This window comes from Marmota monax, unplaced genomic scaffold (genome assembly GCF_021218885.2).
Source record: "Marmota monax isolate L192 unplaced genomic scaffold, Marmota_monax_Labrador192_F-V1.1 WCK01_AAM20220418_F8-fsc00024, whole genome shotgun sequence".
Classification (NCBI taxonomy): Eukaryota; Metazoa; Chordata; class Mammalia; order Rodentia; family Sciuridae; genus Marmota; species Marmota monax.
This window is the reverse complement of record NW_026695224.1, coordinates 1,355,963-1,498,078: the sequence shown is the minus strand read 5'-3', so window position 1 is coordinate 1,498,078 and position 142,116 is coordinate 1,355,963. Positions and strand designations below refer to the sequence as shown.

The window sequence follows — 142,116 nt, the reverse complement described above, 5'->3', positions numbered from 1 at the left end:
TTCTCAATTCTCTTTATTTTGAGCTGGACCATAGATTTCATTTTTTCCCCTTCCTTCCTTCCTTCCTTCCTTCTTTCCTTCCTTCCTTCCTTCCTTCCTTCCGTCCTTCTTTCTTTCTTTTTGAAGACAGGGTCCCAGGCTGGCCCTGAACCCCTAGGCTTCAGTGACACTCCTGCTTCAGCCTCCCTAGTAGCTGGGTGTCCTAGTAGTGTATCACCATGCTTGGCTTCAACTTTTTGCGGGGAGGGGATGGTAACCATGGACTGAACTCAGAGGCACTCAACCACTGAGCCACATCCTCAGCCCTATTTTGTATTTTATTTAGAGTCAGGGTCTCAATAAGTTGCTTAGTGCCTTGCTTTTTCCTGAGGCTGGCTTTGAACTCACAATCCTCCTGTCTCTTCCTCCCAAGCTGCTGGGATTACAGGCATGCGCCATTGTGCCCATCTTCAACTTTTTAAAAAATATTTTAATCTACTTTTTGCAGAATGAGGGGAGTTCACATTTGTTCATTATATCATATTGTGAAACATAAACCAGGGTTAGTATTTTTTAAGAAAGATAAATCAGAATAGATATTTGCTATATTGTTTTGCCTGAGAGCTAAAATGAAATGGATTATATACAAGGCATTTGTCAGAAAAAAAAGATGAAAATGTTATCAAATATAAGAAAAACTTAGTTTTTACCTTAATAAAATTAAGCCCTGATTTTTCACTATTGGAAATGGAGGAAGAATCTCTACCTGGGGAAGAGTAGCCAGATCCTAATATTCTAAATTGGTGTATAATGTTTATAGTTCTTTCTTAATGTAAAATTAATAGCTACTCATTGTTGAAAATACGACAACACCAGATAATAAAAAAAAGTAAAACTCTCAGTTACTGGGCATTCAATAAATATAGCCTTAGTTTGTAGCATCTGCGTGCATCTGCAGGACACTTAGAATCAATTTATAGAATTTTACCATTAAGGTGTCTCCTGAAACCTCAAAGAAAGATGAAACTTTTCTGGGGGTGGATTGGAGTGGAGTCAGGCATCAGGCTGATCTGCCAGTTAACATTAGCAAGTTAACTTCTCTGTACCTCAGTTTCCCTGTCTGTAAAACTGTAATAAAAGCAGTACCTATTTGAAGTTAATAAGTTAATAAATGTAAAGTTTCAGTCACATAATAAGTGCTATACAAAGATTTGCTATTCCTCATAGAAATAATTTTAAGGCTATAGTCTGCTTTTTGGAATTTTGATAATACAAAAGAGTCATATCTGAGAACTCACTCATCTAATAGAATTTATTATGCAGGATGCTGCTTCCCTTGATCATGTGTTCTAGTAAGCTTTTTCATTGCTGTGACCAAAAATCTGAAAAGAACAACACACAGAAGGAAAAGTTTATTTTGGCTCATGGTTTCAGAGCTTCAGTCCATGGTCAGTCAATATCACAGCTCTGGGTCTGACGTCAGGCAGAATATCATTTTAGAAGGACTTGGCATAGAAAAGAAGCTCAGGATATATCACAGGAAGCAGAGAGAGAGAGCTCCAGGTGCCAGAAATAAAATATAAATCCTGAAGGCACACCCCCCAGGAACCAATTTCCCCCAGCCACACCCTATCTGCCCACAGTTATTATCCAGTTAATCCATATCAGTGAATTAATCCACTGATTAGGTTAAGTCTCTCATAACCTGATCATTTCACCTCTGAACATTCTTGCATTGTATCACACATAATTTTTTAAATATATTTTTTAGTTGTAGATGGACACAATACCTTTATTTTATTTTATTTATTTTATTCATTTTAGTTGTTAATGAACCTTTATTTTTTATTTATATGTGGTGCTGAGAATAGAACCCAGTGCCTCATACATTCAAGGCAAGTGTTCTACCACTGAGCCACAACCCCAGCCCCAATACCTTTATTTTATGTGCTTATTTTTTTATGTGGTGCCAGAGATCAAACCCAGCGCCTCACACATGCTAGACAAGTGCTCTACCACTGAGCCACAACCCTGGCCCATCACACAAAACTTTGGGGGGACACCTCATATCCAAACCATAACACAATGTCTACTGTTCTAGAGGGACAGATTCAAAAGCATGGTTAACATGAGTATAAACTCATGTTCAGTTTAGTGTAGAAACAGATGCAAAGATACAGTATAATTAGACATTCATGTGCATATATGGGTTAGTAATCAGAAATATTTTCCCTAGTTTTGCCCGCTGAGAGGACTGCAGTAGCCATGAGTATATCCAATATCACAGCATCTGAGTGCTTAGGTTAGGTTAACTACCTTATTTCTTTCATAAAATTATTTTGTAACTCTACTGGAAATAACCATATTACTCTTCTCCCATGTTGAAGGTCATTAGTCTTAATGTTTGTTACAAACCCATCATCTTGTAGATGATTTATTATTTTATTTTTAAAAAGCAGGAAGTGGAAATCGGAATCCCTTATTTATTCATTCTTAAAGAACAATAGAGATGATTATAAAGCAACTACAACTTTAAGGTATGATGAAAGGACTAAAAGGTCATGCTTTCTTTTCTTTTATTGCTTTTATTTATTTATTTATTTATTTTGGCACTGGGGACTGAACCCAGGGGTGCTTTGTCACTGAGCTACCTTCCCACTCCTTTTTATTTTCAGACAGAATTCCCTAAGTTGGTGAGCCTGGCCTCAAACTTGTGATCCTCCTTCCTCAACCTCCCAAGCAACTGGGATTACAGGTCTGTACCACCATGCCTGGCTCCAGATCATATTTTCTAAACTCTACTCTCCAAACAAAAGGAAATAGGAATCCTTGAAGAAATGGCTGATTGTGGTTAGAGTTGAGAAAGTAAGAAAAGTCTGAAGATCTTGTAATGCCAGAAAGTAAGAAGTGCTAAAAAAAGAAAAAAAAAAGTTGGGGAGGGGATGAAACTTTGCAAAAGGAAACAGGAGCCAACCTGAAAGAATGCCAGTGGAAAAAATTGGAAAAATCTGAGCAACGAAATAAATACGTGATAACACTGAGACATCTGAGTTCTTAGGTTAGGTTAACTACCTTATTTCTTTCATAAACTTATTTTGTAACTCTACTGGAAATAACCATATTACTCTTCTCCCATGGTTGAAGCTCATTAGTCTTAATGTTTGTTACAAACCCATCATCTTGTAGATGATTTATTACCTTATTTTTTAAAAGCAGGAAGTGGACATCAGAATCCCTTATTTATTCGTTCTTAAAGAATAATAGAGATGATTATGAAGCAACTACAACTTTAAGGTATGATGAAAGGACTAATAATAAATCAACATGGCACTGCTCATTTGCCAAGATTTGGAGTGGAAATTATAAAGGGAAAAATGTAAAATTCACATTAGCACCCTTGGAGGCAGTGCCTCTGCACTGAGTGGCTGGAATGTATTCGGGTTTTTCGAGGGCTTCTTTAGCAGCTTTTGTCACATCCTTTTCTCAAAGCAAATTCCCTCACTGCAAATTTTTGCTGTATCCAAATTCTCTGAAGAAAGGTGTCAGTGGTGCTACCAATTGGAAGGAGTTTTGATTTCTCACTCTCTTTTCTGGATTAAAAATAATTTTTCTGCTGTCTGTATCTGTTGGATGTATGCTGGCAAAAGTTGCCTATAAAGTTCTATGGTTTCATTTGTATATATCAAAAGGAGTATAAATCAGAAAGTCTGAACTAATTAGGTATGGTGGCACAAGCCTGGAATTTTAGCAACTTGGGAGGCTGAAGGAAGAGGATGGCAAGTTTGAGGCCAGCCTGGGCAATTTATCGAGATCCTTGGTAATTTAGCAAGACCCTGTCTCAAAATGAAAAAAAAAAAAAAAAAAACATAAAAAGGACTGGAGATGTAGCTCAGTGGTAAAGTGCTCCTGGGTTCAATCCCTAGAACAAAAAAAAAACACCAAAAACTAGAATTTGCAACCTGGCAACCCTCAGATCAAATCTGACATATAAGTTTTTTGGGTAGGTCCCATAGAATTCAAAAAAATTAAACAAGTTCAAATAAAAATCTGGATATCCATATTCTCTTGAAATAGTAGTTCTGGTGATACAGGGCCCACATTTTCATATGGCTACAATTAGTTGGGTCTGAAAGGGGGCTTCCTTATTGAACTAACAGGAGTCCTCCTCAATGCAGCAATGCTCTTCAATCCAAATTGTATGACATCTAGTTTGCCCTGTCCATGCCTCTGCAGCTCATTTGATTTCCAAGTCATGATGTAGAATATCAAATACTCTTTTTTTTTTTTTTTAATTTATTTATTTTTAGTTCTCGGCGGACACAACATCTTTGTTGGTATGTGGTGCTGAGTATTGAACCCGGGCCGCACGCATGCCAGGCGAGCGCGCTACCGCTTGAGCCACATCCCCAGCCCTCAAATACTTTCTTGGTCTAAATGATTTTCTTCAAAGTGTCATTCAAAGGAGAAAAAATAAAGATAGAAAGCAAAAGAAACCCTGTACAAACTTTGTATAAACTAGCTTCAAATCATGATTTTGCCAGGAGTGGTGGCACACACCTTAACCCCAGCAACTTGGGCGGCTGAGGCAGGAGAACTGCAAATTTGAGGCCAGCCTCAGCAACTTAGCAAGACCCTATCTCAAAATAAAACATAAAAAGGAGGACTGGAGATGGAACTCAATGGTAAAGCACTCCCTGGGTTCAATTCCCAGTACAAAAGAAAATGCCATGATTTTGTGCATTTTTAGAATAAAATTTTTTAAAAAAGATCAACAATACTTTATCAGAAGTGGATCACTTTCAGAATAATACTCTCAAAGCTGTCAGCTAAAATTTGGGGCTCTTAGTAAAACACTACTCATGGCAAGAAACAAAAGTCACCTCCTAATCAGTGCCCCCATTCCTGTTGCCATGGGATTTTGTGCAGTCTTGGTGACTGACTTTAAGTTACATGGTGAATGATTTTAACTTGAAGTGTGTGGTGGTTAATTTTACATGTCAACCTGACTGGATTTAGGAATGCCCAGGAACCTGTTAAAGCATTATTTTTGGTGTGTCTGTGCAGAGTAGACTAACATGTGAATCTGAGTGGGCTAGGTGGGGAGGATCCACCTTCAATGTGGGCAGGCACCATCTGGGGGTCAGGGAACTAACAAAGGAGGCGAATCAGTCTCTTCTCCAAGGGCTGGGATAGGTTCTTTTTTTTTTTTTTTTTTTTTTTTTGATGAACAAAGAACAGAATTCACTGTGTTCTGGTTCAGCTGGCCAAATGCCCAGCCCCTCCTAACCCTGTGAAGTGAGATGGTAAGAAGACTTAAATAAATAGAATCCATTGGGAAATTAAATGTGGGCCAGATAGAGCATTTCTAACGGATTTTCCTTTACATGATGAGGCAGAAAGGGACTGGTTCACTGGTTAAAACTGGGTACCAGCCAGTAGTTCCCAGAGCAGAAACTGCTATAGTTTGGATCTGGAATGTTCTCCAAAAGCCCATGTGTTCAAAGTTTGTTGGAAAGTGGTAGAAACTTTTAAAAGGAGGGGCCTACTGGGATGTCTTTAGGTGTGTGAAGAATCTGGGACTTCAGTCACTTTTGTTATCTCATTCTTTTCCCTTCCAGGTCATCAGGAAGTGAACAGACTTCTTCCACAATGTGTTTCCACTGTGATATGCTATTGCTGTCACAGCCCCAAAGAAACAGGGCAACTCAATCATGGGCTGAAAATGCCCACATAAATGAATACAGATCTTTCTTTATAAATTGATTATCTTGGGTATTTGTAACAGTAATGGAAAGCTGACTAACATAAACTTAAAAGAAATTCTCAGAGACTGATAACACTGTCACAAAATAATGTCCCCTTTATCCCTTAACTTTTCACTACCCCTTTCCTCCATCTGTCCCAGACTAACACAAAAGACACCTTGATTGCAGGCTGGTAGATCAGGTGAGAAGAAAAAAAGAGAGATGGAGAAAACATGATGAATACGGATAAAGGAGACCAAGGCTATCCTGAGGACAGTATGGAAGAAACACATTGAAACTCAAGGATCTGAGACCACAGTGGGCTTGTGATCCCCTAGGTGGGAAAGTTGCAAAACCCCAGAAAGGAAATGACTACAGAGTAGTCTGTGTGGATGTGGTCAAAGAGGGTGACAGTTACTTCTCAATCCTGAGCACAGTGACAGAAGCAGAAGAATAATCCTGACCTACTCACAACAGTGTGGACCAACCCACCACACCTGAAGGCAGATGAGGGGGAAGGATAGCTCTGTGGATACCCAGTAGGCAGCATAGAGGTCAAACCCAAGTTCCTGGTATCATCAAGGCCCTTAGAGCTAGACAAAACTGCAGAAAGGGAGGAACTCCAGCTTCCTCCAATCTGATCAACTTGGGGTCTGAGATAGAAATAGAGTGACAGAATAGACAAGGTTCTAGCTCCTGCACACTTCACTCGTATAGCCATTACAAAACGCAGATTGATCTGGTTTGGGCCAAGGACAACAGCACTGTGAATCTGAAATCATAAAATATTCCTGACCACACACAACCACAGTCGGTGTGTCTGAACATGAATAATGCATGGCTGAACACTACTTATTGGGAATTTGTGATTTATTTCATAATCTAAATTTAAAACCCTTTAATATGCCACCCAAGGGCTCATCTAATTTGGAAAATGAAAAAGGAAAACGAAAGAATGAGTAAGGCTACAGATAAAACAGAAATTATTGAATTTTTTTTTTCTAATGTGAAAGCTCTGCTTCGGCCAAGGAAGGTAAATTAATAAACTAACCTGCTTCTGGTACAATTTTTATTAACATTTGGTGAAATTAAAGCTATACATTGAAGGTCCTTATTTGTGCATAAAATAGGAATCTATGCACTTATATGTGCATAAAAAATGTTTGAGATGATGCCTAAGAGACTAATAGTAACAGAAATTGCTACCTGGGGAAGAGAACAGGGGATGTGGAGAAAAAGATAATTTTTAAAAAAATTCATGCATGTATTACTTTGATTTTAAAAGCAACACCAGGAATTAGAAAAAAAAAAAGGCAAAGCCATTTGTAAGTCAAAGCTCTAAGAGGAGTAGAGGAAGCAAATGAGCGAAAAGAGGATAGGGCAGGACACCAACACAGGGGGCACGCTGCCGCAGTCCGGCTGCAGCAAAATAACCAGGGGGGTGACAAACAACTTGTGAAGACTGATACAGCAGGAGTGGGAGCCGTTTATTGTAGGACAACAGAGGTATTTATACATTCCACACAGCTTATCTTAATTAGCATAAACTAGATACATCAGTCCACCAATAAGGAATCTCCACACTTAATGGCTCGCTGGCGTTACTTCGCAAACCACTCCTTCTGGCAAAATGCCAGGCGCCATCCTGACTTGTTTACAGACTCTAACAACACACAGCCCCCAGAGTTCTGGTGCTGGGTTCCTGATGGTGTGTCTTAGTCCACGCAAGCTGTGATGACAAAACTCCAGAAACCAAGTAGCTTATCAGCAATAGAAGTTTGCTTCTCACAGTTCTGGGGGCTGGGGCATCTGAAATCAAGACACCAGTAGATTTGGAGTTAAATGAGAGCCGTTTCTGATTTATGGATGGCATCTTCTGGCTGTGTCCTCACGTGGTGGAAAAAGTAAAAGAGCTCCCTGTTTTATAAGAACACTGATCACCTCCCAAAGGCTCCATCTTCTAATACCATCAATTTGGGAGTTAGAATTTCAAAGTAAGAATTTTGGCAGGATACACTTAGACATAGTCGTTCCTAGTGTGGGATCCCAGGGATCAAATCCTGGAAATCCTTATATTAAAAACTTATTTACTTAAGTAAACACAAGGGAACCTCTGTTTCTAGCCAACCAAAGAGCCCTGCTATACTCTGTATCTGGAGTGTCTTTTAAAGGCCCATATGCTAACAGCTTGGACCCCAGCCTGTAGCACCACTGGGAAGTGGTGAGACCTTTAAGAGGTGGGGCCTAGCTGGAGGAAGTTAGGATATCAGTGGTGTAACCTTGAAGAGGTTATTGACATCTTCCTTTTTCTCTCTCTGTGCTTCCTGGCTACCATGAGATGATAGCTTTTTTCTATCACAGGCTCCACACCTTGATATTCCACCTTGTTATAGGCCCTAAAACAACAGAGTCAAGTGACCATGGACTGAAACCTCAGAACTGTGAGCCAAAATAAATCTTTCCTCTTTTTAAGTTGATGATGTCAGGAATTTTGTCATAACAATGCAAAGCTGATTGATATAAGCTCTAACTGCAATTGCAATCTTTTGCGAAAGAAGACCGATTTGAGAACAAAATGTCTAGACCAGGCACTTCCATCCAGCTCATCTACTTTTCCCATTAGCAATGAAAAGAGTTTAATTCACACTTTTTAAAATCTGTGTTTTTACCTTTTATGGCTGGGCAACAGAGATGTCTCTTGTTTGCCTTCTCTTGGCAACAGGTCTAAAAGACAAAGGGGCTAAATTCCGTATCATATGGCAAATGTTATGGTTTGGATATGAGGGGTCCCCTCAAAGCTCGTGTGTTAATGCAGGACTATTCATAAGTGTGATGATTAGATTGTGAGAGCTGTAACCTAATCTGTCCACCCTCGTTTGAACAGACTGAGTGGTAACTGTAGGCAGGTGGGCTGTTGCTAGAGGAGGTGGATCACTGAAGGTATGCCCTGGAAGGATTGATCTTCCCTATAGCCTCTTCCCCTCTTTCTCTCTCTGCTTCCTGGCTGCCTTGAGTGAAAAAGTACTCCTCCACCATGCCCTTCTGCCTCAACATCTTGTCTCAGCTTGAACCCAGAGCAGTGGAGTCAGCCAAGCATGAACTGAACCTGTGAAACCATGAATCAAAGTAAACATTACCTCCTCTAAGTTGTTCTTGTCACATTTTTTGATCACTGCAATGAAAAGCTAACACAGCAAATATAGTCTGTTTTGCAGATCTTCATAGTTATTAATATTAGGGTACATTTTATGTATTAATATATTTGAGAGGTTGGCAGACATTTTCTGTAAAAGATCAAATATTAAATCCTTTAGGCAGAATAATCCTTTGGTCTCTGTCACAACGACTTAACTCTGATGATATGTAAATGAATAGTCATGGCTATATTCCAATAAAACTTTATTTACAAAAACAGACTGTATTTGGCCTACAGATTGTAATTTGCTAATCTCTGGTATATTTTATTATAAACACAATATAAATCCCCCCAAATGACAGCAAGAATCGGGTTCATAATAAACTAATGGACTATCAATGGCTAAATGTAGGCTTTGGAATATTAAAGTACATTATCTGAAAATCTCATCACAGTCACTTTTGGATGCTCATTGAAATCCTTAAATACATACCAAGATTTTTTGAACTAGAAGAATGTATTTATACAGATGATTTCGGATATATGTACTATGTCTCCACATTATCCATAATGGGTGGATTGTTTGCATCAAGTGTTTCTACCTGGTTAGTTCTAGAACATTTTTCTCTTTCCTCTTTTTGCCATTCTTCGTCAGTGTTCTTGCTCAGCCACTGTGTTTCTCCATAGGCTATTCCATATCTCCTCTATATTTATTCTAGGGTTTCTAAGAGTTCTTACATGGCATTCTATTTTTTTTGGTAACATTTCTAAACCTTTGATAAAAATCATAAAATCTCAGAATACATCACTTACAAATGCTCTTTTAAACTATATTAATCACATAGTATTTATTAAGCATCAAAAATTGTTCTAAGGAATAAACCTGCATTGATATTCTCTGAGAAGTTCTACATGGTTTCCCCATTTCATAAACAGGGGAACCAAGAAATGGAACACCTAGGTCACATGGCTAGTAAATGGTACTGGGCTTTGAACTCTGGAGCCTGGTGAGCTCCAGAGCCCTTGTAATAACTGCTGTGCTGTGCTGCCTGTGCTTTGCCTGGTTATACTGCAGCAGGCAGAGTTCCAAGATGCCCTCAAGATTCCCCCCATTTTTGTAAACACATGTGAATGAGCTTGTGAATATGGTGTGATATCACACCCATGATTATGTTTCTTTACATAGCAAGAGGGCTTCTGCAGATACAGGTGCTCCCCAACTACAATGGGGTCATATCCCAATAAGCCCATGGTGAATTGAAAATATTGCTTGGAAATATGGTAAATAGAAAATGAATATAATCTACCTTACCTATCAAATATTATAGCTCTACCTCACTCATGGAAGAATATTTTAACAGCAGCTTGCAGTTGGAAAAATCATAGAACAAAAACATATTTTATAATAAAGTTGGTTTTTTTTTGTTGTTTGTTTTCTGAAGTTCTTTTTTCTGGTACTAGGGATTGAACCCAGGGATGCTTAACCACTGAGCCACATCCCTAGTGGCCACCCCCTCCCCTTTTTAAAAAAATTTGAAATAGGTTCTCACTAAGTTGCTTAGGGCCTTGCTAAGTTGCTGGGGCTGGCCTCGAACTTGTGACCCCCCTGCTTCAGCCTCCCAAATTGCTGGGATTACAGGCATGCACCACCATGCCTGGCTTCTTAAGTGTTGAACATCTCATGTAGCTTATTGAACACTGTACTGAAAGTGAAAAACAAAATGATAATGTGGCACAGAAGAAACATGGGTGTTTTTATATATGATGGTATTTGAAACATAAGATGCAATATCCAGTGGGCTAGGATTGTAGCTCTGTGGTAGAGTACTTACCTAGCATGTGTGAGGCACTGGGTTCAATTCTCAGCACCACATATAAATAAATAAAAGTCTATCAACAACTAAAAATTTTTTTTTTAAAAAAAGGATGCAATATCCAAAACCCACTTACAAACGCAGTACACCATACAATATCAGTTGTTACCCTTCTAATTGTGTGATTGCCTGGGAGTTGATGCTTCTGTCATTGTTCAGTTTACTGCATGTTGCTATCCCATGAAAAGGTCAAAATGCAAAAAGTACAGGTTTCACTTAATGCATACTGCTTTCACACCATTGCAAAGTCAAAAACTTTGACTTTTTTTTTTGTAAGTTGGAGAACTATAAAGGAGGTCATCCATATAATAGTTGACTTTGAGTTAATCAAAAGTGAAAATATCCTAGGTGAACATGACCTAATCAAGTGACCAACTGAAAGTACTGAACCCTTTTTGAGGTGAGAGTTTTAAAGTGTGAGAGAAGACCATATTGCAAGTACTTCAGCGTGACCTCTGGGACCTGAAAATGATCCCCAGTCAATAGTTAGCAAGACCACGGGACCTCAATTGTACAGTTACAAGGATGAGGTCTGGCAACAGCCTGAAGGATCTTCAGAGGGGATCCTCCCTTGATTGAGCCTCCAGATGAAGATGAGCCTGACACTGTTTTAGCTATGTGAGACCCTGAGCAGAAAAACCAGATGCACTGTGCCCTGCCTCCTGAGCTACAGAACAAGCTGTTAAATTTGTGATAATTTGTTGTGCAGCCTTAAAAAAAATAATTATTGAGTTCACAAAATGATGAAAAACATAAATTTTAGATTTAAATTAAGAATCCTTTAAGAAATGTACACTTTTTAAAACAGAAAATGTTAGTCAAAGGTCTTAATTGGTAGTAACTATTAGGAAATGGAGAAAGCAGTAAAGAAAGGGGGACATTCTGGAGGGCAGAGATGCAGAGTTATTACTTCCAGCATTAATGGTTACAAAATAGCATAGATAGCTTCCAACTAGATGATTGAAATCATCCTGAGTGGGCCTGACCTAATCAGGTGAATCCATAAAAGGTACTAAACAGACCCAGTTGAACTTGGAGAAATTCACACACACTTTCCTCATACAGTGTCACTGCCTTTTATTTCAGGGTTTATCACCCATGTGAGTCAAAAAAAAAAAAATCCCCCTGACTTCATTGCCCCTGAACACAACTGGATCCTTCTTATGCCTGTCATCACTTGATGACTTAGAACCCGTCTCTGCCTTTATTCCTTTACTGTTTTCATCCATCAAACACATAATAGATATTTATCAAATGATTATAAGAAATTGGAAGTGAACCAGAAACTTCTAAAAAAAATAATTAGGGAAATTCCCTTGTGGAAAGTCAAATGACTTCCTCCAGTGTTATTACTTTATGCTTTTAGACATTCTGCTAAGATTTCTCCAAATAAAATATCCCACATGAGCACAAATTAAAGCAAAACTCATGTCTTGACAGCTTCTCTATTTTGGCCAATTGAATCAATAGTCACAGGCATGGTGGGTTCTCAGATTCACTCTATCAGCGTCCCTGCAATTCACAGTAGTTTAAGTAAGCAAAATCCCAATGCAAAAGCCACAAAGGAAAAGAGAAAGAGACTTGACCACATAAAGTTTCTGAACGTGAAAAAATTAAAAGAGACTGGGGATATAGCTTAGTGGTAGAGTATTTGCCTAGTATGTGCAAAGCCCTGGGTTTGATTCCCAGTACCTCCTCTCCTTGGCCCCCGCCACACATACAACCATTACCACCACCACCACTACCATCATCATAACAGAAACAAAATGAAAAGGGAAGCAATAAACAGAGAAAGAAACTGAATGTATCTGAACACACTTTGGGGCGAATACTTTAATTATGTATGAAAGCTTTTTAGAATCTGTAAAAAAAAAAAAAAAAAAAAAAACCTAAGGGAGCCAGGCATGTTGGTACACACCTATAATCCCCGTGACAATGGAAGCTGAGGCAAAAGGATCTCAAGGATCTGCTTGAGCAACTTAGTGAGGCCCTGTCTCAAAATAAAAAATAAAAAGGATTATGATGTAGATCAGTGGTAGAATGCTTGCCTAGCATGTACAAGGCTCTGGGTTCAGTTTCCAACAATGAAAAAAAAAAAAAAAAACCAGTTACATTAAAACAATAAAATGCCATTTTCACTTACCAAATTAATCAAGATTTGAAAAACATATATACTACCAAGTGTCCCTGGGGTTCTGGGAAATGGCATCTTTCTATACTGCTAGTGGTGGCATAAATCATCCCACTTATAAGAACAATCTGGTGAAACTTAAATTTTTTTATTATTTATTTTTTAGTTTTCGGTGGACACAACATCTTTTATTTTATTTTTAATGTGGTGCTGAGGATCGAACCCAGCGCCCCGCACATGCCAGGCGAGCACGCTACTGCTTGAGCCACATCCCCAGCCCCTTAAATTTTTTTAAGTTAGAACGTATTTTAACTCTTGGAGTCATTATTAGACATTTATCCTAAGGAAATAATCATGTATATGTACAAATATTTGAATAAAATGATGTTTATAATAGTACTAACTATACTAAGAAAATAAACACAAAAGCAATAAAGAATTTGTTAAATAAATGATGGATTATCCCTACAAGGAAACATAACCCAAAAAAACAAAACAAGTGGGCTGGGGTTGTGGCTCAGTGGTAGAGCACTCACCTAATATGTGTGGGGCCCTGGGTTTAATCCTCAGCACCACATAAAGATAAATAAGTAAAGTTATTGTGTACATCTACAACTAAAAAATATTTTTTAAAAAAACAAGGAAACACATCCTGTGTTCAGATATGGGAAGAGTTCCAAAGTATATTAAGTTCAAAAAAGGAAAGTACAAAACAAGATTTATGGTATTTACCTTTCATAAAAAAAAAAAAAAAGGAGGGGCTGGGGCTGGGGCTGAGCCGCAGCGCACTTGCCTGGCATGTGAGGCATTGGGTTCGATTCTCAGCACCGCATATGAATAAATAAAATAGAGATCAATTAACAACTGAAATGGATATTTTTTAAAGGAAAAATCAGAATATAAATATTCTTTTTTTAAGAATATAAATATTCTCATTTTCTTGTATATGCATAAAGAAACTTGGAAGGAATACAATGTATTAGAAGTGGGGTGGAGTAGGGTGGAGTGGGGAATCAGGGTGAGTGTGGTGTTTCATGGTGTATCTTTTCATATATTTTAAATTCGGAAATATGTAAGTGTATTGCCTATTCAAAATAATAGAAGTATATCTATTCATACAGAAAAATATTCACTAACCATTAAGCAAAAATTCAAGCTACAAAATACAAACACAGGAGTGTGACGATGTAATTTATTTTTGATTTCTAAAAACCTATTTGTACTCTCTCTCTCTCAAAATAAATAAATAAATAAATAATAAAAACCTATTTGAACTCTCTCTCAAAATAAATAAATAAATAAAAAATAAAAACCTATTAGTATTTTTCAATTTTTACAAAGTAATAAATATTACTTTTATAAAACCATAGACATATGTATATATTTGGCAATACTTATGTACACTTTTACATCAGACTTCTATGAAGCTAATTTTTATTACCCTCTGAGGGAAAAAAAATGCAAAACAGCTTTGCTCTACAGTGGAAAAAAGGAAATGAAGGAAGGCTTTGGTTGGAGTTTCCAAATAACTTTGCCAACTGCTGTGGTCGTAATATGCTCCCCTAGACTTTATGTGTTGAAACTTAAAAGACCAGCAGGGCCCAGTGTTGTCTGACACCTGTTGTCCCAGTTACTTGGGAGGCTGAGGCAAGAGGATCCCAAGTTCAAGGCCTGCCTCAGCAACTTAATGAGACTTTGCTTCTAAATTAAAAATAAAAAGGGCTTGGGGGTGCTGCGGTTAGCTTTGTGGTAGAATGTCCCTGGGTTCAATCCTCAGTACCAAAAAGAAAAAGCAAAATAATACTTAATAACCAATGTAACAGTATAAGAGGTAGGACCTTTGGAGGTGATTAAGTCACAAGGGCAGACTCTTCTGGATGCCCTCCTACGGCCTTTAAAATAGGGTTTGAGGGGAAAGGCTCACTCTTATCTGCTCTTCTGCCATGTGAGGATAGTTTCAGCCCCCTTTCCTTTGCCTTTACATCACTTCCACCATACAAGGATGCAGCAAGAAGACCTTCACCAGACGCCCAAATGCTGGCATCTCAGCATTGGACTTCCCAGCCTCCAGAATTGCAAGAAATGAATTTCTGTTCTTTGTAAATTACCCAGACAGCAATGTTTGTTCAGCAGTACAAACAGCCTAATATACTGACTTTCATTCTCCTTGCAGAACGCTCCTCCATCAGCCCAAAAGACTATGAGGAAGCAGGATGAATGTGACAAGGGGAGCAGGGAGGGGGAGTAGCGGGGACTGACCTCAGGGGTACTTGGCCACTGAGCCACATCCCCAGTCCTATTTTGTATTTTATTTAGAGACAGGGTCTCACTGAGTTGCTTAGCCCCTTGCTTTTGCTAAGGCTGGCTTTGAACTTGAGATGCTCCTGTCTCAGCCTCTGGAGCTGCTGGGATTATAGGCATGTGCCACAGCACCTGGCTCAGCCTGATTTTTTTTAAACAACAAAACTTATTCAAGACAAGTTTGTGGTGTGCCGATTATCTATTGCTGAATAACAAACCACCCCAAAACAAAAACAACATATTTAGGGCAAGATTCTGTGAGTAGGCAATTTGGGCTGGGCTGAACCAAGTGGTTCTTCTGGTTTTGTCAGGACTCATCCATAAATCCTCAGTCAGCTGTTAATCTGTTGGTGACTAGACTGAAAGCAGGCCTCACTGACAGAGATGCCTGGCAATTGACTCAGTCTTTGATTGAGATGATGGAGTGACAGACCATGTGTCTCTTGTGATTTCATAGGCTAGCCTGGCTTTGTTTACACAGCAGTTCAGCAGGTTCCAAATGAGAAAGCAGAAGCACACCAAGGCTGATTAAGACTCCCACTTGGAACTGGAAGATCACTCTGCCATGTTCTCTGGGCCAAAGCAACACACAAGTCCAGCCCAGATTCCAGGAATGAAAACAAAAATACGCCCAAAATTTCGACAAGAGGAACTGCAAAGTCACATTGCAAAATGGCATAAATATGGGGAGGGGTGGGAAATGGTGGCTATTGTTACAAACTAAAACTGGTACAGTTGAATTGAATTATACTTAACATGGGTTTTTTTGTCTGATGGCTTGTTTTTGAGGCACTGGGGATTGCAGCCAGGGGTGTTCTTTCACTGAGCTACATCCCCAGCCCTTTTTTTTTTTTTTTTTTTTTAAAGAGAGAGAGAGAGAGAGAGAGAGAGAATTTTTAATATTTATTTTTTAGTTATTGGCAGACACAACATCTTTGTTTGTACGTGGTGCTGAGGATCGAACCTGGGCCGCACGCATGCCAGGCGAGCGCGCTACCGCTTGAGCCACGTCCCCAGCCCCTCCCCAGCCCTTTTTTATTTTTTATTTTATTTTTTTTAGAGAGAGAGAGAGAGAGAATTTTAATATTTATTTTTTAGTTTTTGGCGGACACAACATCTTTGTATGTGGTGCTGAGGATCGAACCCGGGCCGCACGCATGCCAGGCGAGCGCGCTACCACTTGAGCCACATCCCTAACCCTTTATTTTTTATTTTGAGAAACAGGGTTTACCTAAGTTGTCCAAGCTGGCTTTAAACTTGTAATCCTTCAACACTTGAGCCTTTGGGGGACATTCTAGATCCAAACTGTAACACAAAGAGACACATGGTTTAAAACAATAGAAGACAGCCGGATACTGTGGCACACACCTGTAATCCCAGCAGCTTGGGAACCTGATAAAGAAGGATCACAAGTTTGAGGCCAACTTTGGCAATTTAGCAAGGCCCTAAGAAACTTCATGAGACCCAGTCTCAAAAAAATATATATATAATAATAATAATAAAGGGCTGGGGATATAACTCAGTAGTAAATTTCCCCTGATTTAATCAGAGTTTAACTGGTTTAATCTCTAGTACCCCCACACACAAAAAGAAAAAATGATAGAAAGATTGAATGAGACTACAATGACTAGATGTTGAAAAGAGGACACATAGATGGGTCTTACAAAATTCCTAGACATTGCTCATAGACTTTTCTGTGTACCTGAGATAAATTGCTTTCCTATGTAAATGACACAAAGGCAAATCAAATGGCTGTAGGTTAGAAGGAAAGCTAAGCTTGACAAGCATAGATTTTACCCTCATACATAGTGTCCACCATCCAGAAGGCAGTGATAATGCCTCATGGGCTTTGTTCCTAAACCAGATTTGAATCCCCTGCATGCTGAGTGATCTGGGGCACAGTTCTTATTTAGCTTTTCATGGTAAAGGTGGCTGAGATTCTCTACCGCACAGCTGATGTTGTAAAGATTAATAATATACGAGTGACCCATTTTTTTGGTGTGGATTTTGTATCCTGCAATTTTCTTGAATTCTTTTTTAATGTTTTTATTAGTGTATTATAGTCATATGTAATATTGAGGTTTGACATAATCATACATTCGTGGAATATAATTTGTTCTACTTCAGTCCCCAGAGTGCTTCCTCTTTCCCTCCCTTTCTCTGTCCCCCTGTCGTCCTTCCTCTATGCTACTGGTCTTCCTTCCATTTATTTATAGTTGTTTTTTTTTTTCAAATGGTATTTTAAAGTTATACCTAAAAGTAGAATTCACTGTGGTATATTCATATGTGTACATAGCATAATTTGGTTAATTTCATTCCGTAGTTCCTCCCTTTCCTTGTCCCTCTTCCCTCTCCATCTAGCATTTTCCTCTAATCCACTAATCTCTCTTCTATTTCCATGAGACCCCCCACCTTCTTTTTTTCTTATTTTGCTCTCACTTCTGCATATGAGAAAAAAACATTTGACCCTTGATTTTTTAATCTGGCCTTCTTTATTCAGCATAATGTTCTCCAGTTCCATCCATTTACCAGCAAATGCCGTATTTTCATTCTTCTTTATGGCTGAGTAAAACTCCATTGTGCGGTCCACTAAAGAAATTAATAGTTTTGAATTTTGGTAAACAGAACATTTTACTGCACTGTTAACCTTGGGTTAGGTTTTTTTGCTGTTTTTGTGGATGCAGAGTGGCAAACACTTGTTCTCTGGTCCCATTTCTCAGTGGGTTGGATCACCCATGTGTTTTGAGTACTATGAGACTTGATATGCGTTTCTGCATGGACAGAGCCTGCCTGGTTCTGGAAGTCTTTCTGCACTTGGTGATTATTCTCCAGATGGCAAATGTACGTGTGTGTGTGTATGTGTGTGTGTGGTACTGGCAAGCACTTTCATACTGAACTACATCCCCAGTCCTTTTTATTTGAGACAGAATATTGATAATTTGCCCAGGCTGGTCTCAAACTTGCAATTCTCCTGCCTCAGTCTCCAGAGTAGTTGGGATTATAGGCAGATGGTTATACTTTAATACTAGTCAGCTTTCAAGATTTTTTTAAAGTATTAATACTGTTATTTCACATCTAACTTTAGAAGCTCCACTATCTACAAATGAATTAATCTGAAAAAAATGTGCCATAGAGTTTTTCTTCTGAGGAATTACATCTAATGCCTGGTAGCTATTAAGACAGATCTAGTTTATTTAAATATAGTTTTGTATTTTTTTATGAAATAGTTAAAGCCCACCTTTTAGCTTCCCTAAGTGAGATTTCTGTCAGATACCAGGGAGACAAAAATATATGAGAGTGTCCATCTGCCTAATATCAGTTCTTACCAGTCCTTCTCAATGTTGCTTACAGTAAAGTCATGTTAAGTGTAAGTCTGAAACAGTCAGTTATTTCCTTTTTTATATTTTTTAATTTTTTTATTATTAGTTGTTCAAAACATTACACAGCTCTTGACATATCATATTTCATACATTTGATTCAAGCGGATTATGAACTCCCATTTTTACCCCATATACAGATTGCAGAATCACATCGGTTCAGTCAATTATTTCCAAGGAAATAAAATACACCAAAGTAACAGGGAAGAAAAGAAAAAGAGTAGACGGGCACTAAATGACATGAGTGGATGGAAATAAAAAAGCAAAATTCAGAGTAAAACCAAAGAGAAATTGCTTGTGGTGGGAGCAAATGGAAAGATGCTAGCCTTATGGTGCACAAATGGAAGAGCTGGGGCAATGAAGCTGGGTGTGGTAAGTGCCATTTTTGTAATTCACAAACTTCCTAAAACAGGTAGAACATGAAAATTCTATTAAGAGAATCAAACTTATTACAAAACAAATCTTCAAATGCCCAATTTAAAATTTATAGAGAGTATATTGATAATATAATTCAATAGAAATCAAGGGAAATTATCAAATTATAACATGTACAAAGCTCAAGCCAGCTGCAGTGACACACTTTGTTATGGTTTAGATACGAGGTGTTCCCCAAAAGCTCATATATGAGACAATGCAAGATGAAATGCTTGGGTTTATGAGAGCCTTAACACAATCAGTGAATTAATTCCTTGACAGGGATTAAATGAGTGGTTACTGAAAGCAGGTTGGATGTCTGGAGGAGGTGGGTCATTGGGGGTGTGACTTTAGAGTTTATATTTTGTCCTGGTGAGGAGAGTGCTCTACTTTGGGGGCGGGGAAAGTTGAGGGATTGAACTCAGAGGCACTCAACCATTGAGACGCATCCCCAGCCCTATTTTCTATTTTATTTAGAGACAGAGTCTCACTGAGTTGCTTAGCGCCTTGCTAAGTTGCTGAGGCTGGCTTTGAACTTATAATCCTCCTGTCTTGTCTCAACATCCTGAGCCACTGCAACCCCACCAAGTGCTCTACTTCTTGGTGCAATGCCTTGAGCCACTTTCTTCCACCACACTCTTTCACCATAATGTTCTATCCTACCTCAAACCCAAGAATGAAGTCAGCTTCCATGGAATGAGACCTCTAAAACTGTGAACGTCCCAGAAAACTTGTCCTCTTCTAATTGTTCTTGTCAGGTCTTTTGTTGGTCACAGTAGTGAAAAAGCTGACTAAAACACACCTGTAATCCTAGCATCTCAGGAGGCTCAGGTAAGAGGATCTCAAGTTTGAGGCCAGCCTAAGCAATTTAGTGAGACTCTGTCTCAAAAAATAAATTAAAAAGGGCTGGGGATGTAGCTCAGTGGTAGAACACCCCTGGGTTTGATTCCCAATATGTTGGGGGTGAGGGGCAGGAAGCAGATGTTTCTGAGCAGAACCCTAGTACCACTTGCAATGCCTACGTTTCTTATTTTGTTTTGTTTACACAGCACTGGGAATTGAATCCAAGGGTGCTCTTCCAGTCAGCTTCATCCCCAGCCCTTTTTATTTTATTTTTTAAGATAGGCTCTTATTAACTTGCTGAGGCTGGCATCATACTTATGATCCTCCTCCTCAGCCTTCTGAGTCGCTGGGATTACAGGTGAGTACCATTGCACCCAGCATTGTGTATTTTTTTTAACATAAAAATACTGTGTTTTAAAAACAAAAAGATTTTAAAATAAATTGATAAAGAAAATGCTTGGGAACATAATACACTCAGAAATTTTTATTTGTTCAACAAACATGTATTCAGTGTTCTGTGCCAGTTACTTTACTGGGAAATATAGACAAAAACCACAAATCCTATCTCTAAGGAGCCTAAAGTTTACTGGGCTACACATTCAAATTCTATCTAATCTAGTGCAGGAGTACTAAGCATGCACAAATAGGAAAATCAGGAAATTGCTTGGGGGCATACTATTGTGCATCACCCTTACACATGTGAACAGTGTTTCGATACAATAAGCTGCACATTTGCAGATGCAGCTCACTATCAACTGGATATGCATTTACCCAAACTGGTCTTCACTCTTCACTCCTCTTTCTTTCACATCTTACATCAGCTTTATAACCATTACTTTCTGTGCTGCCTTCAAAATGGTTCCAGAATCCAGCCAATGCTAAACATCTGGTACCACTAAAATTATGAATATCTCTTACCTGGATTCTTACAATTACCTCCTAATTTCTCCATTTAATGCTCTTCAGTCTATTCTCAGTGCAGGAGTCAGGAAATCCTTTGAAAATGTCTATTTCATCCAATTGCTTCCCATCTCACCCTGGATAAAAGCTGAAGTCCATACAATGAATGTAAGGTACCATGTGACTTGTCTCACCTTACCTTACCATTCTGACCTCAATCCCACTCTGCCCACAAGAAGCACACTCCTGCCTCAGGGTCTATACACCTGCTACTGCTTCAGTGTGGGCTGGAATGCTCTTCTCCCTCCAGGGCCTTACTCAAATGCCACTGATCAGTGGTCCACTTTATGCTTTGAACATAGCCCTTGCTGCTCTGCCACTGCAACTTTTTTTTCTTTTTCTTTTTTTGTACCAGGGATTGAATTTAGGGGCACTCAACCACTGAGAACTCCTGTATTTTATTTAGAGACAGGGTCTCACTGAGTTACTTAGCACCTTGCTTTATGCTGAGGCTAGCTTTGAACTCACAATTCTCCTGTGTTAGCCTCCCAAGGAGCTGCTGGGACTACAGGCATATGCCACCATGCCAGGCACTTCAACTTATTTTTAAAATGGACATGTACCTTTCTCTTCCTTTCTTTCTGCTCTTCCACTCCTTAACAGGATTACCCTCCTAGTCCATTTTAAGCAGATTTGTCTGTCTTTGAGTACACATACCCCCGCCATAGGAACAAAGTAATCCAGACTTTGGGGATGGTACCAGAAGATATCAGAAATGACTATCTCCCAAATTAACAAGTGAATTACAACTCCAACAGGAAATACATGGAATACAGCCTTTAAAGTACCTCTTTAAAAAGCTCCTTGTTCCTGGGCTAGGGATACAACTCAGTTGGTACAGCGCTTCCCTTCCGTGCACAAGGCCCTAGGTTCAATCCCCAGCACCACAAAAAAACAACTCCCTGTCCTGCTGATGGGCAGAATCACAGCCTGTGTTTCTCCTTTACTAGCAAAGCATTAAAACTTCTTTCCTTTTTCTCAAAACCATGTCCTCTTTACTGGGTTGGCACTGGGGACAAGGACCAAGCTTTCAGTAACATCACCACCACAGGAAAAGTCTTCTCTGGCCCTCATATCTAAAATTTCAACACTATATCCCTCTCCCAACATTTCTTATTCTCCTTTACTTTCTGCAATTTTTTTCTCCTTAGCATGGATCACTATCCCCCTTATTATATATCTTATTTATTATTTATGAGAAAGTTAGTTCCATGAGGGCACACAGATGTTCTTCATTCAAGTGCCTAGAACAATATATATTTCACTTAATTAATATTTGTAGAGCTAGGCACAGTGTTACATCCCTGTAATCCAACCTAATGGGGAGGCCAATGCAGGAGGATCAAAAGTTCAAGGCCAGCCTCAGCAATTTAGTGAGGCTCTATCTCAAAAATTTTTAAAAGGGGAGGGCCTTCTGGGGATGTATCTCAGTGGTAGAGCACCACTGGATTCAATCCCAAGTACCTCAAAAATAAATAAATACTTATGGGAAAGAACAAATGGATTAACACAAATATTTCAGACAAAGAATTCATGTATTCAATCCACAGACATTTCTTGACTCAAAATACAAAGCTTTCTTTGGGGGCTGGGAAGGGGGTTTACTGGAGATTAAATCACTTCACCACTGAGCTACACCCCCAGCCCTGTTTTTTTTTTTTTTTATTTTGAGACCAAGTCTCACTAAGTTGCTTAGGGCCTTGATAAATTGCTGAGGCTGGAGTTGTACCTGCAATCCTCCTATCTGAGCCTCCGGAGCCACTGAGATTACAGGTCTGTGCCACCATGCCCAGTTACAAAGCATTTTTTAAAGCAAAGGAAATAAAATGAGAAATAGTTCCTGCTCTCATGAAACTTAAGAGAAAAGTGAGAATAAATCCTTAAATAATTTTCACACTCAGAAAACTTAAGAACAACAGGACATAACCATGATTCTTGCTCTGTTGAACAAATCTACAGATGACATTCCCTTTATCCTAAAAGATCTTCCTGGACTCTAACAATCATAGAAGTATCTTCATCAATCCTTCATATCAGTAAGCCACATTCAATTCTCAATGAACACCCAATTCTGGATTCTAATTGCTGGAAAACACAGGCAGTGTTGAAAGCAGTCTTCACAGTGTATGAGACTCTGAAGGAAAAGGTCGTGCCCATTCTACAGTGCCAGGCAAAGAGGGAGTATTCAACACATTTTAGTTGTTGTAACTGATGGCCCCCCTCAGAAAAGGAGAACAGTCACAATATGTAGCCTTCCCGCAGAGCAACATTTAGAGGTCACAACAAATATTTAGCATTTCATTGATCCTGCTGAGAAGAAAGATAAAAGAACTCTTAAGGAATTCTTGCACAGGTTAAGGCAGGATACTTTCCTTAAGGTGACCTTCAAATGATGGCCTCCAGATAAGGAGAACTATTCATTCCTGACTCTAGTCAGTCCACTAATTCAGCAAGAGACTATTTAAATGGATTATCTTTGGGAGCCAGGTGAGTGGCTCAAGTCATGGTGACTGGGAAAACTAAGGCAGAAGGATGGCAAATTTCAAGGCAACTTAGGGAGACTCTATCTCAAATAAAAAAGGACTGGGGATGTAACTCAGTGGTAAAGAACCCCTGGCCAATCTGCAGTACCAAAATTAATTAATCAATCTTTGGTTTGCTGAAACAAAATTTCAAAGTGGGATCTGTTTTTCAAGGAGAGAAAGACTTAAAAACCACAATTATTTCGAATGTGTTTCATCTCCTAAAGAGATCCCTCTAAAGAGTATTTTATAGTGCTTTATTTTAGAGAAAAATAGGGCTTCCATTGCCAAGGCTAATAATCTTCTATGGTTCTTCTGTGGATTTACCCCAGTTGGACCCGAGTAACTTGTTTCTTTAGTATGGAAAAATGCCAGCCAAGTTCACAGCTAAACCAGAGTTAAAGTAATGTGTCACTTACTTTGACCTAGAAATTGTAATTCAAAGCTACTGTTCTTACAATTTTGAGGTATCTTTCCCCGAATCATGGAAGAAAGCTAATGAATTTGAGCTGAAATGACAAATGTTGATGTTGATGGCCACTGGATTGCTTCAGTTCCCCAGGAACTCTTTAATTATAGGATATTTTTGTTTCAAAAAAAATTTAACATTTTGATTAAAGAAACTTCCTTTTAAAATTGAACTATCAACAATTAAGCTCTATTTTTAAAAAAAGAAAAAAAATTAAACTATCAAAATTAAATTGAGAATTTGATTCAGCTTTGTAGAATGCCCCAAAGAATTTCTAAAAGTTGAGAGGTAAAAAATAACTTCTGGCCTGGGGTTGTGGTTCAGTGGTAGAGTGCTTGCCTAGCATATATGATGAGGCACTAGGTTCAATCGTTAGCACCACATATAAATAAATAAAATAAAGGCCCATCAACAACTAAAAAAAGTAAAAAAAAAAAAAAAAAAAAAAGAATAACTTATACATTGGCCATGATGGTGCACTCCTGTAATCTCAGTTACTAGGGAGACTGAGGCAGAAGAATCAAAAGTTTGCGACCAGCTTCAGCAACTTAGCAAGACCTCTCTCAAAATAAAAAATTTTAAAAGGGCTGGAGATGTGGCTCATTGGTAAAGCACCCCTGGGTTCAATTCTTAGTACTGGGGGCATGGGGGGGAGGGGGGGGGAAGAATTTCTAAGGCATTTTCATCTCTCGCATAAAAATATTATCTTAATCACCAAATAATGAGCTAAGAACTAATTAAATAAATCATGGTACATCCTCACAATGTACATTGCTACAAAAAAAGAAAAGTCTCTATGTACTGATGTGGAAAGATTTTTAGGATCTTCAAGTAAACAAAGATGTGCAGGGCAGTGCATAACTGTATGCTACTTTTTTTTATCAAGGATAAGAATATAAATTTTATTTTCTTGAACTTGTAAAAAGAAACAATGAAACAATATGTAATAAATATAGGGAGATGGCTTGAGAGAAAACAGGTTGGAGAAGATAAGGATATGAGCAAGATTTCTCTTCATGTGGTTTTTATATATAGTTTAGATTTCTTTTTCTTTTTTTAACTAGAGATCAAACCCAAAGGCACTTTACCACTGAGGTACATCACCAGCCCTTTTTTATTGTTTTGTTTGAGACAGTTCTCACCAAGTTGTTTAAGGCCTTCCGTGCCAAGTTGCTGACACTGGCCTGGAACTTGCAATCCTTCTGTCTCAGCTTCCTGAATAGTTGAGACTTTTGAATCACATAAATGTTAACAGAAATAATGTGTAGTATCTTAATTTCCTCTGGAAGCAAGATATCTAGATTCTCACTTGAGACTCATAGGTCTAAGAAATATTCAAGTTGACATAAAACTATAGGTTGATTCAGAAAGTCATTTACATTGTTGTAAGCTAGTTCAAATCAAGGTCTTTTGTCTGTCCACTTTCCTTTTTCATTTAAGAAACTGATCAATTCTTCAAATTCAGAAAGTTTGGAGAGAAAGCATTGGGGACATCTTGATTAGGGTAGAATTTTTTAAATATCAGATATATCTCGATATACAGTTCTGTGATAAGCCATCTTTAGTACTTTAGCCAGAACACAGCAGATTTGAAACTGTGTCACAAAAAGCATTGGCTTGTACTAGGTGAAGTTAGTTTCATTGAACTGGGTCCATGCTTATCATAAGCCTGAAAATCTTCCTCTGTGCCTCTGGAATCACTGTCCGTCAAAATCTCAGCAGCCTCAATGCCTCTGAACAGTTCCTTTGACTTCTTGTTCAAATGGAAACCTGCAGCCTTTTCAACTTGTGGCTGGTTTTCCTCCATATGAGGAAGATGACTTCAACTAGTCCCTAAACTTTGCCGCCATAGCATGACTACTGCAAAACTCTCCCACTCCTCACCTTTTCCCCAGGCTCCAAGTGATTGGGTCCACACCTGTAGTCTACCTCTCTACTGGTAACTGGAATTTCAAATTTAACTCTGCCAAAATAGAACTCTTGATTCACACAACCATCAAATCTTCTCCCCCAGTCTATTTATTCTCTATCAATGACTCTATCATGGCTTAGTATTTCATGTAAAAAAATATGGAGGGCATCTTGACTTTTTCTTTAATTTTCTTACACCCACATTAAAATCAACCAGCAGTCCTAAAGGACCAGGATCCATAATCCATCAATGGTACCACATTCTCAACAAATTCTCACTGTCAAACACTATCAAACTCTTATCTTTCTTCCATTCTCACCATTGGCCTCCTTTGTAATAAATCCCTTTGTGATATAGTCAAAGGATTGTTGGAGTCAGGGTATTAGAGGGAGCAGAAAGATAAGTTAGTAGTCAGAAAATGGAATTAAGAGGGGTTTGTCACTGATAAAAGTCATGCAACCCTGGTAATGAGTAGCTTGAGTAGACAGGATCATTGGATCTGAGTTCAAAGAACTGAGAGGGCAGGGTGTTAGAACTATATCCAAGAATTAAGAAAATATTGGAACGGGATAAACAACCAGGAACTGAATTTTTTTTAAAAAATAGGGAAGAGTCAGGGGCTAGGGTTGTGGCTCAGTGGAAGAGCACTTGCCTTGGGGCTGGGGATGTGGCTCAAGCGGTAGCGCCCTCGCCTGGCATGTGTGCAGCCCGGGTTCGATCCTTAGCACCACATACAAACAAAGATGTTGTGTCCGCCGAAAACTGAAAAATAAATATTGAAATTAAAAAAAAAAAAGAGCACTTGCCTAGCATGTGTGAGACACTGGGTTTGATTCTCAGCACCGCATATAAATAAATGAATAAAATAAAGGTCCATCAACATCTAAAAAGAATATTTTTTAAAATAGGGAAGAGTGATTTCAAGGGTGGATAAATTGATAACCTAACAAGGGTAGTAGGTGATAACAGTCTGGTGACTTCAGAATAAAAGCTTTATGCTTTTAGGAATATGAAAGGGAGAAACACTTGAAAACACCAATAAAGACCAAGTATCTATTACATTTCTAGGTTTCACTTCATCTCCCAACCCATTTTTACTGTTCCCATTATTGTCCAAATTGTCTACCTTCATCTCTCTTTTAATTGAGCTTCCTAGTTGGTTTCCTTGTTCATTCATTTACCAACATTTTATTTTGCTCAGGGGCACTTAACCACTGAGCCACACCCCCAGCCCTTTTTATTTTATTTTTTTATTTAGAGACAGGGTCTTGCTAACTTGCTTAGTGCTTCACTAAATTGCTGAGGCTGGCCTTGAACTTGTAATTCTCCTGCCTCAGCTTCCTGAGTTGCTGGGAAAACAGGCGTGCGCCATTGCATCTGGCTCTATTTTGTGTGTCTTTGATACTATAGTTTGTTTTAAGCCTGATGAAATTCACTAAGGAGAAATTACCTGACAAGAAAATTAAACTGAATTCCAGATTGTGACCACCTTGATGACTAAGACAATATCTAATGTTCTTTCTGTATTCAATTTTTCTTAGCTATGCTTTTTCTTTCTTTTTCTGATCAAACGATGTTGAAACCTCTTGGCATTCTAAGAGAAAGATTTGGCAATTAAAATGTCACTGCAGATTTTAGATGACTGTTCTCATGATTAAGGCATGGAAATTTCAATAAGCAAATTCATTCTGACTTTAGAACAAATGTTTTTGACTATATACAGGAACAAATTCTGTGTTCTTCATGTGTGAAATTGATAAAAATAAAGATATAAGCAATATTCTAGAATTGTAGCCCATGGCAGCAACTAAGAATTATAAAAAATTCAGACTATACATGGCAATATATAGAAGTATTGTTCACAGTGTTAAAAGTGAAAACAATCTACATGTTCATAAACAGAATCACCTTAGACTATTTAAAAAAATACAGTGCTGTCACCCTACCTCAGCTCTTTAGTCAGTACCTTTGGGAGGAGAGGTCCATGTGCTGGCATTTTTAGAAAGTTCTATCATGTGTTTCCAATGTGCAGTGAAAGTGAACGCTCCTTGATCTCATCTCTTTATATACCATCACTACATTGATGGGCCTCAAATTTATCTCTTCAGTCTGCTTAAATCAATATTCCTCCTTGAGAAATGCAAATTAAAACCACAATGAGGGGATAGGTTATAGCTCAGTGGTAGAGTGCTTGCCTAGCCCTGGTCTCAATCTCCAGCACCTCAAAACAAAACAAAAAAAACAATGAGATTATCACCTCAGACACATTAGAATGGCTATTAATCAAAAAGACAAAAGCTAAAAAGGGTCGGAGAGGATGTGGAGAAAAAGGAAATCTTGCACCTTGTTAGAACATAAGTTTGTACAGTGGTACAGTCATTATGGAGAACAATGTGTCTGTTCCGCAAAAAACTAAAAATAGAATTCCCATATGATTCAGCCATCCCACTTCTGATATATTCCCAAAAGAACTGAAATCAGTTTTTCGAAGAGATGACTGCACTCATTCTCACTGCATTATTCATAATAGCCAAGATATGGAATCAATCTAAACATCCATCAGGGGATGAATGGCTGAAGAAAATGTGGTATGTATACATATCCAATAGAATACTATTCAACCATTAAAAAGAAGGAAATTCTGTCATGTGACAATAGGGATAAATCTAGAAAACATTATGCTAAGTGAAAACCAGGCACACAAAAACAAATACCACATGATCTCATATGTGGAATCTAAAAAAGCTTAAGTAGGAAGTAAAAAGGTAATTACCAGAGACTGGAGAAAGGAGAGGCCAAAGGGTATAATTTTAGTAAGATAGGAATATCAGTTTTCAAGACCTATTGTACAACACTGTCACCATAGTCAACAATAATGTATTGTAGTTGGGCGCATAAATGCATGCCTGTAATCCTCCAGCTCAGGAGGCTGAGGCAGGAGAATCGTGAGTTCAAAGCCAGACTCAACAACTTAGCTAGGCCCTAAGGAACTCAGTGAGACCCTGTCTCCAAGTAAAATACAAAAAAGTGCTGGAGATGTGGCTCAGTGGTTGAGTGCCCCTGAGTTCAATCCCTGGTACAAAATGATGATAATGATGATGATGATGATGACGATGACGAAGACGACGACGATGACGATGACGAAGACGACGACAATGACAATAATGCAGTATTATGTAGTTCAAAATTGCTAAAAATATTTTAAGTTTTTATTTATTTATTTTATTGATACTGAGGATTGAACCCAGGGTCTCACACATGCTCAACACAAGAATAGATTTTAAATGCATTATTACCAAAAAAGGTTATGTAAGGTGTTCAATATACTAGTTAGCGTGATAAAATCATTTCATGATACATACATTTACCAAGATATCACATTGTACTCTATACATATGTATATAATTATTGTAAATTAAAAATAAGGATTTAAAAATATTTATTTTCAATGCTGGGAATCAAACACAGGGCCTTATGCAAACTAGGAAAGCACTCTATTCCTGAGCTACACCTACAGCCCCCCAATTTTTTTAAATATATCTTTTAATTAAATTCAAAATTATTCTTTCTTGAAATCTACTGGCATATTTACTTTTTTTCCTTTTGAAACTAGGGACTAAATTCAGGAGTGGGTTTTTCATTTTTGAGACAAGATTTGATAAGTTGCCAAGGATGACCTTGAATTTATACTCCCTCCAATGTCAACCTCCCAAGTCACTGGAAGTCCTGTGCCACCATGCTTGGCCCAAATGTTTATAATTTAACTAAACTTTTTTCACTCCATCCTCATTTCTACTCAACATTTAATTCCATCAGCTCAACATTCAAAATATATCCAGACCCCAACCATTCCTCACCAATCTACCATGAATGTCTTGGCCCACGCTATCTATAACCTGGGTTTTATTATAATAGTTCCTTAACAAAACAATCACCTGGCCTGTGTAAACCCAGTGGTTCAGGAGGCTGAGACAGGAGGGTATCAAGTTCAAAGCCAACCTCAGCAAAGGTGAGGCTCTAAGCAATTCAGTGAGACCCTGTCTCTAAATAAAATACAAACTAGGGCTGGGGATGTAGCTCAGTGGTTGAATGCCCCTGAATTCAATCCCCAGTACCAAAAGAAAAAATAGGAAAAAAAAAAAAAGAAAGAAAGCCAACAAGAATGATGAGTTTAAAATGCAATTCTCTCTCCTCTAATTAGAACCCTTTAATGGCTTCCTGTCTCACTCAGAGTAAAAGTCAGTCTTTATGAATGACTAGTGCCCCCACAATCTACCTGCTTTGTTTCCCAGTCATACTGGTCCCCTTCCTGTAACTAGCCAGTTATGTTCAACTGTAGAGCTTTTACAGTGTCACTCACTGCTTGAAAAAATTCTTTTCTCAAACATCCTCTGGGTATAGTGGCACATGCCTATAAATCCTAGCAACTCAGGAGGCTGAGGCAGTAGGATCAAGTTCAAAGCCAGCCTCAGCAACTTAGCGAGGCACTAAGAAACTTAGCAAGGTACTAAGCAACTTAGCAAGACCATCTCAAAATAAAAAATACAAGGGGCTGGGGATGTGGCTCAGTGGTAAAGAGCCTCTGGTACCAAATAAAATAAAATAAAATCCTCAGTACCAAAAAAAAAAAAAAAAAAAAAGTCCTTGTTGCAGCTGGATACCATGGTGCACACTACTCAGGAGGATGAGGCAGGAAGACTGCAATAAAAAGAAAAAAAAAGTTAAAAAGGGCTAGGGATGTAGCTCATTATTTGTCTAACATCTGCTAGGCCCTAGGTACTATCTTTAGTGCAGCCAAAAAAGAAAAATTCTTCATGCCTAACTGCCTCACCTCCTTAAGATCAATACAAATGTCACCTTATCAATTAGGCCTGTGGCCCTTCTTTTTCTCCAGAGCACACATTATCATCAAATATACTATTTATTTACTTATTCATTGTCTGGCTTCCCTACAAGCAGGTAATTCTATAAAGGCAAGGATCTTGTTTTGTTTACAGCTATACCCCTAACACTGTAACAGTGTCTTGCACACAGTTGGTCTACAATATGAATTTGTTAAGTGAATGAATATGTATACGTATCTTCTCCATCATTTTTTCTGATGCATAAATAGTTAGATATCTAAACTTACCCAGTCACCTTCTCTGCTTATTACACCATTATAGTGACATAAGAAAACTGAACCTGGGGCTGGAGTTGTAGCTCAGAGGAAAAACACTTGCCTAGCATGTTTGAGACACTGGGTTCAATTCTGAGCATCACATGTAAATAAATATATTAAAGATCCATCGACAACTAAAAAATATTTTTTTAAAAGCAAATATGCAAAAAATTGATTTAAAAAAAACTGAATCTTTGCAACATGCTATGGCAGGGTTTGAAATGCTAGTGGTGGGGCTAGAATACCATATACAACTGTGTTGCTCCATCAGTGAAAAAATCTAGCTTAGATACTACAAGGAATTTAGATATTTTCCAATAATATAAATCCCACAATTCTTTCTTCCCAGAGTACCAGCATCAACTCTGTGGTCCTGCCACCCTCATAACAAGAACCATTAGCACTTTCTTCTATATCCCGGAGAAATATTTTAACTTGCATCACCTACTCTGTACATTCAAAACTATTTAAAGTTAGTAAGAAAAGCTACTTTCTGAATTGCTGAATGATGCACATATACAGCATTGTCTAAAGTAATGGATTACATATTTCTGTATTTAATTACTTGTGAACAGTATAAATGGCCTTCAAGAATACAGTACTGTAGTTCATACACTCCCTCCTAATCCCAATCCGCCTTCACCCCACACCAGCCCCACAATTTCACAAGCATACTGAATCAAAATAAAAGAACTGAACAACAATGTAAGCCTGGCAGAATCTGAAATCACTCCCGCCTCACCTCAAACTTTAAATCATCTGCCTAGTGAGAGCAGCCCTCAGATGCACTGTGACTCAGCATTTTATGGTTCTTGAGACACAGGATGAGATACAGGTCTTTTCTCCTTTATGGCATTAGCTAAATAATAGAGCTAAAATATATAAGGTACCTCAGAAAAACACTCAGTGACTGAAATGTTACAGTGGTCACACTGACAGAGGTTTAACCCATGTCCATGAGGACAGGCAGGAGAGCTTGTATCAGTTGAAGTATGCTGATCGGAAATAATATGTTCATCTATAAAATCAGCAATTAACAATTCTGACAACAAGTCACACTCAGAAATGGGTAAAATATTATAAATAAATGAATCAAAAATTTAAGATCAGGAAGTATGGAGCAAAGGAGGAATTTACCCAGGTATTGTTCACTAGAATATCAGAAGCTAACATTGAATCATAACCATTTCCCCCCTTGCAAAAAAGAAAGACTAAAAGTGAAACAAAGAGGAAAGTCCAGCTCTTTTTAACTGTTCATGGCATAAAGAAAGATAAAAATAAGATAAACTATATGAAGGTTGCAATAAAGTTCATATTCTTCAGTTCATATTCTCATGTGAAGCAAAAATTTATGGAGAAATCAGGAAAGAAAAATGGTAATTAGCAAGCAGGGAAATCTAGTGAGATACTATGGTTTAAAAAAAAAAAAAATGGAGGGGCATTCCATATAGGTAATGGAGGAAGTTGGGGAATTCCACTAGAGAAGCCTGGAATTGAAATGAATAGAGAGGTAGCCTGTGAGCTAACAGAACCAAAACAAAATTAAATATTTAATACTTCATTGCCCTAATTCCTGGTTCTAAGTACTCTGTACATATTCTGTGATCATCCAACAAGTCAATGATATATTTCCTCTTTTACACAGAGGAAATATGCTAAGAAAAGTTAGGTAAAACTTGCTGAAGTTCCCATTATTAATAAATGGCAGAGAAAGGTTACCAACCTACATATACAATCTAACTTCACAACTTTATACTACCTCTTATAACAGTGGTTCACTTTATGCTTTGAGTATAGCCCTTGCTGCGCTGTCACTGAACATTTTTTTTATATTTATTTTTTAGTTGTAGTTAACCACAATATCTTTACTTTATTTTTATGTGGTACTGAGGATCAAACCCAGGGCCTCCCACGTGCTAGGCTGAGCCACAACCCCAGCCCCTGCAACTTATTTTTTAAATGGACAAGTTTCTTTGTCTTCCTTTCTCCCTGCTCCTCCCTAATATCTCCCCCTTCCCTAATCTCAGGGGAAGATTATCCTTTTTCCCGATTTTAGGCAGATTTATCTGTCCTTGAGTACACCCCACCTGAATAAGAACAAAGAAATCCAGATTTGGGGGATGTTACCAGATCTCAGAAATGATTATCGCCCAAATTAACAAGTGAATTACAACCCCAACAGAGAATATATGGAATGTAGCCTTTGAATTACCTTTTTAAAAGACCACTGCTCCTGCTGATGGGCAGAATCATAGCCTCTGGGACCCGGGTCTCCAGTTTCTCCTTTGCTAGCAAAGCAATAAAACCTTTTCCTTTTTCTCAAAACCACGTCCTTGTTACTGAATTGGCACAGGGGTCGAGAACCAAGCTTTCAGTAACTTACTGAGATCCTGCTCGCTAAATAAATAAATAAATAAATAATAGTGCTGGGGATGTTGCTCAGTGGTAGAGCATCCCTGGGTTCAATCCCCAGTATTGTTTAAAAGGGGAGGGGGTCCTCCTGTAAGGAACTTCCAGCCTATTTAAAGAGTTCAGACTCACATTCCAGAATAGCATTTATGTCAACATCATATCTGTCCACAAAAAAAAAAAACCAAGGGTAATGGGAACTAAAATGAGACAGCAGTGTTCACCAGTTTATGGAATCACGAAAAACTTCAGAGGGAGTAGCACTTCCAATGGCATTTCAGTAAGAGGGAGACTTTGATGGAAGGGGCATCTTAATTTCTCAAGAATCTTCTAGTTCTTGGCTGCCACTCAGGGCCCTCCAAAACTAGGACAGGGGGAATGTCCAGGAAGAAAGATTACCCTGAATGATGTTTATGCTGTCTTTGTTACCAGTTCACTTTCCAATCGTCCAAAAATGTTTACTATCCCCATAAAGGGTAAATGGCTACATATCCTACCACGTGGTAGATACAAACACTTTCCGGCCTAAACTAAAGCAAATGTAAATCAATAGGCCTCAATCACCTCATTGGCAGCAAGCACAGCGGCAGCCACTTAAACCTTTTGATGTTAGCTAGAGACTGGTGTTGGTAAAGGACTTTTAACACAAGGCCCAAGGGGAAGACCTTGGTTTGGAAATGGATGCCATAAACCAATTATTGTTAATTTCATCAAATGTGATGATGTTGACTATGCCTTAAAAGTTATCTAGTTATTAATGAAATGGTTTCATTTTAAAACCTGGAGTGGGGTAAAATAGATGGAATAATTTGGTAAAAACGTAGCTAATTATATTGAGAAGTGTAATATACTACTACCTTTGGTAAATGTTTGAGAATTCCCAACACACACACACACACACACACACACACACACACACGCCACGTGCTGTTTTTCATCTAAGGTCCCCAGGGAACCAGACCCAGAGGAGACTTCTGCTAGCCTCCAGCAGAAACCCAGATGGATTTTCTTTCCTGCCTCTTCATCCCCACAGCGCTCACGGCGTTAAAAACGCGGCCCCACAATAAACGAATTGCTGAAGAACGCCCTGCAGAGTTCTTCCTCATTTTCTACTTCGGACCCGCCTCGCGGCCTAGACCCTGGGTACAAGAGAGCACACGGTCCACTTAGCAGCACCCAACCGCACCGGTCCGAGCACGAGGGGGCGGGCTCTGCGAAGCGACGTCACGGCGCGCCGTGCGCCGGGTCAAAGTTTGGCCCCGCCTCGCTTCCCCCTCGCTGTCTCCCTCGGCCTGCGCCGCCGCCGACGCCACTCGTGGGCCCGGCTCCGCTTCGTTCGCTTCGCCGCCTGCCTCCCCAAGAGCTGCCCGTAGGCCGCCATGGCTAACGTGGCCGACACGAAACTGTACGACATCCTGGGCGTTCCGCCCGGCGCCAGTGAGAACGAGCTGAAGAAGGTATTGGGAAGCGGGCCGGTCGGGCAGGGTGTGTGGGGCGCGGGGCCTGCGCGTCCGGGGCGGCCAGGCCGCGCTACGGGACGGCCCGTGAGCCGGCGCCGGCTGCAGCGAGCCCAGGCTGAGAGGTGGCGGCGGGACCGGCTTTGCCGTGAGCCGCACACCCCGGCCCCGGCTGACCTTGGGCCGCCGGCCCCTCCCGCCTGCAGATGCAGCAAATAAAACTCACCCCTGCGCAAACAGGACGAAAACCTTTCCTTCTTCCCTTTGCGGGCTAGCGCCAGAGGCCGGGCGCTCCTGGGAAGCAGCAGCCCGTCGGGCTCTCCCCGCTCATCACCCCGGAAAAACAGATTGGATCGAGGTGCCCTTAGCATCCCGGCACCGGGAGAGAAGCTGTCCACACCGCGGACGTCGGCGCCGGGTGTAGGGCGCCGCGAGGCGGAGCGGCAGGAGGGTCGTAGCCACCTCCGCCGGTGCCTCCGGGCTATTGGGTTTGTTTCCTAGGTGCCGCGGCTGCGGGCCTCAGCTCCTCCCTCTGTTCCTCCCTCGCCCTTACAGCCTGAGGTAGCGTGGGTCCGTGTTTGGATGCATTGTTCTATGGGCAGGTAATCTCCATGGCCTGTGCCCGCTTTAGGAATGAGCCATGGGTCCCAGCCAAACACCTGAGTGTACACTGACTAAAAATAAACAGGTCGTATTATCGCCCTTTGCAATGCTACAGAATCTTTCATCTTAGAATTTCAAAGCATTTGTGACATTTAATTAATCCTCACAGCATCCTTCTGGGCTTAGGGTATCCGGATTTGAAAGCTGAGAAAAACGAGAATGCTCCTTAGGCAGTAGGACCAGTACAATCGAAAAAGAGTAAAATGGACTTCCTGTTACCCTACCGGAAATGCTAGTCTGTGTTATATAATTCATGAGTCTGTGTGAATGAAGACTTAAATGTTGTATATCCAGACCACTTAATTGAGAGTATATGCAACTTTACGATAGAGGCCACAGTAGATCCCAGTCACCCACTTGTGCAAATAAAACACGTAAAAGACACCATGTAGGAGCATCTCTTGGCTTTTTCTTAGTGTTACAGTTAAAAGGAAGACAAGGAGCCATCATAGACAGGGATCTGTAGCTTGATTCATACTAATACTTTGCCTTTGTACACCTTAATTTTTTCTCTCAGATTATTGGGGTTATCTTGATCTGTTTACTGGCCATAAAAACATTTGACAGTAAAAACAAATAATACATTTCAAATATATTTTTTTCTTTTGTAGCATTCATTGTTTGTATCTGGGTTTTTCTCAGTATAATACATTTTCAAGTATAACTACCTACTCTATTATAGTAAATTGTTGAATAAACAGTTTTGAGATGGAAAAATACTAACCAGTCGTGATGATGACATTTTTGGAAGGTTATGACTTTAAAACATCCCTTCTTAGGAAAGTGGGTATTGTTGCAAATCTTTAAACTGATGTTTGTGTATAACCCTTTTTTAAAAATCTTTTTTGAAGGCATACAGAAAGTTAGCCAAGGAATACCATCCAGATAAGAATCCAAATGCTGGAGACAAAGTAAGTTATTTGAAACTTTTTGGTGTTCTTGGGTTTTGGTTTTAAATTTAATTTCCCTCTTTGAAAAGAGGAATATTGTAGGAAAAATCCATCTATTGACCCTAAAAGCCAAATATTTACATTAAGAATCTTCTACTTTTGTATTGCGAATATTAACATTTGAGCAGTAGTTAGGGGTAAATAGGACCAGAATCAAACCAAAGATAATTGACAGCTTTTATTGGAGTTAAGTGGATTCTGGTTTTCTATAACTTTTCCCCACTCTTGTATTTGAAAATCCAATTGTTTTCTTTTTTTTACTTTATTCTTTATAGTTTAAAGAAATCAGTTTTGCATATGAAGTATTATCAAATCCAGAGAAGCGTGAGCTATATGACAGATATGGAGAACAAGGTCTTCGGGAAGGTAGCGGTGGAGGTGGTGGCATGGATGATATTTTTTCTCACATTTTTGGTGGAGGATTGTTCGGCTTCATGGGCAATCAGAGTAGAAGTCGAAATGGCAGAAGAAGAGGAGAGGACATGATGCATCCGCTAAAGTGAGTATCTTTTTTTGTCTTCTTCTTTTTAGTAAATATTGTGTACTTTCTTCAAGTGGTAGTACTCCGATAGAAGTATCATAGAATATTCTCCTTCATTTGAAAACAAAAAAAGTCATTCCCTTTGGAGGCTGAGTTAGGAGGACTATAAGTTCAAAGGCAACCTCACTCAGCAAAAGCAAGGGCCTAGGCAACTCAGTGAGACCCTGTCTCTAAATAAAATATAAAAAAGAATTGGGAATATGGCTCAGTGGTCAAGCACCCTTGGGTTCTTCCACGGTACCAAAAAAAAAATCGTGTCTTCCTGTGTTCATTAAGTGACTAAATGAATTTAATAACTGGATGTTTGTATTTTGCTTCAGATCATAAAAGGATAATTAATGTTGTTTACTGAGTAGGAAGATGGATTTTTCAAGTGTGGGGATTATTTTCTCTGAAACATTTAAATCTTTCAAGTTATCTTTTATTTTAAAAAAATTACATAGTGATTGACCAGTCTGTTTACATGTTATAGTCACTCATTACTTAATCTTCAGTGTGAACTCTCCAAAAATGGTTTCCATGGAGCTTACTGGCTTCCAGCCTGGCATTAACCTGCCAGCATCTGAATGGTGTCGACCTTGATCTTAGACTGGGAATCCACAACCCCTTTATAATATGAAAGTAGATATTTCATTATTTGAAATTTGTGAGGTCTTTTATCCAGTGATTTTTTTTTTTCCATGAGCTACTAAAGTTTTCACTAGCAAATGCCAGAGATAAGTTCATACTTTACGTGTATATTTCATTACTTCAACAAATATATCTTGTTTAATATTTGAATAAATTGTAGGAATTCATGTGGAGTCATCCTTAAATTTATGTGTGTTTTGAAAGAATTTGCCCTTAGAAATAAATTCTCACTTGAATACTATTCCAATAGTAATATTTTGTGCAAGAGGACTTGGTTCTTCCATATTTTTCTTGGATATAGAAATGTTCTAAAAAATAGATGGACTTTTTAAAAAAGGTAAACAGTGAGGCATGTTGGTGCATATGTGTAATCCCAGCAACTTGGGAGGCCAAAGTAGGAGGATTAAAGTTGGAGGCCAGTCTCAGCAACTTAGTGAAGCCTTATCTTAAAATAAAAAGGGCTAGGCATGTGGTATCCCTGGGTTCAATCCTGAGTACAAAAAAAATAAAAAGACTCCAGTATTTCCTATGCCTTTTAAAAAAATTTTTATACTCTACAGCAAATGCATTTTTTGCTGTTTTAATATTACTTATTATTTCTACTTATTGCATTTTCTTTTGTGTGGCTTTATAATATTTCATTTTGTGATACATTTACTCATTCATCTTTTTTTATTTTTTTAATATTTAATTTTTAGTTGTAGTTGGGCACAATACCTTTATTTTCATGTGGTGCTAAGGATAGAACTCAGGGCCTCACGCATGCTAGGCGAGCACTCTACCATTGAGCCACAATCCCAGCCTCATTTATCTTTTATATAGGATATTATTACTTTTTTTTTCTGTAATAGTGTTGCTATGGGTATTTTTATGTACAGTTTTGTGTCTCTTTTGGCAGGCATCACTGTTTGAGACTGATAAATATAAATGAATTGCCTTATGAAGGGATTGTACCAGTTTAGGCCGTGATAGAGAGTGTTAACTTTGCTTGATCATTACTCCCATTTTCCCTTTCTTGGCCCTGTTTGTTAAAATGTGGATTTTTCTGGCTTCTGAGATAGTGGTTTTTGCATACTAGTTGTAATTTTATATATATATATATATATATATATATATATATCACACACACATACACACATACATAAGTGAAATGGACTACCTGTTTGGATAAAGGTACTTAGTAGGAGAAAAAAATAGTTGCGACGAATAAGTTTAAGACTTGAGATGTAGAAGTGTCATCTGGAATTGTTGGTACTGTTGTGTCCATAAATGTGTTATTTTTATACAGTCTGCAGTGTGTGAAAGTTTTAGCTTAAAGAATGGTTTTGAGAAAGTTTGAATACCACAAAATAGTATAGGTGCCTTTTAAAGTATTTCTTCATTTCTTCAACTCCAGGTTTTTTGTTTGTTTTGTTTTGTTTTAAATATTTACTTTTTAATTGTAATTGGACACAATACTTTTATTTATTTTTATGTGGTGCTGAGGATGAAACTCAGGGTTTCACACATGCTAGGCGAACGCTCTACTGCGCTGAGCCATAACACCAGCCCCTTAACTCCCAGTTTTTTAAAAGTAAATCATTAATACTACTAAAGGAGGTTTAGGGGCTAGGGATATAGTTCAGTGGTAGAACACACTTACCTAGCAAGGGTGAGGCCCTGGATTTGATTCCCAACTCTGGGGGAAAAAGAGATAAAGATTGAAAGACAACAAGAATGGTAAAACTAAAAACATTAAAGGCTTTGCTGCCAAGTCCTAAATGAATAGTATTGGTGAGACTTTTGCTGTATATAGTTTTGGATGTAGTTGGTTGTTTTGTAGTATTGGGGATTGAATCCAGGAGTTTTGGTTTTTGTTTAGTTTTTGAGGCTGGTATGGTAATTGGTATTGTGATTCAAATGTACTATTTATAAATAAAAGTTAATTAAATTTTAGCAGTTGTATTTTTTTAATAAGCTTTTTCTCTTTATGCCATTTTACCATATACAACTTTATGAGTGGATAACAGGCTTTTCAGTTAAACTTGTGAAAATTTTGACTCCTTTGAAAATTTGGTAAAGGTTGTTCAGTGTTGCTTATGATAAAATGGAATCTTCAGACACTTTAAAACTTGGAGACATTCTGTTGAAAACCTATTTTTCCCCCTCCTTTCTGTCACAGTGTAGGTAAATCTACTTTGTTCTTTTGCAGTACTGGGACCTGAACCCTGGGCCCAAGTGCAAGCCAGGCAGGTGTTCTACCACCAAAATACATTTCTTAGCCCAAGGCCACTTTTTTGAGACACAGTTTAAACACCTCCCTTAAGCTGTAACATAACTTTTTGCAGTCCTTGTAATGGGTGGGTGGGGGGCACAGCCTTGTCTTGGACAAGTTACTTAGCTTCTCTGTAAAATGGGGATAACTACCTCAGAGGGTTGTGATTAAGAATTACTTGGATGGAGGGCTCGTGCCTGAGGCCAGAAAAAGGTTTTAATGACTGAGTTTGTGCAGTTATCAGCTCTATCTGAAATTGTGCCACAGTGAATTGTGGTGTGTTGCTATAGGTTCTGACTTTGAGCACCATTTACATTGTCTGTAGTCTTAAAATCTTTCTGTAAATTTGAGCTACAAAATAAGATGTGTCCATCAAACTGATTTAATGTGGGGTCTTTTTTAATTTTTGTTTTAAAAAATTACCATGGAATTTGCTGTATCAGCTATTAATATCTTATATTTAAGGAATTTGGCAAAATTTTAGTTGAATTTGATTTTTTTTTCTCCCCAGAGTATCTTTAGAAGATCTCTATAATGGCAAGACAACCAAACTACAACTTAGCAAGAATGTACTCTGTAGTGCATGCAGTGGGTAAGTGTGTATTTGGTTTATGCAATATTATTTTCCTCTTTAGTGGCAGGCTGAAAGTTTGTATTGGATAAAAATTGTTTATGATTTTAAACTTACTACCAAACAGAACATTTCTGATACCTCTTAAGGTCAGTTTAAATATTAGTAATGGGGGATTAACAGCACAGTTTCTGGTTGAATGGCATATTGGAATGGTCTGTGGGTAAAATCTAATTTATACTTTGCTCTCTTTAGCCAAGGTGGGAAGTCTGGAGCTGTTCAGAAGTGTAGTGCTTGTCGGGGTCGAGGTGTACGCATCATGATCAGACAGCTGGCTCCTGGAATGGTACAACAGATGCAGTCTGTGTGCTCTGATTGTAATGGAGAAGGTATACATGCCAGTATTTCTTTGCTTTTATGTTGGAGTGAATTGGGAAAGCAGATATTAAAGGGTTATAATTTTTCTTTTTCAATGTATATTTGTATAGAGGTCTAAAAGTGAAAATAATTATTCCATTATGGACAGGCTCAATGAACACAGTTAAGTAGTAAATTTGTGTTTATGTCCAGTGAAAATGAGTGTTGTTTCGCTTTTGGTTGTTGAAAATTGAACCCAGGACCTTGCTTGTACTAAGCATACTGTGTACCACTAAGCTATACCCTCAGCCCCAAGTTAAGTCAATCTTTTTTTATTCGAAAAAGATGGGTAAATGATTATTTGTCCCTTTGTATTTTACTTTTTTTTGTAATGGGGATTGAATGCAGGGGTGCTTAACCACTGAGCCACATTCCCTTTTTTATATTTTATCTAGAGACAGGGTCTCAGTGAGTTGCTAAGTGCCTTGCTAATCTGCTGAGGCTGGCTTTGAACTCTCAGTCCTCTTGCCTCAGGGCCTCAGTAGTTGCAGGGATTACAGGTGTGTACCACTGCGCCTGTCTTTACTATAATTTTTAGTTAGCTTTTGAGGAAAGATACTAGAATGGAAGTTGTTCTCACAGAAGTTAATATTTTAGTTTTGTGGGACAAATAGTTCATCACATCTGCTTACCTGTGTCCTTCTGGTGGTTTTATAGCCATTGACAGTATGTACACAAATGGGCATGGCTGTGTTCTAAAGACTGATTAAAAAAAAAAAGAAGAAGCCTTCCGAATTTGACCTGTGAGATATTTCTGTTCTAGAGTACTACTCCACTAGAACTTTATGTAGTGCTGAGGATCGAACCCAACGCCTCATACGTGCTAGGCGAGTTCTCCACGGAGTTCTCCACCGCTGAGCCACAACATAAAAATGTTTTTTATCTGCAGTGTCATACAGGTGACCACTAATCACCTGTAGCAGTGCTTGAAATGTGGCTAGTAGGTAATGGGAGTGTGGCTCAAGTGGTAGAACAATTTTGATATATATTTAAGGCTCTGGGGTCATTCCCCAGGGACTACAACAACAAAAGAAAAAAGAAGCTAGTGTGACTGAGGAACTGGATTTTTTTTTAATTACCTAGTAGATCTTTTTGAGGGGGTGGAAAAGTCTGCATTTTTCCTAGATAATCTTACGCTTTTAACATTATTGAAATTGCTAACAATTTGCTATCAAGAAATCGTAAAGTCGGGCTCAGTGGTAGGGCACTTGCCTAGCGTGTGAAGCACTGAGTTCGCTCCTCAGCACCACATAAAATTAATTAAAGGTATTGTGTCATCTATAACTAAAAAAAAAGGAAACCAAAGTCAATTGGAACCCTTTCCCATGTACCATTACTATTTTGAGGAATTGGTATTTTACAAAATGTACTTTTTACAAGTACTGCTCTAGAAACAGTCCATGAAGTTATTATATAAACCTTCTAACAATTAAAATATGTCAACAACCAGGCATTAGAAAGCCATGCTGTTCTTCACATTGTACTGTGTAATGTAGTTTTGTTATTATACCATAATTAGATTATTTCAGAAGAATATATGGAAAAGCCATGGTATCTTAAAACATGATACAGAGGAATTTATTGCCAGCTAAAACTCTCAAGACATCTCTAATTGATTTTGAAAAGTCAGTGATAGTAAATATTAGTTTAGGGTTGGGGATATAGCTCGGTGGTAGAGCTCATAAGGCCCTGGATTTTATCCCCAACACCAAAATGGGGGAAGTTTTTTAAAATGAAAGAACATCTGCAGACACCTGAACAAGATTTTGTCTATGAAATAAACTCCAGTACCAACTATCTAATTTAATAATAAGGCTTAGATATTTAAAATTTTATTTTGATAATTTCTGTCCATTGTTAAACTTATGGAACTGAAAACATTTGCTAAAGAAGCAGTTAAAGCTCCAGCATCTCACCACCCTTTTCCTTGATTCTTAGATATCACTTTAACTTTAGGAAGTAGAATCAGGAGCAAAGAAAGTGTAAGAAACATTACATTCTGAAATTGTGTATAGCTGTGTCTTTCAGACGATTGTAGTAAGATGTGAGTTTTGGTCATTCAGAATGATACTTTAGACAGAAATATAGGTAGAAATTAGAAGTAATTCAGAACATGTATTTAATGAATTAAGGGCATTTTTGAGACTTATCTTACTTGAAAAGGCAGTAGATAGTATTCTTGCTGAAAGTTTGAATGACCTCTCTTTTCAGGAGAGGTAATTAATGAAAAGGACCGCTGTAAAAAATGTGAAGGAAAGAAGGTGATTAAAGAAGTCAAGATTCTTGAAGTTCATGTAGACAAAGGCATGAAACATGGACAGAGAATTACATTCACTGGGGAAGCAGACCAGGCCCCAGGAGTGGAACCAGGAGACATTGTTCTTTTGCTACAGGAGAAAGAACATGAGGTAATTTCCTTTTTATTTAATTTTGTTTTATTCAGAAATTGGTCTTGCTTAAGAAATATGATAGATCCCCAGAGTAACACTGAACATAGGTGAAGTTGTTTCAGTGAGCATGGCTTGCTTACGCAAGAACTGACCAACAAAGCAGGTGCATTGTAGGAGTTACTATAGTTTCAGTCCCAACTTTGCCATAGACAAGCACTATAACCTTAAGTAATCCTGTTATCTTTTCACCTCAGTTTCCTTTTTATGAAAATAGGGCATTGGGTCAGATGATTTGAGGCAGCTTATTTTTCATTTTGAAACTCCTTTGATGAGTGAGTGGATAGGGCTTTACACTCTGCTCTGATTTGTTTTACTCTACTTATTATGTAGCCAGATGAGTGTTCCTTGAAAGAACAGGTTGTGGAACTTGTCTAACAATATGGTCTAGTGTGTATTAATTTGATTACACCATTGTGCACATATGTATTCACACACACATGAACACATATGTATATATTTGGGGGTAAGGGGGGAGAGAGGGTTTTTAAAAATTTAAATCAAGAATCCAATGGATTCTCTTGATATACAGATGCTAAGTCACAATGGTGGAGGTAGACAAGAGTGGAATAAAAAGAAGAGAGAGGGTAAGAGGATAGGAATCATAATAAAATGAATTGGACATTATTACCCTATGCACATACATGATTATATCATGTACAACCAGAAGAATGAGAAGTTATATTCATATATGTATGATGTGTAGAACTGCATTCTACTGTCATGTATAACTAATTAGAACAAATAAAAAAATTGTTTAAAAAAATCCAAAGATGATAACATCAAGGCCATTACTGAGAAGCAGATTTCTGGGAATTTGTATTTCCTCACAAGGTTGTGGCTCACTTCTCTGGACTATCCTTTTTTAGGGTACACTGATCAGAGTTCATGCTTCAGTAAAACTGTAATTTACTATATGTTTCAGCTCTTCCTGGATATGCCCAAACCTACAAATGATAAGCATCTTTTTTTTTTTTTTTAAGTTGTGGGTGGGACACAATATCCTTTTTGATTATTTATTTATTTATTTAGGGACACGATATCTTTAGTTACTTATTATTGTGTAGTGCTGAGTGTCGAACCCAGTACCTCACATGTGCAAGGCAAGTGCTCTACCACTGAGCCACATTCCCAGCCCTATTTTGTATTTTATTTAGAGGCAGGGTCTCCACTGAGTTCCTTAGCTCCTCCATGAGGGTCTCACTGAGTTGATTAGCTCCTCGATGTTGCTAAGGCTGGCTTTGAACTGGTAATCCTCCTATCTCAGCCTCCCAAGCCTCTGGGATCCCAGGCGTATGCCACCATGCCTGGCATTTTAACTACTTCCTCATTTGTTCCCTCTTGCTTGCTGGACAACCATACAAACACAACACCATACAAAGCATAAGAGGTGGGAGGCTGATTGAGATGTTTAATAGTCTGCTTTTGTGTAGATGATATTGAATGATGGTTCAAATATCCCCAGAATATTTTTATTGATAGAATCATTGGAGTAGTTTGAGATTATCAAATGATGTCTGGCAGTGCAGCAATATGAGAATAGTGAGAAAGTTAAGTAACAGTTACTTGGAGGAGAGGAGAAATAAATGATTGATGTTTTTCAGTTTAGGGTTTGTCAAACTAATGGCAAAATCTTTTTATACTCAAGTTTTGCTATAATATTGCTGTATAATTAAATTTTAAAAGTAGATTGCTGGATTTGGAGACAAGGAACTTAAGTTCTGACCCCCATTTAGTTACCTGCGTTGTCCTCCCCAGGCCTTGCTTACCAAAAACAAAGATAGTCTTCCCTCAGGAAGCATATTGTAGAGAATTGCATGAGATTATGAATAAGCTGCTTTCTTGAGGGTGTGAGAAAGTGTTTTAGAAATAAGAAACTTTAAAATTGTTGGCATCAGTAGAATTGCTTGGAATTTCCAACAGAAAGCAGAGTAACTGATCGTCTAAGGTAGGAAATAGAAGCTGGTAAAGATTAGAATGGAAATTCACCTAGTTCCTTCTTTATTATGACCAGTAAAGTAAAAGATTAGTTTTAGGAATCTTGGTTAGTTCATACAACTGAAAATATTTTGATCTCCTGAAGAAAGTAAGACATGGAGCTAACTGTTCAAGAAAACCTTTCCCACTCCTACTCCCATCACTTCCACTGAAGAAATTGGGGCCATAATGAAATGAAGATTGGTGCTGTAGTTTAAACAGCATAAATCTGATCAGAGGTCATTGGGAATGCTATCTCATGTGTGTTCAGATTCTTGCTATTGTGTGTGTGTGTGTTGTGGTCTGGCTACAAAAGTGCATTTGTACAGCATAGAAAAACAGTTTCTGAAGATGTTAGTCCCTTCTTTGTAATCTTTCTAAGTATTATTTCTCAGACTGTTAAGGTTTTTATGTGCTTTGCTGTTTAGTATTTATTAGGCCCTTATTCATTTTGCTTTTAAAAAATTTTCTGGCAACAAAAATTCGATGGCATTTTTGCTTATTTTTTGTGTTTAAACGTTAGCATCAAATTGTCTTAATCCCAACATACTAAAAGAATAGCAGTGACTCTGTGTTTCTTTTGTTGTTGTTTTTATTTTGTTTTGGCTTTGAGACAGGGTCTTGCCAAGTTACTGAGACTAGTTTCTAACTTAAGATCCCCCTGCTTCAGCCTCCCTAGTCACTGGGATTATAGGCATGCACCACCACCATTCCTAGCTTTTGTTAGGAATACCTCATACTTTTCACTGGAGTTACTTTAAGTTGAACTCTCCCGCATAAGAACAGATATCTCTTTCTGCTCCCTATTTCTAATAAGCTATAACCAAAGAATTGTTGGCAAAAGGTGTTTCTTAGAATATTGGTATTCAGAAACACTGACATTTTAAGAACAATGTAACATTTTAAAAGCATTGAAAAGTTCTGCCTTATTGGTTAAAGAAGGCTTATTGGTTCCATTGTGAGAAACACTCAAGTAAATGTCATAGCTAATATACATTCATTGGTTCTCAAAAACCTAAGCATTGCTTTAGAATCTCCTGAAGGGGTTATGAAAACTGTAGATTGCTAAGGCCCACCTCTTATCTTCTAGCATTAGGTGTGGAATGGGGCCCAAGAATGTGTGTTCCCAGCAAATTTCCTCCTGCTGTTGATTTTGAGGCTGCCCAACCAGAATCACCCTTAAGAGAATCACTGCTTAAGATAACAGTTTATTTCATGGGAAAATTTAGGAGAATATTTTAGGAAAAGAGCCTATCTTTTGGATAGAACCAGCCAAGATTGCTCTTTAGAAGAGAGCCTGTTATATTAAAAACAACAAACAACAACAACAAAAAAAACTAGGTGACCTTTCACTGCAGTTAATTTTGTTTCATCTCAAATTTCAAAAGTTAAGTATAGATATTTGCAAATTCTCCCAAGTAAAAATTACATGTTAAATATATGTGAAATTGAATTTATTTTTACTAAACATTGAAATCCTAGAGATATTCTTTGTGTCTATTTGGTAACCTTTGTATTACCTAGTCTATAGGCTTATGGTATTGGATTGAATAAGCCAACTTTATCATTTGTTTAATTAACATTCTTCTAAGCAGGTTTTCAATTTTAAATGAGATGAAATTTGTTTGTGCATATGTGAAGCACTGAATTGAGCCTCTTCACTTTAATGTCTGAGCCTTCCTGGTAAAGCTTTTTAGTGTTGATCTTAAACCTTCTTCGCTTGTTAGGATCAAATCTGGGGAGCATTCCAGATTGAGCCTGTTCAATAGAAGCCTGTTGGTCTTTCTGCCCAGAGACAGAATTAGAAAGTAATTGGAAAATATACTTGGTTCTAGGTTTTGGTGCCTCAGCTCTGTTCTTGTGCCAATGTTTTCCTGGTTCATTGCCTTCCTAATACAAGTTTTTAGCATACTCCCTGGGAATTACTAGCTTTTCTAACATAAATTTAGGAAACTAGGGACAGTGACACACAAACTTTTAAAGCAGTGATACAGTTAAGATTTTGAAGTTGATTGAAGGAATATAGTACAGGGTATGGATCTGTAATTTTTTAAAGTGTTTTTTGTGTGCTTTATTTAAAGGTGTTCCAGAGAGATGGCAATGATTTGCACATGACATATAAGATAGGACTTGTTGAAGCTCTATGTGGGTTTCAGTTCACATTTAAGCACCTTGATGGACGTCAAATTGTGGTGAAATACCCTCCTGGCAAAGTAATTGAACCAGGTAAATCTTGATTTTATCTGATATAGGTTTTGGGGGAAGGAGACTGGTTTGGTTTTGTAATGGTGATTGAACTCAGAGACACTTTACCACTGAGCCCTTTTCATTTTTTATTTTGAGGCAGGGTCTCACCAAGTTGCCTAGGGCCTTGGTAAGTTGCTGAGGCTGGCCTTAAACTTGCAATACTCCTTCCTCAGGCCCCGAGTTGCTGGGATCATAGATTTCTGCCACTGTGCCTAGCTTGTATATTCTTAAACATAATTTTTTCATAGTGGGTAACTCAAAGGAATGTTTCTACATGCCTTTCTTTAAAGACAATAATAAAATAGCTTATTCCAGGAACACAGATTCAAGTTATCCTAAAAGATATCTTCCTTTATGGAAGAGGTTACATGAATTTTTATAGTCATAGGAAAAAGAAAGCCATAAATCAGTATGTTTATCAATTAGATTGATGGGAACATCAGGCTACAGGAAGGCAGAGAAATCTCTAGTTTTAGTTTTAGTTGTCCATGTACCTTTATTTATATTGTGGTGCTGAAATTGAACCAAGTGCTTCACACATGCTAGGCAAGCGCTCTACCACTGAACTACAATCCCAGACCCTCTTTTTTTTTTTTTTTTCCAACAAGTACCAGATGTTATCTTATACAATTAGTAGAGTCTAGAGGTCTGCTAAACTTAGAGATGCATCGTGAAAAGCTTATCTATTAGTTATGAGAATATTAGTTCAAATACAAAAGTTAAGGTGAAAGGCTGTTAAGAACATAGGACTGGGCTGGGGTTGTGGCTCAGCAGTAGAGTACTCACCTAGCACGTATGAGGCTCTGGGGTCGATCCTCAGCACTATGTAAAAATAAATAAAATAACAGTATTGTGTTCAACTACAACTAAGAAAAAAATATTTAAAAAAAAAAACAGGACAAGGGTGTGGCTCAGTGGTAGAACGCCAGCCTAGCATTGCCAGTTTGATCCCCCACACCACAGAAGCAATTGGGGCATTGTTGATCAGCCAAGTTCAAGCAGTCTGCAGGATCTTTGATGTAGATACAGCTTCAAAGAACTTCACAATTTCCTCTTTACTTAAATAATAGGATGTGTTCGTGTAGTTCGAGGTGAAGGAATGCCACAGTATCGTAATCCCTTTGAAAAAGGTGATCTTTATATAAAGTTTGATGTGCAGTTTCCTGAAAACAACTGGATCAACCCAGATAAGCTTTCTGTAAGTGATCTTTAAATTTAGGCAACTCAAAGTTTCTTAATCAGTACTTTGTCACCTTCAATTTTGTTTTGTTTTTGTTTTCCCCAATTTGCTTTTACTAAGATCAGGCAAATTTTTATTTTGTTAATATTGTGCTATTGATGGGTTTTCATAATGGATGTAAAAGCAAGGGTTGTTGATGTAATTGTGGGGCCTAACAAGGGAATTATAAGAAATAAAACAGACTTGAGTCTGAGGTGGTGGTGGGAATCCTGGGAAGCCTAGGGGAACACATTCCTCACCTGAAGAGGGCTGGGGTACAGGAAAGTATGTCTGCTGTGAAATTTTCCAGTGCTTAAATGTTAACAGCTAATTACATTTTTTTGTTGTTGTTTTTAACTTAAGCAGTAGATGGGCTGCACAAAGGATATCTGCAGTTTGGGCCTGAGGGTTATTACTTTGTGATCTCTCAATTTACAGTGCAAACCAGTCACTTTGCTATTTTAACTCCCAAAGAAGTACATAGCTGGACTGTATTAAAGGGAAGTTGAAAACATTATAGTTAACCCATTTTTATTTTTACTAATGAAGGAACTAGAAGATCTTCTGCCATCTAGACCAGAAGTACCTAATGTAATTGGAGAAACAGAGGAGGTAGAGCTTCAGGAATTTGATAGCACTCGAGGCTCGGGAGGTGGTCAGAGGCGTGAAGCATATAATGATAGCTCTGATGAAGAAAGCAGCAGCCATCATGGACCTGGAGTACAGTGTGCCCATCAGTAACTCTGCAAACAAATTGCACAGGTGGATTTTCTTTCCACATTTGCCTGATTTGTTCTCAGCGAGCCAGCTGGAGTGTCTGATCAATCCAGATGAACTGATGGACATCTGTTGGTCTATGTGTAACTTTTAAAATTGGTATAGTATCTACAGAGTGTATAATTTAAACTAACCACAAAGCTTTACATCTTCATTTCGACTGTTCTGTAGCAGAATAAAGCACTTGAAAGGAAACAAGACTCCCTTTCACACATCGGTTATGAGTTTCAGTCTTTATCTGTGCTTGATTTTTATCAGTTTTGTGTAGATTTTATGTTTCATATTTTAAATTCAAATCCCACATTGTAAAGTTTGTACAATTTGTCCTGAAGCTTTGTGTTTGGCTGCACCTGCATAAGCTGCTACAAATAGAATAAAGAATTTCATAGCCTGTATCTATCATTTAGATGCATGGAAAATGGGCTTTGCACAAAATGGGTTTGGAGCTGACTGGGAACAATGGAAAAAATTACATTAGCAGTGGTTGTATAAGTTTTTTTGGGTCCCCCCCTTTCTTATCCCTCCCTTTTTTTTTTTAACCATCTTATGGAAGGTTTCTGAAACTTGATAATAAAAAGCGGTTGGTGTAAATTATTCTTTGTGTCACATTTTTAGAAGGAAGAACACATTTTGAACTAAGCAAAATGCATCCTTAAACTGAAGAATGTATCCTTAGTTCTGGTTTTTAAACAGCCCTTAAAAACCCATTGGCTTGAAGCTTAGGCCTCAGGCACCTGCCCATTTTACAGTTGAGACAAAGGTTGGTAGAAACAGGCTTTATTGACTTCCAACTGATGCTTTGTAGAGTCAAGGACTTCTAAGTTATGTAATTCCTAAGTTATGATCCTGAACACTGGGGCTAGCCCAGGCCTCTGTATCTTCCCACCACCACCCTCTTTTAAAAATAAGGTAACGGCAAATCAATAATAGAACCATGTTTGCATAGAACCTGTTAAAATGCTCTGTTTTCATTAAATGTTAAGTTAAAATATGCTCTGTCTCCATTAAGTTGAATATTTGACATTGGGGGAAGCATTGACTATTTGATTTTCTATAATGTTTTATAGAAAAGAAAGACATAGGCTGATAAGAGAAAAATCAGGTAAAACAACTTTTAAAAAGGATGTTGTATTCCTCTTCTTTCCATCTTTTCTATTTCACTCCTAGAGTTGATAGAGAACATGCTTGAGGGAAAAGAAACATTTACATTTGTAAAGAAACAAGTGGGGAAACTGAAACTAAAATTTTAAAATGTATTTTGCCATCCCTGAGCCTAAATATAGCACTTGTAGTTTATTTCTAGATCTGTTAGAACCTGAGTGAAAAAGAAAAAGTGTCCTGACACTAATCAAGGCCTGTGAGGTTTAAATTATTGCCCTATCCACTCTACCTCCATTGTACAAAAAAATATTTTACAAGAAGCCTGGGCAAGATTCAACAGCATAGTAGTTTTGTATTCAGGGTTGCTTCCCCATAACACTAAGCATAAGAAATGCAGTGGCAATATAAAGTTTGTAGCCTTTCCAATAAAGGTTTATAAAACAGTTGTTCAGTGTAGTCTTTCTTTCAGTTCTTCCATACCTCAGCTCTTTTGACTAGAACAAACAAAACTGTTTGGAAGAGGGGTTAACTTTAATGTTTAAGTTCACTCAGACTTGATCTGCTTAGTATTGCACCTGTCTTTAAAAATAGCAGCAAAAAAAAAAAGTCATCAGTGGATTTTTCTGTAACACCTTTATTGAGAATTTACATATTGTAAAATGTACCTCATTTCAGTGGTTTTCCATAAATCCATATTTACATAAACTAATTTTCCAAAGTTTCATCACTGCATTAGTAGTCACTGCAATCATTAATGACTAATTCTATTTCCAAATATTTGTATATTTGGACATTTTGTATAAATGGAGTCATAACAATGCATGGCCTTTTGTGATGCATTTAGCATAGTGTTTTCAAGTTCTATCCATGTGTGTAGCCTGCATCAGTATTTAATTTTTATTACCAAATAATACTTCATTATGTAGCTGTACTTATACATTTATCCACTGGTGGACATTCAGGTGTTACCTTGTGTTTTCCATTTGGGGACTTAAAGAGTAATGCTGCTTATATTGATGTAAAGTCTGAACATGTTTTCATTTAGTGAAACAAAGCTGGTTCCCACTGTCTTCCATTTACTTAATAGCTCATTTCCAGTATACAACTGCTCCTGGATATCTGGTGGGATTACATCCTGATAAGCCCATTGTAAACTGAAAATAGTGTAAGTAGGAAATATATTTAATATACCTAACCTAAATGTGTGTCTGAGCAAAATTATCTAATACAAAGACTTATAAAATATTCAATATACCATGTACTTTATTGAATACACATCCAGAAAACACTGAACAACAGCACACTATAGAGGAGTAGTTGTTTACTAGGGTATCATACCACAAATTGGTAGCCCAGAAAAATTTCACAATTTAAAATTAGAAGTGTAGTTTCTACTGAATGTGCTGTTTTTTAACACCATCATAGTTAGAACTTGTAGAGGAACCATTTTAAATCAGGGACAGGCTGTACATGTATAACAGTATCAGAATTTTCCCATCCTCAGGTGGGAAGCAACTTTATCAACTAGAATACATTGAATGCTATGTATAGTTTCAATTTTTAATTTTACAGATTCTGTTTCAAAAGTTACTTAGGTCAGTATGCCCAGCTTCCATTCACTTCAATGTGGAATTGTTTTTATGTATTTGTAATAAAGTCAAGATTACAAAGTGGATCAATAACCGATACTTAACATGTGTCCGTCAAAAGACACCAGAAGAGTTGGCTTTCAGCTATAGCTAAGGGCCTGAGAAAGTTCTTACCAGCAGTAGGTTGAGAATCCTCAATGATATATTTAACCATTCTGTATGAATAACCAATTCTTTCCTGTGATCTACAAGTAGCATATGAACTTTTTTTTTGTTTGCAAGGCACTCTGATCATTTAAAAATCAAATATTACAGAACTATGTAAATTGGAAAAATGAATGCCACACACTACTACCTAAATCTCATAAGACTATGGACACAAACAGTTGGTCTTTATTTTTGGTAAATTGGTCTTTTTTAAAAAAATGCATATAGAATTCATCTTTCAACCTGTTCCCTTTCCCAATGGAATCACTTTGACTAGTTCCTTATATGTGTGTTATACAAAATAAGATACAATCACTATTTTTATAAGTTTTGGTCTTATTTGACATTTGCATACTAATACATACAGATTTCTCCTTTAAGTGATCTTTTTTTCTCCATGGTATTAGGGATTGAACCCAGAGCCATGCACACTCTGGGCATGTGTGCTACCACTGAGCTGCATCCCCATTTTTTTAAAAAATATTTTTAGTTGTAGATGGACCCAATACCTTTATTTTTATGTGGTGCTGAGGATCAAACCCATATGCTAGGCAAGAGCTCTACCACTGGGCTACAACCCCAGCTCCCCCAGCCCTTTTTAAATGATCTTCTGTTGTATGGCTGAACAACAAACTTCTATTGATAGACATTTTAATTGTTTCCAGTTATTCCTTATAAACAATACATTTTCATAAACAGGTCTTTGTGCATAAAACCAGATTAGTTGGAGGCTGGGCTGTGGCTCAGTGGCAGAGCACTCGCCTAGCATATGCAAGGCACTGGGTTCAATTCTCAGCACCATATATTAATATGTAAATAAAATAAAGGTCCACCAACAACTAATAAAAATACTTAAAAAAAAAAAAACTAGTCCAATCTTCTTGATTCCTGGGCTCACCAAATAAGCCTGTTAATATGGGTATCAGTGGCATAACAAATCAACATGATGACACCCCATCCTATTGTGTTCTCATCCCACTGGTTAGGAACATATGTCTTACAGCTGAATTTTTTTAGGTTCTAGGTCCTCTCTGGCTAGACACTGGATATCAATTAGGATACCCAGAATTATCATCCCAAACAACACTGAATCTGCTCTGTGTATCTCAATAGCCTAGAAATGTCCACTACCATGGCCCTAACTACAGGAATTTAGGCTTTGAATGCCTCATTTTTTGCTGTCAAAGGAGATTCAACTGTCGGCCAGGCTCTTTATAATAAGGCAAGAGTTCCAAGACTAAGGATAGAGAAGCAGTGGCTGGATCTGCCATCATTCCTTTAAAAACCCTGGCTCCTTACCTTTAGGCTGGCTTCTATCTCGAAGACATCCCCAGAGGGGCGGGGGTTGTGACAGTCGTAGAGCTCTTGCCTAGCACTTGAGAGGCACTAGGTTCAATCTTCAGCACCACATAAATAAAATAAAGTTATGGTGTCCATCTACAACTAAAAAATAGGCTGGAGATATAGCTCGGTTGGTAGAGTGCTTGCTTCACATGCACATAGGCCCTGAGTTCAAACCCCAGCTCCACCAAAAAAAAAAAAAAGTTTACGACTAAAAAAAACAAATATATATATATATATATATATATATATATATATATATATATATATATATATATACACTCACTCACACAAAGTCATCCCCAGAGTTTCCTTTTCTTTCCTCATATTTACTCAGAGAGGACCATGGATTATACTTGCTCAATATAAGATTCTTCAAACTAATATTTGGTCAGTATGAAATCATCAGAATGCTTTTGCCAATGTACACATGATGGATTAACATTTTGCTAACATCAGTTAATATATACTTACATCTAAGACGTGAGTTCAGTGAATAAAAATGCCAATCATAACAAAACAATGAGGCACACCTGGAGAGTGAGTAATCCATAACACATGATCTTGTACCATTGAAAGTCTGAGGTCTTGATTCATGGATAATCATGAGTCCAGAGATCTGCCTAAGAAAAGAGTACGCACAAAATAAATTAGTTTATTTAAAAAGTAAAGCTGCAACACACAAGTTCCCTGGCATGCACTATATCTTTCTTAACCTCTGGTATGTAAGTAGATCCACAGACAAAAAGAGCCTCTTGTGGTTCCATCCACATAGACTGAATCCCTGGCCCAGGGTAGTCATCTATTTCCTCTTGTTTGCTTAAAGAGGACAAAAAAGGTAGATTATGCCAGGAGAGTTTGGGGCTCATCGTGATTGGATTTGGGGGGGCAATTTTATTCAATTCTTTTTGAATAACTATAATCAGGTTTTCCCCCAAAGCTAGGGGTCAGCAAATTATAACCCATGGGCCAAATCCACCCTACCAACTATTTTTGTAATGAAAAGCCCAGCCTACTGCCTATGTTTTTTACTTTTATCTTATTTATTTATTTATTTTCCTGTGGTGCTGAGGATCGAACAAACCCAGGGCTTCACACATGCTAGGCAAGTGCTCTACCACTGAGCCACAACTACAGGCCCTACTGCCTATTTTTGTAATTGAAGTTCTAGTGGAATATAGTCATGCTTGTTATTTTCCCCTTTTGTGTGTGTGTTTCTGAGGATCAAATCAAGGGTTTCATGCATGCTAGGTTAGGGTCCTACCACTGAGCAATATCTCCAGCCCCATTTACATATTTTCTATGCTGCCTTCATGCTATAAAAGTAAGGTTGAGCAGTTGCAACAGAGACCACATTTGTTAGTCAGCTTTATGTTGCTGTGACAAAATACCTGACAAAATCAACTATATAAAAAAGAAAGGTTTATTTTGGCTCATGGTTACATAGGTTTCAGTTCATGGTCACTTGTCTCTATCACTTTGGGCTATGATGAGGTAAAACACGGCAGGGAGCATATGCAAGAGCAAAGCTGCTCCCTTCATAGCTTCTGGGAAGCAAAGATAGAGGAGGGGCCAAGGTCCCCTATATCCCCTTCAAGGGCATGCCCCCAATGACCTCACTTCCTTCCATTAAACACCGCCTCCTAGAAGTTCCCCCACCTTCCATTAGCACCACAGAGTAGCAACTAATCCCTCACCACATGGTTTTAGGGAGACATTTAAGACCCAAAACATAACACAAAGCGTACAGTGTTTATTTTCTGGTTCTTTACAGGAAAATTTTTCCACTTCTGCTTTAGGGGACCCTAACCTTACCAACTGTCAGTCACTGTGAGTTTGAACTATCCTGCAATCCATCAGCTAACAGTTGGCTACCTCTCACTTGGCTACCAGTTGATATTACCTGACACAAAGGAAGCCCGACACAAATCACCCTTTCCCCAGGCATAGCTTAACACACAGGTCTAGAGCAATGGCTTTCCCAGGATAGATGCAGAGGAATTAGCTTACTTTGACCAGACAGCTCTAACTTGTTTTCTGTCAATAGGATCAAATGTATGAAAGGAGGCCCTTCCCAGAAAATTCCAGGCTCTGGTCAACATCTGGGGATGCCTCATTTACACGTACACTGTCTGTGGAAAAGGCATATATACTTGGTGAGAGAGCAATAGTGCTGTGGATGAACAGGCTTAGCAAGGTGGAAGTTTTTACCTCCACATCTCAGGACTTGAACTGTGTCATAACAGCTGACATCATGGAATGATTTATACATACCAGTCTCAGCACTTAGTGTTTTACATGTTACATCATATGAAATCCAGAACGATCTGTAACCTAGAAATGATTACTGCCCCAGTTTACAGATAAGGAAACCACATCTCAGAGGTATTAAGGAATTCAGGAAAGGTCACCTGGGCATTAAGCGATGAAGAGGGGATTCCAAAATGAAGTCCAAAGCTCTTCCTGAAAACCCATGCTCTTCGACACAAGGCCATACAATGAAGTCACAGCCCCTGTGATTGCAGCAATTCCTTCTCCACACTTCTAGTAAATATCCTGAGCTGGGCTTTAATTGGTCTGGTGAAGGTTAAATGCCATCCCAAGCCAATCACAGGGGTCGGAGTACACATGGAGTATTGATTGGCCAGGCCTGGCTCACCTGCCCAACTGGTAATCTGAGATAAACCATTCTTACCTAAATGACACTTCTTGTTAATTGAAGTGCCAAAATGTCCACACAGAGAGGGCTTAGAGAGGGCTGGGGTTGTGACTCAGGGGAAGAGCACTCGCCTAGCACGTTCGAAGCCCTGGGTTAGATCCTCAGCACCACATAAAAAATAAATAAACAAAATAAAGGTATTGTATCCAACTACACCTAAAAAATAAAAAGTTAAAAAAAAAAAAAAAAAAAAAAGAAAGGGCTTAGGGACTAGGCTCAATGGTACAATGTTTCCCTACCATGTACAAAACCCTGGGTTCAATCCCCAGTTCCACCCCAAAAATAAAAAATAAAAGACTATTTTCACTAGAAAGGCTTGGGATTTGAAGGAGATGGCACTTAATGCACTTGAGAAATATCAGTTGTCCACATTCAAGAATGCAGGGGGGATGGGGTGAAGTTTGAAGGATCAGTGGCTCTGTTAAGCATTCCTGGGTGCCAAGTGTTATTTAGGAGTCACGAACCCTCTTTCATTGTACAAACTGCAAAGTTAGAGGGGCGGTGTGTGTGTGTGGGGGGGGGGGGCGCGTCAGTCGAAAAGATCACCCACTGGGGCTGGGGATGTGGCTCAAGCGGTAGCGTGCTCACCTGGCATGCGTGCGGCCCGGGTTCGATCCTCAGCACCACATACAAACAAAGATGTTGTGTCCGCCGAAAACCAAAAAATAAATATTAAAAAAATTCTCTCTCTCTTAAAAAAAAAAAAAAAAAAAAAAGGAAAGAAAAGAAAAGATCACCCACTGCCACCACTACCTGTGGGTATTGTGTAGGTGTTTAGCTCCCCCTGGTGCTTAAACATTTTTTGTGGGGCAGTACCAGGGATTAAACTCAGGGGCACTCAACCACTGACCCACATTCCCTAGCCCTATTTTGTTTTATTTTTATTATTAAATTTGTTCTAATGAGGTATACACTACAGTAGAATGCATTTTGACACATTGTTCACAAATGGAGCACAACTTCTCCTTCCTCTGGCTGAAAATAGTGCAGAGTCACATGGGTAGCGTAATCATACATGTATATAGGGTAATAATGTCCATCTCATTCCACCTTCTTTCCCATTCCCACACCCCCACCGCTCTGCACAATCCAAAGTTCCTTCATTCTTCCCTACCCTCCCCCAGCCCTATTCTGTATTTTTCTTTAGAGACAGGGTCTCACTGAGTTGCTTAGCGCCTTACTTTTGCTGAGGCTGGCTTTGAACTCGTGATCCTCCTGCCTCACTTAGCCTCCCGAGCTGCTGGTATTGTAGGTCTGCACCACCATGCCCCACCAAAATTTTTTTAATCTACAAATCTTTCCAGCCCTTTATTTTAGGGAAGTTGGAGCAGTGAAACAAAAATTCAGTATAAGACTGTTGAAAAATTGTTTATGGTTGTGAGAAATTACAAATAACCTGAATACTCCCCATTAAATTGTTTTACATCCCTTCAATGCATAATTTGTAGTTATTAGAAAGAAATGTGGTAAAGAATATTTTAGGACATGCTATTTGAGCATGTATTCAATACAATGCTGTTTTTGAAGTATATGCCTGTGGGATGGGGGGGGTGTAGCTCAGTGGTGGAACATGTACCGTTGCATGAACAGACCCTGGGTTGGGTTGGAGCCCCACCAAGTGCCAAATAAATAAAATAACAAAATAAAATCAATAAATAAAATGAAATATATACCTTCATAGCTGTTCTTTTGTGTATGTGTGTGTGGTACTGGAGATTGAACCCAGGACCTCGTGGCTGTACACAAAATTGAAAGCCAGTGATTTTTGTCTGGGTTTAAGGATTATAGGTTTTAAAAATGTTTTTATTATGACCATTTTACTATGAAAATGTATTATGAGCTGGGCACGGTGATGCACACCTGTAATCCCAGCCACTAGGAGGCCAAGACAGTAGGATTGCAAATTCAAAGTCAGCCTCAGGAACTTAGTCAGACCCTAAGCAACTTAGTGAGACCCTGTCTCTAAATAAAAAATAAAAAGGACTTGGGGATGTGGCTCAGTAGTTAAGTGCCCCTTGGTTAAATGCCCAGTACCAAGAAAGAAAATGAAAACGTATTATGAAAGTAAACATCAAAGAGAATAATATAATGAACCTCTATATGTTCATTGTTCCAGTTATCAATATTTTGCCACAATTCCTTTACCCATTCTTTTTTTTTTTTTAATGTGGTGCTGAAGATCGAACATAGTGCCTCACATTTGCTAGGCAAGCGCTCTACCACTGAGCCACAACCACAGCTCCAACTGCACTAGTTTTTATTTTTTATTTTTGTAGTTGTAGATGGACACAATGTCTTTATTTATTTTTTAAATAAAAGCTTTTTTATCTTTATTTTATTTATTTTTAAAATATTTATTTATTTTTAGGTGTAGATGGACACAACACAATGTCTTTATTTTTATGTGGTGCTGAGGATCGAACCTAGGGCCTTGCACATGCTAGGAGAGCGCTCTACCACTGAGCCACCACCCCAGCCTTTATTTGTTTATTTTTATGTGGTGCTGAGGATCTAAGTGCCTCATGCATGCTAGGCAAGAGCTCTGCTGCTGAGCTACAGCCCCAGCCCCCCATTCTTTTTTTTCACTGAATTATTTTTCTCCTGAAATAATTTAAAGTGAATCTCAGATATCACTGAATTTTTTCCATTCATAATTCAACCTGCATCTTATTTTGAAGGTTGTCTTATTATGTTGCCCAGATTGGCCTTTAACTCAAGATTCTCCTGCCTCACCCCACCGAGTAGCTTGGATTACAGGTATGCACCACCAGGCCTGGCTTCAACCTACATCTTTTCAAATAACATTACTTATGTATTTATAATTAACTGTTATCTTAATCTTACCCACAGGCCTGCTCTTTGCTCACAATCCACACTGCCTGCCTTTCAACAGCAAAGAATAGTCTCACCTTGCCAACAAAATTGACAATCATTGTGGACTGTCATTTTGTCATCCAAGTCCTCTTTGCTCACAATCAGGCTGAAATGTTTATTTGAACATTTACAGACCAAATCCATGCAATAATATTGTTCCCTATTTTTGTCTATGCATATGCATATGGTTTGGCTGCCAACAACAGAAACTTAACTCCAGCTAACATGGGCAAATAGGGGGAATTTATTGGCTCTTAAAATCCAAGCAATAAGGGGCTGGGGTTGTGGCTCAGAGGAAAGAGTGCTCACCTAGAATGCATGAGGCACTGGGTTCGATCCTCGGCACCAAATAAAAATAAAATAAAGGTATTGTGTCCACCTGCAACTAAAAAATAATTTTTTTTTTTAAATCTAAGAAATAAGTTAGCCAAACAAGCCATAGGAAGGGATGTAGTGATAGACTTACAAAGCAACTGAAGAACTTCAGGACAAAGTACATTTAAAAAACAAAAGAAAGAAAGAAAGAAAGAAAGAAAACAAAGCTTTGGGCCATGGACTCTCATTGCTGATTCTCTCTGAATGTCAGTTTTAGTGTCTTTATAAAATGATCACTTTTTAGTGGCACATGTCTGCAATGCCAGTGGCTCGGGAGGCTGAGGCAGGCGGAACCCAAGTTTGAAGTCAGCCTGGGCAACTTAGAAAGACCCTGTCTCAAAAAATTTAAAGGGCTGGGAATGTGGGTAGAGCACTCATGGGTTCAATCCCCAGTTCTAAAAATTAATAAATAAAACTTAAAAATGGCTGAGGATATGGCTCAGTAATAGAGTACCCTGAATTCAATCCCCAATACTACTAAAAAAAAAGACCCTTTCTCCTAAATAAGACAAGAGCTGTTTGCCTTTCGGGTTTGCATTCCAAAATTTTTAAAATAATTTCAGCTTCTGGAGAATTAGACTCTGTGTTTTGAGTTTGTTTATCCTGAGAATAGGTTTATTGACCCATCAAAACACCCAGGGGTAAAACTCACTTCAGAGTAAGGTGGCTCCCTTATTTGGGAGAGGAGAGAAAATTCCTAGGATATGGACAATTTGAGTCTATTGAGATAATAATGGAGATGTTTACCACTATGCTGTGTTTGTGATGATAATTATTATCTCACATTAAAAATGTATCCTAAATGACCTTATTTAGGTATATACAGATGCATTCATTGCATAGTATTCCTTAAAGTGATAAAACAATTCCTTATTAATGGATAGTGAGACCCACCACATGTACTTTTGTGTGTGGCAGAGAGTTACTGGGGGTTGAAACCAGGAGCACTGTACCATTGAGCTTCATCTCAATTCATCATTACAGGTATGTGTCACTGTGCCTGGCCCCCATTTTCTTACTATGACCTATAATGCTACCAAGAATGTCCTTCTACATATATCGTTCACACATGGGAAAATGTTCTGTGATAAGTTCCTCAAGGTGGAATTTCTAGATCAAGGGATGCATGTACTTCCAACCCCTCAAAATGAAGTTTGTGGAGTCATATTTTACAAATAATGAAATGAGATAGGCGCAGTGGTGCATGCCTGTAACCCCAGCAGTTCGGGAGGCTGAGGCAGGAGGATCACCAGTTCAAAGCCAGCCTCAGCAACTTAGTGGAGTGGTAAGCAACCAGGGAGACCCTGTCTCTAAATCAAATACAAAATAGGGCTGGGGATGTGGCTCAATGGTTGAATGCCCCTGAGTTCAATCCCTAGTGCCCCCCCACCCCGAAACAAAACAAAACAAATAATGAAATGCCCAATTAGAGGATAGTTATAAATCTTTTAAAATGAATAATAGCCCTCCAAAGAGACAAAACAGGAACATTTTGCTCCAGGCCCTGATGGAGTAAGAGAAGATTGAATTACCTGACAACCATAAATAGCTAAAAACTTGGGCAAAAGATATGAAACAATAGTTTTCAGACATTATTCAGCAGGCATCAGAAGACAGTGCTCCCTGAGAGTGAGAAACTCTCTAAAGTGAGCCCTAGGACCACCCTGACTTTCTGCCTGGGCAGGTTTTGCAGATGACAGTGCCAGCAGAGGAATACCAAAAAGAGTCTTCTTATTGTGTCATCTAGGGAGAAAAGGAGGACAGTTAAATATCATGTCCCTGAAGTGCCACTCTGTTCCCAGAATCTAGCCAAACTAAGGGAACAGTGAAAATGAGTCTGGGTCAGAATGTCCAGATAAATATTATCCTGAAGGACACTGGTTTTCTCTCATGTATGCTGGGAATCAGGGCAAGATATCTGTAGAGAGCGGTTTTCTTGCATGCATGCCAAGTTCCTTGGGCTGCTGGTCACACCATGCGACAAAACAAGCTAAACTGATGCTGCTTCTGTAACCTAACATACAAACCCCGCTCCCTGCAGTAGCTGGTGCAGAACAGAGCATCAGGGGAAGCTCTTGTCCAGCTGCTAGTAGACAAAGCATTGTGGAGGAAGGGAGGTGCTACTGTTCTGAAGAAGCCCTGAGACTCTGTCTCTAAATCAAATACAAAATAGGGCTGAGACACTGTATGAAATGGACCTGTACCTGTCCAGCCGGTCACTGGACTTTCTGACGAAGCACCGGTCCACTCATGCCTCCTTGCAAGCATTTTTCAATAAAACTTAACGCCTCACTCCCATTGCCAGGTGTCTTCTTTGGTCTATTGGAAACTTCTCCCACTGTCCTCGCACAACCGGGCTGTGGATGATACACTTACACAAGGCTTTTGTGGATATGTATTTCTTTTGGGTAAATACTCAGCTAGGAGTGGGATTGCTGGGTCATAGAGTAGATGGATGTTTAACTTTGTAAGAAATCACCGTTTTCCAAAGTGATTGCATCACTTTTTTCCTTCCCACCTAAATGATGCTAAATGTGGATGTTGTTCCACATCCTCAACATTTAGCATCACCAATCTTTTTTTCATTTCTGTCATTCTTGTGGTACCCTAGAGATTTCATTTGCATCTTTTTGCTGACTGATGATGATGAGTATCCTTCCTTATTCTTGATATGTATCTTTTTGTGAGGTGTCTGCTTATATCTTTCCTCCATTTTAGATAATAATAGTTAATATTTACTGGATACAGAGCTATTTATTACTTCATTTTTTTGTAGCACTGAATATTGAACCTAGGGCCTCACACATGCCAGGCAAATGCTCTACCCCTGAGGAACCTTCAGTCTCTCCTCCTTTTTTTTATTGGATTGTTTGTCTTGTTATTGAAGTGCTCGGGATCTTTATATATTCTGGATACAAGTCCTTTATCAGATTTATGTTCTGTGGCTTTTCATTTTCTTAGTGTCCAGTTAAAAATTAGAAATTCTTAATTTAAATAAAACCCAGTTGCCAATTCTTAAAATGATTTGTATCTTTTTTTGTACTAGAGAAGATTTACTTATCTTAAAATCACAAAGATATTCTCTTATGTTTTCTTCTAGAAGCTTTATAATTACAGCTCTTAATTTTTTTTTTTTTTTTGGTACTGGGGATTAAACTCAGGGCCTTTTTAAAGTTTGTTTTTATTTTTATGTGGTACTGAAAATCAAGCCCAGTGCCTCACATGTTCTAGGCAAGCGCTCTGCCGCTGAGCTACAGCCCCAGCCCTCAGGGACACTTTTTACTGAGCTACATCTCCAGCCTTTTTAAATTTTAATTTTTGAGACAGGGTCTCCTCACCAAGTTTCCCAGGCTGGCCTCTGACTTGTGGTCCTCCTGCCTCAGCCTCCTGAGTTGCTAGGATTACAGGTGTGTACCAGCACACCTGGCACAGATCTTAAATTTTAGGTCTGTGATCCACCTAAAATTTTGCATTCCTGAGCAGTAGGCATTGATTGAGGTTCATTTCCCCCACCTATGGATACCCAGGTATTACAACACCATTTATTAAGAGATTCTCCTTACTCTGACAAAATCTTTTTGTCAGCCAGGTGCAGTGGCACATGCCTGTAATTCCAGCAACTCTGGAGGCTAAGGCAGAAGGATTGCAAATTTGAGGCCAGCCTCAACATATTAGTGAGACTCTGTCTCAAAATCAAATAAAATAAAAGGCCAGTGGTATGATATGTCAAGAGCTTTGTAATGTTTTGAACAACCAAAAAAAAAAAAAAAGAATTATAAATCAAAAAAAAAAAAAAACAAAGGCCAGTGGTAGAGTGCCCCTGAGTTATACCTCTAGTATCTCAAAAAATAACTTTATCAATATAAGTACCAAAGGTATGTGTATGTAAGTGTACAAACACAAGCATGTGTAGTCAATTTTCGGCCAAAATAATAAATATGTGTGAATCTATTTCTAGAATATATTCTGCTCCATTGTTTGTCCTTGCATCAATATCAGACTGTCTTGATTACTGTAGATTTAGAATAGGCATACGTATGTTTAATGTGACAGTGCCAAATGCTCTCTCCTCCACCCCTACCAACAATGTAAACAGTTGGTCTCCTCATATGCAGTCTGGAGCATTATTACCTTTCTACATTATGGGACCACACCTGTTCACTGCTGCATCCCTGTCACTCAGTGCTGTGCCTGACACACAGCTTCTTTGCCAGTGTTTGCTGAATGAATGTGTGACAAGAGACTCTGGCATATCTGAAGGTTGCTAACCCTTATTAAGATGCCCAATGTGTGGGGCTGGGGCTGTAGCTCAGTGGTAGAGCACTTGCCTTGTGCATGTAAGGCCCTGGGTTCGACCCGCAGCACCACATAAAAATAAATAAACAAACAAATAAACAAATAAGAATGAAGATATTGTGTCCATCTACAACTAAAAAATTTAAAAATCCTGCTTTAAAAAAAAAAAGATGACCAATGTGTTAGCTTTCTATCATAATAACAATATACCTGAGATAAACAACTTAGAATAGATTTATTTTGGCTTACAGTTTTGGAGGTTCCTCAGCACCACATGACAATAAATGAATAAAATAAAGGTATTATGTCCATCTACAACTACCCACAGACCCCACATCTTAAGGGTTCTATCACCTCACAATAGCACCACCCTCAGGATCAAGGCTTTAATACATGACTCTTTGGGGGACATTTGAGATCCACCCTACAAAGGGCATCTTACAAAGATAATAAGGATGGGACAATTAAACTAAACTCTAGACAGATGTTTCTGAAATCTCAAAAGATGTCATCATTAGTGAAGCCAGATTTAAAATTAGGTAGTCAGTGTAGTTAGGTAAATCGGGTCTAATATCACATCGAGTAAGATCTAAAATGGAGGCCATGCTGACAATGATTCTGGGAATGCAGGACAACTCATGGAATGTTAATGAAGTCCCGGAAAGGCCCTAGGCCAAAGTCCACCCCAAAGAAATGTTAATGGAACCCAGGAAACAGCCCCCAACAGATTTGGAGATAGCCCATCCAAGAAGTGATAATGAAGTCCTTCCTGCCCAGATTACTTGTTTGGCCCACCTGTGTCCCACCCCTCGGACCTTCCAACCTACATTCTATCACCAAAACTATAAAAAGGGGAGACAACCGCACTTCCACGGATTCCACCTCTTGGGTCCCCTTCTTCCTCCAGGAGAAGTCTTTTCTGCTGTCCTTTAATAAACTTCTAATTTCTACTCTGACCTTGCCTCAGCGTGCCTCTTTGGTGTTATTCTTCAACATTGGGGAAGCAAGGACTCGTCACCGGCCAACAGCGGTAACATTAGGAGTAGGATGTAATAATAATAACAACAAAATAATTGATGAATATTACAGAGTATTTACTATGGGCAAGTATGTGGTCCTATTAGGGTGGATAAGATGCCATCCACTACAGTCATAGTCTAAGCAGCTAGATAGAGGAAAGGACAGGGGAGCAAAGGGACACAGGGTAGACAAGACTTCTTTAAGGAAAATTCCTAGCAGCTGACCCATGACTCTCCCATTTATCTTTCATTAAATATAGGGCCATTACACCTGGCTGACAAAAATGTAAAAGTTATTTACCACATTTGTTGGGAGTCGCCTGGGCTCCAAAGACTAACTTCCCCATCCCCCAAGAAGAAGCGTCCAATGGTGAGCCCTGCTGGCTCACATGATCCTTACCCACCAATCAGACTAGCCCTGCTGGCTCACCTGATCCTTACCCACCAATCAGACTAGCTCTGCTGGCTCACCTGATCCTTACCCATCAATCAAAAAGCACCCCATGCCAACTGTCAAACCCTTCAACCATTAAACTGTCATAACTGTCAAACCACCCCCGGCTCTATAAATATGCAGAGCTGTTCCTCAATAAACAGGCATTTTCTCCTATGGCAAGCCTTGATTGTTCTTTCATTGGTGCCAAAACCCGGGATGGGGAATGCCTCGATGCTCGAGGGCCCCCTCTCTCAAGGCTTGCCATCCTGTCCACTCTTTGGAGCGCTGCTGCTACTCACACAACACTGGCTCTTCAGTAGGTAAGTTACCCTATCGGGTATCCAACTTCAGATGGGCTACGCAGGGGCTTTGACCGTGATCGTCCGGCAAACCTCTGACGCCCAATCGGAGGAGAGAATGCACCCCACCTCGACCTTCATGGTCATGGTGGGCTCTCTGGAACCCGGTTCATGAGTGGGAGATACTGAGGGGTGGAAGAACAGGCACTCCCCTCCACCCCCCTCTCTCTTAACCACCCTTGTCCCTCTCCTGACTTATGGGGGCCTCTTCTTCCCTCCCTGCAGACTCCCCCTTATTAAATTCTGCACACAAGATCGGCCTTACTATCAATTAGACAATCAAAGTCAATGGCCCCCAGGAGGATCCCTAGATCCCGCAATTCTCAGATATCCGTTTAACTTCTGTGAGTGCTTGAAAAAGTGGAAGGAGTTCCCCTATGTTGAGGCTTTTTCTCTTCTTCATTCTCATCCCGACCTATCCGGCAGATGAACCCCCTCCTTACCGACCTCCCCTGTTGGCTCCATCCAGCCCCTCAGGTGCTCCCCCTGACTCTGCTGACACCTTTAGTTCCCCCCAAACTAGGTCCCGCCCCTAGTCCCACAAACCATGGCCCCTTTAAGAGAGGTTGCTGGACCTGAGGGCATTATCCTGGTACATGTCAATCATAGAGAATGACCCATGCAACTTGAGCGAAAGCTGGGCTCATTCATCACAGATCCCACCACTTACATAAGAGAGTTTCAATGGGTCCTCCAGGCTTATAGCCTCACAGTCTGGCTGGGCACAATCAGGAGCCACTTGTCAAAAGAAACTAACTTTATTTTTACACACGACAAACAAAATAGTCTCTCAGGAAAAACCCTCAGAGCCTCAACTGCCACCACCGGCTTTCCACAAGCCTCTCTCTCCCACACAAGCTTCTCCCCACCTCCCACAATCCTCCTGCTCTTGAGGCCGATTGGCTGGGTCACGTGGGCGGAGCCAAAAAAGTCCCCCAATGAGCAGCTCCGTGGTCTGAAAGGGCAGGGAAACAGTCCAATGAGCATCACCGCAGAGGAGCCAATCAGCTAGATGTTGCTGGGGCCGAGGAGCCAATCAGCTAGATGTTGCTGGGGCCGCTGTGAGCCAATCATCAGCTGGCAGCTGGAAGTTTGCTGGGGCCCCTTCGGCTGTGGCTCTCAACATCTCCCCCTCTCTGTTTAAACAACAAGCATGTGGCTTAGGGACCGTGCCTGTTAGGCAGTCCAATTCACATATGGTCCTTACCGTCATCGATGAACTGACCTAGGCGTCAGCCTCGTCTAGGTTGGTACCACTGCAATTGGATCATACCCGTCACTGACTACCGGTCCAGCATACAGCCATACTTGTGGATAGGCCTTTGCACCAGTGGGGGGGTGAGGTTCTTTGCCTCACCTCTGTTGGCCCCCAAATTTTAGGACCATCACTAGTACAAGCGAGGGATGCAAATGCATGACATCAAGCCAATTGAGGGCTCCTTTGAAAAATTGTACCACCGGTGACACCATCAGCAAAAATACTCCAGCACTACCACAATTCGCTGTACCAACAGATAGTTCACAATGCATACAGGTGAGCTCACAATGTGTCCAGGCAAGTTCTGCAAGCAGTTCAGTGATGGCTATTGTAGAAGCTGTAGATTGGTTTTATCTTTCACTTCACCAGCACTGGGATGAAGATAGGAATTCTGGCAATAATGGCTAAAGAAAAAATTATGTAACATTCCAGAAGGCACTAAAAGAAAACAATTTTCTTAACAATTTACATTGTCTTCCATTTAGCACAGCTTTACACATATTAGCCCAATCTGCTGGCGTCATGTTCAAGTTGTTAATGGATTCGACCAAGCTTACAGTGAAGGGTGCTTGAGGACCATAGGTTGTTACAGCCTCTTTTAGCTGCTTCACTGTTTTGAAATTTAAAACTTGGTAAAATCGCTGCCCTCCTGCCTCAAATACAGGGCATGTTAATATTTGAGATCTTGTCTCAGGATCCCAACTATCAACTGCGGGGGTTGGGGGCCTCCCAGCATATGGAGGTGGCGCTGTTGGTTGGACACTTACGCCCTCTGGTGATAGAAAGGTGTTAGTAGCAGTCTCCTGTAGAGGTGGTGCTGTTGGGTGGACACTTACACCATCTGGTGATAGAAAGGTGTTAGTAGCAGTCTCCTGTTGTAACTTTCCCCCTGATGGCTTTTTCTGTTTTACACTTTCTTTCCCTGTCTGACACTTTCTTTCTCTGTCTGACTAGCTTGAGAGGCCTTCTCTTTTACTTGAATCTTTTCCTCTGTCTGACTAACTTGAGAGACCTTCTCTTTTACTTGAATCATTATGTCTTCTTCTTCCTCTACCATTGTCTGAACTGAAGGCTTTGGACTAAGCAAACAAGATATGAACGTCCACAATGGCAATGTGCCAACTGGCAGAGTCCCTGGGCTTTTCTTTTCTATTCTTTTTAAATCTTCACCATGATGGTTCCATTGTGATATATTTAACAACTCCTCCTTAAAAAGCCATGGGCTACATTTTTGTATTGTATCAACGTATGCCCCGATTGTTCTTGATTTTACTGAGATGCCTCCTTCCTCTAACAATTTACTTAACACTCTTTCAGTTTGTTTTTTACTAATTTCTGATCCCATATTTCTACTATAATACAACCCAACAAGGGCTATGTTATTGGGTAATACTCTCCTTCTTGATGAACGTACCGGAGTCTGGGAACTTGCCAGAGCTCATGCGGATGAAACACACCGAGTTAATCCCAATCACCCTCCAGGGCCACTTGCTGCCCCAGATCAAACTCCTGAAACCCCAGATGGCCGTCATGTCCTTATGACATATTTCCTCTCGCAGAGCTACCCCAACATCTGGGCCAAACTAAAAAAGCTCAAACAAGGCCCTGCCACCCCCCAGACTGAGAAATTTCAGATGCTTGTCCAGGCCCTGCAGGGTGCTTCCTCGGGTCACCACCCATCACCGAAAATCCCGCTGGGTGCTTGCTTCAAGTGTGGCAAGGAGGGACATTGGGCCAGGGCATGCCCCGCACCACGCACTCCGCATACTCCATGACCTAAATGTCAACAACAAGGTCATTGGGGCTCTGACTGTCCTAGATCCTGTAGGAGGCCTATGGCCAGGGAACCCTCCGACCTTCTGGGCATGGCAATAGATTGACGGAGCCTTGGGTCCTTGTCCCCTCCCTAACAATCAATAGACAGGAACCCAGGGTGTGGATTCAGGTGGATGGATGCAAGGTTGACTTTCTCCTTGACATCAGGGCTACCTTCTCAGTCCTGACAGAATTCTGGGGGCAAACAGTGCCATCCACCTCTCCTATTGTCAGGGTAGGAGGAAAGACCATCTATCCAAGAAAGACTCCCCTATTACTCTGTTCCATAGACAACTTCCCATTCTCTCAGACGTTCCTAGTTATGCCCCAATGTCAAGTTCTTTTGCTCAGCCGAGATATTCTCTCTAAATTCAATACAACAATCAGCATCCGGGCTCCTAGCATCAGTCAGTTCCCAGAATCGGCCTGTTCATCTTTTCTGGCCCTTTGGGCTGAAGACTGGCCATTCTGCTTCACTTGTGAGGCTGACATGAAATACCATACTAACCTGGTTGACCCGATTGTATGGGATACCCACACCCCCTCCACCATTTCCTGCCCACCAGTTATTATTCAGGACCTTCTTAGCCAAGGGGTACCTCCGTCCTGCTCATTCCCCTTACAATACTCCCATACTAGCGGTAAAAAAAGACCAACAGGTCCTACCTACAACTCATCAACACCTCCGTTAGGCCCATACATCCTTTGGTTTCCAACCCATACACTCTGCTGTCTCAGATCCCCCACACTGCCACCCACTTGTCGGTCATAGATTTAAAGGATATCTTTTTGCCTTTAACCTGGACTGTCCTTCCTCAGGGATTTTAAGATAGTCCACACCTCTTTGGACAAACCTTGGCCTCCGACCTCCAATCTTTTCACCCCGAGTGCCCCGAATCCACCCTCTTGCAATATGTTGATTATCGTCCGGCAAATCTCTTTGCCCACCTGCAGGAAGGAAAGCACCCCAACACAGCCTTTAAGGCTACGGTGGCTCTCAGGGACTTCTTCCTTGGGCAGATTTGAAAGTCCTAGTCCTCTCACCTTAAGACTCGGCCACTAGAGAGACACTTACCCTCCCCTTCCTGTCCCCTCTTTCCGGCCCTGGGAGTATCCGGCCTCTCCAGGAGGGGTCCCGAAAAGCAGTGGCCAAGTTCTCCCATGGTTCCGGCTCCGTCCAGGACGAGAGCTTCAACTGTCAGGAATCGGTGACGACCAATCTCTGCAGCTCAAACCTGCCACTTAGGCACTCCTGATTTTTTGGCTCTAGCAGGGACGCCCCTTTTGCCAATAAGTCAGTTTCCTCCTTCTCTGCATCCTCTTCCCTCCTCCTTACATGGGTAATGTGTCCTCTCTGCCGATCGACTCTCCCCTACAATGCCTCTTGGATCAAATATAGCACCTAGGCCTGGCCCACTTATCCCTTAGACAGCCAAAGCAGATGGTCCCCTTTTTGGGTCCCTGGATCCCTCCATTCTAAGGGATCTCTTCCAGGCTTTCTTCTGGCTCCAGTCCAATCCTGCTCTCTGCACCTCTTGTAAACAAATTCTTCTAGCCTGTCCAAAGGGCACTCAACAGATGACAGACTTATCCTACTTAATTTCTTGGCCTTAAAGGGATATCGGGCCTCTCCACAAAAGGCCCAAATAGCATGTATCTAGGGTTCTCTCAAGGGAAAAAGGCCATTACAGTAGACAGAAAACAGCTTACTGTGTCTATACCTACACCAAAGACCAAAGATGACTCTCCTTCTTGGGTTTGGCTGGGTACTTCAGGGCCTGGATTACTTTTGAATTTCTCCCTCCTTGCCAGGCCGCTATATAATCTGGCCAAGGGCCCCCAAGATGAACCCCTACTCTCAGCAGTAGGGAAGCCCTTTAAAAAGGCCCTCCTCTGGGCACCAGCCCTGCATCTCTCTGACCTCTCCCAATCCTTCACCCTCTATGTAAAAACAGGGACAAAGTCTGGGCGTTCTGGGTCAGGAATATGGCCCCACATTTGCACTAGTGGCCTACCTATCCAAACAGTTCGACCCCACCATCAGGGGCTGGCCCCCATGCCTCAGAGCCCTAGCAGTGGCCCATGACCTCCAGAAAGAAGCACACAAGCTTACCTTTGGCTCCCTGATAACCATCTCATCTCCTCACCATCTAAAGGATTTTCTCACTTACAAGGGGCTACAGTCACTTCCTCCTTCCAGGGTTCTATCCCTCCTTGTCTCATTCCTTGAAAATCCCTCCATCTTTTTTAAGCCCTGCTCTCCATTAAACCCTGCCTCCCTCCTCCCATCTTCTCCCTCACAGATCCCGTCCACAAATGCCTGGAGGTATTAGAGACGATTTTACCCTGCCCTACCACCATTTCTGAGGGACCCCTGCCCTCTTCGGACCTCGTCTGGTTCTCAGATGGTAGTTCCTTTATACACGAAGGGGTTAAAGTAGTGGGGTACACTGTCATTTCCCTCTCATCCATCATAGAGGCAAAACCTTTCCCACCCAATACCACCAACCAACAAGCTGAACTCAGAGCTGCCACAAGGGCATGCGAGCTAGCGGAGGGAAAAACCCTCTCCCTATATACAGATTTTCCATGCAGCCATTTGGAAGAAAGGGGGTTACTGACCACCAGAGGGACGGCAGTCATTAATTCCACACTTATTTCTGGCCTACTACAAGCCTCCAGGCTGCCTTCCCAACTGGGAATAATCCATTGCAAGGCCCCAAACTGACTCCTCCCTTACTACTATGGGGAATCCAAGGCCGATCAAGTGGCTTGATCAGCCACCCTACAGAGCTTTACCTCCTATCCACTACTCTTCATTACCACCGGGAATCAGCCCAAAGATCCCCAACAACTCTTCCAATTTCTTCACTCTCTATTCCATTCTAGTCCACAGAGTCTCACTATTTTCCTTCACTCTTTTTTCACCCTTTCCCCACATGATAAGACCCTCCTACAACAGATCACTTCTGCTTGTCAGATCTGCCAGAGAACCAATACCAACACTCCATTAAAACCTAAACCTTACCCTTCTCATCAGGCTCACGGTCATACCCCGGCTGCAGACTGGCAGATTGATTTCACCTGCATGCCCTGAGTAAAAAACAAGCCTTTCCCACTTCTAACAAGCAGGTCTCTATGGTAGTTGACTCACATAATCCCCCATTTCGGGATGCCCACTTCTATCCAATCAGACAATGGCCCAGAATTCACCTCACAGATAACTCAGGGACTGGCTCACGCGCTATCACTCCCTTGGCATTTCCATTGCCCTTACTGCCCCCAGGCTTCCAGAAAGGTTGAAAGGACCAATCGATTCCTTAAAGAGACCCTCACCAAGCTCACCATGGATGGGGTAAAGGTGCTCCTTTTAATAAGCCTGGACGGGGTAAAGGTGCTCCCTTTAGCTTTATTGCGCATTAGGGCCTTGCCAAAGAAGCCTTCTAATCTCTCACCTTTCGAAGTCATGTATGGCCATCCCCTTGTTTCTCCCAGATTGCCTACAGAACTCCTACCCATCTCCGAAACTTACGCCCTGCTCCTCCTCTTCCATCTACGCTCTGAACTCTGGTGCTAACAAGACTGGCTCCTTCCTGACCCCAGTCTCTCTCAAAACCTCACCTCCTTAATACCTGGTCAACTTGTTTACTATTGCCCACTGGGGGAAAAGCCCCCTCTAAAACCAAAATGGGAGGGTCCTGCTCAGGTGATTATGAGCACTCCCTTGGCGGCCACACTCAAACTACCTAATAACCAACTTACCCCATGGATTCATATTTCCAGGCTTAAGCCCGGCACTCCTACACCTTCATCAGAAGAGCCAACGATTGTCACCTGTCATTAAGTACTCTTGTTATGCTCCCCCTCATTTCTGGCCCCTCTTGGGTCCTCTCTTCGCCCTATGTCTGATGATTCAAGGCAAGTGACCCTAAGGGCCCCCTCCAGCCTGAGCCCCCAGTTGCTTGAATCTGGCCGGTAGTGGGACAGTTGTGTGTTGTCCTTCTGACAAACCTCTTAGGTGTCCAGAGCATGGTGACCCCTGAATAAGTGTGAACTACCTTTATCATAAGAGAGCACTTTACCAGTTGCCTTCTGGGCCTAAGGAGGAACATGTGTGTTTTGTTTACCCTCCTAGAATTTCAAGTATTTAAGGTTGAGTGTTTTACATAAAACCTGGAGAGATCTGACTGCTCTCAAAGGGAAATCTGGTAACAATGGGCCACCATCCTCCCTTGGCTGCCTTCGTTCAGAGCGTGGGAGAAGCTGCCTTCTTTATCACAAAGCCCATGCTTTCTTGGTGTGACTAGGGAAAGCTGGGAACAGCGACAGAAGAGAGAAGCAAGCTGGTTTCAGAGACACCCAGGTAGGAGAGAGTTTGAAGAGCAGCCTTAATAGAGAGGGGAGGGAGCTAGATTGGACTAGGAATGAAGAGTGGAATTGAGGATGTTAGGTGCAGGACAGGCCGGTTTGCAGGTCATGCCAAACAAAGTTAGCTGCAGGATGACCTGGCTTCTCAAACCCTCTGTCTGGTTCTTCATCACCTGTTTGCTTCAAGCCCAAACACCAAGCCCCCGCTCAAGGCAACACTTAACCCCCCTTGTACCAACAAGGCAGCTTGCAGACCCAGAGACCTCATTAGATTTGGGCTATAAAAACTCCCTGGGCCTGTTCCTTCCCTTTATCATAAAGTTCATTCAGACTCAGGTGGGTAAAATTTTTAATCAAGCTTTTAACCAGCTTCTCCTCAGGAATTACCAACTCCTGGCTACTGATGATACCTCCAGTCAAGACCTATACCGAATGGACTGACATCATCATGAATCTGTGGTGGCAAGGAACCTTCATTGATCTGGTTCCTGAAGTTATACCGGTCTTCTCTGCCCTCCTGTGGGGGCTCCTTACTTCCCTCCTCTCTTTCTCCCACACTGCCCCATTTCAGCAGGAAGCAGCCAGAATGAGTCAACGCCCACTCTCATTTAATAACAAAGAGGGGGGAATGTTGGGAGTCGCCCAGACTCCAAAGACTAACTTCCCCATCCCCCAAAAAGAACCGCCCAATGGTGAGCCCTGCTGGCTCACATGATCCTGCCATCCAATGGTGAGCCCTGCTGGCTCACATGATCCTGCCATCCAATGGTGAGCCCTGCTGGCTCACATGATCTTTACCCACCAATCAGACTAGCCTTGCTGGCTCACCTGATCCTCACCCACCAACCAAAAATCACCCCATGCCAACTGTCAAACCACCCCCAGCTCTATAAATATGCAGAGCTGTTCCTCAATAAACGGGCATTTTCTCCAAAGGCAAGCCTTGATCATTCTTTCAACATTCTTTTTGATTTCTTAGGCTTGGTTTTGTACCATGTGCAACTACAAGGATGCCAACTTATGCACCCTGTTTCACTGAGTGGGGTTTTGGCACCTGGTGTGTATCATGGTACTAATGGTACTGACGCAAAAGATTGAGAGTGGTTTTTTTTGGGTGTGGGGTGGGGTGGGGAGGGGTACTGGGATTGAACCCAGGGGCACTTGACCACTGAGCCACAGCCACAGCCCTATTGTGCATTTTATTTAGGGACAGGGTCTCACTGAATTGCTTAGTGCTTTGCTTTTTCTGAGGCTGGCTTTGAACTCAAGATCCTCCTGCTTCAGCCTCCCCAGCCCCTGGGATTACAGGCATGTGCCACCCCGCTCAGCTTGGGAGTATTCTCAAGTTTTAATTTAGAAATGACAGCAGCTCACCTTAACCATACAGGGACAAAGACAGTTATTTTGAGGGAAGACCTGGCCCCATGTAAACACCAATGAGCCCAAATGGTCTATATTCTTAACTGGTGCCAACATATCAAGATGGACCAATACCAAAAACAAATGTCCACAGTACCAGTTCTCATGAGATAGGTCTGGTTTAAGAAATACTTTTTATAAATTTAGTGTAACTGGAGCCAACACAGTTTTTTCCACCTGTACTGGGGATGGAAGCCAGGTCCCTAGCTCTGAGACAATGCAATTTTATTGCAGAAATTATGACAAAGAAAAAATTTTAAAGACAAAAGATTGACTGGGCATGGTGGTACATTCCTGTAATCCCAGCAACTCAGGAGGCTGAGACAAGAGGATCACAAATTCATGATCAGCCTCAGCAATTTACTGAGAGCCTCAGCAAATTAGTGAGGACTTTTCTCAAAATAAAAAATAAAAAGGACTGGGGCTGTGACTCTATGGTAAAGCACCTCTGGGTTCAATTCCTAGTACAAAAAAAATGACACTGACAAAATATTAACCTGTGTACTCTAGTTAGCAGAGTATGTTCAAAAGTGTGGAAAGTGAGCCAAGTGTGATGGTGCACATCTGTAATCCCAGTAACTCAGGAGGCTGAAGCAGGAGGATCACAAGTTGGAGGCCAGCCTTAGCAACTTAGCAAGGCCCTAAGTAACTCTGCAAGACCTTGTCTCAAAATAAAATCCAGACTGGGGATGGAGCTCAATGGTAAAGCACCTTGGATTCAATCCCCAGTACCAAAAAGTAAAGGTTGAAAGTATTGGAAAAACAGTCCTTACTTCCTCTAAGCATCATTTGTATAATGTATCTGGCATGCTGTGGGCATATTTTTTCATTTAATATAAACATTATATATCAGCACTGCTATAAATTGAAGATGATCAGGATATATGACAAATGCAGCTACTGCATGCTAGGAATTATATTAAATTATACACACACCACATACACTTTCCCATTTAATACTCTCACCCTATCACCCCATAAGGGGTGCTATTAAATCCATTTTGCACACAAGATGGCACTGTGTGATCCCACAGTGGGTGAGTGCTACAGCCCCAGCTGGAACACTGCTCACAGGACGAGTGAAGAAGAGGTGCTGGAAACACCCACCCCCTCGGAATGCTCCAGAACAATACTAAATGCAAAGAGGGAACTACTCTATGTAAGGATGTCCCTTATATAATATTATTTTATTATATTTTATTTTTTATATATGACAGTGGAATGCATTGCAATTTTTATTACACATATAGAGCACGATTTTTCATATCTCTGGTTGTATACACAGTATATTCACACCAATTCGTGTTTTCATAAATGTACTTTGGATAATAATGATCATCACATTCCACCATCATTTCTAATCCCATGTCCCCTCCCTTACCCCACAATCCCTCTGCCCTATCTAGAGTTCGTCTATTCCTCCCATGTTCCCTCTCCCTATCCCACTATGAATCAGCCTCCTTATATCAAAGAAAATATTTGGCATTTGGTTTCTTGGGATTGGCTAACTTCACTTAGCACTATCTTCTCTAACTCCATTCATTTACCTGCAAATGCCAGGATTTTATTCTCTTTTATTGCTGAGTAAAATTCCATTGTGTATATATACCACATTTTTTTTTATCCATTCATCTATTGAAGGGCATCTAGGTTGATTCCAGTTTATCTATTGTGAATTGTGCTGCTATAAACATTGATGTGGCTGTGTCCCTGTAGTATGCTGCTTTTAAGTCCTTTGGGTATAGACCGAGGAGAGGGATAGCTGGGTCAAATGGTGGTTCCATTCCCAGTTTTCCAAGAAATCTCCATACTGCTTTCTATATTGGCTGCACCAATTTGCAGTACCACTAACAATGTATGGTGTACCTTTTCCCCCACATCCTCGCCAACACTTATTGCTGTATGTCTTCATAATAGCTGCCATTCTGACTGGAGTGAGATGAAATCTTAGAGTGGTTTTGATTTGCATTTCTCTAATTGCTAGTGATGATGAACATTTTTTCATATATTTGTTTATTGATTATATATCAGTATTATTTTAAAAAAGAATACACACAACCTAAATGCTTAATTAAACATGTCATAACTATATGATGGTCATCCATAGAATTAATGAATCATAAAAATTGCTCATTTTTATTCAGGGGGAAAAGTTAGGATCCCAAACTACACACAGCACATGCATCTCAACCATATAAAATATTCTCAGGAAAAAAAACAGTAAGGAAATATTCCCTGTAATATGAGGTATAATGAACTCTGGAGAGGATTAAAGAAGATTTCATGTTTTTCCCCCCTTTGACTTTTGTTTTCTAATTTTTCCACACAAACATGCTTACTTTGATAATCTGAATATTTTTTGAGTTTAGCACTTTTGTATAACATACCTCTTTGTGCTCTGCCCTTATTTTAAGCATCAGTAAGATTCTGGAACCATGGGAATAGGGGTACTGGGTATTTTGTGTGTGTATGTACCCTGGGCTTCTTGCATGCTAGGTGAGCACTCTCATCACTGAGCTGCATTAGCAGCCCTTTTTAGATTTTGAGGCAGGGTCTTGCTAAGTTGCTCAAGATGGCCTCAAACTTGGCAATCCTCCTTAGCTTCCTGAGTAGCTGGGATTATAGGTGTGGCTCATCACATCTGGTCCATTTTTTTAAAAAAAGAGATGATTAAGTTTTTACTGGGCTACATATGAATTTTGAATATCTCCACAAGGACTTCAAAGGATGCCTCAAATCGTTGCATGGAGGGCTTGGGTTGTAGCTCAGTGGTAGAGCACCTGCCTAGCATGTGTGAGGCACTGGGTTTAATCCTTAGCACCACATAAAAATAAATAAAATAAAGGTATTATTTCTATCTACAACTTAAAAAAAATAGTTGCATGGAGAGAAAAAGTCGATGAAATTGGGGAGGATACAAAAAGATGCCTTTTTAAATGGGAAACCTCAATAGGAAATACCATCATTTGAGTTGTGCCTCTGAAGGGAGACAGGCTGGAGGTACAGTTAGCATTAAGTTTCATCTTCTTTTTCTTGGGGATGTCCTGCTTGGGGGCAGGGTGAAGACTAAAGGCAGGGTATTTGGCAGTGTACTTGCCCTCTCTGTGGTCATTGAGAGGTGAGTAGTTGATCCCCCAGCCAAGCTGGTAGAGAACAGTCTCACACCCTCCCTCCTATGCTTCATCCATATATTGCCGCAGACTGGCTGGGCACAATTCAGGAGCCACTTGTCAAAAGAAACGAACTTTATTTTTAGAACACACACACCGCACCACACAGCTCTTCAGGAAAACCTTCAGAGCCCAACTGCCACCACCGGCTTCCCACAAGCCTCTCAACCTCCCCCACTCCTCCTGCCCTTGAGGCCGATTGGCTGGGTTGCATGGGCGGAGCCAAAAAAGTCCCCCAATGAGCAGCTCCGTGGTCTGAAAGGGCAGGGAAACAACCCAATGAGCATCACTGCAGAGGAGCCAATCAGTTGGCAGCTAGAAATTTGCTGGGGCCATTGTGAGCCAATCATCAGCTGGCAGCTGGAAGTTTGCTGGCAGCTGGAAGTTTGCTGGGGCCCCTTCTGCTGGGGCCACTGTGAGCCAATCATCAGCTCGTAGCTGGTGCTGGCAGCTGGAAGTTTGCTGGGGCCCCTTCGGCTGTGGCTCTCAACATCCCCCCCTCTCTGTTTAAACAACAAGCATGTGGCTTAGGGACCATGCCTGCCTTAGGTTGTCCAATACTACATATGGTCCTTACTCGTCATCGGAGAAGCTGACCTCAAGGCGTCAGCCTTCTGTCTTAGGTTGGTACCATTGTAATTGGATCTTACCTGTCATTGACTACCGGTCCAGCATACAGCCACACCTGTGGATAGGTCTTTGTACCAGCAGGGGGGTGAGGTTCTTTGCTTCACCTCTGTTGGCCCCCAAATTTTAGCTGAATGACCATCACAAGCAGAAGATCATCACAATTGATGGCTCCTTTTGGAAAAATTGTACCACCGATGACACCATCAGCAAAAATACCCCAACACTACCACAAGTCGCTGCACCAACAGATAGTTCACAATGCATACAAGTGAGTTCACAATGCATACAAGTGAGTTCACAATGCATACAAGTGATACATAGTCCAGGCAAGTTCTGCAAGCAGTTCAGTGATAGCTATTGCAGAAGCTGTAGATTGGTTTTATCTTTGTCTTCACTGGCACTGGAATGAAGATAGGAATTCTGGCAATAATGGCTAAAGAAAAAATTATGTAACATTCCAGAAGGCACTAAAAGAAAACAATTTTCTGAACAATTTACATTATCTTGAACAGAATTATTAAATATACTGAAAAGGAAAGGTGAAAGTAAACAAACAGATCTGTTAACCTCCTTTTTTGTTCACATATTAAAACAATGCTCAACAACTGTTTACCCACTTTATTTTTTTTTCTTTAATTTTTATTGTTGGTTGTTCAAAACATTACATAGTTCTTGACAAATCATATTTCACACTTTGATTCAAGTGGGTTATGAACTCCCATTTTTACCCCGTATACAGATTGCAGCATCACATCGGTTACACATCCACTGTTTTACATATTGCTATACTAGTGTCTGTTGTATTCTGCTGCCTTTCCTATCCTCTACTATCCCCCATCCCCTCCCCTCCCATCTTCTCTCTCTACCCCACCTACTGTAATTCATTTCTCCCCCTTGTTTTTTTTCCCCTTTCTCCTCACTTCCTCTTGTATGTAATTTTGTATAACCATGAGGGTCTCCTTCCATTTCCATGCAATTTCCCTTCTCTTTCCTTTTCCCTCCCACCTCTCACCCCTGTTTAATGTTAATCTTCTTCTCATGCTCTTCCTCACAACTCTGTTCTTAGTTACTCTCCTTATATCAAAGAAAACATTTGGCATTTGTTTTTTAGGGATTGGCTAACTTCACTTAGCATAATCTGTTCTAATGCCATCCATTTCCCTGCAAATTCTATGATTTTGTCATTTTTTAATGCAGAATAATACTCCATTGTGTATAAATGCCACATTTTTTTTATCCATTCGTCTATTGAAGGGCATCTAGGTTGGTTCCACAGTCTTGCTATTGTGAATTGTGCTGCTATGAACATCGATGTAGCAGTGTCCCTGTAGCATGCTCTTTTTAGGTCTTTAGGGAATAGACCGAGAAGGGGAATAGCTGGGTCAAATGGTGGTTCCATTCCCAGCTTTCCAAGAAATCTCCATACTGCTTTCCAAATTGGCTGCACCAATTTGCAGTCCCACCAGCAATGTACAAGTGTACCCTTTTCCCCACATCCTCGCCAGCACTTGTTGTTGTTTGACTTCATAATGGCTGCCAATCTTACTGGAGTGAGATGGTATCTTAGGGTGGTTTTGAATTGCATTTCTCTGACTGCTAGAGATGGTGAGCATTTTTTCATGTACTTATTGATTGATTGTATGTCCTCCTCTGAGAAGTGTCTGTTCAGGTCCTTGGCCCATTTGTTGATTGGGTTGTTTGTTCTCTTATTGTCTAATTTTTGGAGTTCTTTGTATACTCTGGATATTAGGGCTCTATCTGAAGTGTGAGGAGTAAAGATTTGTTCCCAGGATGTAGGCTCTCTATTTACCTCTCTTATTGTTTCTTTAGCTGAGAAAAAACTTTTTAGTTTGAGTAAGTCCCATTTGTTGATTCTAGTTATTAACTTTTGTGCTATGGGTGTTCTATTGAGGAATTTGGAGCCCAACCCCACAGTATGTAGATCGTAGCCAACTTTTTCTTCTATCAGACGGCGTGTCTCTGATTTGATATCAAGCTCCTTGATCCATTTTGAATTAACTTTTGTGCATGGCGAGAGAAAGGGATTCAGTTTCATTTTGTTGCATATGGATTTCCAGTTTTCCCAGCACCATTTGTTGAAGATGCTATCCTTCCTCCATTGCATTCTTTTAGCCCCTTTATGAAATATAAGATAGTTGTAGTTTTGTGGATTGGTTTCTGTGTCCTCTATTCTGTACCATTGATCCACCCGCCTGTTTTGGTACCAGTACCATGCTGTTTTTGTTACTATTGCTCTGTAGTATAGTTTGAAGTCTGGTATCACTATACCACCTGATTCACACTTCCTGCTTAGCATTGTTTTTGCTATTCTGGGTCTTTTATTTTTCCATATGAATTTCACGATTGCTTTCTCTATTTCTACAAGAAATGCCGTTGGGATTTTGATTGGCATTGCATTAAACCTATAGAGAACTTTTGGTAATATCGCCATTTTGATGATGTTAGTTCTGCCTATCCATGAACAGGGTATATTTTTCCATCTTCTAAGATCTTCTTCTATTTCTCTCTTTAGGGTTCTGTAGTTTTCATTGTATAAGTCTTTCACCTCTTTTGTTAGGTTGATTCCCAAGTATTTTTTTTTTTTGAGGACATTGTGAATGGAGTGGTTGTCCTCATTTCCATTTCAGAGGATTTGTCGCTGATATATAGGAATGCCTTTGATTTATGCGTGTTGATTTTATATCCTGCCACTTTGCTGAATTCATTTATTAGCTCTAATAGTTTCTTTGTAGACCGTTTTGGATCTGCTAGGTATAGAATCATGTCATCTGCAAATAGTGATAATTTAAGTTCTTCTTTTCCTATTTTTATGCCTTTCATGTCTTTCGTCTGTCTAATTGCTCTGGCCAGTGTTTCGAGAACTATGTTGAACAGAAGTGGTGAGAGAGGGCATCCCTGTCTTGTTCCAGATTTTAGAGGGAATGCCTTCAATTTTTCTCCATTCAGAATGATGCTAGCCTGAGGCTTAGCATAGATTGCTTTTACAATATTGAGGTATGTTCCTGTTATCCCTAGTTTTTCTAGAGTTTTGAACATAAAGGGATGCTGTACTTTGTCGAATGCTTTTTCTGCATCTATCGAGATGATCATTTGGTTCTTATTTTTAAGTCTATTGATGTGGTGAATAACATTTATTGATTTCCGTATATTGAACCAGCCTTGCATCCCAGGGATGAATCCTACCTGGTCATGGTGCACAATTTTTTTGATATGTTTTTGTATCCGATTCGCCAGAATTTTATTGAGGATTTTTGCATCTAGGTTCATTAGAGATATTGGTCTGTAGTTTTCTTTCTTTGAAGTGTCTTTGTCTGGTTTAGGAATCAGGGTGATGTTGGCCTCGTAGAATGAATTTGGAAGTTCTCCCTCTTTTTCTATTTCCTGAAATAGCTTGAAAAGTATTGGTACTAGTTCCTCTTTAAAGGTTTTGTAAAACTCTGCTGTATACCCATCCGGTCCTGGGCTTTTCTTAGTTGGTAGTCTTTTGATGGTTTCTTCTATTTCCTCAATTGATATTGGTCTGTTTAGGTTGTCTATATCCTCCTGACTCAATCTAGGCAGATCATATGACTTAAGAAATTTATCGATGCCTTCACTATCTTCTATTTTATTGGAGTATAAGGATTCAAAATAATTTCTGATTATCTTCTGTATTTCTGAAGTGTCTGTTGTGATATTGCCTTTTTCATCCCATATGCTAGTAATTTGAGTTCTCTCTCTTCTTCTCTTCATTAGCATGGCTAAGGGTCTGTCGATTTTATTTATTTTTTCAAAGAACCAACTTTTAGTTTTGTCAATTTTTTCAATTGTTTCTTTTGTTTCGATTTCATTAATTTCAGCTCTGATTTTTAATTATTTCTTGCCTTCTACTTCTTTTGCTGTTGTTTTGCTCTTCTTTTTCTAGGATTTTGAGATGAAGTATGAGATCATTTATTTGTTGGTTTTTTCTTTTTTTAAGGAATGAACTCCAAGCAATGAATTTTCCTCTTAGAACTGCTTTCAATGTGTCCCATAGATTCCGATATGTTGTGTCTGTGTTTTCATTTATCTCTAAGAATTTTTTAATTTCCTCCTTGATGTCTTCTATAACCCATTGATCATTCAGTAACCTATTGTTCATTCTCCAAATGATGCATGATTTTTCCTTCCTTCTTTTATCGTTGATTTTCAGTTTCATTCCATTATGATCAGATAAGATGCATGGTATTATCTCTACTCCTTTATATTGTCTAAGAGTTGCCCTGTGACATAATATATGATCTATTTTTGAGAAGGATCCATGTGCTGCTGAGAAAAAAGTGTAACTGCTTGATGTTGGGTGGTATATTCTATATATGTCAATTAAGTCTAGGTTATTAATTGTGTTATTGAGTTCTATAGTTTCCTTATTCAACTTTTGTTTGGAAGATCTGTGAGAGAGGTGTGTTGAAGTCTCCCATGATTATTGTATGGTGGTCTATTAGACTCTTGAACTTGAGAAGAGTTTGTTTGATGAACATAGCTGCACCATTGTTTGGGGCATATATATTTATGATTGTTATGTCTTGTTGGTGTATGGTTCCCTTGAGCAGTATGTAGTGTCCCTCTTTATCCCTTTTGATTAACTTTGGCTTGAAATCTTTTTTATTTGATATGAGTATGGACACTCCTGCTTGTTTCCGAAGTCCATATGAGTGATATGATTTTTCCCAACCTTTCACCTTCAGTCTATGTATGTCTTTTCCTATCAAATGTGTCTCCTGTAGGCAGCATATTGTTTCTGTTTACCCAATTTAAATTAAACCATTTAAATCACATGAATAAAAAAAATATTTGGATCCATTTTTTTCATGAGCGCTCATCATATATGAAATATGGACATACGTACATACAAACATACAACACAAAACACAAGTGTGCACACATAATACATACAACACATAACATAATAGTAAAGGCCTTATAATTTTACAGGTGAAATCTCCATTGCAATGTTTAAAAACTCTATAGTCAAAAATAGAACTGATCAGCAAAACATTAACCTAGGTCTGTACAAGCTCAAAAAAAAAAAAAAAAAATCAAAAAAGAACTTCATTATGTGGGAAAGGGCAATAATAAAATAGATATTGAAAAAAGTATCCTGGTTCTGTTGCAGATGTAAGGGTAGCCAAACTGGAATTCTGGATATCAGCTGTTATGGATTTGAGCCAAATCATCTTCTTTTTGGTCTGTAGAAATTGCTTTAGTTAATCTCTCTGGAATCTGAATCGGTTGCTGTTTTCCCTGTAGAAACACACAAACAGACCCCTGACTCCAGACAATCACTGAGTCAGGACCTTAGTTCATCTCTCTGGAATCCAAATCGGCTGCTGTTCTCCCTGTGGAAACACACAAACAGACCCCCGACTCCAGACAATTACTGGGTCAGGACCTTTCCATTGTCCTGTTAGAATATCCTTCCAAAGTACCTTGGGCTCATGTACATTTTTTGGACACATACGCCTTTCCATAGCACTAAGTCCTGGTGAATCCAAATTTGAAAAGTTTAGAGTAAAAAGGGTTATTTTAAGTTTATCTTTGGGGAATATATACCCCTTCCCAATTCCCTCTTTTTGCTTTAATAAGTACATTTTAATAGTTTGTTGAGCTCTTTCAACTATGCCTTGTCCCTGTGGATTGTATGGGATTCCTGTTATATGAGTAATGCCAAATGATGAGCAAAATTGTTTAAAAGAGGTAGAAGTATAACCAGGGGCATTATCTGTTTTTAACTATTTTGGAATGCCCACAGTGGCAAAATTTTGTAAGCAATGAGCTATAATATCTTTAGTTTTTTCTCCGGTATGAAGGGAGCCCATCAAAAATCCAGAAGTATTAACTATAACATGCAAATATTTTAATTTTCCAAATTCTGGCAAGTGTGTGATGTCCATCTGCCAAATATGGTTAGGTATCAGTCCTTTAGTATTGACTCCAAGATTAACTTGTGGTAAAAAGGTCACACAATTTTGACATTGTTTTATTATTTGTCTAGCTTATTCCTTAGTTATTTTAAAATGCTTTAGTAAAGTATTAGCATTGACATGGAACTTTTTATGAAAATTTGTAGCTTCTTCTAGTGTAGAGAAAATATGTATGTCATGTGTAGTTTTATCTGCTAAATCATTGCCCAAACTAAGGGCTCCAGGCAATCCTGTATGTGCCCTGATATGTCCTATAAAGAATGGATCTTTTCTGTCCCAGATTAGACTTTGTATAGTGGAAAGCAAAGAGAAAACAGTAGAGGAAGGGGAAATCCTACCAGCATCTTCAAGGGATACTATAGCATTAACTATATACTGACTATCAGAAAATAAATTAAATACAGAATATTTAAACATCACAAAAGCTTGTAATACTGAATTAATCTCTACCTTTTGAGCTGATTGTTTGGGTACTAAAAATATAAAAGTTTGATCAGGTGTAACTATTGCTGCAGTACCATTATTTGACCCATCAGTGAATATATTTGGAGCATCCATGATAGGGCTTTTTCTTGTCATTTTTTGGAAAAATTACAGGATGCAATGACCAAAAAGACAATAAAGGATTAGATGTTAAGTGATTATCAAATGAAACATTAGATTTGCACATGATGATTGCCCAAGTATTTAACTCATTAGCTAACTCATCAATTTGATCCATAGTATATGGAGTAATAATTTTATTGGGAGAAATTCCAAACACTCTCTTTGCTGCTTTTATTCCTGTGAGTATAAATTGTCCTACAGCCTCAGGATACCTAGTAAGAATAGTGTTAGGAGAATAAGATAAATGTATCCATAATAATGGACCTTCTTGCCAAAATACTCCTGTAGGAATATTTTTTGTTGGTAGTACAATAAATAATAAAGGCAAACTTATGTCAATTCTATCCAAATGCATATTTTCCATATATGTTTCAATGATTCTTAATGCCTTTCTTGCTTCAGGTGTTAACATTCGGGGTGAATTTGGATCTGATAGACCTTTTAGGATATCAAATAAAGGTCCCAACTCTCCTGTTGGTATACCTAGATAAGGCCTTATCCAATTTATGTCTCCTAATAACCTTTGAAAGTCGTTAAGTGATTTGAGTTGATCTACTCATATTTGAATTTTTGGTGGACGGACCATGGTTGAGGATAATAGAACTCCTAAATAATTAATTGGAAAATTTAATTGTACTTTATCTATTGCTATCTCTAGATTATAATTTTTTAATAAGTTTGTAAGTGTGGCATAACATTCTAGCAATGTGTTTTTATCTTTGTGTGCTAATAATACATCATCCATATAGTGAAATATTTGTAGTTCAGGATTTTGATTTCTAAGTGGCTGGATTACTTTGTTAACATAAATTTGACACATAGTTGGGCTATTAGCCATCCGTTGAGGGAGTACTTTCCATTCATATCTCTGATCAGGACCTTCATGATTCAGTGCAGGGATAGTAAATGCAAAACGTGGACTATCCTCAGGATGAATTGGAATTGAAAAAAACAATCTTTAATATCTATAACTAAAACATACCAGGTTTTTGGCAAAGCAGACAATTGAGGAATCCCCGATTGAGCAGGTCCCATAATAACCATCTCATTATTAATGGCTCTTAAATCTTGCAATAATCTCCATTTACCAGATTTCTTTTTGATGACAAAAATGGGAGTATTATGAGGAGATACAGAAGGTTGTATATGTCCCCACTATTTGTTGTTTGACCAGGTCATGAGATGCTTGTATCTTTTCTTTAGTCAGGGGCCACTGAGGAACCCATACTGTTCTTTCTGATTTCCAAGTAATTTTTATTGTCTCAGTGACCCCTTCTGAAAATCCAACCCATGTCTGTCCAATCCTTGATCTATTTGTATTGGTGCTGCTATACCTTGTTCTTGTTCTTCTAATCTTTTTTCTTTCCTAAAACCTTGTCTAGCCCTAATAATGGGTGCATTTTGATTGATGTTATTTGTTAATGTCAAACCTAATCGATCTAGGACATCTCGTCCCCATAAATTTATAGGAAGATGATCCAATACATATGGCTGTATAGTTCCTTCACATCCTTCAGGATCCTTCCAATCCAATACCATTGCACTTCTATGGGGATTAGTCACCACTCCTAGGCCTTGAAGCGTTTGAGTGGCTTGTTGTAATGGCCAATGTTTTGGCCATTCTTGACGAGAGATGATGCTAAGGTCTGCACCTGTATCAAGTAGCCCATTAAAGTCATGTCCTTGAATATTTAGTTTTAGCATGGGGCGAGAATCTAAATTTAAAGAAAGCATAGCCCAATCTACACCTGTGGAGTCTAATCCCCTGGAACCTCTTTCTACAGTACGACTGGAAAATTTATCATGTAGGCTGGGTATTATTAGTAACTGTGCTATTCTATCTCCTGGTGAAATTACTGATATACCCTTTGGAGAACTGGCTATAATTTTTATTTCACCTTCATAATCGGGATCAATTACCCCAGGACTTATCATAAGTCCTTTTAGAGTAGAAGAACTGTGTCCCAATAATAAGCCTACTGTTCCTTTGGGAAGAGGTCCTTTCACCCCTTTGGGAATGATTTGAACTCCCATCTCTGGAGTTAGTACTGTTCTGGTGGAGGCGCAGATGTCCAATCCTGCGCTTCCTCTGGTTTGTCTAGTGAGGGATTTAATAGACAATGTGTCCTGGGCACTACCCTGATGGTGTTGCTGGGTTCCTCCAGTGCCCTGTATATTTGTGGTCGTGGGCCCTGGAGCATTGGGCCCCCCTGTCCATTTTTTGGCAATGGAGCCCGATGCCTTTCTCCATGATATTGTGGATAAACACCTGGTCCTTGTTAATTTTTTGATAATGGCGTACCCTCTATGGTGGTTTGAGAACGACATTCATTAGCCCAATGTCTCCCTCTATGGCATCGTGGGCAAATACCTGGTATTCTACTCCTTTGATACCTAGTTTTGTTAAACCCTCCTCCTATGGGGCAATTCCTTTTAAAATGTCCTGTTTGTTCACAATTGTAGCATGTTTTTGGCCTGGCATCTAAAACCTGTTGTACTGCAGCTGCCACGACTTGCCCTTGTTCATTAATGTCTCTACATAATTTAAATCTTCATGTTTCCATGGTCTAATGACTTCTCTGCACCAATGATTCACTTGCTCATAAGCCAGTTGTTTTATTAATGGCATTGCTTGTTCTGTATTCCCAAAAACTCTGGTAGCTGTTTGAATAAGCCTATCTACAAATTCAGCGTAAGGTTCATTAGCTCCTTGTATTACCTTAGATAATTGACCTTGTAAACCTCCATGTCCTTGTAAAGTCTTCCATGCCCTAACCACATCTACAGCAATTTGTAAGTATATGCCAGGATCATATGCAATTTGTTGCTGCTATCCTCATAAGGTCCCTTTCCTAACAACATATCTAGATTTCTTTGAGGATAACCGGCTGCTGCATTTCGCCTAGCCATCTCCTTGCAAAATTCCTCATTGGCAACCTTCCATAACAGGTACTGTCCTCCATTTAGCACAGCTTTACACATATTAGCCCAATCTGCTGGCGTCATGTTCAAGTTGGTAATGGATTCGACCATGCTTACAGTGAAGTGTGCTTGAGGACCATAGGTTGTTACAGCCTCTTTTAGCTGCTTCACTTTTTTGAAATTTAAAGCATGGTGAATTCGCTGCCCTCCTGCCTGCTCAAATACAGGGCATGTTAATATTTGAGATCCTGTCTCAGGATCCCAACTATCAACTGCGGGGGTTGGGGGCCAGCATATGGAGGTGGCGCTGTTGGTTGGATACTTACACCCTCTGGTGATAGAAAGGTGTTAGTAGCAGTCTCCTGTTGTAACTTTTCCCCTGATGGCTTTTTCTGCTCTAAACTTTCTTCCTCTGTCTGACTACCTCGAGAGACCTTCTCTTTTACTTGAATCTTTTCCTCTGTCTTACTAACTTGAGAGACCTTCTCTTTTACTTGAATCAATGTCTTCTCCTTCCTCTACCATTGTCTGAACTGAAGGCTTTGGACTAAGCAAACAAGATACGAACATCCACAATGGCAATGTACCAACTGGCAGAGTTCCTGGGCTTTTCTTTTCTATTCTTTTTAAATCTTCACCATGATGGTTCCATTGTGATATATTTAACAACTCCTCCTTAAAAAGCCATGGGCTACATTTTTGTATTGTATCAACGTATGCCCTGACTGTTCTTGATTTTACTGAGATGCCTCCTTCCTCTAACAATTTACTTAACACTCTTTCGGTTTGTTTTTTACTAATTTCTGATCCCATATTTCTACTATAATACAACCCAACAAGATGATGCCAAACAAAACCGAGACAGAATGAAACAACAATGGAACAACACAAAATCATTATATCAGCCTTTCTATCTTCCTGAAATGTCCATCCGTCCTTTCTCCCTATCTGTTCCTCAGACGCAAAGAGTTTTTCCTCAGATGTGAGCAGTTTTTCTTCCATCTCACTCATCTCCAGGGACAGGCAACTTAAAACAAAAGTGAAACAAAACAAAAGAAGTATCTTAAAATGGCTACCCATCCTCTCACCCTGCCCTCAGGGGCGAGCAGTTTACCTTATCACTTACCCTCAGCAGTTCCCCGTGCAGGCCACCAAATGCTACAGTCTGGCTGGGCACAATTCAGGAGCCACTTGTCAAAAGAAACGAACTTTATTTTTAGAACACACACACCACACCACACAGCTCTTCAGGAAAACCCTCAGAGCCCAACTGCCACCACCGGCTTCCCACAAGCCTCTCAACCTCCCCCACTCCTCCTGCTCTTGAGGCTGATTGGCTGGGTCGCGTGGGTGGAGCCAAAAAAGTCCACCAATGAGCAGTTCCGTGGTCTGAAAGGTCGGGGAAACAACCCAATGAGCATCACCGCAGAGGAGCCAATCAGTTGGCAGCTAGAAGTTTGCTGGGGCCACTGTGAGCCAATCATCAGCTGGCAGCTGGTAGTTTGCTGGGGCCCCTTCGGCTGTGGCTCTCAACAATATATTTCTTTCAAGCCCAGCTGGGTGGATAGAATTTGCTCATTGAACTTTATGGTAGCCATTCCCTGTCTAGGCTTTTTTTTTGTACTACGAATTGAACCCAGGGGTGCTTAACTACTGAGTCACATCCCTAGCACCATCCCCACCTTTTTTAAAATTTTGAGACCATGTTTCTGGCTAAGTTGCTGAGGCTGGCTTCGAACCTACAATATTCCTGCCTCAGCCTCCTCGGATTACCAGCATTCACCACCATGATTGGTCCTCTCTAGGCTTCTTAAATATAGTGACTGTATGTTATTAGCTTTTGACTTGCTATTCCTTTGAAGTCTGTGGCTCATGCTGGGTCTTCATGAAATATTTGCTGAAAGCTTTTTAGCTGTAGTTATGACAAACAATGTTGAAAATAATCTAGAATAACAACTCTTTTTCAATCTCTATTTGATAGACTCACTGTATGGTAAACAATGCCAAGTTTACTCCTAAGACAGGGAGATCTGTTTCCATGTAGTTTTTGTTGTACAGTGGGAAGATGCAGAGTATATTCGATCCTGTTGGTTATCATCCAGCAATAACCCTCAGCTCACCTGAACACCCAACTCCATTTCTCTGGAAAGGTCCTGTGGCAAATGAAATCCTACTATTGATGTATAATTACAATGCAACCAATAAAGAATAATTTTAAAAGAGTGAACATTAGAAGCCAAGCCAGCTTCCCTCCCAGTCACATAAGGCAACACATTTCTCTTGGATGCTTAAGCTACTTGGAATAGGTTCGTAATGATTCCAAGAAAGAGGGTCCTGATTTTTCTTTGTAAGTTTTCTAAATTTTCTTTAATAAAGACATAGAAATTTTATTTGGGGGAAAAAGTTTGAAAACCACATATCAAAACCAGTGTGGATTGGGGGAAATTATTGCAACCCTTGTATAGACAACTCCCCTGTGGCCCCTGGCCTCACAGTGTTCCTTTCCAGCTCCTCCTACACATCCATGCCCCAGAAAGATGCCATAATATCCACCAAAAAGCAAAGGTCTCCATATTCATTTTTTAAAAAATTTTTAGTTGTAGATGGACACACCTTTATTTTTTAAATTTATGTATTTTTATGTGGTGCTGAGGATCCAACCCAATGCCTAACAGGTGCTAGGCAAGCACTTTACCACCGAGCCACAACCCCAGCCCTCTTTTTTATTTTTAATATATATATTTTTAGTTTTAGGTGGACACAATATCTTTATTATTTTTATGTGATGCTGAGGATCGAACTCAGTGCATCATGTGTGCTAGGCAAGCGCTCTACTGCTGAGCTACGACCCCAGCCCTCATCATTCATTTTTAATTACATCCCAGTTCAAAGGATGCATGAAGTTTCTCTACCTCAAGTGAAAGAAAAAGTGGCTCAAGGTCTTAATGTCCTTAGGGTGGAACCCTAGGACAAAATGGAAGCTGAGAAGCTGTAACTGGAGGGTGTAGTGTGTAGGATGAAGTGCTTGTTATTGCAATAGGAATGTACATTACAAAGAGCAAAATTAGTGAGGAGAGTTAAACACGGTCACCATTTTGGACACATATTTTATTGTTTAGAAACTTCCAGCAGAGTTATCATCAAGTACCTTTGTCAGGAGATGTCTGTGTCTGCTCCTCCCCAAACCTCCACACATCAGAACAGAAACAATGAGCCCAGTCTCAAGATGTGAGGTGATAGACCAGACAAGGGACAGCCTGGCATAAGCTTCCCCAGCATCACCCACACGCAGAGCTGGGTGAACAACAGAAACCGCACACGTGTAGACACAAAGTGCAACCCCAAACGACCATCAGCTTTCTAGGATGGTACTGGAACAGGAAAGGCATCAGAATAGAATCTGCAGAAAATCAAATTAATCATGATTGGCTTTCCTACCTGAAGTTAGCCTCCTAAACTAGCTGACCTTATTATTCGTTTTTTTTTAAAGCAAACCAAGTATATATGGCGTCTTTTAAAAAATCATGTAAACGTTGTAAAGTTTTTAGGGGTTATTTATAATCTGAAGAGACTTATAAAAAATTACTGGACTTGTTAAGACTATAAATACTAGCCCCTCCTCCCCCCATGAAAAAAGCAATTGTTACAAAAATATAAAAAATATACTAGCCTCTACTATTTAACCTTTCTACCAGAAATCTCACGACTCTGGGACGCATCCTGGTTTATATAGCATACGGCAAGCATGAGTGCAACTTTTTCAACTTTTTAAGGAAGAAAAAGTGCCAAAACATTCCCTTTTGTTATTTGGGATTGTGGTGGCTTTCTTCACAGGGACTATAATGCTAATGAGTAATGACAATTTGAAGTTTTCTATGGTGTTCCCCTGCAAGGACCCAGTGTGGAAGTAGTAGCATAGGAGGCTGCTTTCAAACCTCACTCCTTATTCTTCAGATTTCTCTCTCCAGCTCCTTCAATTCCATTTTGGGGCTTGTTGGGTCCCCAAACTCCTGAGCTGGCCATGGTTTCCCTAACTTCCCTGGTAGGCAGATGGTAAGGGGGAGGGTGCCTGGTGAGGAGGATAGGAGTACTGAGCTTCTGGAGTGTGGGTCAAGCCTGGTCCAGGTTTACTAATGCCAGGGAAGGGGCATGGTTGGTGGATGATATCTTCCTGACCTGGAGAGATGACTGATGCTACCGGTCCCTGTCTGCAGAGCTGGGAGGGGAGGCAGCAGCTAATGTGAAGGCAAAACACTTTGCATTAAGTTAAAACACTTCAATTCAGTTGAATAAACAAATCAGATTGCATTCACTCCTCCATAGCAAGCTACCAGGCACTTCAATCAATTAAGAGCTACAAAATGGACTTTAATTCCATTTAAAATAACTGAAGAAACTACAGGGGCTTGACTGTCATTGGTTGGTCAAGTCCTTAAGGATCCCTTCCTGGCTTAGGGCAGTTTTAGTCTTTCCTTATCTCTGCTGCTGCCAGCAGGGGGCGATGTGTGTAAAGACTCAATCAAGCCCTTGGGAGAAAACAGTCACTGGGTAACCAGGGGGAGATCCACAAGCCAACAGGCAGACCCTCTCCTCATAACTAGGATATTGCTGGGCTATGTGCCCTGTGTCCCTGAAGTCCAGGGAGACCTCTCAGACCAAGATCTCAGCCTAGCATGTTCAAGAGACCCCTTCATCCCCAAAGCCCTTCAATCCCCCCTGCTCAGAAGCACAGATCTGGCTCAACCAGGTACCTGACTTACACCCACTCCTCCCTACAGGACCTCTGATCTTGGGCATCGTCCCCAGCGTCTACCACAACTTAGCCTGGCAATCTGTCCTGTGTGCTACTGTCCTCATGGTTTTTTTCTGAGATGGCCTGACTGCCTCCAGGCCAGAATGATGGACCCTGTCTGAGTCCCCACTGGACTTCCAGGCTTTACTGTTTGAAGGACTACATTTTCACACCACTAAGGGTTTTATTTCATAGATCACATTAGATGTTCTGGGCTTCCAGTCCTCACCATGGTTGTCATACATTTCCCAATAACCTGTTTCTCCAGATCCAAAACATCTCATCCGACACACTCTGGTTGTTTAAAACCCAAGGGAACTTTCCAAAAGCAATGATAGATGATTCGGAGAACTTGGCCACATCTGTTGAGCAAGACCCCTCTGCTTTGGTTGCATCAAAAAAACAGCCTGTGAGACATTGAGAATTCATATTTGCTCAGAAGAGAAGTGCTCCCAACACCAAGGCACAGAGAAAGAAGTCTCCTGGGCAAAATGACGATGGACACAACCAGTGGCCTCAGTGAGACCTTGAGGCAGAGTCAGTGGGGGAGGCCTGGGCGGCATTGCGGGGGGAGATCTGGAGATGGGGTCTCCCCTGGGGCCTGAGGCATCCTCACGCATACTTCTCCAGGAACTTTATGTGAAAGTCCTTCACCTTCTGGAGCACTGTCTTCAGCTTCTCCACTGGAGGGAGAATGGTCATTCTGTCAGGAAAGAGAACAGTGTCAGCCTGAATGCTCTAGAAAAGGAGACAGGAATGAATCCAGCAGCTCATCTTGCTGTATCAGAGTGGAGACAAGGAGGTGAGGGTAAGGTGCATGGAGAGGGACAGGCCTGACTTGTCCTCTTTGACAGCTTGCATAGTACCTGGCACTTGTGTGGGGGGGGGCATTCTCTCCCCCATTCATATATTCGTTCATTCAAAATGAGGTCTCACTATGTTGCCTATGCTGGTCTTGAACTCCTGGGCTCAAGCCATCCACCTATTTCAGCCTCCCAGTAGTCTACAGGTGCACACCACTGTACCGGGCTCCTTTATATTTATGTGTGTGTGTGTGTGTGTGTAAATACATACATATATATATATATATATATATATATATATATATATATTTATTTATTTATTTATATTTTACACCCAAGTAATATATGCAAACAAAAACAATAAACTGGGGCAACATTTAGGCTAAGATGCATTTACCCATTACTGCAGAAGGCCTGCAACACATTTTGACTAGTGTATACACATTTTAGGGCATAACTTTTGGTATTTCCTATACTCCTGTTAGATGTTTTTTTTTTTTTTTCCTAAAACCTCTAGCAGTCAGACTAACAGTGAAACAACTTCCATTCACAGCTTTCCCTCCACATTGTCATAGCTACTAGATAGCTACTATCTCCCCCCAGTCCATCAATACACTTCCCAACCCTATAGGCAACTTTCTTGGTTATACTACTATTTATTTATTTATTATTTAGTGCTGAGAACTGAACCCAGGGCTGGTTTGGTATGCCACTACCACTGAGCTACATATGCCCCAACCCAGGACTTTTGGAATGGGCCATGAATTGCAAAGGTAAGTCTTACTAAGAACAGGCCAATAAGACATGGTTTCTCCATCTGAGGAACACTCTCCACAACCTTAACAGTGAAGACCTGGTTCCAGTCTCATGACTTTTCTTTTTTTAGCATCTGCCACAGGAGACATCTGAGAGCAATGTGCATGGAAAGGATGCTATTCTGAACAGAATGGACCTCAGCAGGAAAACCTTATAACTGCTCTACCCAGCTCAGCCCTGGGAATTTGCATGCCCATCTGCCAGGGAGCTGCACCAGGGTACATCTGTGAAAGACTGCACAATAAGCACAGCTAATTCTACTATGTGGCGGGTAGCACCTTAGCAGACTCACGGTGTAGACAAGGGGCTATCAAGCATCTATTATGTGCCAGGCATTGTCCTAGGCATCTGGAAGCTATGTGCTGCTGTCATGGACTTTAAAGCACAAGAAAATAAACAAGAAAACACACTACTTGGGACATTTCTGATGGTGATGTGATAGATTAGTCAGCAGAGGGCACAAAGAATAGTGAGGGAGATCTTTCTCATAGGTGACCCTGGAGTCCACCCAGTTTTCCTTACACCCTGGGCAAAGGGTCAGCTTGGCTTTACAACTGAACTGAACAGGGTGAGATGCTTGGGGAATATGGCTCCATCCCTCACAGGCTCTGAAGTCAGCCATCCTGTGCTCTATGTTAAGGAGCCTACGTTTCCCTGGACAAACCTGGGATCTGTCTGGTACACAGGGTGTCGTACCTGAAGTGGTAGGTGCCTTCCCTCTGCCCAAAGCCGCTGCCGGGCACAACGCAGATGCCAGTCTCCTCCAGTAGCTTCATGCAGTAGAACATGTCTGGGGCCATTTTATGCGCCTATGGGAGCAGGGTAGAACTTTAGAATCATACCTAGCTTTATACAGTACCAACACGCCACTGAAAACTATAAACCAAATACAACCTAAACAGCAAGTTATCTTTCCAGTGACAGGGCCCTTCTACCCTGAACTACTGCTGATGGCTGGCATAGAGAATCAGACACCTGAAGGCTACTGCAGACCAGCCAGGAGCCGAGACAGTTCAGTGCTTTATCAGGGATTACCATCCTATTTCCTTTCTATTCATCCCTAGTAGCTGCTCAACAAGCACCTGGCCTCCTAATGTGCTAAGCCACATGGTGCTCAGAAGACAAAGACCCTGGGGATCTGTTCCTAATGTGGGCTTTCAAGGGACAAGCTTCTCTAGGGCCACGGTTGACAGTGCTTCTTACACATTAGTTTGCAGAATAATCACCAAGGGAACCTGTTGAAGTACAGCTCCAACACCAGGGATTCTGACTCCAAGTTGAGGGTGGGGCCTAGGTTCTGAATGTTTGACAAGGTATTCAGCAGGTTCTGAGGTGAGGTGAGGACAACACTTTCAGAAACACCACTCTGCCCCTGCTCTTCAAAGTGACGCCTGCTGCACCTCAGAATCTGCTGGAAATGCAATGAACCCAGAACTGGCATTTCAACAGGAACTCAGGTGACTGGAGTACACGTTCAAGTTTGGGAAGTGCTGCTCCAGGACACAGTGGCTTGGGGGAGGAGATGGTTCTGTTGTTCCCCCAGCATCACACCACACCAGGTACCTCCCTTAGGAGCAGCAGTGTTAACAGCCCAGATCAGTTCCTCTCACCTGGGGCTGAAGGCATATTTTCCCCATCACCACAGCTTGCGGCTGGGTCTGGGCATCTGAGAAAATGCCATCTTTACACAGTAATAGAATCAGCCTGAGAGTCCACAGAGTTCAGAGCCCCCAGGGCCAGCATCTCTGCTCTCCAAGGCAGGAAGCCTGACCTGGCTGTTTCAAGTGAACCCTGGGAGAGAGAGCAAGCCCAGCCGCGACCCGTCCCAGACCTGAGCTGCCTCCACAGCTTTGGCAGGAATGAAGATCCGAGGAAAGGCATACATGGCTCCCTGCAAGGGGTTGCAGTGAATTCCTGGGACTTGGTTAAACAGGTCTTCTGTCAGCTTTGCTTTTTTGGCCAGATTACCCAGGACAGATTCCTTCTCCTGATGAGAGACAGGGAAAGTACAGAAGTGAGCATCTCAGCACAAGGACAGCCATCCCTTCAACATTATGGGTAACTGAATTGACTGACAAAAGATGAGCTTGTGTGTGCACGAGCACAGCCAATCAGACAAGTGGGTGAAACACATATTCCTACATGAAGTTTTTCCATGGATTCTCAGGCCAGGAAACTGCCATGCGCCCTGGGGCACATAAATACATGGGAGTTTCAGGCCACAGGGAAGATCCTGAGTGGCCTGTGTCATAGGATCTATTCTTATATGAGGATGTCATTTCTGAAAATGAGCAAAACCAGTCCCTGCCTATCAGTCTAATGGACTTGGCTCTGAGTGGAATATCCTAGAAATACTTCTAGTAGACACGGGCCTCCTTCTGGAGTTAGCAGGGCTCTTCATTTGGGAGGACACCCCAGAAACTCTCAGTCCATGTGATATGCACGGGGACACATGACCCAGGTGAAGCAAAGCAGAATCAGTGACTGGTTCAGAACTGGATACATGCCCAGAGTTGGAGCAGAGTCATCCAGGACTTCTGTAAGCACAGCGGGAAGGCGGGGGTGAAAAGGTGTGAGCCTACAGATAAACAAAATGTGGTATATCCATACAATGACACAACTCAGCCATCCGTTGTGACACAGGCTACCACATGGATGAACCTGGGATGCTAAGTGGAATGAGCCACTCACAGGAGAACAAACATTGTATAATTCCACCTGTGACAGGTACGTAGAACAGGTGAATTCACAGAAACAGACAGTAGAACAGTGGTTCCTGGGGGGGGAGGAAGAGTGATTATTTAATAGATATGATAAAAAGTTTTGAGATGGATGGTAGAGGTGGCTGCATAATAATGTGAATATCAATAATGCCACAGAACTGTATACTGAAAAATGATGAATCTTTTGCTGTATATATTTTATCATAGTTTAAAAGAAAAGGAAAAAAAATGTGAGTCTAGATCAGTTGGGAACTGACTTCTAGTTAACTGGCCCATAAGTTCATTGTGTTTTTTTTTGTTTGTTTTTTTGCAGTGAGGTGTCACTGTGCTGCTCAGGCTGGTGTCGAACTCCTAGACTCAAGAGATCCTCCTGCCTCAGTCTCCAGAGTAGCTGGGACTACAGGTGCACACCACCTTGCCCAGCTCTGTAAGTTCCTTTTTTGTTCAAACTTGTGAGTGTTGGGCTTTTGTCACACAGTTGAAAGGTCCTTACTGGGCTGGGGATGTGGCTCAGGCGGTAGCGCGCTCGCCTGGCATGCGTGCGGCCTGGGTTCGATCCTCAGCACCATATACAAACAAAGATGTTGTGTCAGCCGAAAACTAAGAAATAAATATTCTCTCTCTCTCTCTCTCTCTCCTCTCTCTCTTTAAAAAAAAAAAAAGAAAAAGAAAGGTCCTTACTGGACTGCATGGAGCTGGATAGGCCAGGGATAGTCCCAAGGCCTAGAACTGATACTGTTCCCCTCCATGTCCCCTTCTTTTTAGCCCAGTAACAGAATCCCCTGAGAGTGTTATCAGGACACAAGGCACTTCCCCTCGGGTGCCTCCCCATCTGGATGCTCACAGCCAAGGAAGAGGAAGCAGGGGTGGGTCTACCCACATGCAGCTATAGTCCTCCCACTTCAAAATAAGCCCTTCCGCATCCTCAGGCTTAACCAACTTGTGAGGGTAGTTCAAGAACCAGGAGGCACCATGAGTGTCCCCTGGAGAACACAGACATATAGACATTCACAAACCAGCAGATGTATGGCCACCTGGAGATAACCCAACCACCCACCATGGAAGGAATTCACCTGTGACTCTGATAGTAACTATAATGTATGCAGGTCACAGCAGACTTACCCGGCTGAATTGTTCAAAGGACTCCTCTCCTGGCACTGGGGGGTTCACAACAATGTCCATGGCAGCCTGTCCAGACACAGGTGGGCACAGACGCACTGAGAGCAACTTTACCAGCTGGCCCTTGATCTCAGGGTGGAGGTTGATCACCTCCATGTAGCCTCCTCTATAGCCACACCTAGAGGATTGAGGATAGGGACATATCCACCAGTTACAAAAGACCTCACAAAGTGCAATTCAGACAGCCAGCATCTATAACCATCCCCACCCTAACACCAAATGGCCAGGTGCAGCTGAGTTTTTGCCACTGGCAAGAAGGTGAATGGAAGTTAATATGCACAAATTCACTTTTTTTATAAGAAAAAGCAATGTGCATTCCTTCCTCTTTCCCTTTCCCCATTTCCTGAGAAGTGGAGATACTGGAGCAGAAGCCCCAGTGCTAGAGACAGACAGAGAAGGCAAAGCCAATAGCCTCGGTCCTTGAGTGAGCTCATGGAGCACAGACTACCCTGGACTTCTTCCTACCTTTGGACTATTATGTCAAGGAGAGAGACATGCCCATCTTGTCTGAGTCACTGTATTTTTGGCTGGTTTGTTATAGCAACTTAGCCTGAAACCTAACACAGTAGCCTTTGCTCAGAAGATGAGGTCCTGGCATCGCCCTGTGCAGTCTCCATGGGCAAACACATGATTCACTGGTGCTAATGGGAATCAGCCTGAGGACTTTCATAGGAAAAATGTTTGCTTCCTGAAAACAAACCCAACACAGAGGACAGCAGAGCTGAGAAAGGAAATAAGACAGAGCAAAAAAACAGATACAGGGAGTCACAATGACATCTTTTTTGTTTGCTTTTTGATTTGAGGGATTAAACCTAGGGCCTCGTGCATACTAAGTATACCACTGAGCTACATCCCCAGCACCTCTTAGATATCTCTCTCACTTTTGTTTTCCAGTACTGGGAACTAAACCCACTCTGCCATTGAGTGACATCCCCAGCCCTTTTTACTTTTATTTATTTATTTTTGGGGGGTTCCTGGGGATTGAATTCAGGGGCACTCAACCAGTGAGCCACATCCCCAACCCTATTTTGTATTTTATTTTGAAACAGGGTCTTACTGAGCTTCTTAGTGTCCCGCTTTTGCTGAGGCTGGCTTTGAACTTGCGATCTCCTTCTTCAGCCTCCTGAGCTGCTGGAATTATGAGCATGCACCACCACTCTTGGCTCCACTAATTTTTTTTTGGCACTGAGGATTGAACCCAGAGGCACTTTACTACTGAGCTCCATCCCTAGATCTTTTTTGTTTTTTGTTTTGAGACAGGGTCTCATTAAGTTATCAAGGTTAAAAGCCTTGATAAGTTGCTGAGGCTGGCTTCTAATTTACGATCCTCCTGCCTCAGCCTCTTAAATTGACCGGATTACAGGTGTGTGTCACTGCACCTGGCTTCCATTAACATCTTTAAGTCCTCTGATTCAACTCTACTCCTAAATTTTTTGCCAATATAGAACTTTTTTTAATGCCTCTTTGATGTAAGCCAATTCATAATGAGTTCTGTATGTTATAGCCAAAAGACTTCTGCCTGCTGCCAAGTCAAAAGATATGAAAATAAGCTGGGAGAATACAATGAGTTAAAAAATGTTTCTCTATCAAATCAGCAGTATCAGGTATACTTTCTGGAGGATACCTCTTTCTCTAGTCTGTCTCTGCCAGTGATCAGATTAATGTCCACAAAAAACACAGGTACCCTGAGGCAGGGACCTGGTTACCCAACTGTGCATCCCCACCCGCAACTTCAGAGAACCTGACATGATGAGATTCTCAATAAAACATTTTTTGGATCATGCAGCTGAACTGAACCAGCAAAGACAGATTCCTATCTGATCCTTGGACTGGAACTTCTAAGGCAGGAAGATAAATTTGGGCATTTTGGAAAAGTTTCCCCTTTTTTTCAATAAAAGTTGAAAAAAAAGAACCTTCTGCTCAACCCCCCACTGAGGAGTGGAAAATCAAATTGTGGCCAGGTGTGGTGGCGCACACTGGGATTACAGAATCCCAATGACTTGGGAGGCCGAGGCAAGATAAATTTTTAAAAAATCAAATTATGCAAAGCACTCTAGTCTTAGGTAATCAGGATCTGAGAACAACAGGGAATAATTTGGGATACAAACATCCAGGGGACTGTTTGTTAAAAAGCCCAATCAAGGGCTGGGGTGTGGCTCAGTGGTAGAGCACCTGCCTAGCATGTGTGAGGCACTGGGTTAGATTCTCAGCACCACATACAAATAAATAAAGAATGATGGTTCAAAAATATAGATGGTTTAAAAAAAAAAGCCAAATCAATAACAGAGATGGAGAGATGGGTAAGTATGTGATAAACAGAGCTGGCAGTTTGAAAAATGAACAGAGAACAGTTTGTTCTACACAGTATACAAAAGTCTATCCAGGAAGTAGCACTACTACCTGAGTAGACTAGAAAGACTAGCATTAACTAACCCCTGACAACATCACACAAAATCAACAACAGCTTGGCAACCATCCCAAAGGGATGGTCCCCCAAACCTGGCTAAAATATTTCTTCAAGCTTCTCAGTTATACCAGCTCCCAGCCTACAAATGAGAACACTCCCCACACTGACACTAGGCACATGAGAACTCCACAGGCTGGGAATAATGTCTTTAGCTTAATAAACTCCTGGTCTTTCCTTCTCAGTGTCCTTTGCAGGTTCCTCTTCTTCTCCCAACCTCTGAGCAGTGGGGGCCCAGTCCTTGGACTTCTTCTTTGAGATCACTGCGTGTGAGATGTCCAGCTTTCGAGCTTCAACAAACTAACAACCCATACACTAACATCTCCCAAATTTAAATTTCAAGCCAGATATCCACCCTGATCTCCAGACTCACACATTCACCTCTAGCTGGACATCAAATAAGCATTAGCAAGTTTACATGTCCACAGTGAAAGTCCCTATCTTTTCCCCCCCCAAAACCATCCTCATCTGTTGATGGCAACTCCATCTTTCCTGGTGTTTGAACAGAAGACTCGGGATTCATCCCTGACTTCTCTCTCATATCTTTCCCATCAGCAACTCCTTTCAACTCCACCTTCAGAAGATATTTCAGACATTCTTCCAATCTCTACCCTGATCTGTGACACCTTGCCTGGGGAATAATATGGACCCTTGACTTGAGTCCCTGCTCCTGCTTCACCATTGAACAAGGAGTCTAATAAAACTCAAGTCAGGTGAGGTCATACTATTGCTCAAACATACTAATGGCTCCCACCTCACTCTGAATAAAAGCAGAAAGTAATCAAAGTGGCCCAAGTGATCTGGTCTCTATGACTTTAGTCTCATCTTCTGCTACTTTCCCCCTTGCTCATCCTTCCAGCCCTGGTGCTGCTCCTCCATGTCCCCATGCGTGCTTCCACCTCTGCGCTTCTGCGTGTGCTATTCCTTCTGCTTGGAATGTCTTTCCCCCAGATGTCTCCCTCCCTCCCCCTCCTTTGGGTCTTAACTCAAAGGCCAACTCCTCAGTGGGGGTGCACTAGTTAAGCCTGCAACACTCCCCTGCCCGGCATTCCTCTGGTTATTGTTCTTGACTTGTCATATGATTTTCCTCAGTTGTCTATTGCCTTCCTCCTCCTAGAACATATGCCCTATGAGGGCAGGGACTGCTGTAGTTTATTCACTGTTATATCCTCAGAGTGATGATCAGTAAGCACTCAGGAAGTATTTGTCAAATGAGGACTGAAGCTGACCCACCTCAGGGCCAAGGTAGCCTTCCACGCAGAGCTTGGCCCATCAGTTTTGTTTGTCAACTCAGATCTGTACCCCTTGCTGACTTTAATCAATATCAGAGCAACAGTGACATGACAGAAAACTCCAGATGTTGGAACTACTATGGAATCCTGTTTTTCGTTTCTGTCATTTATCCACAGTCTGGTTTCTTTCAAGCATGGCCTTATAAGTGTAAGCCTCTGTTCAAGGGTGGTTCTCATACCCTTGAGCTCCTCTCTGGGGTGGTTCAGACTATCTCCTGATTCTTAGGTCAGCAGAAGGCTGCCTTCCCTCCAGCCAAGTGAGTGGACCATAGGGCAGGGCAGAGGAAAAGGCAAAGAGGAGACAGCAGCATTGGGAAATCCCCAGAAAGGCCCAGGGAAAGTAGGGGTGAGGGGTGGAGGTGGAGCCAACATACTCGCCCATGTAGCCCTTGGAGGTGGAGTGGAAGGAGGCGAGCTCCACGTTGCTAGAGTACTCAGGCCCCATCTCATAAAGCACCTTCTTAAAGGAGTGGAATCGGCAATCTGGAGAGTACACGTTGTCCTGGTATACCTGCAGGGAAGGACACCACAGGGACAGTTAACGCAAGTTCTTCTGAGAGATCTAAGCCCATGAGGGCTGCTGCTGTGTGCAGCCAAGATGGCAGAACACAGGGGATGGGTCACATATACTGAGGGATAACCAACAGATCATGTGTTTGAGGCCCAGACCTGAAAAGACCAGCCAGCCCAGCCTCAACTGCCACTTCCAGGAATGAGCCAAAATATTGCTTGAAGGAACTTCCAGAACAAGCAAAGAGAAGAGGCCGCAGGCTAGACCCTGACCTTAAGATATCTTAGGGGTTCATTTGATTTCTCCCACATTCATCCCCATCCAATCTCCAGACTTCTCCCTAACTTCTCAGACCAGTGATGATACCAAGAACTCCCATATTCTCAAGAAAATTTTCTTCCAAAAGCACAATGATAACCTTCCTTTAATAATATTAATGAGCAGTTAATGTTCTCTGATCTCCCTGTTTAAGCAGTTAGCTCTGTTTGGTTTCCTTCATAACTCCCAGGTTGCAATTATTTTTTTCTCTCCACTTTTTGTTGTCTAAGCAGCACCCATACCCATTTTGTTCCCCCAGATCTCCAGAGTCTAGTACCCACAGCCTGCAAGCTGAGGGTTAAATTAAATTTAGCTCTTGATATTAAATTCCCCACACCCATTTTGGAAATCATGGAAATGGAAGCTTTCCAGGGGCCCAAAGGGCTACTGGGAGTGTTAGGCAGGCTCCATCTTCAACATGCCAAGCACCAGCCTCTTCCTCCTCCTCCTCCTCCCAGACCCAGAGGGGAAGCTGTGCATCAGGTCACAAGGAAAACCATGGGTCTCTCTGTGGTCCCTTCTTTCCTTTAAAAATGAAAGTTTTGAGGCTGGGGTTGTGGATCAGCAGTAGAGCACTAGCCTCACACGTGGGAGACCCTGGGTTCAATCCTCAGCACCACGTAACAATAAATAAGTGAAATAAAAGTATAAAAAAATACTTTAAAAAATGAAAGTTTTAGGTCCTTCTATGGTTAATTATGGCAACAATCTAATGGGGAAGCTGAGTATATGCATGGGGTTGAGGTGGGAATGCCAAGGAACAAAGAAAGGAAGGTAGTGTGCTAGAAGCTACAACTAACCAGAAACTGTACAGAAATAAAGATGAAATGAAAATGGAACTGATAGATCCTCAATTTCTTCCTTGAAAGGCAGAAGAAGAATGGGCAGGCCTCAGCTATAGAACTGGGGTTCAAGAAGCAACAGTTACATGGTTAATTAAGATCCCATCTTCAGGTTGTTGAGTGAGTTAATGAGATGGTAGATATGGAAATACTAGGAGGCAAAAAAACTGCAGCTTTATGGAGTGGTCGTCTGTCATTTCTGCCATGGGGCACACATTCTCTAAGAGTATCATGATTTGCCCTTAAGGAATGACTCCCCAGGTTTCCACTTGGAGATTTGCAGAAGATAGGCAGGGAGGAATCCCATCTCTTGCCCTTTGCTCTGGGCCTGGCCAATTTGCATATTACAATCCCCAGGCCAAAGTGACTGGTTCAGCTATTGCATAGGCTGAGCCAATGAAGTGCAACTCTGAGACTTTTGCTGGAACTACAAGGATAAAATTCTCTCCTTCTGGGGCTGGAGTTGTGAGGCTCTGGGTTCAATCCTCAGCACTGCATAAAAATAAATAAATAAAATGAAAGATCCATTTACAACTAAAAAATATTTTTAAAAAAAATCTCTCTTGGGGGCAGGGGTTGTGGCTCAGCGGTAGAGCACTTGCCTAGCATGTGCAAGGCCCTGGGTTAAATCCTCAGCACCACAAAAAAATAAATAAAATAAAGGTATTGTGTCCAACTACAACTAAAAACTAAATATTAAAAAAAAAAAATCTTTCTGGGCTGGGAAGATAATAGGCCTATGTTTGAAGCCAAAACAGAGAGATGAAAGGAGGAGAGAGAATATGGAAGATACGGTTTGAGTCCTTGGATCTAGCCACACATCTGTGACCCTTCCTTTATTTTATTTATTTTATAGTTCACGTGATTTGTGGTAAATTTCTGAAATTTACAACTAATTAGTATCCAAACCAATATAGGGATAAGTTAGGTCACAGACTCATAGGCTGTAAGAATGAACATCCTTACTGTTGACCAGAATCAATTCTCCAAAACCTAGAAAGTTCTCTCTGGCTATAAAACATTCATGCCTGGATCCCACCCTAGAAGAGAAAGCTCACCCCCACCCCTCTCTGAGAGGGCAGCTGGGACTGCTCTTACCTCATCAGCCAGGAGAAAGAGCTTCTCTTCCCAGGCAAAGTGAATCACATCTTCTATGCACTTTCTGCTTTGTACCTGGCCTATAAAAATCCCCAAGAAAACCAAAATGTAGGTTGTAATGCTGTTTAAATGGTCCCCAGGTCAGAATCCCACCCCGAATCACTCGGGTGTCCTATGTTGCCTCAAGAGATCACCCTTCTAGTTGCTGTCCATAATGGTGTACTCAACCTCCAGGGATGCACAGAGGGTTGGCCTCTCTGTCTGACTCACTGAAACCAGTTATGTGGAGGGAGTAGGGTTTCACACTCCACTTCTTGTGGGGTATGTTTGCATGAAATGTTTATTTGTCTGTTCTGGAGCACAGGAAGATAGGGAAGTATCATGAAATACAGGAAAATAAAACTCAAAGTTAAATCTGTCAGCTCACTTCCTGGTCTCCCATATGCACCCTGATATGGTAATTAGGTAAGAGTTAGCAGAGCAGAATTGGGGGTGCTTACAACTTCTGTAAACACCTTCTCCCCAGAAAGGCACCTACAAGCTTCACAAGGCAGAGACAGAGTCTATCCTGGTTCATCACTATCCTCAAAGCTGACACTCAACAGGTGTTCAACAAATATTTGCAGATTAAATGCTGAATGAATGAGTCTGGGCAACAGCTTTGGAATCTCCTGTCAGCTGTTCCTGGCGAGCTAGGCGTTGCTAAAGACTATGATAACAGCACTCTGCAGTTTTCCATGGCTCAGTCTCTCCTCCTTCAGGGAACTGACTCAAAACTAACAAAGAAAACAACCACCATCCATTCTAGAAACATGAGTGCAAATAAAAGACAGCAATACAGCAAGTCACAGGAAATGCCGCAGAGGTGGGAAAAGGAACAAAGACAAGAAGGTAAAAATGAGACCTTCCCCCAGTATTTTCTGAGACCTACTTTGAGGGTGCACTGGAAATGTCAGAGGTGCTCACAATATCATCTCAAGCAGCACCACTCTAATCAGGCTTGTCAATTTCTTTTAAAAGGCCATGTTTCTTTACCATATACATGTACATATCTATGTGTATTATATACATATGTTTGTGTACATATATGTGTAAACATGCATATGTATTATTTGTGTATACATATATATTATAATGTACAGCAGTATGCAGAATGTTATTTATTTTAAAAAAATGCCTATATTCTTGTCTATGGAAGAACACACACAAAAAAAAGGTCGGGAAAAAATGTACATACATTTATCTTGTAAAAGCATGGTATGATTCAGCCAGGATTTCTGCCTTAAACTATCTAAGCAATGAACTAATTTCTTTATTAAGGAACTGTTTTTTCTCCTGCCAACCAAGTGCCCACTGGGCTTCATATCAAGCAAGCACAGGGCTCTGGGATTCCAGTTGAGTGGCAGGCCCTGGTTTCTATAAGGAAACAGCCACTATCCTCACAGAGACGGCAATGTCTACCTTAAGGGCAGAACCTGCCTGCAAACCCTCCTAGTCTTCCCTCTCACACCTGTGATCCCATAACTATATCCTATTAGAATGTAAGCAAGGATTTGAGCTCCAGAATGTGCAAAAACATGTTCATTAAATGCTAAATGGAACACAAGAGACAAACTAAGGAAGGACCAAAGTCTCAAAAGCCTTCAACCTGGCAGAGGAAATGAGATCCAATGGATGCAAATAATTCCACTGATGTACATAATGTAAACTTGAGAATAGGACATAACTTATGTCTCACCAGTGCCTGGGACACAGCAGTCACATAGAGCAGACCCACCGAGCCACTGAAGGGACAAACTCATGAACAGTGGTGAAGAAAAGCCTTACATGGCTTTCGAAGGGTCAGGGCACAATTGTGCCCAGATGGAAGATACAGGATATATGGCTTTGATACAGGCCCCAAAGGCTAGAGAGGGGCTCCCAAGTGTCTCTCACCAGAGTCTGGCTGGAAGGAATTTCCCACGATCATGGGAATACCTATTGCTTTGTCTTCTGAGCACCCTTCACTGCTTTGAGTAACAGATCATGAGTGTCCTATGGGGACCTCCAGCATGGGACATGGACAGAGACCTGAAGAAGAGTTTCAATGATTTAAGTGTTTCAGGAAAGGGCAGTTGACCCAACTTAGGCCATAAACAATCTGCCCTAAGACTTTTGGTGAAACTAGGGAGAAGCTCTCCAATAAGGTTGCTCAGCCAATGGGCAATGGCTGGAGCTGCTGAAGGTCCTTCCAAGAATGGATCATCCCTGAGAAGGAATCCAATCCAGGGAAAAGCAGAGCTGAGAAATGGATGGAGATTCTTCTGACAATGACACCGGTTCAGGTGTACTACTTTACCCCAGACTTAAGAGTCCCACAATCTAATTCCTTCAGTCTTTGAAACCAAAAGAGCCCTGGCTTAATGCTCCAGTCCATTTTGACACCTCTTAGCCAAAATGGCCACAGTGTGTGGTCCAGACAAGATACATAGTCACCCCAGGTGAGTTTCTACTTTCCATCATCCCTCTTCTAACAGCTGAATGATTTTCACACATGGCCTCAGAGCACAAAACCAGAGAATGCCACTCATAAAATTACTGTATAAGAATATTTATATTAATGCACAGTCATAGAACACTTTTACTTAGAACAGGAAAGTCTCTGGTGCCATTACTTCTTCCCAGACCGCTAAGTGAAAAGATTTATGTAAACTCCTGGCAAAGAAAGAAACTGGTTCTAATGCAGACTAGGAATACAGTCCTTCCTAAGATGTTGTAGGACTTCTATTGCAAGTGTGGTCCTGGGACCAGCAGAAGTGTCTGTCACCTGGGAACTTGTTAGAAACGAAATACCCAGGGCACATTCAATTCCAATTACAAGAAAGTCTCTAAGAGCAGGGCCCACAATCTATATTTAACAAGTTAAAGTTTGAGAACCACTGTTCTAAGGAAGTGGTTCTCATTTGCTGCACTGAATATTTATGCCTAGGCCTCACCCTCAGAGAATCTGGGGTACAGACTTTGAAATTTTTTTCAAAACTCCCTTTTGTGATTCTAATGTACAATCTGATTGGGAACCCAGCTCTGTGTCAATTTCCTACTCCACCACGGTTAGAATCTTTATCCTTCTACTCAAGGCACTGGGGTAAATAAACCAGTATTAACACCAGCTGCACCCATTTTCTGCATTCAGGAATTCAAGTGGTGCTTTCAGCTGATTGAAGCATCATTTGATGTTCCCGAGAAGCAGATTCCACAATCAACTCCAACACATTTTGGCCCCAACCCAACTTCTCTCAACAAAGGAGGAGAGAGGAGCCCTTGTTCTCTGCATCCAAATAGCATCAAGGCATATGAAGCCAGCAACCCAGAAAAATCAAAACAGGCAGGACTGTGTGTATTTTTTTTTCTTAAAGAAAAATATGCAAAATTGGGGGTGCTTTTCAACTTCTAAAAATAGGCTCTTTTTGTTTTTAATATGGCATTTCCTCCTTCAGGCTTCAAGGTGCATAGCAATGCTGCATTAAAGAAAACAAAAAATGCATGCATCAGCATTCTGAAAACCAGTTCAGGAAACAAGTGGGAGAGAAGGTAAAATGAGGCCTAGGACTCATGGTGATGGATAGTGAGTGAATAATCTCAAGGATATGAGTCTTCACAAATACAAGAACAGGAAGAAAAAAAAAACTGGTCTTACTAATAATACACAACCCTGCCCAAGAAAATGCCTGCATTTGCTCACCTCCTAAGGCAGCCTGAGGCAAATCTTATGGCTTTACATTAGGAAATCTGGAATTGGACTGGGAAACTGAGTGCAGGGAGGACTCTGCATTATTTCTTAGCCCTTTATTTTGAAAATCTCCAGTAGAGCAGTCACCCCTACCCCTAAGAAACTGTCAAGGAAGTTAAGTGCAGACCTGTGGGGTTCCCGGGGTTGATGATGCAGAGCACCTTGGGGTCACAGTGGTCTTTGGCCTCCCGCACTGCTCGCCGAAGCTCGTTCACATTCAGGGCCCAGCAGTTCTCCTCATCCAGGTAGTAGTTCACCTGGATGGCATCGAGCTCAGAGATGACCGCTGAGTAGAGGGGATACTGTGGGATGGGGATCATCACACCGGTCCGTGACTTGCCGCCCCCAGAGACGAGGATCTTCAGGATTGTCTACAACCACAAAGCCACAAAAAGAGGTTCCCCACCATTCTCCACTCTTTGAGAGCTGTTGAGCAGACAAACCAGATAAGCCCCGGCCCCAGCCTTTTACAGTGGCCCCTCTGTCGTTTCCAGTGCGAGCCCGTGCAAGTTGCTTCACTTCCTGAGGCTCAGTTTCCTTAGGTATGAAATGAGGGCTGCCATAGGAGTAAGCAAATTAGAATGCTTCAAAGTTCTTAGTACAACATATGGCATACAGTTAAAGACTCAAGAGCTGGGGGTATGGCTCAGTAGAAGAGCACTTGCCTAGCATTTATGAGGCCCTAGGTTCAAGCCCCCGCAGCACCAAAAAAGAAAACAAATAAAAAGAAAACCTCAATTCTTGTTAGAATGTTTAGTACTTCTAAAATATATCCCAAAATGACCCTATCTCAGAATTATTCTGACCCCATCCCTGTAGCTCTAATTTAGAATCTGTCTTAATAATAAGACCCCCAAACAGGGGCTGTTGAAATGGAATAAAATCACATCTACTGCCACCAGGTGGCGCGCCAACCTGTTTTCAAGGTTGAGCAAGATGCATCTTTGCAGGATTCCTGAAGAACCAGGCCGTGGGAATTCAGTGGGTTGTTGGGGGAAGTGACAATAATTCACTGAATAAGCCAAAACCATCTGTGGGGAGAGTCTCCACCTTATACTTGGTGCAGTTCCTTTTTTGCTGTAAGAATGCCTCCTCTCCTCCAGGATCTCTGGGCTTCTCTGGGACTGGAGAGGGTCTATGGCAGCAGAAGATAATGGAAGATACTGTGTGGTTGGGGGCTGGAGCTTCAACATCAGAATCTCAGATGTCACAAGAACTGATTCAAAGCAGGCAGAACACTTGATGTCTCTGGGCCTGTTTCCTCATGGCTCCAGGAATCCAGCATTTATTTGAAAGGTTTTAGGAAATAACAATTGTTATTAATAACATTGTTATTAATAACAATGTTTCAACAAACATTAACAAAAGCCCTGAGGTCAGGAGACTAAGATAACCCTGATAAGAAAAAGGGTCAAAGAGCATGCTGCTCCCTGAATGTGGAAAACGGGTGAGTGACCTCACTGGAACCAAGACAGGCCCTGGAGGAAGAGGCTAAGCAAGAGTCCAGGGCTGAGTAGTTCAGTGTAGGGCACTTGCCTGGCAGAGCGAGACCCTGGGTTAGAGCCCCAGCACCACACATACACACAAAACGAACATCACCAGTACTCCAAATCCAGAATTCTGGACTCCTCCAGCCAAGTATCCATTGATACCATCACCCCCCTGCCCCACCCCCAATCTATGGCTGACTCTCCAGTCTGAGTCACCTCTTCTCTCACCTCCTAAATGTTTCCTCACATCTACTAAGCTCCTCTCAGCCAAGGCTTAAATTCAGGAATATTTATTGAATTATGTGCCCGTCCTGCTTCAGTGGGCCCCTGCTGTTCTTAGACCAGTGACCTAAATCCTCAGGGTAGCCTCTAAGAGCCCCCTGAACTTAGCCGCCATGTCTCCCCAGGCCATATTTCTGGTAACTCTGTTCCTCACTGTGTGCATGCGTCCACCTAGACTCCATCTCCAAACACTGAGCAGACCGCCACTCAAGGCATATGTTGACCTTCAGCTCAGAACACACCCCTTCTCCTGCCTCCCCAATTCACCCCTGTGTATCCTTCAGCTTTCCTTGGAGAAGCCTTCCTGACCCTGTCACACCAGGCCAGAGTCCCTGCTGCTTCCTCCTATAGGACTTTGTCCTTCTCTTCACTGTAGAAGAGAAACTGAAAACTTGTGATATGACTTTTATTTATGAGAGGTTAATACTGGTCTGCTCCAGCCCAAGTGTGTGGACAGAGGCCACATGATGTGTTTGTCTCCTTAAGGTCTTCCCAGCATCTGGCAGAGGAGGACACCAGTCGGTGCCAAGTGATGAAAAGGCCAATAGGCACCCTCAAGTGCCCCACTGCTCCTCTTCAGCTGAAAGAACCTATTGGTGTGTACCCTGGAAGGAAACTGAGGCTGCAGTTGTACCCAGGCTGATAGAGACTAAAAGTGGCAGACTGCAGTCCACCAGGACAGGGGGACCAAGGAGTGGCCTGCCCTCCCTACCAGGCCTGTTCTTTTCTAATCAGTTCAAACACTAGGCCCCCACATGCAAGGCTGTTCTTCATGTGGGTAAACACTGGGTAAAAACGAGCTACCCTCACACATACAGAAATGCCGTCGCTCGCTCCAGTGGTCAGGTAAATGTTGTCTGGGTCTGCAGGCACACCGCCATCCCTCCTGGTGATGTAGGCAGCCACATCTTCTCGGATGCAGTTGACACCCTGGCTAGCACTGTAAGAGCCTGTAAGACAGCAAGCAAAATAGCAACTAGAGGGATGTCTGGCTCCCAGAATCAGGGTGACAGGCATATAATTAATAAACTGGGGGGGAAGAATGGTTGGAGGGGTTGTCTCAGGTAGGAGCCAACTCCCATTGTTCTAGGCTCTGGAATTATGATAAGCTGCTTAACCACTTACCTGGGCTTGCACCATCCATCTATCATCCAATATTTTCTGAGCACCTACTATATGTTAAATATTATTCCAGGACCTGGCTCCTCACCCGCTAAATTGTTCCCATACCTCTTTAACCCACCCTCCTGTGATTGACACATGTTCTACAGGTAAATGTAGCCATTAGATCTTGGCATTTTTCTATGCTTTTATGACAGGTGCCCACACATGGTTCCACATAACTTAAGAGAATGGGTCAACACTTACGCTGCAAAACAGCCCAGAGCCCTGACCAACCACAGATCCCTGGGGCTGCCAGCCATATCCCCAACTCCACTCCATATCAAGAATATCCTTAGGCTTTCATTTGGAATCTAAAGTCAGGTATTTATTACATTAAGTTTAAAACCAGGCAAAACTAATTGATGGTGCCAGAAGTAAGAACAGTGGTAACTACTCTCCAGGTGTGAGAGGTTCTGACCAGAAAGAAGTAAAATGAAGCCTTCTAGAGTTTTTGATCTGGGTGGGGAATTACAAAGGTGTATGTAAAAATTATTCAAGCTGAACATTAATATGGGTGCATTTTACTAACTGATCATTATAGCTCCACATAAGGGTTGTTTGGTTTGGTTTGGTGTGTGTGGTGTGCCAGGATGGAATATGGGGCCTCAAACAATAGGCAACTGCTCTATCCCTGAGCCATATCTCTAGCCCTAGATCTTTTTTTTTTTTTTTTTAAATGTCAGATCATTATGGGTTTTTTTTAATATATATTTTTTAGTTTTAGGTGGACACAATTTTTTTTTTTAATGTGGTGCTGAGAATCAAACCCAGTGCTTCACGCATGGTAGGTGAACGCACTACCACTTAAGCCACATCCTCAGCCCCAAGATCATTATGGTTTTTAAAAGAAGTTGGAAATCTACAGATTTCTTCCATATACACAATCTCTCTGGAAGAAGACTCAAACTGGTGAGGTGAATGGTGAATTTTCTAAGTGCATCAGGACCTGAAGGTCATAAATGGGAGGTGGGTTTTTCATTGTGTATGTGTACACCTCTTCTGAATTTCGTATCATATTTAAAGAAAACCAACTTATTCTCTGTATGACTATTGCAAAACCATCCACCAGGAGGCAGGATGGGGCTCTGGGAAGTAGCAGTCTTCTCTGGAGCTGCAGCATGTATCAGTCCAGTCCTGGCAACCAGGAGGAACACAGTTAAATGCTCTCAAAGAGCACTAGCACTAGCTCTGGCTCTGGCTCTGCCTCAGCCTCTCTGTACAGCTTTGGGCTCACATTTTCCCCATCTGACAAGATGTAAAATGAGGGGGCTGAACCAATACCTAAGATGCTAAGTGACAAACATTAACATGCATCAACTCTGGGTGGTGATAGTGTAGGGCACTTTGTTATGTTATTTTGGTATTCTACGAAATTTGAAATATTTTATAAACTAAAAAGGGGGTGTTGGGGACTGGGGTTGTGACTCAGCGGTAGAGTGCTCGCCTAGCAATTGCAAGGCCCTGGGTTCAATCCTCAGCACCACATAAAATTAAATAAAAAAGGGTATTTTGTCCAACTACAACTAAAAAATAAATCTTTAAAAAATTAAAAAAAAAATAAAAAGGTATGTGTATGAATTTTGGTATTAGAGAACCCTGCGTTCCCTGGGTAACTCATTTGATATTTCTGAGCTTCCATACTCAAGACATCTTCCAGGGATCCCTCTTTCCCTCTGTTTTCTTTCAATCCCACCCCCCTGTGGCCCCCCAACCTTCCGTTCCATGGACCTGGCCATCCCCACCAGTCAGGTATCTCCTTCTTCCTATCTCTAAGCCCAGCCGCTTCCTTGAATTCTCAAGCCTTCACTCATTGGCAAGCTCTCTGCTTCTTCAGGTCCCAGACCTTCCATTGTTCCAAGGAGACTCCTGGGTTTCTTTTTCGCCTTTATGTCTTCTGTTATTCTCCAAACCACACTGATCCTTCAAGGTTCATTTCTAGTTGGCCCTAAAGTCCCACCCCACTCCCAGCCTATCTCCTGAATTGGAATTCCTCCAGTTACTTTATACCAAAGAAGTCTTGCATCTCCCCTAGAACACCTAGCCCACTGGTGGAATGCATCCTATTAATGCTCTGCTTAGGACTCACTGCCCTGAATAATGGCCAACCTACTCCTACAGTCTACAAACCAGCACCATTGCCCCTGCCAATCTCCCCACCTCAGGGAATACTGCCATACCCAGACCCTTTCACTAGATCACACTCTGTTCCAACCCTCAGGGCCTTTGCACTTGCTATTCCTTGTCTGGTTTGCATCTGTGAGTTATCTTTCATTTATCTTCCACATGAGCTTGAATGCCACTTTCTCCTTTTAAGCCCTCCCTCTACATTAGAATCCCTTGATATAATCCTACAACTCTCTGCCCTTTCTCCAATGAACCATGAAAGCTGAGAATTATATATTCATATAATTGATTGATTTTTTTAAGTACTGGGGATTGAACCTAAGGGTGCTCTACCATTAAGCTAAATCCCCGGCCCTTTTTATTTTGATACAGGGTCTAAGTTGCCCAGGATGGTCTTGAATTTGAGATCCTCTTGCTTCTAGCCTCCCCAGTTGCTGGGACTACAGGTATGCACCACTGTGCCTGGCTCATATGAATATTTTTAATGTTTGTTTTTCCCAAATCTGATAGTGAGCTTCATTAGTGTAGAAAATACACCTACCTTGTTCACCACTGTCAGTGTATGGAACAGTGCCTGGTAATGGTGTGTGTGCAGGGAGGGGCTGAACAAGGGCACACAGATCCCCTTTCCCTTAGATGGTGTGTAGGTTTTAACCTCAATTCTATTTAACTCATTTATAGGAACACCTACATTTATTACATTTATTACATTTACAGAATTGAAAATTTGGGACTTACTGGGTTAGTATCCACACACAACCTGAGAACTGAATTACTTGTCAAACCGACAATAATAAACCCTAGTTTAAAAAAAAAAAAAGAAAGGAGAGAGATGGGGGTCTCACTATGCTGCCCAGACTGAACTCCTACACACAAAGGATCCTCTTGCCTCAGGTTCCCAAGTACTGAGTACAGGAGCATGCTAACACCCTCAGTTGTTGTTAGAAACAATTTGAAAGGGCATGATAAAAATATGACCTGGGTGAGCTTCAAGATCTCATGTAATAAATAACAGTCAACACTTGGGTCAGGGTGGCCCTGGGGAAACAGTGACATGTTCCATTTCCTTTTATGTCCATGGGCAGGAAACCGCTCAGGATACACAAGGCTTAGCTGACAGAGTGATACCTTCACAGCCCTGTCACGGGAAGGACCACAGTGCCAGCCGCCCTGTGATAGGCAGGGCCTGGTAGTGCCCCTAAGAAGGGATTTCATCATACATATCAACTTTCATCATAAGCCTAGGTGGGGACAAAGCCCTTCCTAGCTCAAGGATGAGGAGAGAGGCTCAGGCACATCTCCTTTGTGCTCCCAAGCTCCCGAGACAGAACTCAGTACAGGTCACAAAAACATCAAAGGTCAACTGGTCTCTTGTAACACCCCAAGATGGGGCTTCCACAGAGACAGTCACCCAACCCACTCCCCACTCCCCCGGCCCCCAGCTCTGGCTGATACAGAGTTGCAAAAATCTATTGGAACAAGGACCTCCCCACCCTTCCCCTAACATTCACATCATGCACATCAGGCAAACCCTGCCTTGCCTCACCTCTCTTCTGGGGCTTCCGTGGTTTTTCTTTTCTTTATTTATTTTTAATTTTTTTTTGGCGGGGGGGTATAGGGGTGCTCTACCACTGAGTTATATCCCCAGCCCTTTTTGTTTTTTTTATTTTGAGATAGGGTATCCTAAGTTGCCCCGCTGCCAAGCTTGTAATCATCCTGCCTTAGTCTCCCAAGTAGTTGGGATTATAGGTGTGCACCATGACACCCAATGGCCATAGGGGTCTTTGACAAACGCCTTTGTCCTCTAGGCTGGGCAGAATGTGCAGGAACAAGAGGAACCAGTGGATGAGCCTCTGCACTACGGACTCTTTCTGCCAGCCTGTGGTTTAGGCTCTGGAACATAAGGCACTGGCTCACATCCTGTCTAGGCTGGCAGGCAGGGAAGCAAGGGGTGCTAGCTCTTTCCTGCGAGGGACACCACAAGAACCTTGCCCAGATTCAGACAGAGCTAGTGGGATGACTGCAGTTAGGAAGGTAAGAACAAGGCCTTCAATTTTAGGGATAAAATGGAAAAAGGTAGGGGGAGAGACAAAGAGGCTGATCCCAGTGGGGATGATCTGTGGCTGAGCAAACCACAAAAATCCCTCCTCTTAGCTCCAGGCCTCAGGACATTAGGGCACACTTCCTAAGAAAGCTTCAAAAACAACTGGTTTCCTCAGGCAAGAGAAGCTGAATTCCCCATGCAGGCGCTGAGGGAAGGAACAGGGCAAAAATAAATAGAAGCAAGAAAATGAGAGAACAAAGAGTCAGAGGCCTAGGGGCTGGAAATCCATCTCAGCAGGAGAGAATATCATTTTCACATCTACAAGGGCCAAATTCCAGGACCTCCTTCCATGGAGCCCCCTGGTGCCTGGTGTTCTCTGAGGAGGCAGACAGTTGGGCCTGGGCTCTTAACAAAGTAAAGACCAGGGTGACAGCAACACAGTGAAATGGGAGGGGTAATGGGTACTGTCAGACTGAAGGAAGCCACAAAAAAAGGGGGCCAGAGGGATCTCAGGGCGCTTCCCTTTCCTAGCAACTGGCAGCCACCTTCCATAAGATACAGGGAGGGACATCTCTGGCTGGGGGCCACAGAGAAGGAGGAATGCTGAGCAAAGCTGGGCACTGCATTTCAACTTAGCCTGCTGATCAATGCGTCAAACCTTCTGCTCTTGCTGAAAAAAAGGCCCAGCTGTTAAAACTGGCTCCTAGGTGTAAAACCCAAATCCAGCAAAATACAGGCACTTGCACCCAGACTACCCCCATCCACCAAGACAATATTTATACTGTCAACTTAGTCAACAAGAGGCTAAGAGCACAGATGGGGAGAACATCTTTTTTTTCTGCATGCACACTACAGGTCAGCCACCCCACACATTCACACACTCACATGCATAACCCCTCATTCATTTCACACCCTTGGGGACCTAATGAGTTGAGGCCTTACCCAGGCTATTCCCGCCACAAGCCTGTAGGATTCGCCGGGCTCGCTTCTTAGCATCTTCTGGGAAGCTGGGGCTGTTCAACAGGTTTGGGTAGGTACACAACGCCATCACCTAGGAGAATAAGGATGCAGACTAAGCTCCCAGCACTCCCACCCCAGATCCCCAGGAAAGGCACAAAGGAGCTGGGCAGGGGATGCTGGGAAGATGACAACTCCAGGGGACAAGGTTTCCTATGAGGGCTCAGTCTATGGGTTTGGGGGTGGGTAGGGAGGAGAACACTGGATTTTGCAGCTGAAGAGACATGCTGAGAGCCAGGAGGCAGCATGATTTGAGTTTGGGAGTCCAAGAAGGAACAGCCAGAAGAAGAGCTGAGGAAAAGAGTGAGGCCTGCTTCAAGGCCCCTAGCCTCAACTTGTCCATAACTGGGACAGTGGGCATACAAGGTCACATGCAGTGGGCACATACAAGGTCACAAGAACCAGGGGTCTCCTGAGCAGGGGGCCAGGATTGGGCAGGCAAGTGAAGCCCAGCTGACAGGAGCAGGGGTGCAAGACCCCCTTAGTACCTTTAGCCAAGCTCCTTTCCACACCCTGGCCCTCTTCCCTGGGCCCTCCTCCCTTCACCCCCTTTCAACATCTGAAAACAGGATAGTTTTCTCATCTCTGTAACAGAAAATCACTCTAAACTCAAAAATTAAGAGGATTAAGCAAGGACATGTGTGCAAAAGTACAGTAAACCCCAGCTCACTGGGCAAGTCTAAGCTGGCAGCTTAGGAGGTGAGCCAGGTCCACTAAGGCAGGGATCTGACACCAGCCAGGTGACTGCCTGGCTTCTTAGAGCTGGGCTTTTCTTCCTCTACACAATGGGCAATGACCTGGCCTGCCCTTCTCCCAGGAGCACTTCTGAAGATCAGAAGATACACATAAAGGCTGGAGGTAGCCAGTGCCCTGTAGGAGAGGCTGGACCTGCTGTGGCCAGTGGCAGGGCTGGATTTGGGGACGCAACTACCAAGCCAGTAAAGGCTAAGTCCTGCTTTGGAACCTGTTTATGACCTGAGCTATAGGTGCTATGTGGGGAACCTCTGCGGAGAGGCTACTTTTGGTCCTTCCCTCCAAAGTCCATACTTTCAGGACAACCAGGGAGGGGCCTTTGCCCTCTTTCTGCCTGCATTTCTCTGGCAGAGCAACTGTTTTGACTCCTCCCTTTCCTGTTTGGTATGATCCATTTCCCCATCCTGGGCCCGGCCTGGGGACTCTGATATCCACAGGCAGCTGGGACTCTGATATCTGAGGGTCAGCAGCGGTGACCATATGACATGGTCCTATAATGTAATAGGGAAGAGAACAAGTGCCAGCCTTGTTCTCTTCCCCATTACACTCTGTCTACTCCCTCAGGGGCTGCAGGCTGGGAAACCCCCTCCTCCCGACAGCTTTCTGCCCTGAAGAGTAGTTGGGGTTGCTCCTCCTCTGTGCCACCCTATAGTCAGAGATACAGGTAGGTAAAAGGGAACTGGGGTGCCTGATGCTCAACTTCCTTGCCTGCCCAGATTGTGAAACCTAACCACATGCAAAAACTATATTTTGGTTCAAAACAGGCTCTCCTTGCCCCACAGAAAGCTTTCCACAGTTGGGTGTCCCACCGCTATTCAGACTGCCCTGTGGCATTCTCCCACCCTGATTTCTCCCTTTCTAGTCCACCAATCCCACAATTTTGGTTTGTGACATGGTTGTGGTAAAGTCTCAAACTGAAACATTCAGACCCGCCTCCTCTGGCTCACATCAAAGGCAGCCAGGGAGCAGCAGGTAAAAATGGCTGTCATGGCCTGCATTCTCCTGCTGGGCTAGAGAGAGTCATTTATACTCATCACCTCATCGAGGCCTCCAGCAGTCCTCCCGGGCACTGCTCTGACACCAGCCAGGTGACTTCCCATCTTCTTGGAATCCAGCTTTTCTTCCTTTACACAATGGGCAGAGTCTGCCATCCTCCCAGGGGCACTTATGAAGATCAGAGGAGATAAGGTGATGGCTGGAGGCAGCCAGCACCACGCAGAAAAGGCTGGCCCTGCTGTGGCCAGTGGCAAGGCTGAATTTGGAGAAGGCACTTACCAGACAGAAAAGTGATTTTCACTTTACTGTAGAAAAGCTGGTAAGTAGCAGAGTCAACACTCAAACGGGAGATGTCTTACTCTGGAGGTCACATCTTCATCCTCACACACCACCTCTCTGCCCAGCTGCTGCCTAACCCACAGATGCTCTCACCAACCAGGCTCCTACCTCAGCATCCAGGAACATGCACTATGGATGAGTCTTCCTGGAAGTTTCTTATACCAGAGTAACCCCAAAATAGGTTTAGGAATTTTTGACAACCTTGGAAGGGGAGGAACTAAGGGAGAGAACAGGGGCATCAGGGAATGGAAGGGGCTGCCACTTCAATGGCACCTGAAAGATTCTGTGCCTTACTGTGTCCCGAGAAGGCTGATGGACAAGGAGACAACGGCTGTTCCTACAAGCCCATGCCAGCCCCTCCCAGCCTCCAGGTCCCCAATCTCCCAGTAGCCTCTGCTCCCACGGGCTGGCTCACCTGTCGGAGAAAGGTGATTGGCTGCTGGCCCATAGCCTGGGCATCCCCAATGTTGGCTCTGATGACCTCAGTGAATGGTTTTTTGATACCCTGAGTAGAGAGAAGGCAACAGGTGGTTAAAGATTCTCAGAGGCTGGATTCCTGAGGACAACCAGTGTTCCCACAGGATATTAATACGCAGTCCTATTTTCAGTCTTACCAAGTGTCAGGCATGGTACCAAGTCCTTGACACTCCTGGTTTCATTTAATCTACACAACAACCATATAAGGAAGAACTAACATTAATCGCATTTTACGGATAAGGAAATTGAGGCTCCAAAAGGCTAAGGAACTTGCCCAATGTTACATAATTGACATATTAAATATAAGTATGAGGACTTGAACCCAAGATCATTGTTTGAGTGTGTATATTACTGGGGATTGAACCCAGGGTGTCATGCATGGTATTCAAGCATTCTACCACTAAGTTTCATCCCTAGCCCTTTTTAATATTTTTTATTTTGAGACACGGTCTCACCAAGTTGCATAAGCTGTCCTCAAATTTGTGATTCTTCTATCTTAGCCTCCCAAGTAAGTATGATTACAAGATCATTTTTAACCACTATGCTCCACTGCTTCCCACTTTCTGGAAAGGCAGGAAGACCTTTCCCGGGTGGCTGGGGCATCCTGAGATGCTGCAGGTCCACAGCCTGATTCACCTCACAGGAATGTCTAAAAGGTGGCTCTGGGGAAAATGTGGTAGTAGGGAGGTAGGAGTTAACAGCAGGACATGCCAAATGTCAGAGAGAGAGAAAGGACCTGCACCTGTGCCCAAGTGCAACTCCTTTTTAACAGCTTACTAATCAGGGACACTAAGGACACCGTCACCCCCAAAAGACACTCATCAGCAAGGAACTCTTAGGGTTATTCTCTTGCAATGCTGGCTTGGCAGAATGTAGAATATGGGCTAATTTTCATTTTTTAAAAAAAGCAGTAGGAATGAAAGATTGATTGAAGAGCAAAATTGAGGCCAGCCACCGCCTGAGCAATGTGCTTAGCACAGAAAAGAGATCACAAAGAGAAGAACTCAGAGACACTTGGATGTCACTGGGGAGGGGACTGAAAAATACCTCAGTTGCTGCAAAGGTGAAAAAGTGGTCTGACGTAGACTGTGGAAACGTGGGAATTCTATACAGCTCCTTGCTAAATCTGGAATTAGCTACTGGGAGAAATGGAATCAACTACAGGCTCAAGGACCTCCCAGGGCAGCTGAAAGGATAATCTGAGATAAACAGTAGGAAAGCACTTGGCAGAGTATACATATTATCATCTTATAAAGCTGGCTCAGGAACAAGATCATGAGGGTCAGGGAAGAGGAAGAAGGACCAAGCAAGAAGGTAGCAGTATCAAAGAGTAATCTTGGTGGGAAGGTCTGGCCCCTTTCCCATTTCTAATTGTCCATAAGGTACCCCAAATACAAACTTTAAAGATACAATTCCATGATTTTACACTTTTTTTCTCCATTTCACACAATGCTTAAATATAAGCAACTTCAGAAAACTGCTTTTTTAGAATCAGTAATATAGCCAGGCACGGTAGCCTGTAATCCCAGCTACTCAGGAGACTAAGGCAGGAGGATTCCAAGTTCCAGGCTGGCCTTGGAAACTTAGCAAGACCCTGTCTCAAAAGAAAAAAGGCTGGGGTAAGCTCAGTGGTAAAGCATCTGTGGTTAATTTCCAGTACCAAAATAAATAAATAAAAACAAAATCAGTAATATACACCTTAAGTAAAAAACACTGGGTTTAAGATCAAAGCAGCTGCCAAACAAGTTTTCCTGGCTTAACTTGCCACCTCAAAACAAGAGGGCATGGCAGGCTAAGGAAGGCACCTCAGATATGGTCTTGGAGCTTCATAAATAAGGCCACATCTCTAAAAGCTAGGTATATGGGGGAAAGGGGAACTTCTAAGTCTCTTGTGCCCCTCCCACCAAGTTCTTAAAGGCTGGCCAAAATGGAGAAAGATTCCTAGGACACTAAGAAGCAGCCAATGTGTCTGGGGAGCCAAGGCGGGTGGCAGCACCACCCACTGCACCAGCGGGAGACTGCAGTGAAAGCAGTCTGGTGGAGAGTCTCAGGCTCTGGACATGTGGCCCCAGGAGCCAAGTAGCTACTCAAGTCACTCTGTGCAAAAGAGCAGAACCAACCCACCCCCTGGCACTGGGGCCTCAGTCAGTCTGACTGAATCACCACAGCCCCCAGGCTGAACACAGGTGATTTCTATGGTGTGGGCACAGCCCATTCTTAGTTAAAGAATAAATCCGTCATAGTTGTGAGGGCCAGGAACCAACACACAGCTGCAAGACCTGGGCCCCAGGCCAGCCCAATACAGGGAGAGAATAACGCCTGGAACAGAGCCCTAGATGTTCCTTTCCTGTGCCCTCCCACTGGCACTGCTCAGCCAATTCAGGGCCTGGCGACATGAAGCCTGGGAACACTGAGCATCTCTTTTCTTGGGTCTTAGTGTCCACAGACCCTGGATGCTTTACCATGATGGATGAGCTGGGAGACAGGAAACTGGCTTCCTTGAATGGACAAGGGGACCAGCCTACCCAGTCAAGAACAACCATAGACAGGACTGTTCTGGGCCAACTCCTGCGTCTGGGCACACAAGGCCTATATGATTTGGGAAGTATCAGGGAGCAATGAGCAGACTCCTGTCTACAGTGACTCACATAGGCCTGGTAAATACACCCAATGGTGACATCACTGCAGCCTAGTGCCCGGGGCCAGGTCAGAGGGACTAAAGCATGTAGAACTCTCATTTCTGCCTGAAGAATTCTAGAGCCTTCCTGTCTAATCTACTTGTCTAATCCACCCTGCATCCCACCCAGAACTGCCTCTCTATGTGGCACTGAGAGAAGGTCCTACCTAGGTAGGGCTCCTTCCTCACCACTTTGGCTCAGGTAAGGATCAGGAATTAGGTCCCCCATGCTCTGAGGGAATGGCATATTCCAGTGGGGAGAAGAAAACAAGATTTATCATTGTCCTTTGCAGCCAATCAGCCTAGTACCACTGAAAGTACTACTGATTCTATGAGGCACAAAGCCCAGCAAAGCAAATAATCAACAAAATGAAAAGGCAACCTACAGAACACTATTATTTGCAAACCATATCTGAGAAGGCGTTAATATCTAAAATACATAAGAAACTCCAACTCAACAGCAAATAAATAAATAAAGCTGATTTAAAAATGGACAAATGATCAGAATATTTTTCCAAAGACATAAAAATTGCTAACAAGCATATAAAAAAGGTATTCAACATAACTAATTAAATGCAAATCAAGGGCTGAGGATGTGGCTCAAGCGGTAGCGCGCTCGTCTGGCATGCGTGCGGCCCGGGTTCGATCCTCAGCACCACATACAAACAAAGATTTTGTGTCCGCCGAAAAAGCTAAAAAAAAATAAATATTAAAAAAAAAATTCTCTTTCTCTCTCTCCACTCTCTCTTTAAAATAAATAAATAAATAAATGCAAATCAAAACCACAATGAGAGATCAACTCATGCCTGTTGATAAACTCATGCCTGTTACAATGGCTATTATTAAAAAGAGAAAAGATAAGTAATGGCAAGGGTGTGGAGAAAAGATGAGCCTCATACACTGGTGGTAGGAAATATAAACTGGTTTTCCATCACAGAAAACTATATGGAGGGTCCTCAATAAGTAAAAAAAAATAGAACTACCACATGACATTGCAATTCCACTTTGGGGTACCTAGCGAAAAGAAATGAATTCAGTATCTTGAAGAGATGTGCACTTTTATTTTGACTGCAGCATTATTCTCAGTAGTCAAAATATGATACCAACCTAAGTATCTATCAACAAATGAATGTATAATGAAAATATGGACAGTTACTCTCCAAAGAACCTCCCTTTTGTTCAACAAACATTCCTAACACAGCAAGGGAGAAGGGGCAAACAAATACTTATGAATCACCCAGGCTGGAGTGACAGGAAGTGAAGAATAAGAAGTGGGTAAAAGGAAGGAATACAGTAGGTAGGAGAGAGGCCGTGCCAGGCCCCAGAAATCTGTATTAAAAGACCCCATGCCTCCTGACCCCAAATGAACAACAAGCACATGGGACTGGGGCAGTCCTGCAGAGAGCTCCAGAGACAATCTCCAATTATAACCCTCAGGTGCATTTCACAGAGAAAGCCATAGCTCAGCACAAAGTTTAACCCCTACATGAAAAAACAAGTGAAGATGGAAGAGCAGCTGTTCATGCCTGTGACTGAGAGATTAGGTGAGAGCTCCTAGGGCCAAGTTTCCTAACAACTAAAGCAGGGAAAGCTGGATGTAGGTCCCTGAACTATGTGGGTCTGTGGGACAACCAAGATTTATAAGGCAGAAGCAGGGATGAAACCTTATTTCAAACAGGATCATTCATGACAGCAAGTCTAGAAAAAGTAAGCCCTACAGAGTATGTTCCCAGATCCAGAGGGATTTAGGAGGTAGGAGAGCTAAGCGGGACAATGAGCACTTTTTTTGTGTGTCGGGGGAAGGGTACTGAGGATTGAATCCAGGGGCTTTAGCACTAACCACTGAGCTACATCCCCAGTCCTTTTTATTTTTTATGTTGAGACAAGGTCTTGCTGAATTGTACAGGCTGGCCTCAAACCTGAGATCCTCCTGCCTCTGTCTCCTAAATTGCTGAGATTATAGGTATGCACTACCATACTTATTTGAGCCTCCGTACTTTCTATTCCCAAGAAACTCTCATTGGTTTGAGAACAGTCCTTTTTCTTTTTCTTTTGGATATGGAGTCTCCATCTCAGCCTCCCCAGTAGCTTGGGACTATAGGCTTAGGCCACTCTAGGTCGAGAACAGAGACTCTTAGTAGTTCTAAATGGCATTATCACTAACTCTACAAACTAGTTTTTGGATGAAATCAATTGGCCTCATTTTGTAGAAGAGTAAACTGAGGCCAATATGCTCTAAATGACTTGCCTAAGGCCTACAGCACCTAAAGGCAGAGCCTGAGATATAGGTCCTTGGTAACCTGGGCAGGGTGACAACTGGAGGGTTCATCTTGTTGGAAGCCTACAAGTCCTTTATTATTAATTTTCCTTATTTTAAAGTAGGACAATGACTAGCAAGATTTCACCACCCGTGCTTAGCACATCCGGGGTTACCAATCTTAGTTCTTAGCTAACTACAGCCATATGCTACAACTCCCTGCTTTTATCTGTGTTTAGATGCAACACAGACTGATGTTAACAATAGCAATCAGTTTTCTCTATTTCTGAATGTTTTGCCCTAACTATGTGTACTCTCTCTCTTTCTTTCTTCTTTTTTTTTTTTTTTTTTTTTTTTTTGCAGTACTGGGGATTGAACCCAGGGGCGCTCTACAACTGAACTACATCATTATTTTTCATTTTGAGACAGGGTCTTGCAAAACTGCCCAAGTTGGCCTCAAACTTGTGATTCTGCTGCCTCAGCCTCCTGAGTCATTGGGATTACAGATGTAGCCACCACACTCAGCTTTTTTGTTTTTTGAGATGAGTCTCACTATATTGCCCAGGCTGGCCTCAAACACCAGGGCCCAAGTGATTCTCCTGCCTCAGCCTCCCAAGTAGCTAAACTATATATAGAAGCACACTACTGTGCCCAGTTTGTGTGTACTTTTACTGTTAGAAAAAGTAACACCATTCCTCTGTCTCCACTTGTGCCAACCCACAACCCCCGCCCGATAAAGCAAAGGAAAAAAGAGTAGGTTGAGGAACTGTAACATCTTTTCAAAACTCCTACTAATTGCAGCTTATTTTTAAGTGCTGATCCCACTGAAGACCAGGATCTGAAAAGTTAAGACGGGTTTGCTGCCCTGAGTTGCTGGCAGGAAAAAAAAACAGGGCCTCCCTGAGAGTAGAGTAAACAGCCTGGGCTAAAGGAGAATGGCCCCTTTCACACCCTCAGCCACCTCCCCTCTTCCTTCAAGCTCTCCTGTCAGAGAAGCAAAAAGTCCTGCCAGCCACCCCAAAGTCAAACACCAAAGCCACGTGTCTAGCCAAATAGCCTGTACTGTTTGCAGAGCACCTGGTGAAATTATTCCATAGCATAAAAGCCCTGCTACCAAGCAGGGGTCATCACAGATCTCCCAGAACATGTTCAGAAGTACAAAACAGGGCAGGAAACCCTAAGCTGGCCAGGTTACTTCTCTCCTTTTATAAACTAGGGAAACTGAGGTCCAAAGAGGATATAGGATTCACCCCAAGTCCTATAAGTCCTGGCCCATCCCATCTCTTACCAAATAAAACCCCACATAATACTAGTCCAACTTTGACCATTATAGTTCAAAACAGAAGTAGAAAAACAAAAACTGTGCGAAGTCAAGGGAAGCCAAAAAATAAATTCAACAAATGACTGACAGAAACATGGCTCTCTCAGAAGGGGCAATGTTTAAACTGGCACAGTGAAGAGGGGCTATTTCCCAAGAACAAAAGTTTCTTTCTTTCTTTCTTCCTTCCTTCCTTTCTTTCAGTCCCAGGGATTAAACCCAGGGGCACTTTACTACTAAGCTACATTCCCAGTCCTTTTTATTGTTTGAGATAGGATCTCTCTAAGTTGCTGAGGCTAGTCTCAGACTTGCCATCCTCCTGCTTCAGCCTCCCAAATCACTGGGATTATAGGCATGTATCACTTTATTGGGCAACAAAAGGTTTAAGTGAGGATATAATGACTAGGCTGGGGCTATACCTTCAACACCTAAGCAACTGAAACTTAGTGAAGCAAGAAGAGAACAAAAAGGAACAAGCTTGAATGAAAGTACCAGAGTATGTAGATGAAAATAAAGACACTCTTAACTAACTCAGAGGTAGGAGTACCTGTCTCAGAAATCAGAGAAGACCTCTGGACCAATAACCAAGAAATTTGCCCACCTATAATCATTGAGCTACATCCCTGCTACAAGCCTTTCCTGGCTCCCTATGACCCACCAAAAGGCACCAGAGAATCTAAGCACACAGACTCCAGTCTACCTTTTCCCTCTGCCAGACAGAGCTCAACTAAGAGCACCAGCCCCCTTCCCCAAAGGCCCAACTTCCCAACCTTCTGCCTTCTCTCAAAGCACTGCTCCCACTTGGAATGCTCTCACATTTTCTCTGTTGGCTGAAAAAAACCCCACCAATCTTTAATGAATAGGGGGAGGGTAGACTGAGGGAACAATATGGTAGTCAGCTCCCTGAGAGCAAAGACAGTGCCCTCCTCTGTCCTTGTCAGCCTCATATTCAATGGGAGCCAACACAGAAGTTGCTGTTTAGCAAAAGGTATAATTCCTGGAACCCCTCCCAGCTCTGGAACCAAAGAGATCAGCTGTAATGTGATAAATCAGGAACACTTTAACTCTAGCTTTGTTTTAGCAAGGTGACTGTTGCCTCAAGGAAGGCCAGATGCAGCTGGCCAGGTATCTACACTGGACTAGGGAGGCACAGAAATGGAGCTGGCCTTCTCCAGACCAAACTACTTTAAACTTAGCCCTGCAAGGAGTGGGCAGGAGACACTGGACTCTGACTTGTCCAGCTCACTGTTTTGAGTCAGCAGAATTGGGTGTCCCAGTGAGGGCTCAGCAGGCCATGAGTTCATCAAACTTCCAAAGTCCCCATGGGAATAGGAGCAAGAGTCATTGCCCACCCCCTCCTGCCAGACCTCCTCTCATGTATTCAAGGAAACTATCTGACCATTTTGCCCTGGAGACACAGAGATGTGGCATCTATGAAAGCGAAATCAAAGAACTCTATTCCAAGTACATTCTGGGTCAGAGCTATCTTGAGCAAGCAGCTGGATGACTATTTCATAGGAACCTGAGGAATGTTTCCTTTTTTAGATAACCCCTCTTGACTCTGCCTACTGATTTCCACCCAGGTTAGGACTACAAGGGCATCTCACACATCTACCCCAGCTACCCTGGCTGTGGGGAGGTGAAATCACTCCTGGCTGTGTGGTCAATGAACACAGCAGCTATGAATTCAAGCCAAGATCCCACTCAGCCATCAGGATGAAGAAAATCCCAGGGCCACCTTATTAAGGTCCAACTCTCAAGACTCCCCACAGTTGGTGACTGTTCTCAGAGAAGTCAAGGTTCTGACCAACAAGAAGGAATTCTGCTGACACTCCTCCACACCTCCACTCTTGTTAGGGAATTATGATTGGCAAAGGTCCAACAGGCCTCAAAGAGAGAAAAAAATCTCCCAAGAACAAACTCTCCTTCCAGTCTCCCTCTCATTTATCACCCATCCAGTAACCCCATTTTACTTTCTTCGAAGCACTTATTCACTATCTGAAACTCCCATTTCTTTATTCGCTTGTTGGATCTTGATTCCACACGGGCGGGACACATATGGAACACGCAGTGCCTGGCAATATGGGCCGCTCAATAATTGAACACAATTCAACAAGTGAACCGTATTTGAAGGCCTTATTTTGTGCCAGGTACCAGGCATTAGTGGGTGAGGGGATGGAAGGAGGGCATTCTCTTGTTGTAGCTAAGCTTGGCAAATCGAAGGAGTTGGACATGCGGGTGGGAGGAAGTGCGGCGGGAAAACCTCAGCAGGGCTGCTGCAGCCCATGCCTCCATCAACGCCCCCTAATCTGCCAGGGTTCCCCCAAGCCCTGGAGCCCGAGCTCACCCGCTGCAGCTCCAGCTCGATCTCGCCAGCCTTGAGCACGATGGGTCCCCGCACCGCGTACTCCACCGCCTTCACCTGCGGGTTCATGGACTCCAGTGTGAGGATGCGTTCGCGCGGGCTGCGCTCTGGCCGCACCTTGAGCACCGCGGAGGCCTCAGCGGCCGCGCTGCTCTGACTACGGCCCCAAGGGCCCGGGGTCCGGGGGCTGCAGCCCCGTCGGACCAGCGCTGCCGCCCGCTGCATAGCTCGCTTACTGAAGGAATCCTTGGAACAAAAACGAACAAACACGTCGCTCACGGCCCAAGGCGGACACCGTCCCCCTCACAAGCCTAGCTCAGGGCTCTTTCTGCGAGCAGTGCCAGCCTAGCACCGGGGCTAAGGACCCATCGCCCAGTGACTGGGACCCTCCACCACGCCTGCAGTGCCAAATCGCTGCACAACAGGGTTTGGCACAGGCTGTGCCCAATGCGTGCATGTAACGTTCCTGTCGCCGCCTCGCCGCCCCTCACCGCGCCGGGCTAACGCGCGCGCCTGGAGTGCTCCCGGGCCCCGGCTCCCGCAACCGCATCCCCACGCCTGGCGCCCGCACAGCCCGGCCTCCTGCGCTCGCACACCCACCACCGACGACTCCGCCTTGGGCCTGCGCGTTGGCTCCTGGGTCTTATAGTTCTTTTGACCATTTTGAAGCAGCTGTGAAGAGCTAGAAGAACTACAAGTCCCTTGGTGCTTCGCGCCGGCCCGGACGGGGGCCGGGCAGTAGGCGGGAGTGACGGTCTGGCTCTACCCCGGGCTGGGCGGGCTCTTTGTCTCGGCAGAGGGGATAAAGAACCCAGAGGGGACCCATCAGGGGCAGGGCGGGTACTGACCCCAGACTCTTTTTCTTTTTTGCCGCTTTTGAGAATTTAGAGCTATTCGCAGCTTCCCTCTGGAGATGTATCCCGGCACCCTCCACCCTCATCTTCCAACACCTGCCAGGTCACCGGCTGCGAGATGGTGCAGTCTTCACCCCGAGTTTCATCATCCAAGGCCTTACGGTGCCACTGGCCTCTGAACAGCGGCTGGTAGGAAGTGGGGGTTAGGCGCCAGGAACTTGATCATACCTCCCCGACCCCTTCTCAGTGTCAGTTCCCTTGTCAGCAAAACACCTAAGGGTTGTGAGGATTACAGAACTCTTAGACCAGGTGGCAAGGCTTTTCCTGACCACTCTGTCTGAAGCCCTCCCCCACCTCCATTACTCCCAATTTGGTTTCTTGCTAGCATCTAAAATTATCTAGATACTTTTCACTGGTTTATGGTCTTTAGCCCCATCCTTACCCCAAATTAACCATGAAAGTTCCAGAAGGACAGGAGAGGTGTTTTTCTTGTCCATCGTACTGACAGCATCTCTAATTGTTTCTGGCTCATAGTAGGCACTCAGTTGTTGAAGAATGAATGCTCAGCACAGGGTGGCTATTATTTTTGGAAAAAGGTATCTCTCACGCGAAAGGCTCCCTGGCTCACCTAAAGCAAGTGTAAGACAAGACTAGGTGGTAGTATAGGATATGCAAAGAGTGGAAATGAAATACGTTGGTTATAATTGAGACACCAAAATCTGCAGAGAGGATGGGGAGCAGTCACTTCCTTTTCCTGGCCTCAGATCCACATCTGTAAAACAAATTAGAATAAATGGCTTCTTTGGTCACTTCTGTTGTAACAGTGGTCCACCTCATGCTTTGAATATAGCCCTTGTTGCTCTGCCTCTGAGGCTTATTTTAAAATGAACATGTTTTTTTTTTTCTTCTCCTCTTCTCCCTGTCCTCCTTGCCCACTGCCTAACCTGGGAGCCAGGGAACAAGATTACCTTTTCCCATCCTAGGCCAAATTATCTGTCTTTGAGTACACAGCCACCAAAGGAAGGAGATGGCCCAGAAGATCTAAAAAGTGACTATCTCCTAAATTAACAAGTGAATTTCAGCACCCCATTAGGACACGCTTGGGCTGTAGTCTTTGACTAGCTTCTTTTAAAACTCTCTTTTTCCCTTTATGGGCAGAATCACCACCTCTGGGACTGGAGTCCCCAAGCTTCTCCTTTGCTAACAAAGCAATAAACCTTTTTTCTTTTCTCAAAACCATGTCCTCATTATTGAATTGGCATGAATTGGCATCAGGGACAAGGACCGAGCTCACTGGAGATTGAACTTGGGTACTCCAACTGCCATTTTGTATTTTATTCAGAGAGGGTCTCACTGAGTTGCTTAGTGCCTTGCTTTTGCTGAGTCTGCCTTTGAACTTGTGATCCTCCTGCCTCAGCCTCCACTAGAATTACAAAGTAGTGTTCACCACCATGTCCTGCAAGGATGGAGATTTCAGTAACTCTATCTTGGAAATTCTGTAAATCTAGGTGTTTTCAGTCAGAAAAACAGCTCAGAACTCCAACACCCCAACAAGCACACATTCACATTAGGTTTGTAAAAGTTGAAGGCAGGGGGCACTTAATAACCCAACAATGTAGGGGACAGAGTAGCAGGAAATCTGAGTTTGAATATAGCTGTACACAGCCACTTAACTCTTGATATGACTTTGAGCATGTTACTTAGTCTTTTTAAGTCAAGTCTCCACCTGTATAAAATGAGTATAGCAACATCAACCTCATGCACCTGTACAGAAAGTTCAAGGGGGTAACTTTGTGAAAATCAAAGCTTGGCCCATAATGCTGTGAGTCATTCTTATTCATCCTTGTCAACAGAATGCCATGTACTTTGATTAAATAGATTGATTACCAATAAAGGGGAAGTTGGTTGGGGAGAACAACAGAAACCAAAGATACTCTCAGCATCCCTATGTTAGCAAACTGGTTTAATCTACCCAGGGCCCTGAAAAGTTGTTTGGGCTTCTAATCTACCTAGTTCCACCCCCAACACTTGTGTTTACACTGTCTCCTTCCCAGGCTTTGTCTCATGGCCAGGTATTTAGCCTCCAGGTAAAAATTGTTTCCACGGTGAACTTAGCTCCTTCTGAGGACTCTGCTCCCTTCAACGTCATCACCCACTGTGCCCAGTAGAAGAGTCACAGAAACACACTCCTCCACCTCCAAAGCATGCTTAACTGTGATCCCTATATGATGCAAATGCAGTCTCTTGCTGTCCACCTGTGATTCAGTGCAGTGTTCCTGTTCTCTCTGCCCCTAATCAGTATGAACAGGAGAACTGGGAGGAGGGCTTAGAGAGGTGAACACAAATCCATTTGCACAACTGGGAAAAATAACACACAGCTCATGGCCTACTTACGTGGGTTCCCCACGTCATCATTGTAAAAAACAAGTAGTTATTGTCCCTAACATGTCCTGTGACACATGCCTTTCCGAGATTGCATAAGAAAGCTCCCTTGTTCTCTCCTGAACCATACTTTACAATTTGCAAAACAATTTCTTGCCCGAAAAGGCAGGCAGTGTTATTTCCACTTTACAGAGGCTCAGAGAGGTTACACAACTTATTGAAGAGGCACAGTTAAATGTAGAGTAAGAATTGTGCTTCCTAACCCAATGCTACAGCTCCTACACACAAGGCCCAGTCTTACATAGCTCTCTTGAGTTTTGAAATTTGAATTGCCCATTGCCACTGAGCTTTTAAAATTGACTGGAGTCAGGCATAGTTGTCCACACCTGTAATCCCAGCTACATGAGAGACTGAGGCAGGTGGATCACAAGTTCCCAGTCAGCCAGGGCAATTTAGCAAAATCTTATCTCAAAATTAAAATGAATAAATAAAAAGTTGGGAATGTATGGGGATGTAGCTCAGTGGTAGAGTGCTTGACTAACAAGATTTGAGAATCTGTGTTCAATTCCCAGTACACACACACAGTTTCTGGATAGTAATTTTGATATTGTGATGATAGTGGTAATACCATACATTTTGCTTTTTTTGTGGGGGAGGGAGTTCTGGGAATTGAACTCAGGGGCACTCAACCACTGAGCCACATCCCCAGCCCTACTTTTTATTTTACTTAGAGACAGGGTCTCACTGACTTGCTTAGCATCTTGCTAAGTTGCTGAGGCTGGCTTTGATCCTGCTGTCTCAGCCTCCCAAGCCACTGGGATTACAGGTGTGCACCACTGCGCCCAGCATAAACTTTGCTTTTATTTTGCTCTGTAAATCAGGTGGGGGTGGAGTAGGAGTAGCCTCCTAAATAATTATTAGAGATAAAACCTGATTTAATGATCAGGAAATGCCCTCCCCGTTAGCTGGATGAGAGCTTCAATATACAGCAAACACTGTCCATGCAATTGGAATAGTTATGTGTTTGCAAAACATGATACTGTCTTCATTCCTTAATTCAACAAGTTTTTATTAAGCATTTATGTGCCAGGTACTGGGCTAAGTTTTGGGACATCCATAAGTCAAACAGACTGTCCCTGCCTGCATGAAACCAAATTTTTTAGCAAAAGCAGATCATCTCTCTCTCTCTCTCTCTCTCTCTCTCTCTCTCTCTCTCATACACACACACACACACACACACACACAAATATGATAATACAAACTGTGGTAACTGCTGGGGAGAAGAAGGATGGCATTTTATGAGAGTTCAGAGGTCTCAAATCTCTTTTCAGATTAAGTGACCTGTGAACTTTCCTAAGGATAATAAGGGAGAGCAGTATCAGTGGTGGTAAACATGGAAATGTGGCTTGCCTAAGGTTGCAGTCATGTCCTAACTGGAGAGGCAAACACCAGGTCCATGAGCAAGGCAGGGTAGAAGGATCCAATCATTTCCATTGCTTCTGGGCTTTCCCAAGCAGCTTGGCTGAGGCTTTGCCATGCCTGAGTCACCGGTTTTCTTTCTTTGCTCACCCTGCTTCCTCCTACTTTTTCTTGCAGGAGTTGACCCCTAACATTCATCTTATACTTCATAACCCATCTCATTGTCAGTGGTGAGATGGTTAGCTTCCTAGGACAGGGACCACTAAAGAGTTAGAGGTCTAAGGAACTCTAAGAAGGCCAAGCTGATTGTGGGGCAAACAGTGATTGGAAGCCTGTGGAAGGCTTAAAGAGGAATGGCATGATAAGATTCATGTTTTAAATTCTGTTGCATCAGGATGAAATGGAGGGAGTAATGGAGGGTTCAGGAACATAAACTGTGGCATCAAGGTCTGACATTGGCCACAGAAGAAAGAGATGGGAAGTGAATATAGGCTCTTCTACATCCCCAGCACTTGGTGTATTACCTGGCACATACATTCTCAGAAAATTTTTGTTGAATGAATGAGGAACTAGATTGTACAAGGCCCATGCTCTTGAGATATTTGCAGTCCAGCAGGAGATGGGTGGGGCAAGGTGCAGACTAGACTGTCCTTGGAGGCAGTGAGTGCCATTCATAAGTAACCACAGAGGAACCGCAAATTGGTGCAACCACTTTGGAAATCAGTATGGAGATTCCTCACAAAACTTTGAATGGAACCACTATTTGACACAGATATCCCACTTCTTGTCAAATACTCAGAGGACTTAAAATCGGCATACTATAGCAACATGGCCATATAGCAGCTCAATTCACAATAGCTAAGCTATCGTGCCCTTCAATAGATTAATGGATAAAGAAAATGTAATACATATACAAAATGGAATAATATTCAACCATAAAGAAGAATGAAATTAGGGAATGTGCTGGTAAATGGATGGAACTGGAGACTATCATGCTAAGTGAAATAAGCCAATCCCCCCAAAACAAAACCCAAATGTTCTCTCTGATATGTGGATGTTAACACACAATAAGAGCAGGTAGAAAGGGAAGAATAGAAATTCATTGAATTAGACAAAGGGGAATGAAGGAAAGGGAGGGATATTGGGAATAGGAAAGACAGTAGAATGAATCAGACATAACTTTCCTTTGTTCATATATGAATATGACTGGTGTAACTCTACATCATGTACAACCACAAAAATTGGAAGTTATGCTTCATGTATGTATGATATGTCAAAATACATTCTTACTGTCATGTATAACTATAAAGAACAAACAAAAAAATAAGTAACCACAGTGTATTACAGAGAGGGTTTTTCAGGAAGAAAGGACAGGTACTGTGTGGCTGCAAGGTGGAATTAATAGCATCTCAGAATGTCAAATCATGCTGGGGCTAGATATGTTTGGTATCTTTGAGTGCTGGATTCTTTGAAAGGAAATTCTGAGTCCCCTGTTCCCAAGGACATTTGAGGAGTTCAGTAGGATATAGTGCTCTCAATAATCAAATGCCTTGGTTTACAGACTAGAGGAGTGAGTCTAGTGTTGTCTAAAGGATCACCTGAGTGTTTACTTAAAAATGCAAATTCTAGAACATTGCAGATGTGCTGGTTCTGATATTCCAGGAATTTTCCTTTAATCAAGATTTTGATGTGCTCTAAAGTTTGAAAACAATAGTTGCAGGACCTGGCTAGGATCTGGCTAGTCATTCCATGCTGGAAAAAGACCACATCAGGGAGGTCTGAATTCTGGTTCAAAATTTGTCACTAATCCTATATACGATACTGAGCCAGTGCTATCTCCCTTTTTGGCCTTAGCACCCTCCTCCTCCTCAACAGAATTTCCTGTATTTATGCCTGATTTCTGAGTTATGGGCTCTTCTGAGAAGTTTGAAAACATTACAGCCTGTGCTTTCAAACCAACTGACTCCCTCAGTCACAGTTGCACCCTCTACTCACTGAGCCTGTTTTTTCACTTGCCAATAAGGTTGACAGCGAGACCTGTGTCTGAGGATTGCTGAGAGGATTAGAGATGATAGTTTAAAATTTCCTTATTGAAGGATTAGAAAGGAGAAACACTCCATTGTTAATGGCACTTTTCTTTAAGTGGTAGGATTGTTGATGAGTAATTTTTCTTTTTGCTTAATGTATTTTCAGTTTTAAGAAATAATCAATTTTAAGATAATGATTAATAAAAACAAATGTATAAAAATAAACATAAGATGATCATATGATCTAGAAATTTCATTTCTGAATATATATAAATAAAAGAATTGAAAGCCCAGTCATGAACAGGTATTTGCATATCTATGTTCATAGCAACATTATTCACAATAGCCAAAAGAGATGAATGGAGAAACAAAAACGTATACATATACAATGGAATATTAAGTGGCCTTAAGGATGGAAGGTGGTGAGGGAAGGGGAAAGTGCGCCAATTATATTGTTATATTTATGCATGTACAAATATGTAACAACAAATCTCATCATTATGTACAACTGTAATACACCAATTAAAAATATGTGGAAAAAAAATCAGCCTTAAAAAAAGACAGAAATTCTGATACATGCTACAACTAGATGAAACTTAAAGACATTATTTTAAGTGAGAAGCCAGACACAAAAGAACAAAAATTATATGGTTCCACTTGTAAAATATCCAGAATAAGAAAATTATTTATAAAGGCAAAACAAGCGTAGAGATTACTGAGGGCTGAGTGGAGGAGAATGAGGACATTTGTTTAACGGGTTCATAGTTTCAGCTTGGGACAATGAATAAGTTCTTGAGATGAATGGTGGTAATGGTTGCACAACCCATGAATATGCTTAAGGTCACAGAGCTGTACACTTAAAAATAGTTAAAATGTTGCTGGTAAATGAATAGAACTGGAGAGCATCATGCTAAGTGAAATAAGCCAGACTCAGAAAGTCAGGATCAAGTAGAAGAGACGTGCACGCGCCCACACGCACAGAGAGAGAGAGAGAGAGAGAGAGAGAGAGAGAGAGAGAGAGAGAGAGAGAGAAAGAGAAGGAATAAAAAAGGAATGTCACAAAAATAAGAGAGAGACCAATAGAATCGACAAAGAGGGGATGGGGTTGTGGCTCAGTGGTAGAGCACTCACTTAGCATGTGTAAGTCCCTGGGTTCGATCCTCAGCACCACATAAAAATAAAATAAAGACATTGTGTCTATCTACAACTCAATAATAATAATAATAATAAAATTTTTAAAAAAAAGAATCCACAAAGGGGATAAAGGGAGGGAGGACAGGAGGGCATGGGTAAGTACTAGGGAATGAAATCTTCTAAATTATGCTATGTCCAGGTATGAATACACCACAATGAATCATCTACCTATCTGTATCTATACATATATATATTCGTATAATGCACTAATTAAAATAGTAAGAAGAAGAAGAAGAAGAATAGAAGAATAGAAAAGAGATCAGTAGAGTAGAGCAAGCAGATCAGAGGGAGGAAGGGGAGGAAAGAGGAGGGAAAAGGAAGGTCCTAGGGAATGAGATTGATCAATATGGCATAATGAATCCCTCTGTTTTGTATTACTATAATGCATCGGTAAAAGAAGAGAATCCTAGTAACTATGTTGAATGGATGAATTTAACGATTTATCCTTGACGTAATATAATAGAAAATCTCTAATAAAAGAAGGTGAATGGTGAATAGTTAAAAAGATAAATCGATGTATATTTTACCACAGTAAAAAAAATGAATAAAGATTTTCTGCATCATCCAAGAAAATTTAAAAAGGTAAGTAATGTAAATCTCAGAATATTTATGTTTTTGTTTCAAAAATGATTACGAAGCCATTTCTGGGGTGTTAGGAGGTATTTGCTTTGGATTTTTCTCTGTGCCACATATTAGCCAGCTCCCATTCTTGCTTCTTATATATTTTTTCTTTATACATGAGATCATTTTGTTTTCTTAATCAGGGGAGTGCAAGGGGGATTTCATTGAGATCTCACTTGCTCTGGGTAGCTTCAAAGCAAATCATTGGCCCTGTAATAAGCAAATATTAGTTGAGGTGAGCTGTTAGCCAGAATGTATGTAAGCTTTCAGCATGACATGCAAAGTGGGTTAAGGATAAACTTGTAATACTAAGCTAAGCTATATGCAAGAACTGACATGTTCAATCTTTCGGTCATTCATGGAGAGCTAAACTGAATAAAGACACTACACCAAAATGATACTATTTCAAACAGAAGCAGACACATTTTGGTCTTAGCCGCCAATTCCACTAAATACAGGTGGTACTAAAGAATGAGAACAGAAAGGGATAGAAGAACAAAGGAGAAAGAACAGTTGTATTAGCTTCATGATCAAATAAACTCTTATTCAGGGCGTGTTTGTTGTTCTACATTCCTTGATTTCTTGTTTCTTCATCTTACTGGAATATGAGGACCCTTGAACTTTTACTTCTACCATGAAGGACATTTGGGAAATATTTCAAAAGCAGCCCAAGGGATTACTAGAGAATCCTTAGCAGCAAAGTCAGTGACTTCAACTATTGAGTGCCCTAAAACACAGATAAAATATTAAGCAATGGCTCAAATCAATATTTCCAAATGGTTTACTTGTCGAGTTTCTCCAGATATTTTCTTCATAAAGCCACAGAACCTTTCATCTAGAGAAGCTTACAAAACAGTTTTGGGAGCTACAAACTTAAAAGAAAAAAATAATTGCGCAATACCATGTAATCCCTTATGCTTTGTAGTTCTTATTTTTTTTTCTGAATTATAATTCTTATTCATTTTTCAGACACCTCTCTGTTTGTTTTAGTACTGGGGATTAAACCCAGGGCACTCTCGTTTATTTGGAAACAAGGTCTTACTAAGCTGCTAAAGCCAGCCTCAAACTTGCAATCCTCTTGCTTCAACATCCCAAATTGCTAGAAGGCATTTGCCACTGTATCCAGCAACATCTCTGTGTTTTAAGAAAGGAAATAGATTTCCTATTGTACAATTAAAGTAATAGGCACAAATATTTATCTAGAATTTTATCTATTATTTTCATTTAGCACCTATGGCCTGGCATAATTTTCTTGATAAATAATAATATCATTAAACCTATAGCTAAGATTTATAGAACATTTTTAATGTGCTGAGTACTGAGCTAAGCACTTCATCTCATACATGACTCAGAACAACTGCATAACATATTTAATACTACTATCCCATTATACATATAGGAAAACCGATGTGTGGAGATTGGGCTACTTATCAAGATCACAAAGCTAGCATGGCAGAACTAAGATTTGAACTTTAGACTCACAGATGGTCTCAGTCCCACAGACTCCCTCCACTTTAGATACCAGCCACTACTGACAGCCCCAGACTTTAAGTACTTCTTCATAGCTGACTAAAAGCTGAGGCATTCCCATGACTTGTCCCCCAATTTTGATAATTCACTAGAATGACTCAGAACTCAGGAAAACACTGTACTCATGTTATAAAGGACACATCTTAGAAACAGCCACATGGAAGGGAGGAATAGAGCAAAGTATTCAAAAGGAAGTTCAAAGAACTTCTGTACCCCTTGTAGGTATGCTACCCTCCTAGAACATTGGTTTGTTCACTGACCCATAAGTGTAATTACAAACCAAAATTATAGTAACACTGGTTTTCATATTTGTTCATGTATTTAACCTTCACTAGTAAATACTAGAGAAATTTATATTGCTATATGACTTCAAGCTACCATCTAGTGCTATTTCATTTCTATTTGAAAGACTCCTTTTGTCATTTCTTATAGGGAAAATCTAGTGAAAATGAACTCCCACTGCTTTTTTTGGTTGTTGTTGTTCATTTATGAAATGCTCTTAATTTTTATTTTAAAATGTATTTTAAAATGTACATATAATATTGTAATATTTTAGGGTACAATATTGTAATTCAGTGTACATAGACAATGTGTAATGATCAAATTAGAATAATTAGCATTTCCATCTCCTCGAATACTTTCATTTCTATGTGTTAGAAACTCTCAGACTCTTCTCCTCTAGTTATTCTGAAATATATGAGGAATTATTCTACATTAGAGTTGCCATACTGGGCTTCAAAACATTAGAAGTATTCTACCCAATTATTATTATTTTTTTTTGGCAGTTTCCAAGTCATTTTATTCAGAATTTTGTGTTTGTTTCCTGAATCAATAAATACTATACAAAACAATGTAAAAATGGCTACCATTTTCTCTCCCCTGCTCCTCCTACCTGGGGACAATCCCTTGGGCAACCTCTCTTAGGGGTTCTCCTCGCAGATTTGGTCCAACAAATGAGGTTGTGACGTTATAACCCCTTGAATCATTTGGGATTCAAGTGGGGTGGGAGAGCCTCTGGGATTTGGAGGTGACTAGGTTAGGGGCATGGATTAGTGTTTTCTGGGAGGAGACGGCACCTGGGGCAAGAGCCTACCCCAAAGAAAAGGGTGTCTAAAATGTTCATGGTTCCTTCTTTTGCCTCAAAAAGTGACATTTATTCAAAGAAAAAGAAAAAGAAATGACAAGATGTCCATCCCTTGGCTCCCTTCCCTCCCCCTTCCAGCTGCTCCTTAGCCCCCAGGAGTGAACCCTGGCTGCAGCTAGGTAGCAGGACAGCCCCTCTCAGATGAGGTCAGCAACATTAAGGTACATCTCTTCAATGAAGGTGTTGTAGAAGGTCTCGATGTCTCGGAGAGTCCTCTTGTCTTCTTCTGTCACCATGTTAATAGCCACACCCTTACGGCCAAAACGCCCACCTCGACCAATTCTGTGGATGTAGTTTTCCCTATTGGTGGGAAGGTCATAGTTGATGACTAAAGAAACTTGCTGCACATCAATGCCTCTGGCCAGTAAGTCAGTGGTAATCAATACTCTGCAAGAGCCAGACCGGAACTCCCTCATGATCACATCTCTTTCCTTTTGGTCCATGTCTCCATGCATGGCAGAGACAGTAAAATCTCGGGCATGCATCTTCTCAGTGAGCCAATCAACCTTCCTTTGGGTGTTGATGAAGATGACTGCCTGGGTAATGGTCAGGGTTTCATACAAGTCACACAGTGTGTCCAGCTTCCACTCCTCTCGTTCAGCGTTGATGTAGAACTGGCGGATACCCTCCAGGGTCAACTCTTCCTTCTTGACAAGAATTCGAATGGGGTCCCTCATGAACTTCTTGGTCACCTCAAGCACCACAAGGCATTGTAGCTGACAACAAAACCACCTGGGTATTGCTGTTGAGCTTCTGGAATATGTCGTAGATCTGGTCCTTGAATCCACGGCTTAACATTTCATCAGTTTCATCCAATACAAACATCTTAATGTATTTGGGAGACAGGTATCTCCGGTTGAGCATATCAAACATGCGGCCAGGGGTACCCACAATGATATGGGGAGCTTCCATCTGCAACTTTTGCACCTCAGCATGCACATTGGTGCCCCCAATGCATGCATGACAGGAGGCACCCATGTAATCTCCTAATGCCATGACCACCTTTTGTATCTGCTGAGCCAATTCTTGAGTGGGTGCCAGTACCAAGGCTTGGGTGGCCTTTAGATCTAATTCAATCTGCTGGAGAATTGATATGGCAAATGCGCTGTTTTCCCAGTCCCAGATTGGGCCTGAGCAATCACATCATAACCCTTGATACAAGGAAGAATGGCTCGCTGCTGGATGGCAGAGGGCTTCTCAAAACCATAGGTGTAGATGCCACGGAGGAGGGACTCGGAGAGATTCATGTCATCAAAGCTGTCAACAATCTCATTCCAGTTACTCTCGATGACACCTTCGGGCTCCATTCCATCGGGGCCATTGTCTCTGGATCGGGAATCCTGATTCGCAAACATGATCCTTAGAAACTAGCCCCAATTATGTTTTAATACCCATTTTCTACCCTCTGACTCTCTCCTTCCTCCTCCCTCCACTTTCATTTGTCTTAATTTCTCCCTTGTTATTGTTTTGGTACCAGGGATTGAACCCAGGGGCACTTTACCACTGAGCTATATCCCCGGCCCTATTTTTTATTTTATTTTAGTTGTTGATGGACTTTTTTAAAAATTAAATGATTTATTTATTCTGATTTTTATACATGATGGCAAAATGGAATTCATTGCATATTGCACATATAGAGCACAATTTTTCAAGTCACTGGTTGTACACAAAGTATTTTCACACCATTTGTGTCTTCATATATGTACTCAGGGTAATGATGTCTAATTCATTCCACAGTCATTCTTACCCCCTTGCCCCCTCCCTTCCCCTCCCTCCCCTTTGCCCTATCTAAACGTCCTCCATTCCTCCCATGCTCCTCCCCACTCCATCTTCATTATGAGTCAGCATCCTCATATCAAAGAAAACATTTACCCTTTGGTTTTTTGGGATTGGCTAACTTCACTTAGCATTATCTTCTCCAACTTCATCCATTCACCTGCAAATGCCATGATTTTATTCTCTTTTAATGCTGAGTAATGTTCCATTGTGTATATATACTAAAGTTTTCCTATCCATTCATGTACTGAAGGGTATCTGGGTTGGTTCCACAGTTTAGCTATTGTGAATTGTGCTACTATAAACATTGATGTGGCTGTGTCCCTGTAGTATGCTGTTTTTAAGTCCTTTGGGTATAGACCAAGGAGTGGGATAGCTGGGTCAAATGGTGGTTCCATTTCAGGTTTTTCAAGGAATCTCCATACAGCTTTCTAGATTGGCTGCACCAATTTGCAGTCCCACCAGCAATGTCTGAGTGGATCTTTTCCCCCACATCCTCGCCAACATTTATTGTTGTTTGTATTCCTTTTTCTTTTCTTTTTTTTTTTTAATTGGTTGTTCAAAACGTTGTTTGTATTCTTGATAGCTGCCATTCTGACTGGAGTGAGATGAAATCTTAGAGTAGTTTTGATTTGCATTTCTCTAATTGATAGAGATGTTGAACAGTTTTTCATGTTTGTTGATAGATTTTATATCCTCTTCCAAGAAGTTTATGTTCAGTACCTTGGCCCATTTATTTTATGTATTTTTATATGGTGCTGAAGATTGAACCCAGTGCCTCACACCATGCTAGGCAAGCACTCTACACAGCCGTATTTTCTTTCTTCTTCTTCTTCTTCTTTTTTTTTTTTTGTTGTTGTTGTATTTTATTTAGAGACAGTGTCTCATTGAGTTGCTTAGTGCCTTGCTATTGCTGAGGCTGGATTTGAACTCATGTCTCAGCTTCCTGAGCTGCTAGAATTACAGTATGTGACACCATGCCTGGCTCTCCCTTGTTTTTCAAGGACAGTCTTGCTGGATATAGAATTCTCAGCTTCCAGGTTTTTCTTTAAGCATTTCTGTCCTATGATGAGAAATCTGCTGATAGTCTCAGTAAAGATACTTTATGTGCAATGAGTTGCTTCTCTCTTATTTTCAAGAAATTTTCTTTGTCTTTTTCTTTCAATATTTTGATTATAATGTATCTCAGTATGTGGCTATTTGGATTTATCATCCCTGGGCCTTATGATATTCAGTTGATAATATTAATGCCTTTCCTCAAATCTGGGAAGTTTTCCACCATTATTTTTTCAAATAAAGCTCTCACATTTTTTTCTTTCTCTTATTCTGGAGCTCTCAGATCTACTTGATGGAGTCCTAGGTTCCTTAGTTTCTGTTCACATTTCTTTATTCTTGTTTCTTTTTGTTTGT

The 142,116-nt window shown here is 41.5% G+C and overlaps 3 protein-coding genes across 3 annotated transcripts; 1 reads left to right on the top strand and 2 right to left on the bottom strand.

The window, feature by feature from the left end:
• Positions 1-34,496: 34,496 nt before the first annotated feature.
• Dnaja2 (DnaJ heat shock protein family (Hsp40) member A2) lies at positions 34,497-50,929 on the top strand. The gene is made up of 9 exons (XM_046434956.2): positions 34,497-34,689; positions 36,204-36,263; positions 36,578-36,801; positions 40,239-40,319; positions 40,554-40,687; positions 42,927-43,123; positions 47,221-47,365; positions 48,457-48,584; positions 49,155-50,929. The coding sequence occupies exons 1-9, from the start codon at positions 34,612-34,614 to the stop codon at positions 49,344-49,346; spliced, it is 1,239 nt and encodes a 412-aa protein (XP_046290912.1). The 5' UTR covers positions 34,497-34,611; the 3' UTR covers positions 49,347-50,929.
• A 40,007-nt stretch (positions 50,930-90,936) lies between these two features.
• On the bottom strand, positions 90,937-128,319 carry Gpt2 (glutamic--pyruvic transaminase 2). The gene is made up of 11 exons (XM_046434985.2): positions 127,742-128,319; positions 119,081-119,170; positions 116,503-116,611; positions 111,045-111,178; positions 108,584-108,827; positions 104,688-104,767; positions 102,293-102,429; positions 98,106-98,280; positions 96,092-96,247; positions 94,957-95,069; positions 90,937-93,344 (listed from the first exon to the last, which is right to left on the bottom strand). The coding sequence occupies exons 1-11, from the start codon at positions 127,982-127,984 to the stop codon at positions 93,254-93,256; spliced, it is 1,572 nt and encodes a 523-aa protein (XP_046290941.1). The 5' UTR covers positions 127,985-128,319; the 3' UTR covers positions 90,937-93,253.
• A 10,666-nt stretch (positions 128,320-138,985) lies between these two features.
• LOC124086560 (eukaryotic initiation factor 4A-I-like) lies at positions 138,986-140,295 on the bottom strand. The gene is given in 3 exon segments (XM_046434913.2): positions 138,986-139,635; positions 139,637-140,033; positions 140,036-140,295. Coding segments are annotated over 3 exon segments (1,215 nt in total). The 5' UTR covers positions 140,286-140,295; the 3' UTR covers positions 138,986-139,067.
• Between the last annotated feature and the right edge of the window lie 1,821 nt (positions 140,296-142,116).

Coding starts and splice junctions, on each gene's coding strand:
- Gpt2 (XM_046434985.2), bottom strand. CDS start 127,984: ATGCAGCGGGCGGCAGCGCTGGTCCGACGGGGCTGCAGCCCCCGGACC. Junction 116,612..119,080: donor CAATCACCTTTCTCCGACAG/GTGAGCCAGCCC, acceptor TTATTCTCCTAG/GTGATGGCGTTGTGTACCTA. Junction 111,179..116,502: donor TTGTGGCGGGAATAGCCTGG/GTAAGGCCTCAA, acceptor GCTGTCTTACAG/GCTCTTACAGTGCTAGCCAG.
- Dnaja2 (XM_046434956.2), top strand. CDS start 34,612: ATGGCTAACGTGGCCGACACGAAACTGTACGACATCCTGGGCGTTCCG. Junction 36,802..40,238: donor GACATGATGCATCCGCTAAA/GTGAGTATCTTT, acceptor TTTTCTCCCCAG/AGTATCTTTAGAAGATCTCT. Junction 43,124..47,220: donor TACAGGAGAAAGAACATGAG/GTAATTTCCTTT, acceptor CTTTATTTAAAG/GTGTTCCAGAGAGATGGCAA.